The 132,268-nt window shown below is 51.6% G+C and overlaps 5 protein-coding genes across 8 annotated transcripts; 4 read left to right on the top strand and 1 right to left on the bottom strand.

Annotated features, from left to right (window-relative positions):
- Positions 1 to 17,571: 17,571 nt before the first annotated feature.
- PRG2 (proteoglycan 2, pro eosinophil major basic protein) lies at positions 17,572 to 19,914 on the top strand. Its single transcript, XM_036862444.1, is given in 6 exon segments — positions 17,572 to 17,629; positions 18,252 to 18,374; positions 18,377 to 18,534; positions 18,881 to 19,012; positions 19,540 to 19,651; positions 19,856 to 19,914. Coding segments are annotated over 6 exon segments (642 nt in total).
- A 5,964-nt stretch (positions 19,915 to 25,878) lies between these two features.
- Positions 25,879 to 29,467, top strand: PRG3 (proteoglycan 3, pro eosinophil major basic protein 2). Its single transcript, XM_036861791.1, has 5 exons — positions 25,879 to 26,003; positions 26,449 to 26,756; positions 27,445 to 27,576; positions 28,401 to 28,506; positions 29,312 to 29,467. Exons 1-5 carry the CDS (start codon positions 25,943 to 25,945, stop codon positions 29,368 to 29,370), a joined length of 666 nt encoding a protein of 221 aa, XP_036717686.1. The 5' UTR covers positions 25,879 to 25,942; the 3' UTR covers positions 29,371 to 29,467.
- Positions 29,468 to 35,707: 6,240 nt separating this feature from the next.
- Positions 35,708 to 63,124, bottom strand: P2RX3 (purinergic receptor P2X 3). The gene is made up of 12 exons (XM_036861777.1): positions 63,006 to 63,124; positions 55,908 to 56,043; positions 55,380 to 55,451; positions 55,145 to 55,208; positions 54,346 to 54,439; positions 54,049 to 54,126; positions 53,275 to 53,416; positions 52,586 to 52,722; positions 37,241 to 37,334; positions 36,910 to 36,975; positions 36,232 to 36,309; positions 35,708 to 35,821 (listed from the first exon to the last, which is right to left on the bottom strand). Exons 1-12 carry the CDS (start codon positions 63,122 to 63,124, stop codon positions 35,708 to 35,710), a joined length of 1,194 nt encoding a protein of 397 aa, XP_036717672.1.
- A 1,906-nt stretch (positions 63,125 to 65,030) lies between these two features.
- Positions 65,031 to 74,348, top strand: SSRP1 (structure specific recognition protein 1). 3 transcript variants are annotated; one of them, XM_036862041.1, is made up of 18 exons: positions 65,033 to 65,176; positions 65,673 to 65,808; positions 66,237 to 66,422; positions 67,057 to 67,162; positions 67,457 to 67,647; positions 67,753 to 67,983; positions 68,124 to 68,227; positions 68,311 to 68,439; positions 68,679 to 68,900; positions 69,656 to 69,728; positions 69,841 to 69,849; positions 70,138 to 70,276; positions 70,394 to 70,439; positions 71,908 to 72,037; positions 72,471 to 72,641; positions 72,776 to 72,864; positions 73,409 to 73,595; positions 73,844 to 74,348. In XM_036862041.1, the coding sequence occupies exons 2-18, from the start codon at positions 65,755 to 65,757 to the stop codon at positions 73,913 to 73,915; spliced, it is 2,139 nt and encodes a 712-aa protein (XP_036717936.1). In that variant the 5' UTR covers positions 65,033 to 65,176; positions 65,673 to 65,754; the 3' UTR covers positions 73,916 to 74,348. The 3 variants fall into 3 exon arrangements, with proteins under 3 accessions (XP_036717938.1, XP_036717936.1, XP_036717937.1); XM_036862042.1 differs by lacking the exon at positions 65,033 to 65,176 and adding an exon at positions 65,288 to 65,306; XM_036862043.1 differs by lacking the exon at positions 69,841 to 69,849 and having other exon boundaries at positions 65,031 to 65,176.
- A 1,058-nt stretch (positions 74,349 to 75,406) lies between these two features.
- On the top strand, positions 75,407 to 99,882 carry TNKS1BP1 (tankyrase 1 binding protein 1). Of its 2 annotated transcripts, XM_036862039.1 has the most exons (13): positions 78,156 to 78,300; positions 78,625 to 78,732; positions 79,808 to 80,441; positions 81,939 to 82,008; positions 86,022 to 87,389; positions 89,377 to 91,520; positions 96,830 to 97,196; positions 97,414 to 97,564; positions 97,676 to 97,803; positions 98,285 to 98,371; positions 98,494 to 98,651; positions 98,888 to 98,960; positions 99,445 to 99,882. In XM_036862039.1, exons 2-12 carry the CDS (start codon positions 78,639 to 78,641, stop codon positions 98,946 to 98,948), a joined length of 5,262 nt encoding a protein of 1,753 aa, XP_036717934.1. In that variant the 5' UTR covers positions 78,156 to 78,300; positions 78,625 to 78,638; the 3' UTR covers positions 98,949 to 98,960; positions 99,445 to 99,882. The 2 variants fall into 2 exon arrangements, with proteins under 2 accessions (XP_036717935.1, XP_036717934.1); XM_036862040.1 differs by lacking the exons at positions 78,156 to 78,300; positions 98,285 to 98,371 and adding an exon at positions 75,407 to 75,492.
- Positions 99,883 to 132,268: the final 32,386 nt, after the last annotated feature.

The following is a 132,268-nucleotide window of genomic DNA, read 5'->3' as shown; positions in this document are numbered from 1 at the left end:
GATCTGTGAGCACACCAGTTCCTCTGCACTGGGGGCTCACCCTGTCTCTGCCAGGGAAATCTGCCTGGTCCACTGGGGTCCTGCTCAAAATGTCATCTCCTGTAAAAACCTTTCCTTGGGCTCTCCAGCAGCTCTGAGTTCCTAGGCCTTGGTCACACCCTTCCTGGAGACTGGCCCCTGCCATGACCACCTCTCCTCCCTTCAACAGGGAACTCCAGGAAGCAGCATCTGGGTCTCACTAGGCTCAGGGACTAGTGCCTGGTTGCCATGCACGTGGTGCCAGTTAGGGCTTGTTGGAAGAATGATCACTGAATGAGTGGATTCTTTCTTGTTCTGGCTTCAGAACAAGAACTGGAAGGAGAGAGCATAGCACACGGGGTGGGGTGGGGCAGTATGAATTGGGAGCCAGGCCAACCCTTTTGGCATCCCAGCTCTGTCACTAGTGTGACCTTGGATGGACCACTTCTCTACATCTCAGTTAATTTATCAGTGTGATTGGAGAAATAGACCTGCCTCCCTGGACTAGATTAGAAATTAGGTCAAGTGCCTAGCACATGGTAGGTACTTAACAGATCAAAGCTATCATTACAGTTAATATATTAAATTCAAAAGGATGCCTAATACCATGGATAAGTAAAATGTGGTATGTCCATACAATGGAATATTATTTGGCGATACAAAGGAATGAGGTATTGATACATGCTACCATATGCATGAACTTTGAAAACATTATGCTAAGTGAAAGAAGCCAGTCAGAAGAGACAGAATATAGTATGATTCCTTTCAGATAGAAAATAGGCAAATCTATAGAGGCAGAAAGTAGATAAGCTATTGCATAGGGCTGCGGGGAAGATTAGTGACTGCTAACGGTAAGCGGTTTCTTTCTAGGATGATAAAAATTTTCTAAACTTGATAATGGTGATGGTTGTACAACTCTGAATATACTAAAAACCATTGAGTTGTACACTTTAAATGGATGAATTGTGTGGTATATGGATTATATCTGAACAAAGCTGTTATTTAAAAAAAAAAAAAAGTACCTGGATTCCTCAGGAAGTGCAGAGAACAGCTGTATCCAGAGAGAGTCAAGGATGATTTCTGGGGAAGATAAGTGCGTGAGAGAAGCAGCCCATGTGTACAGCCCTCATTTCTGTCCCAAGAGCCTCCCTCCTGTACCCTCTTCCTCAAATGGAATCAACCGCTCTTTCAAACAAGGAAGCAAGCAACCCAGGGGTTTCACAAGTTTTGATTTCACACAGCCACAGGCTCCCAGTGCAACCCTTCTCTCTGCTACCAGCCTCAGCGGAGAGGAACTCAGGCAAATCTGCCCCTGCTGCAGGCAGTGGCGGGCGGCGTCTTCCCTGGGGCAGGGGACAGTCCACCAGGAGGAGGAGGGCACCTGCTGTTCAAAGGACAGCGACAGTGTGAATCAGAAACTTTGTGTGACCACCTCCTTTAATCAGCTTCAATTTACAGATGAGCAAAGTTAGGCTCTGCGGGGCAAGTTACATCCAAGATCATCCAACTATTGCATTATGGAGCTGGTATTTAAACCCACGTCTGTCTGACTCCTAAGGTCACCTTCACATTCATTTTAGACATTACCTTTTCCCTTTTTTTTTTTGGCTGCGCCGTGTGGACCCTTGGCAGTGAAAGCATGGAGTCCTAAACACTGGACCGCCAGGGAATTCCTGACGTTACCTTTTCTTTACATTCATTCTTATGTAAGAAATAAATGGTTGTTGTAAAGCAGATCAGAAAATAAAGAACTGCGTGGAAAAGAAATACCGCTGTTAATTGCAGCGCTCTGAGATACCATCGTGGCTAACAACAGTGGCATGTGTCCTCCCAGTGGTGCAGCTGTGTGTGTGGTGATGGAAACCATCTCATAGACTCTTCTTTACGTCATCAAATAGTTGTCAAAAACGTGACTGTGGGGCTTCCCTGGTGGCACAGTGGTTAAGAACCCGCCTGCCAATGCAGGAGACACGGGTTCAAGCCCTGGTCCGGGAAGATCCCACATGCCGCGGAGCAACAAACCCATGCGCCACAACTACTGAACCTGCGCTCTAGAGCCCGCGAGCCACAACTACTGAGCCTGCATGCCACAGCTACTGAAGCCTGCACGCCCAGAGCCTGTGCTCTGCAACAAGAGAAGCCACCGCAACAAGAGAAGCCACCGCAATAAGAAGCCCGCGCACCGCAATGAAGAGTAGCCCCTGCTTCCCGCAACTAGAGAAAGCCTGCGCGCAAGACCCAACACAGCCAAAAATAAATAAATAAATAAATTTTAAAAAAACAAAAAAAACAAAAACGTGACTGTGAACGGCTGCTTACAACCCCATCTTATGGCTGTGTCACAACTTGATCCCCCACTCCATCCTGGGTCTCCCCTCACACACGTCTTGGGACATTGTGGTTCCCCCTCCCTTTCTGTCCCCCCTCCCTTTCTGTCCCCCCTCTGCTGCCTGAGCAGGGGGTCTCAGATGACAGTGAACCGTGAGAGCAGCCTAGGGCAGGTCGAGAGTGTAAATAATAATAGAGCCAGAAGCGCCACCTTGGGAGTTTCTAGGGAATGACATCACATCCATTAATCTTCCCTTAATCTGGTGCTCACTGTTCTCCAGCGTGAAGGTATTGACTGCCCGCTTCCCAGGGGCTGTTGATCCTCTTCCCCTAATTCAAAGCTTGGGGTCCTAGCAGTTATGCCCCGGAGCTCCTTTTTCTTCCAGCCCCTCAGGGGATTGATGCTTCCCAAATGCACTGGGTGTGGCTCTGGGGCACAGCAGTGAGCCCCTCCTTTAACGTTCTTTGGGAAGAACACTTGCATCCAGGCTCCAAGGCACAGGCTCTGGTCCAGACTCCGGTCCTTTGTTGGCGATGAGGAGTTCACAGATGGGCCATGTCTGACCGCTCCTGGGTCCACTGCTGCCCACAGCGGGGCTGACTCACTGGCAGGGTGATTAAACCCGGGACGATGCTCAGGTCCCTCTGCGTTCCGTTTGCTGAGTCCAGTGTTACCTCCCAGGCCTGAAGGTGGACTCAAGCGGTAGGTGTGTGGGGAAAGGCTCTGGGCTTCACAGACACTTACCAGCTGTGCGACCTCGAAGAATCCCTTAATCACACGGAGCCTCAGTTTCCTCACCTGCAACGAAGATAATAAGCAGTATGGGAGCTGGTTGGGAAGACTACAGAGGACTTTGGGGAATAAAAGGTAGAGGTACCTTGGGCTCGGCAGTTGGACTGTCCAAGACCAACTGCCAGCTCTTTACTATGCAAGCTCTGGGACTTAGGTTCGTGGTGCCTCAGTTTCTTCACCTGTAAAATGGGGATAACAATAGAACTACATCTTGGAGTTGTAAGGATTAAGCGAATTAATGAATTTAAAGCACTTCAAACATGACATCAACCGCCTGGGATGCGGCAGGCATGTGGTGCGTGCCTGCTGTTATCAGTAACATCTGTGATTCCCTGGGGGACGGGCAGAGCGAGGTGCTCCGTACCTGATGGAGCCCGGAATGTCACTTCGTTTGTTCAGGGCAGAAACCACCCTGCAAGCATTTGCCCAAACTTGTTTCCGTCTAACAAAGCAGCACAGATTCTCTTGCATTGTTTCGAACGGGAAAACTTCAAGACGAAAAAATGGCTTTCTAATTATCCCAAATCTTAAGCCAAAGTCATTGAAAACTGTCAATCTTCATATTCAATTTTTGCACTTTTCTTCGTTTCTTCAGTAGTCAATGCAGAAAATCTGTGAGCAAAGAACTGTCCATCACCAGGGATAGGGCTGTGTATTCCTTCTGGAGCCAGGGCCCAGAGGTGGCTGGGACCCAGGGAGGAGCGTGGACAGACAGCCCTGTCTCATGTCCTCAGGCTGTGTGTCCTTGAACCAGTAGTAGCCTCTCCCTTCAGGTGAGGATAAATGAGGCTCCACATGAAAAGCGCTTGGCCCTGGCCACAGTAGGTCCTGTAGTAATTTCTATTATATACACAATATCATGTTAAAGGTCAAGTGCATATTTTAAAATGGTTTTATTCTCCTTGCTTGGAATGCGTTCCATCCAACCCGTCATCAACTCCTACAGTTCCTTCAGCTCTCAGCTCAGATCTCCCTTCTTTCCTTTCCAGCCTGTTACCGAGTACAGATTTTCATTGCACCAGGCACTTCTCTAGCATAGAGCTTGTCACAGTTGCAGTTTAACATACAGATTAAATAATAATAATAATAATAACGATGATGCAAGACTTCCATTAGGCTGGGAGCTCCATGTGGGCAGTAACTGTATCTTTTATTACCCGCTGTATCCTCAGGGCTTTGCACCCTACCTGGCACAGAATGGAGGTTCAAGAAATACTGGATGTAAGAGAGAGGCAGGGACTTCCCTGGTGGCACAGTGGTTAAAATCCACCTGCCAGTGCAGGGGACACGGATTTGATCCCTGGTCCGGGAAAATCCCACATGCTGTGGAGCAACTAAGCCCGTGCGCCACAAATACTGAGCCTGCGCTCTACAGCCCGCGGGCCACAACTACTGAGATCCCATGCTGCAACTACTGAAGCCCATGCGCCTAGAGCCCGTGCTCCGCAACAAAGAGTAGCCACCGCAATGAGAAGCCCGCGCACCGCAACGAAGAGTAGTCCCTGCTCGCCGCAATTAGAGAAAGCCCGCACGCAGCAACGAAGACCCAACACAGCCAAAAATTAAAAAAAAAGAAAAGAAAAGAGAGAGAGACAGAAAGAGATAGAGACAAATACGGAGAGATAGAAGGAAGGAAGGAAAGATGGGAGGGAGGGAGGAAGAGGAAAGGAAAGGGAGAGAAGAGAAGAAGGGAAGGAAAGAGGGAAGGAATGAAAGAATGTTTGAAGGAAGGAAGGAGCCTCTTTAACCTTCCACCACCCTGAGATTTCCGTTCTCCACCCACAGGGACTTGCTTGTGGAAACTTCAGGGTGACTTGAGCCAGGAGGCTTTGGAGAAGTTTGGGGTATTTCTGGGAGTATCATGTTGGGGGAGGTGATGAAATAAAATTTATATTTTATGACAGGAAAGATTTAAACATAAAAATTTTCTCAGCCCATTTGGGCCTCCTCCCTCTCCAAATGAAGATGTGTGTTGTGCATCTGCATTAATCAGACCTCTTTAGGAGATAACATTCCTTCTTAATCTCACAAAGCGTCACAATTCCTTAGGAGATAACCTTCCTTCTTAATCTTGTAAGGGGTCACAATGACCCACGACCCACTACTCACTGTACGTGTAGATCTGGATTGTGTAAACTGTCAATAATACATCATTTGACATATAACCCTTTGTCTCAAAAACTGATGTCATTGCTTTGATCCCTAACAGGTGGAACAGTCCTCAGAACTTTCTGAAAGACTGTCTCCTGGGTTATAACCCTCAGGTTGGCTCGAATAAAATTTTCCATTTCTGGGACTTCCCTGGTGTCCCGGTGGCTAAGACTCCACGCTCCCAATGCAGGGGGCCCCGGTTCGATCCCTGGTCAGGGAACTAGATCCCACATGCCACAACTAAGAGTTCGCATGCTGCAACTAAAAAAAAGATCCTGCATGCTGCAACTAAAAAGATCCCACATGCTGCAACTAAAAAGATCCTGCGTGCCATAACTAAGACCCAATGCAGTCAAATAAATGAATATAAAAAAATAAAAATTTCTATTTTTTTCTTAGATTGACTATTGATTAATTTCTTTGTCAACAAGGGAATGGAAGGATGCATCCATCCTTAGCATCAGAATGCTGTCCCTCCACAGCTGGTCAAGAGAGGAGGTCTATCTGGGGGGAAGACCCTGAGGTACGCAAACCCTCTCCCACCGCAGGACCCCTCAGTCATCTCCAGGAGTCTTTCTGGGGCCTGACAGAAGCTGCTTCAGGGTTGGTGTGTGTGTCCAGCCTGGTGCTAGACCAGCAAACGTGAAAGCCCATTACGCCAATCACCATGACCAACTGCCTTTTCCACTCATTACCAAATCAGCGAGTCAGCTTACATCCATAGGCCCTCACTGCACGGGCACAAACTCCCCTGCTGTGTCTGTGAGGCCCTAGTTCTGGGCTCTTCCCACCAACTGAACCTCCATCATGGCTCTGAGCTTCCAGCTGGGAGAGCAGAGCTATATTTCCAGGTGCTCAGGACCTGGCTCCTCTTGGTGGTGTCTGTGACTGGTCCCATGCAGTGTTGAGTACGTCGAAGATGCTCAGAAAATATCTGCTCATTAGAATTCTTTTTTTCAAGTTCCGTCATTTGCCAGTACATGAAATTTGGACCATCACTTAACCTTTCTGAGCCTTGCTTTCTCTATTTCTAAAATGGGGAGAATATTTAGGATTGTTTGTTCAGGACCTACCATGTGTCAGATCGGATTACTGTACAACCACCTTCTCAGTGAGTCCTCCCCAAACCCTGTGAGGTTCTCATCCTTAACTCAACTTGCAGATGGGCAGACAGAGAATGGGAGATGAGGCACCTGCCAAGCTCACGTGGTGGGCCAGCTCACGAGTGACAGAGCCAGGAACGGCCCCAGGATCCTCTGAATCCCAAGGAGCACATTCTTCATATTTCTTATATCATCACCTGCTAACTTACAGGGTTGCTTGAGTGCCACTCACATTGCTTTGAGCTAATTACTCACCACTACGGGGAAGTGAGGTGTGGAGGATAAGAGCTCAGGCTCTCCATTCAAATCCTGGCTTTGATGCTTACCTGGTAGGCAACGTCACCATCCTGAGCCTCAGTCTTTTTGTCTATAATTTACAGACGACAGTGGTACTTGTCTGATACAGCTGTTTAGAAGATTAAATGATATGGAACACTCAAAACACTTAGCACATAGAAAGTGCTTCCTGGGACTTCCCTGGCGGTCCAGTGGTTAAGACTCTGTGCTTCCACTGCAGGGGGGGCAGGTTCCATCCCTTGTCAGGGAACTAAGATCCCACATGCCACGCAGTGTGTCCAAAAATATTTAAAAAAGAAAAGAAAGAAAGTGCTTCTTAAATGTTGGATGCTGCTGTTGTTATTGTTATTAAAATTCCTGCTTAAGATCTCATTTCAGGGAGCACCTGCTCAACTCATCTAACAAAAATTTCTTTTCATCATTCATTCGCTTATTCAGCAAACGTGAATTGAGCCTTTGGCATGTTTCCAGGACACTGCAGGTACCAGAGATACACAGATGAGAAAAGCAACGCTACTAGTCTTCTGGGGAGACAGCAAGAAGACAGCTGCCGTGAGATGGGCTAGGGGCGGGGCTAGAGTTAAGCCCCATGAGGTTCCTTTCTACTTCTGTCTGGGAGAATCAGGGCAGGCTTCCTGGAAGCAGCCAAAAAATAAAAAATAAAAAAAAAATAGATAAATTAAAAAAAAAGAGAGATGGGGGAGGTTATGGTAAGAGGAGGAAGGGAAAGTGATTTGAGAGCCACTGAAGTGATCCAGGTGAAACGTGGTCAGCAGTTGGTTAGGAGAGCAGCGAGGAAGGGAGGTTGGGTCGGTAGATGAGATGGGGAAGCAGGAGCACTGTGACTGAGAATGTGTGGGTGATGAGAAGATTGCGGAGGACGTGGCCCCAGAGTCCTGGCTTGGGGGTTTGGGTGCAAGGTGATGAGTTCTCCTGAGAAAGGGACCACGAGAAGAGGAGCAGTTCTGTGTAGGTGTGTGTGCACGCATGTATGTGATGAGTCAGTCTGATGTGTTGAATTCATAATGCTCATGGGACATCCAAGTTGGGAAGCTTATTTGGTGGCTGTATATGTGAGTCTGCAGTTGTGGACCAGACCTGGTGAGGAGCAGGTCTGGGGCTGGAGATGAAGATTTGGGAGTGATCTGTATATATTTCATAGCTTGAGACGTGGGGGTGGATGAGATAAACCATGGAGCGTGTGTAGAGCTAGGAAAGAAGGGCACCAAGAAACCAGGTGATGGCCAATATTTAAAATTCCAGAAGAGGAAGAGGAGCCCACCAGCAGAAACTGGGAAGGAATGGCTAGAGAAGTTGTTAAGAAAAGAGGCTGTTTTTAAGAAGGAGGAAGTAAAGAGGTATCAGGCACTGCAGAGGTCAAATAAGACAAGAACTGAAGAATGTCTGTTGGGTTTGGCAATTAGGTGGTCAGTGGGGACCTTGGCAAGAGTAGTTTCCATGGAGCAATGCGGGGTGGGCAAAAACCAGATTATTATGGTGTAAGGAGTCGAGGGGGTTGAAGATCTGGCCAGCCAGTCTACACTGCTCATTGGAGGAGCTTGGCTTTGGCGCCAAGAAGCGAAGCCACCTCATTCTTTGACTTAACCTCCAGGAAACACCAATCATCCATATCCTGGCTCAAATTCCAGCAGTACAGGGCCATGGTTTGGCTCCTAGAAGTGCCCCCTACTTCTCTCCTGCCTCTCCCATCCTGTCTGTCAATCCTTCAGAGCCCAGTCCAAGGAACACCTTTACAAGGAAGCCCTCTCTGCCTGCCCTTGCCCTTAATGTGACTCTGGTAGCACAGAAAATTGGTATCTTCTAGCAGGTGAAAGTTTTATCCTTCTAAGTGTCCACTCAATACAGTGCCTTGTTTTACTAAGAGGTTCATTTTGTTTTTCTTGCTTTATCAGCTACATGAAGCCTCCCTGAGATTAGAGACCACCTCTGAGTATTTACTGCATGAATGAATGTATGACCCAATGCACAGAGCCTGGCCCACGATTGTGTCCATGGCAGGTGGGGCTCAGAAAGACACCTGTAGAATTGAAATTAATGGACTTTGACTTTAACTCAGCTGGACTTTCTCCAGGAAGTACATTTCAAGTTGATTAATCAACTAATTGAAAAACTCTTTCTATGATCTGGGTAGAGTTCTAGGCAGTGAGCAAGAAAGACGAGGTCCCTGTTTTCTTAGAACTTACTTCCTACTGGGAGAGACAGACAATAAACAAGAATCCAGTGAAGGAGCAAGATCGTATCACTTTGGCAAATGTTCTGATGGAAGTAAATGAATGATGTGCACCAGAGTAACTAGATATGCGAATGGGTTGGGTGGGCTTTTTAAAAGAAATTTAATTAATTAATTAATTAATTAATTTTACTTTTGGCTGAGTTGGGTCTTCATTGCTGTGCGCGGGCTTTCTCTAGTTGCAGTGAGCAGGGGCTACTCTTCGTTGAGCTGCACGGGCTTCTCATCATGGTGGCTTCTCTTGTTGTGGAGCACGGGGTCTAGGTGCACGGGCTTCAGTAGTTGTGGCTTGTGGGCTCTAGAGCACAGGCTCAGTAGTTGCAGCACAGGGGCTTAGTTGCTCTGTGGCATGTAAGATCTTCCCTGACCAGGGCTCGAACCCGTGTCCCCTGCACTGGCAGGTGAATTCTTAACCACTGCGCCACCAGGGAATTCCCCAGGGTGGGTTTCTTTAGAAAGAGTTCTCAGAGAAGAATTCTCTGAGGGGGCGAACTTGGAGCCGAGACCCACTAGAGGAGAAGGAGCCAGTACCAAACTTTAGCTTGGCCAATGGAGCAGAAACCAGTATGACAAGGGTCACACACACCAGTGAGGTTGGACAAGTAGACAAGAGCCAGACCCTGGAGGCCCTTGAAGGCAATGGTAATGAGTTTGGATAAATCGCTAGCACAGAGGGAAGGCACTGAATGGCAAGCATGGGGATGATGGGCTCAGATGTACGTTATCAAACGTTGGCAGCTTGGGCTAGGGAGGTGGCAGCAGAGATGGAGAGAAGTAGATGGTCTGGGGAAGTATTGAAGGTGGAAGTTGGGGTAGGGGGATGGGCACTGACTGCAAAGACATATTCCTTCTAACCTTGTTGTGTGTACACAGTCCCTGGGAGAGGAGATGCCTGGAGGCCAAGGGGGGTTATCTCACCAAGGGAGCAGGAAGAGCACTGAACTGGGAATCAGGGCATCTGAGTCCTCCATGTCTTAGGCATGGAGACTGGACTGGATCATCTCTAAAGGCCCTTCCAGCCCTAGCAGCCCAGCCCTTGGTCTATGTCAATTGTTGGGGCATCCAAATGGGGAAGTGTCAAAGGAGCTGTAAATCAAGGTTGATTTCACAGAGCAATGGCCCAGGTCTCTATCTTCTGGGCTGCTTACCCCTGGGATGATGTTAGTCCTTTCACCACCTCTTATCTGCCCCCAGGGAGATGTTGGCTAAGCCCAGGCAGCAGGCAGTTGATCAGCTCTGAAGTTCTGGCTCCTGCAGTTCGTTGCTTCTCTGAGGGCAGAACTTGGAGCTAGAAGAGGCTAACCAGCCCCTTATGGTCTGAGGGGAAGGGTGGTGGGACCTCTGGCTGGAATCAAACCTCTCTTTCTCCCTGTCCATATTTCCTGACCTTCTGCCCCTGGGTTCTTTAGAAGGTCCTCCAGCCCATTCCTTTGGGACACTCCCCTGTGCCAATCAATCCCCCACCATCAATTGCACCAACTGTAAATTTCATCCTGGGAAGGAAATGGACCTCGAGGGTTGTATGTGTCTTCTATGCCACATAACAAATTGGCACAGATTTAGTGACTTCAAACAGCACACATTTATTAGCTCACAGTTCTGTAGGTCAGAAGCGTGGGCATGGCATGGCTGGATTTTCTGCTCAGGGTCTCTCAAGGCTAAAATCAAGGTGTCGGCTGAGCTGTGTTCTCATCTAGAGTTCAGGGTCCTCTTCCAAGCTCACATGGTTGTGGTAAAATTCTGTTCCTTCTGCTGTTCCTGGCTGGCTGTCACATGGGGGCTGCTCCACATTCCTTGCCCTCCGTCCTCAAAGCCAGCAATGGAGAACCTCCCTTGGGTTGAATCCTGCTCATGTTTGTAATCTCTGACTTCAGAAAGAGCCCAGTCACTTTAAAAGGCTTGCCTGATTAGATCAGACTCATCTGGGATAGTCTCCCTTTCAGAAGGTCAACTGTGCCATATAATATAACACAACCATAGGAGTAAAATCTATCCTATGTACCTATGTACAGTCCCAGGGATTATGCACCATGTGTGCATGGGAGTGGGAGAAGGATCTTTGGGGACGTCTTAGAATTCTGCTGATTATGAGAGCCAAGGAGGACTTTTTTGGTGGAGAAGGTTGGAGGTCATTCCTGGCAATTTGAGAACAAATCATCCAGTAAAGTGAGAAGTCCCTTTCCTTTTGGGAGGACATACAGCAATCTCATGGATGGTTTGAACACTCACCCTAGAAACATCACACCATATGTTGTCTATGATTGCAGAGTTCATGGCCCCTTGAATCCATTCATTGTTTCTAGGTTGATAAACCCTGGGGCAGGGTGTGGGGAGGGTGCAAGTGGAGATGAGGGCTGGGCAGTGTGAGCTGGGTATTTGGAGCTGCAGAGCTTTCTACCTTCAAGCTGCTCTGTGTTGGTCATGGGAAGGACATAGACCAGACTTCCTTGGTATTGGCCACCTTCGCCAAGGTGACCTCTGCTCAGTGCCCTGTAGACACGTGTGCACATTTGTGGCAGAGCAGATGTCTCAGGGCCAGGTGTGCCCCTGGAAAGACTGTACCAGGGCTACAGCAAGCTGTCCCATGAGCCTAAAGTTGGGATGAGTCCCTGAGAATGAGATCAGGAAAGATGAAATGCAGGGGTGGTCTGCTGGGATCCCCCATGGGAGTGCTGATATGGAAATGGATGACGGAGTCTGTTTAGGGTCACCCAAGCTCTGTAGTAACTTTGGGGGTAGAAAGGGCGATTCCTAAGACTCAGGATCTTGCAGTGGTTGTCCAACACTTCTTGGGGGAAGAAGGCAGACCTGAGACTCAAAGGCACTGGGCCCCAAGACCTCCAGCTCTCTGCTTCCATTCAAAATTCAGGTATACTGAGCACACTGTAGCTTGGGATGCAGGGAGCGAACATGCTGATCAGAGGGCCCTAAGTGGGTCCCTTGCGGATATAGGTCAACCTAAATTATATCATTGGTACCAGATGTAGACATCGGTCTCTTGAGAACTTGATTAATGTGGGTCAGCCCAAAGACCTCAGTCACTTACACAAGTAGCTGTCATTTGTTGAGCAATAACTGAATGCCAGTTTCTGTGCTAAATGCTGTATCTGTTAGGGCTTTTAGTGGCAGCCAAAAGAAACTCTCCCTGGCTGATCTGAGAGAAAAACGAATTTATTAAAAGGAAATGGGGGACGTCCCTGGTGGCACAGTGGTTAACAATCTACCTGTCAATTCAGGGGACACAGGTTCGAGCCCTGGTCTGGGAAGATCCCACATGCTGCGGAGCAATTAAGCCCATGCGCTGCAACTACTGAGCCTGCGCTCTAGAGCCCGTGCTCCGCAGCAAGAGAAGCCACCACAATGAGAAGCCCGCGCACTGAAACGAAGAGTAGCCCCCGCTCGCGGCAACTAGAGAAAGCCTGCGGGTAGCAACGAAGACCCAACGCAGCCAAAAAATAAAAATAAAAATAAAAATAAGGAAATGGGATTGGGACTTCCCTGGTGGTCCAGTGGTTAAGAATCTGCTTTCTAATGCAGGGGATGTGGGTTTGATACTAAGATTCCACATGGCCCGGGGCAACTAAGCCTGCGTGCTCTAGAGCCCGTGCGCCACAACTAGAGAGAAGCCCGTGTGCCGCAACGAAGAGCCCATGCACTGCAATGAAAGATCCCGCATGCCGCAACGAAGATCCTGTGTGCTGCAACTAAGACCTGATGCAGCCAAATAAATAAATAAATATTAAAAAAAAAAAAAAGGAAAGGGGGTAGATCATAAATTTGCAGGAAGGGCTTAGAGGACCAGACGTGGGGTCAAAGCCAGGCCACAGATCAGGTCTGGGGAAGGCCCCACTGCTGCTGCTGAGATTCAGACCCTGTGGCTGGCACCCAGGGTGCTGTGGGGCTTGCACTCTGGGTCCATCCTCTAGCCCTATGGCCACTGCAACCCCAGAAGCTCAACCTCTCTTTTTTAAAAAATATTTTATTTATTTATTTATTTATTTTTGGCGGCGTTGGGTCTTAGTTGCAGCACTTAGGCTCTCTAGTTTTGGTGTGCGGGCTCAGTAGTTGCAGCGCGTGGGCTTTGTTGCCCCGTGGCATGTAGGATCTTAGTTTCCCGACCAGGGATTTAACCCACGTCCCCTACATTGGAAGGTGGATTATTATTATTATTATTATTATTTTAATAAAATTTATTTATTTATTTATTTTTTGACTGCGTTGTGTCTTCGTTGCTGTGTGCGGGCTTTCTCTAGTTGGGGTGAGTGGGGGCTATTCTTTGTTGCGGTGCGCGGGCTTCTCATTATCGTGGCTTCTCTTGTTGTGGAGCATGGGCTCTAGGCGCGTAGGCTTCAGTAGTTGTGGCACGTGGGCTCAGTAGTTGTGGCTCGCGGGCTCAGTAGTTGTGGCTCACAGGCTCTAGAGCTCAGGCTTAGTAGTTGTGGTGCACGGGCTTAGTTGCTCCACGGCATGTGGGATCTTCCCGTACCAGGGCTCGAACCTGTGTCCCTTGAAATGGCAGGCAGATTCTTAACCACTGCGCCACCAGGGAAGCCCTGGAAGGTGCATTCTTAACCACTGGACCACCAGGGAGGTCCCCAGGAACTCAGTCTCATCATTACTACCACCAGAGAGAGGTCTTCATGGCCCCCACTTTTTGGTCCCTAGTTCTGTTTGAAGTCTTGAATGGATGCTTCTATTTGATGCAGCCTAGTCGTATGCCTTAGTTATGAAGGAAGCTGGGAATCTATTTGTCACATTAGTCTTCAATAATAAGAGACCTGGCCCCTACCAAGATCCATAGGAAATGGAATCCCAGAAGCCAGAAGGCAAGGAAGAGGCTGTGCAGCTCACGGCGTGTCTGCTACAAATGCGCTCATGCGTTTCCAGCGAGGCAGATGTTGTTACCCCCACTTTACGAACAACGACAATGAGGTACAGAGAGGTTAAGAAGCTTGTCCAGTGTCACACAGCTATTAAGTGGTAGAGTCTCAATTCAAACTTGGATTGTCTGATTCCAGAAACGACGCTCTCAGCCACCGCTCTATACCTCCACTGGATGTCGAGGAAATGGAATTTCTGTGTTCACTAAGCTGTGGATTTCAGACTGTGGATTGTGTGACCTAAAGAAGAACTTCCCAGGACTTCCCTGGCGGTGCAGTGGTTAAGAATCCGCGCTTCCCCTGGCCTAGTCGGGGGAACTAAGATCCCTCAAGCCGCATGGTGCGGCCAAAACAAAGCCAGTGCCAAGCCACCAACTGGGCTCTAAGAGTCGGCTCCATCCCGTCCTTGTCTGCCTGTAATAGCTCTCTCCACGTACGTGTAAAGTGGCCCTGCCGGGACGGCCCGGGATGGGGGTGAACAGAACGCAGCTCAGAGCTCCTGTCTTGGCTCTCGTTGAGTCATCCCCTTACTCCTGTGTCTGTCTCATTAAGTCAGTGGATACAGGAGAAGGATGTCTCCATCCTTGGCTCAAAGTGTGGCATACTGGTTCCCTGTTTTTCCCACCCTCTTCCAAGGTGCACACTATTGACTTTAGTTATGAAAGGACCCTGTCCTGTGCACATGCCAATGTCACGCCACTTGCACACCTTGTTCATGCCCTTCTTTCTACCCGGACCACCTGTTTCCTTCCCTTCTATTCACCACAAATCCATCCAGATGAGACTCAGCTCCTTGTTTTCCTAGAGCCTTACCCACACTCTTCCACTCTGGAATTTCTTCTGAATCAGCAGAGAGTGCCTCTTAGCTTGGGTCTTAACCCATCTCCTCTTGTTTTATCGGGATGTGTCTCCTCTTACCAGTTAGGTTGCGAGCAAATTGAGGGCAAGGATTGTAATTGACTGTGTTTTGTCTCCACCTAGACGGCCTAGTTTTTGACATACAACAGGCACATGGAAGGGAAGAGAAATTTGGTGCCAGAGAGAACTGGATTTGAATCCCAACTTATTTACCTGAGCAATTTGCTTAACTATTCATTCGTTTATTCATTCAACAATGTTTATTGAGGACCTACTATGTGCAGGCACTGTACTAGGCACCAAGGCTACAAAGGTGAGTAAACGGACATGGTCTCTGCTATCCAGGAACTTGTAGTCTAGGGAGGGAGATAGATGTTGACCCATTAACCAGATAATCTCACAAAAAAGAGAGAATGACTAACTCCAGAAAGCACTCTGAAGGGCAAACACATGGAGTTTGATCCAACATGGGGACGGGGTGTGGGGAGTGGGTTAGGAGCCGCGTGGAGCCTTGGTTTTCTCACCTGGACCATGGAGATATCACCCACCTAGCACACTAGGCTGTTGTAAGTGAGGTAATAGATGCAGTGCACATCTTAAGATGTGCAGTAAATGTTACCATAATGAAGGCTGGTACACTGGCCAATTGAGTGGCTAAGTTTTGAAGGAAAGTGGGGTTAGGCAGATGTGAGCATTTCCTGTGCTCAGACATCCCCAGGACAGTGATTCTCAGATACATTTTCCATCAGAGTCAGCTGGGAAGCTTTGTAAAAAGGCATACGTCTGCCCTACACTCTAGATCTACTAGCCAATCAAAATTTCCCAAGGTGGGGTTTGTGTATTTTTAAAATTTTTATTTATTTATTTATTTAGTTAGTTGCAGCAGGTGGGCTCCTTAGTTGTGGCATGTGAACTCTTAGTTGCAGCATGCATGTGTGATCTAATTCCCTGACCAGGGATCGAACCTGGGCCTCCTGCATTGGGAGCTCGGAATCTTAACCACTGCACCACCAGGAAAGTCCCTAGGGGTTTGTGTACTTTTAAAATCTTTAATAAGGTCTCTTGCAAAATTTCAGAGTGAATACACACATCATAACCATTGAAACATGCACAGCTATATAAAGAAGGAGAACAGCAATCTCCCTCCACTTTCTTCCCTCTCCTCCTTCTACCCTTGGAGGCCACCAAGGTAAGGAGGCTGGTGTGAATCCTGTTTAGCACACGAGCTCTACGGTCTGTGGTTATGTAAAGGAAACTCACAGATAGATACTCACATATGGTTTTTTTCTTTACAAAAGTATTCTCATACTAAATGTTTTTCTCTGTATTTTGCTTTGCTTTTTTCACTTCACAGTACAGCATACACATCTCTTCAGGTTTACAGATATAGGTCCATATCTTCTTTAAAGAGTCACATTATATTCTGGGGAATTCCCTGGAGGTCCAGTGCTTCCACTGCTGGGGCCTGGGTTCGATCCCTGGTCGGGGAACTAAGATCCCGCAAGCTGAGCAGCATGGCCAAAAAACAAACAAACAAACAAACAAGCAGACACATGAGTCACATTATATTCTGTAGAATAGATGAGCCACATTTTATTCAATGCTCCACTGATGGATATGGGTTGTTTTGATTTCTGTAAATGGTAAAGCAATACCCAACTTTGTAAAAGTGTTTTTATTTGTGGGTACTTTTATTTCCAAAGGATAATGTCCAAAAACTCAAATGGATCAAATGATCTATGCACTTTTTTTTTTTTGGCTGCCCCCTGAGGCATGTGGGCTCTTAGTTCCCCGACCAGGGATCGAACACCCACCCCCTGCAGTGGAAGCCCAGAGTATTAACTACTGGACCGCCAGGGAAGTCCTGATCTGTACACTTTTAACTTTAATAGATATTGACAGATGTGTTTCCAAAATATCTGTGGCAGTCACATCCCCCTCAGTAAAGCAGGAGAGCTGTGTATTTTGGAAAACTGCCTAGGAGATTCTGAAGTGCAGCCCAGGATAAGAACCACTGGCCCAGAGCAAGCCCAGAATGGCCCCCAGGTTCCTGAAAGGGGTGTCAGGAGAGAATGAATGGGCTCCCCAGAGATGTGAAGAAATGGTTCTTATCAGCCCTCCCATCTCCCTCAGGCTGTGGGGCAAACTCTCCTGCCTCTGGAGAACTTCCTACAAAGCTCCTATATAAAACATCATTGTGAGATGGAGTGAAGAAGGATGGAGTTTGGGGTGTGCCTCAGGACCCAGGAAGACCTCTGGGCTAGTGAGTGCCTTGTCTGTTGCAGTGGAGCTGGTCCTAAGTAAATGTTCAATCTCCTGGGAGACGCCTGACTCAGGCTGAGAGGTTCCAGAGGGCTGGCTGGGACTCTGTGTGGCTCTCAGGTGTCAGCAGGGTCAGGACTTCTCAGCCTCAGCCTATCACGTTTCTTTTGAGGTCTGTGAAAGCTCTCCTTGGCTGGGGAAGGCAGAGCATGGAGGATGTGAGCATGTGTGTGGCTTTCTGAGCTTTGAAGAGGAGACATGCTTTCCAAGAGCTGCGAGTTCCTAAGAAGGCCAACGATCATCTTGTCTTGATCCTCTCTTTTTTCATAGACTCTGAGGAGAACATTAAGTACAAACAAAGAAAGGTAATACTCTCTTCTTCCCATCCAAGCCCACAGGAAAGTCAGCCTTGGCTGCCCCTCATGGTCTGCTTCACTCTATTCAGAAAGAGGTCTCAGTGCCCTAGAGCATCAGGGGCTGGGCATAGCACTAGCTTTTCCATCCCATCTTGACTTCTATTCATGCTTTCTCTTTCTCCACCTCCCTCTCAAGGTCCCCTAATGGTGTGGCTCTTGTGTATGTGTGTGTGTGTGTGTCCAACTGTGTTCTCCATTACAGGACAAAGCCAAAATGAAACTCCCCCTACTTCTGGCTCTTCTACCTGGGACAGTTTCAGCTTTTCATCTGAGTAAGTCTCCTTGGCCTTCAGCCTTTCTTTCTCTACTTGACTCCTTTCTATAGTTTATAGGGTCAGAGTCACATAGCCACCTTCCTCTCTGGCCATCCCCAATTTCAGGATCTCTGCACAGAAAGGAGCGGGGACTCTAGAGCTGGAGTTGAAGGGATTCCTCAGGGCATCTGCATGTCTGCAGTCTTGGTTCTACTGTGACGTTCTCAGTGTTGTCCTTTCTGCAAGATGCAAACGATGATCAAATGATCACTTCTTTTACTTTGAGTTCACCGAGTGTACTGTGCTAAGCGTTTTCTGTGCATTATCTCCTTTAATCCTCATACCATCCCCATGAGGTATGTGGTGTGGTATACCCATATCACAAACGAAGACCTAAAGCTAGTAGATGATGGAACCAGAACAAAACCCAAAACTGCCTGACTCTAAGTTCATGCCCTTAACCGCCAGGACCTCATGTGGGAGGTTGGCGTCTCCTGGGGTGGGGTGGGCTCCGTTCCAGGTTCCTCTCTATCCAAGGCTCAGCTTGCAAATGCCTGGGGCCAGGAGGGAGCTGTCCGTGGTTCTGGGGAGGAACAGGGGAAGATGTGAAGGAGGGACACTTGGCCTTTCTTCTTGCCAGGAACTGAAATGTCCAACATCGAGAGCCCCTTGTGGGATGACACCCTGCCTCAGGTTGGGGAGGTGCCAGAAAGTGAGGCAAAGGAGGTCCCTGTGGAGGAGTAGATGCTGCTAGAGGAAGAGGAAGGTGGGGCTCTGGAAGTGAAGATGCCCGCAGGGAAGAGGGGGCTGTTGAGTCCATCTCAGCCTTGGATGATGTAGACCGGGACCTTCAGTGTCCTAAGGATGAGCACGCAGTAAAACTGGAGGGCATCCCTGGATGCAAGATCTGCCGTTTCCTCCTGGTGAGGAGCCCCTGAATTTTATTCATGCTCAGGTGAGTGGCCACTGGCTGAGGCTGAGGCCCAGGGTGGGGATGGGGAGCAGGTGTCTCCAGCCTCTGTGTCGCTGGTCATTTTCCGCCCTGAGGACCCTGGGGGTGTTAGCAGAGGCTGAGACCCGCAGAGGTGTTGAGGGTAAGAGGTGAGGGTCATGTGGAAACAGAAATTGCATCTTAATCTCCAGCCTTCAAATGTCTGTGGGGCTGGGGGGTGGAGGGTGAGTTTTGGAGACTTAGACACCCAGGACTAAGGTGATGTGAATTCCTGTGGGACGGGCACTCCATTCTTCTTCTTTCATTCTGCCCTGCAGTTAACTTGCCAGAGGTGCTACTGGGGAAGACTCATGTCCATCCACAACTGCAGCCTTAATTACCAGATCCAGTGCTTAGTCAAACAGATCAACCAGGGCCAAGTCTGGATCGGAGGCCAGGTCACCGGCTGGGTAAGAGGGGTCCCAGCTCTCAGTGGGGAGCACCTCCTGACCCCAGCCCATGTTCAACTTGCTGCAGATTTGTCTGTGCTTCTCCTCTACAATCCCCTGAAGAACTGGGGATAGATGGACACCTGGGCGAGACAACAAGGGGGCTGCCTAGGCATCGGGAACAGTGAAGCATTTAGAATCAGGATGTTTAGATGCGAGTTCTGCTCAGTCTCTGACTGTCTATAGGACCTGGGCAAGACCGTGAGCCTTGTTCCTCATCTGTAGGATGGGGTTGGGACTCCTGTCCTACCTCTTGTTAGAGCCAGAAGGATGGGGTTGTCACTGGAATGCATAGAATGTGATGGTGACAATCACTGTGAATCTACATTTCGGCTGACCAGGACTGTGTCCATTGTGGTCCAGCAGTCCTTTAAGGGCCAATGCCTGGCGGGCAGCGGGAGGGTCGGGCAGGGATAGTCCCAGCTCTGCCTACCTGCTTTCCCTTTGCCCATGTCCCAGCCCACCTCTTTCCCTCGTGCCTCCCCTAGGGTCGCTGCACATGCTTTCGTTGGCTTGACGGCACTCCCTGGAATTTTGCATACTGGACTACTGGCCAGCCTTGGGGCAGTGCTGCTAGATGTGTGACCCCATGCACCAGAGGTGAGGTGGTGGGAGTGGGGATGAATAATGGCAAGGCCTGGGAGGGAGGAGGCTCCAGGAAGGGCCAGACCCTCCAAAGGAGAGGCCTCCTGGCTCTTCAGACTCATCTCCACTGAGGCGTGGGGTAGGGAGAGGGGAAGGCCCTACTGGGGCTGAGTCAGGCAGAACAAGAGGCTGAGACCCCTTCCTGTTGCATCTTCACAGGAGGCCAGTGGCGTCGAGCTCACTGTGGCGTGGGTCTCCCGTTCATCTGTTCCTACTGAGCTGGATCTTCCTGGTTAGCCTCCTCCCATCCCCTCCCCTCCAGCCCCCAGCAAGAAAACTGTTTTCCTGAAACTGATTTCTTTTTCTTCCAATCATTGATCTTCTCTGCTTAGCCCCACCCATGAGCTTTCTGCCATACGTGGACCACACCTCCCCACCCTACTGTCTTTCATAAAAAGGGACAGAAGTTATCACTCCCAAGGAGGATGGAGCATGGGGTGGGGTCTGTGTGGCCCTCTTGGAGACAGAGGAATGGGCTCAGGTGGCTCTTTTCATAGGACACCCAATTACTGGGCTCGTGCATTGCAGGTGCTGCCAGGACCCCACGCATCTCTCTCCAAACTTTCAAGGTGAACTCTCAGTGTACTGTGTTTGCATCTCCACGTCTGAGGGCCTTTTCTCCCTCTCCCACAAAAAACTGTGGTTGCCTTAATGTGCCAGGATATTAACATGTCCCTGGGAACAGCCCACAACTCTCAGGAGTGGGTGTATGAGTACCCCAGTCCTTTGCCCCCTCAAGTGGAATAATTCTGGGGCAGGTATCGGGCACTGCTTCCCAGGGTTTCGCAGTGGGATTAACTTCCATTATCCACTGAGGTAGCTGGCTTTATAACGCACATCTTATTGGCTGTCTTCTCTCCCCCATATGAACTCTCCTCTTCCCTACTACTGCCCCAGTACCTCCCATATAAACTACTTGCACTCAAATCCTTGCCTCAGGGTCTGTTTCCGGGGAGTCTCAACATAGGACAAACTGCTATATGTCCAACTCTATGTAAGGTTTGGGAATATGACAAGACACAGCCCCCTGCCATTCGGGAAGGTACAGATGTTTGTAATACAAGCTCAACAGCATCTACTAATTGTTACCGCTTACTGTGCACCCACAAAGTACCCCCTGCTGTGGCAGGCATCTTACAAAGATGACCTTGTTTGATCAGTAATTATTATCCCATTGTACAGAACCAGGCTCAGAGAAGCTATGACCTGTTTTTTTTTTTTTTTTTTTTTTAAATTTATTTATTTATTTATTTATTTTTGGCTGTGTTGGCTCTTCGTTTCTGTGCGAGGGCTTTCTCTAGCTGCAGCGAGCGGGGGCCACTCTTCATCGCGGTGCGCGGGCCTCTCACTATCGCGGCCTCTCTTGTTGCGGAGCACAGGCTCCAGACGCGCAGGCTCAGTAATTGTGGCTCACGGCCCTAGTTGCTCCGCGGCATGTGGGATCCTCCCAGACCAGGGCTCGAACCCGTGTGCCCTGCACTGGCAGGCAGATTCTCAACCACTGCGCCACCAGGGAAGGCCTATGACCTGTTTTTTTACCCAAGGCTGAACATCTAAATGTGACCTGTGCTGTGATTCAAGTATCTCCAGAGCATGTTCTTTCAACCATTAGGATTTCATGTCTGGAAGTGTTGGCTGCTTCTAGGACATGATCATATAGGGACAGAGCACAGAGGGGAGGCACAAGAGACTCATCTACCCTTGGGTTCATCTTGGGGCATTGGATTCCAACCCAGCTGGAGATGAGGGAGTCCCAATCAGAGGTGAGGAAGGAAGGCATTCTGAACCCTCCCCCTGATGGGGAGGTGAGCAGAAAGTAAGGCATCAATGCTCCGAAGCCCTTTTCCTCCAGGACTCCACAAATTCTCAGAAGTACAGATGGCCCCAGGGATTCCATTCTATCTGGTGGCCCAGACAGAAGAGGCTACTTATTCAAGGTTGCACAGGAAGTTGAAAAAGACAGAAATCACACTGAGGTCCTTTGTAACTGCTGTTCTCTTGATTTCAGAGACGGTGGAAATCTGACACACTCTTACGAGTTCAGCCCTGTGCTGGGTGCCGTGGAGGATGCAGTGGGAGCAGAACTTTCCCTCCTTGCCCTCATGGACTCTGTATTCTGGTGTGGTGAGGCGTTGCTTCTCTTTATTCCAGTACTACTAATAAAGAGTAACAAAATCCCTCATTTCATTGTTTATTGATCTTTATTGGAGTATAGCTGCTTTACAACGGTGTGTGAGTTTCTGCTGTACAGCGAAGTGAATCGGTCATACGTATACACACATCCCCTCTTTTTTAAAACCCCTCATGTATTAAGCACTAAATAGGTGCCAGGGTCTGTACCAAGAGACTTTGTGCTCAGGTGGGACCTTGTTTTATGCCTCACAAATCTCTCCTGTTGGCGGTGGTTTGTGACCGAAGTGTGACTTCCGGTCCACAAAGGTCTCCTCTGGGGGATTAATGTCAAGAAGGGGGCATGAAGGAGGCATTTGGGCTCCTGGTAACATTCTGTACCTTGACCTGGCCTGGGTTACGTGGGTGCATTCCCTCCGTGACCACGCCTCAAGCAGTCCACGCTACAGTGCACATTACAGGATGCATGTTAAAGATGCATCCTCAAGAAAAGCTTTAAATGAAATAAGAGGACTGGCCTTATGTCCCCAAATAAGGGCTTGTGTGGTATTTTTCCTGTCCAAAATCGTGCTAACTAAGCTCTGGGAAACTCAGCTCGTGTCTTTACAATGGTATCCCTAGCGTTCCTTACAGCATCATGCGGTACCCAGAGCGGGAGCTCAACCAGCTCTCAGTGCTTGCTTGTTGATTAGGGTCACAGTTCAGTCTCAGTTTCCTGACAAGGGCTACCTGCAACTCCACGTGCCAGGTACTCTTCTGAGGGCTTTACTGGAGCTGATCTCATTCGAGGTAGGTCCTGTCATTAGCCTCAGTTTATGGATGGGAAAACTGAGACCCAGAGGGGCTGACTCTGGAATGGTGATTCCATTCTATCAATACGTCGCACTATGCTGCGCTCTGCATAATGTGGGGCTGGATGGAAATTTGAGACGAGAGGCAGAGTTTGAAACCCCTATGAATATAGATGCAAACAGTAAGCCAGAGAGTTGGCGTTTCATGGATGCTGAAAAGGTGGGCACCATTGGCTAGTCTGGGACTAACACATTTGGGTGAATCAAAGAAAGCAAGGATGTAGGAGTCAAACAGACTAGGGTCAGACATGCCACTTCTAACTAGTTGTGTGGGCTTGGGCAAGTTATTTCACCTCTCTGAGCTTTTGTGGTAGGTCTGCGGACTGGGATGGCAGTGTCTAATTGGCAGGATGATTGTAAAGATTAAGTAAGTAGGATAATGGATGTGAAAGCCTTAATGAAGCATAGTGTTTGGACTGTGGTGGACCTTCAAAAATGTCATTTCCGGACTTCCCTGGCGGCCCAGTGGTTAAGACTCCGCGCTTCCACTGCGAGGGGCGTGGGTTCAATCCCTGATCGGGGAACTAAAATCCTGCATGCTGCACGGCGCAGCCAAAAAAAAAAAAAAGTTATTTCCAGTTTTACATCAGACATCACCGTGGTGACTGAGGAGGGCCCTGAAGTCCCTGGGGTGTCTTTGCCCAAGGTCAACTCCGGGCAGGGGCAGGCCAGAGAGATGGGAGGCCAGTCAGAGGAAGTAGAGGGAAGGCAGGCGTGGGGTAGCTAAGGAGCCGAAAGGTCTTGGTTTAGGCCTGTCTCTGACTTGTTGTGTAATCTTGGGTAACTTATTTAGGCTCTCTGAGATGCCGTTTCCTAATGTGCAATACAGGGACGTTTCAATGAAACAATGCTTGTAAAGCTTATCGTGGTGCTGGCTAACGGGAGGAGCTGACCTTATTGGTCATCCCAACCGCTGAGTGAAATGAGGCCCCTGGCCTGGGCCCCAGGACTGGGGAGAATAATGGGGAGGGCAGCTAGCTTTCCACCCCTCCCCAGCTAGGGAAGTCTCCTGCTTGAACTCTGGAGACCAGGTTTTTGGGCCCTGGAATTAGCCAATCAACCCCCAAGTCAGGTAGATGAGCTGAGGGTTGCGTCTGTTGGGCCAGGGAGATAACGGCCGATACCGTTATTCTGCCCGTTGGGCCAGGGAGATAATGGCTGATACTGTTATTCTGCATTCAGGCCCAGAAGTGACCCCTCAGATGCTTCTCCACTTGTAGGTCCCCTGAGAGAGCAGAGGAGTGGAAGGAATCCAGGCCTTTTCACCCTCTGGGTGACGTGTCCCTGATGCCCTGAGCACTGGAGGACTGGGCTGGAATCCGAGGAACAAACATGCACTGCCCAGCTAGGATATCACAGAGCAGAGTCACCCACCCTGACAGGGCCACGAGCTCTTGGCAGTGATGTCTGGCAAAATCAAGGCTCAGCACTTGCTGGCCTCTCCTTGGATTGCAGTGAATGTGGCTGGAATTTGATTGATTAATATTTTGACGTTTTGTTCATCATGGTAGCTTGACATCGATTCTGATTTTTAAGAAAGATTGCATTAAATATTTGTTTACCTTGACTACTGAGTCCTTTAGTGTCCCCTTAAGTTTTGCAACTGAGGCAAGTGCCTTCTTCCCCTTAGTCCTGACCTTGGTCGTGACAGAGGGCTGGTGGGAGATGGGGAGTCGGGGTGGTGCAGGGAGGCTGGCCCACAGAGCATCTGAATGACTCTGCGTGAAGGTTTCCATTCCAGCTGCTGCCTCCCCGCCAGAAAGATATGCCTCAAGGTTGGACAAAATAGCATGTTCTAGATCAGTGATCCTCAACAGGGGTACTTTTTCTTTCCAGAGGACATTTGAAAAAGTGTGGAGACATTTCTGAGTGATATGATTTGGGGAGGCATGATTGACATCTAGTGGGTAGAGACCCAGAGATGCTGCTAAACTTTCTACAAGACACAGGACAGCCCCTCCCCCAACCTTCAACACAGAATGATTTGACTCCAAATAGTAATAGTGCAAGGGTTGAGAAACTTGATCTAGAGCCACAGCATAAAGGAAAGAGCATAAGTTTTTCACATATTAAAGATAAGAAAGAGATGGAGAGGGAGAAGGAGAGTGAGAGAGAGGAAGAGAGTGAAGGAGGGAGGGTGGGAGAGAGAGAGAGAGAGATGGGGTGGGTAGAGAATGTTGGGAGCCCCAAAGACTTAGGAATACCAGTTCCCCCACTTCCTGCATAACCTTGGCAAGTCACTTTCCCTCTCTGTATCTCATTTTTCACATCTGTGCAGCAGGACTAATCATACATTCTCATGGGACTGAGGTTAGGAAGGTGAGGATTCAAGGATGCAATGCACATAAAGTACTTGGTCTAGATAAGAGCTCAGGAGGGCTGAGGCTGCCCTTCATCTCCTACCTCCTCTCCTGTGGTCTCCCTCTCCCTGGGATTCTCCACTTTATTTGCTGGAATATTGACCCGGAGGAAGGCTGCTCCTGGGGCTAAAGAGTATTGTTCAGACTGGGACCCCTTAGGGGTGCTGATAATCATGCCTGGACAGTAGTCATCTGGGGCTTTCTCGAGCATACTAGGGTGTTTGGGCACCTACATATGGCAGGAGGCAGGTCCCTGAAGTCCCAGCAGAGAGCAGGGCCCAAGGGTGGGAGGACTGAGCTAACTTCTTATCAGCTCCACTGTCCCGCCCCCCAGCCCAAGCCTGTGGCAATCGTCCTGGCTTTTTCCCACTTCCCCAGAAGCCCAGTATAAGGGTTGCCTCTGGGACCCAGCAGCCAGAGGCACTGAGAGTGGAGGCTCCAGACTCTGGGGAGGTAAGTGCTCCCTCGGCTGCCCGGGAAGGAGAGGTCCAGGGCTGGGGGAAGCAAGACCCTATATGGCAAACACCCTGGAGGCCTGTCCTTAGGACCATAATGGCCACTATCCTTCCCCTTTCACCCCCAGTGTGAGTGAAATTGGCCCTGAATGTGAGCAGACCTGTTCCCATGGCAGCTAGCATCTGAGCTAAGTGCTGTCCCAGGGAGCAATGATGGAGCTCTCAGGAAAAAGGGTCTTTCGTACTTGAGCTGACAACCCCCTGTTCTTTTCTTGATTCTCCAGCTCAGGGTCTGTTCACGGAGGGAGAAGGAAGCTCTCTAGTTTGCCCTTTAATCCACCAGTTAAGCAAACACTGCATCTCCACTGTGTGTCAAGGGCCGTGCAGACACGTGAGAAGTCCCCAAGGAGGGAAGGTGAAGCTGTGTCCCTGTCACAAGACTGAGAAAATATGAAATGCCTCCTGCTCCTGCCCCTTCTCCTGCTGGGGACAGTTTCTTCTCTTTATCTGGGTAAGTCCTCCCCTTTCCCTCCTCGTCCATTTTTCTCTTTTCTCTTCTTTCCTGCATCTGTTTTTGCTCTTGTGGGCCAGGGCCACAGCCTCCCCTCTTCAGCTGACCCAGCCCACCTCTAGTTAGATTTCTCCTGGACTCAGAGCTGTGACCTGAACTTTCCGTCAGGGCTCCTTTGCAAGGAAAAACACCCACCTGTGAAGATGAGGGCTTCTCACAGGTGCTTCCTCCCACTCCCAAAATACCCCACATGTGGTGTCCGCCAGGTGCTCATGCATTTGGGTGTGTGATGCAGGAATTCTGGCTTGCCCAACCCCCAAGGGATCCGTCCAGTCTTGGTTCCAGATGGCGTCCGTAGGAAGGCTTGATTGGGGCCATCAGAGCTGTCCGTGGTCCTGGAAGAAGAGAGAGCCCGGCCTGATGGCAGGTTACCTCTTCTTTCCAGAGAACGATGCCTCCCATCTGGGCAGCAGAGAGGCTGACCTGAGCCAGGATCTGGAAGGTTCGGGGGAACAGGAGGGAGAGCTGGCCCTGAATTATGGAGTGCTTGAGTCAGAGGAAGAGGAGGCTGTGGCTTCCAGCTATCAAGATGCGTTTGAGGATGAGGAGGCCATGGAGTCAGACCCAGCTGCCCTAGACAAGGATTTGCAGTGCCCTAAGGAAGAGGACACAATTCAACTTCCAGGCAGTCCTGGGCGCAAGACCTACAGAATCCTGTTGGTGCGGACCCCGAAGAGCTTTAGGCAAGCTCAGGTAAATGGCAGGGAGGCTACTATGGGGGACCAGGTAGAGGAGACAAGAGTGGAGAAAAACCTTCTGTTCCCTATCATTTGGACTAATGGTTCTCCAAGCCTAGTATGCATCAGAGTCTCCTAGAAGTCTTGTTAAAACACAGATTTCTGGGCCCCATCTCCTCAGTTTCTGATTTAGCAAGTTTGGGGCTTAAGAGTTTGCATTTATAACAAATTCACCGGTGGTGATATTGTTGGCCGGGAGACCGCACTTTGAGAACCACTGGTTTAGATAAAAAGCTTTGGTATAAGATATGCCTGTGCTAAATCCTGGCTTTGCTTGTCACCAGCCATTTTATTTGGGCAAGTCACTTCACCTTTCAGGGCTCCTGTATCTTCATTTGTAAAATGGAGGTGTATGGTACCACCTCTTAGAGTTGTGGTGAGGATTTAAATAATACATGGAAAGTATTTAGAATAGTCCCTGGGTCATTGTAAACTCTCCATAAATGGTGGCTGTAGTTATTCTGAGTATTATTATTCTTCTCTGCAAGAAGTTCCTGACACCAAATAAAGGAACAAGAGACGGGATTCAGGGGGGCAATAGATCCCTGATTTCTGACTTGGAAAGGGATGAGGGGGTCTCTCCTGCAGACTCAGGGACTTGAGAGAAAACAGTGAATTTTCTACCCCACCTCTTCTCTCTGCAGAATACATGCAGGAGGTGCTACCGAGGCAATCTCGTCTCCATCCACAGCTACAATTTCAACTATCACATCCAGTGCTGGGTCAGTAGGATCAACCAAGCACAGGTCTGGATTGGAGGCTTCATCAGGCGCAGGGTAAGCAAGGGGCCAACTCCCAGTTACACGGAGGTCTTTCTGATTGCCTCAAGGGACCACCTGCTGGCATCAAGCCTCGTCCCGGCAGCTGAAGCTGGCTCATACCGGCTTAGGAGAACTGATGATTGAGTGCTTCTCTTCCTAACTCCATGTTCAGTGGCTTCATGCTTGTAGCTTGAAATCTGCCATGGTGGCTGTATTTACACCAAGGAAATTGACAATTATTACAAATCAGGTTTCTTTCTTCCCTCTAGCCTCTCACCTTCCCCCAAAGCTGGTTGTTAAACGTTTACCAGCACACTCCTGGCGTCAGGAGATAGATTCTATATCTAGTTTGGTCCCTTACTAGCTGAATGACTGCCTCCAAATTTCAGTTTCCTCATCTCTAAAGTGGGGTCCTTCTCTCAGAGTGGCTTTGGGACTGTGGACAAATAAGTGCCATTATATTTGCTACTCAAGTGTGGTCCACGGACCAGTAGTATCAACATCATTAGCTCATTAGACATGCACGATCTTGGGCCCCGCCGCAGACCTCCTGAATCAGAATCTGCATTTTTCACTAGATCCCTAGGAGATCTGTGTGCCCAGTGAAGTTTGAGAAGCCTCTGTGTGATAGCTGGAAGTGATGTTTGCTCTTCCATTGTCATTGCCTGCGAACCCTCAGGGATGGGTCTCAATGGTATACTAGCCAGGTGGGCAGTGAGAGGAGATTATGTATACAGTGTTCGGGAAGGGATACTCAGTGGGCTTTCTGGAGACCCAGAATCTGTCTGTCTCTCCGGACCTCCGCCCTCTGACCCGGCCTCTCTCTTCTCTAATTGCAGGGCAACAGATTTTCCTGGACGGATGGCAGTAGCTGGAATTTTGCATACTGGGCCCCAGGGCAACCTGGGTATGGGAGAGGCCGCTGTGTGGCTCTGGGCATCAGAGGTGAGGGGGGCCGGGCACCAGGACAAGGGGAAGGGGTGGCAAGGTGGACTCCCACACAGATCCCTTTGAGCTGCCTGAACACACCTCCCCAAACCCACACCCTCCCTCCAACCGGAAAACCAATGTCCCCGTCTGTGAGGAGGGCTGAGATGTAGGGATTCCTCAGAGCAAGCCCAGGTGATGAGGCTCCCGGTACAGGGGAGAGATGGGGACTCTCCATCCTCCCAGGCAAAGCTAGGCTCAGGGCCTGGGGACTCCTTTCCTTCCTCTGGTATGATGGCGACAAGGAGTGAGTATGGGACAGATGGGGGGAACAGATGTGAATGCAAGGTGTGGATGAGGGATGAGGTGAAGATGTGGGAATTAAGGATGGCTGACATAATTTGCCAGCTTTGAACAGCATGGCTGCCAGATGTGAGGGAACCTATTACAGTGGCTGGACCATACGGGTTGGAGTAAGATGGCCGAGATTCACATCCCAGCTGTGCCACTTGCCAGCTGAGACACAGGCAAGTTATCACTCCCACTAAGCCTCAGTTTCCTCATCTGTGAAACGGGAGTGATGATAGCACCGACCTCTTGGAGAGTCATTGTGAGGATTAAACGATAGTCCATATAAAGCACTTAGCACATTGCCTCTGCAAGGGAAGAGATCAATGGCTAGTCCGGATGTGTGGGAAACCTGTGGCCATGGGATCATGACGACGGCAGGCAAAGATGACATATGAGGTGCCTGAGGAGGGGAGGAGGGAGCACAGGCCACACTCAGGTGGGCAGCTGACATCACTGTGCTCTCTACCGCTAGGGGGTAACTGGCGACGAGCTCGATGCGGAAGATGTCTGCCCTTCGTCTGCTCCTTCTAAGCCAGAGGCACGGAGATCCTCCCTTCACGCCCTCCTGGTGGCCTCTGTCCTACCCTTGGCACTTGTCCCCAGCTTCTCCGGATCATAAAGCCAGATTTCCCACAGCATCTCGTGACTCTTGTTTCTTCATTGAGCACTTTAGAGGAGTTGGACTCTGGGTTGGAAGATCCTGGAAGCATTCACTCCGGTTTCGTGGGGAGTGGGGTGGGAAAGTAAAAGATGTTGGAGTAGCGCGCCAGATGTGGGGGGGGGGGCGGGGGGCGGGGCGCCGGGGTGTGTCTGCAGCGCCACCTGGGGGCGGAGCGTGTACCAGGCGGCGGTCCTTCTCGTCCCGGCTCCGAGGATTCCACCCCGCGCGCCCCAGCTCCCTCAGGTTCTGGGAGGAAGAACTCCTTTGGTGAGGGGGTGGGGAACTGACCCTGTTGCTCTGTTTGGATTCAGTAAAGTGTGCGGAGCGGGGTGGGAGTGGCGGCTTTCCAAAATGGAGGCTCTGTCGCCGATTCAAGAATTGGATGGACCATTGAGGTCCCACCTCGGGTAACCACATAGCGGGGAAGAGAAAGTAGTCTCTCGGGGCAGCCGGCTTCTCTAGACCTGTGTCTTTTTCACTTAGGATAATGGCCCCTATTTTCCACTCTCCCAGCCGCCTGTGTGTGAGTTCAGAGGCCCCAACTTCTTCTGAGATGGTTCCCCACCCCGTTCCCAGGAGGGCGGCTGTCCTCACTGCGCCCCGAATCCTTCGTCCCCTCCCCGGTCCCCAGCCTACGTCCCCCTCCCTAGAGGGGCCACATTCTCAGGAGGGAGCTGCCTCTCATCCCAGGGCCTTTTTTAAAAAAAATTATTTTAAAAAATTTTCTATTTTTGGCTGAGTTGGGCCTTCATTGCTGCGCTAGGGCTTTCTCTGGTTGCAGCGAGCAGGGGCTACTCTTCGCTGCGGTGCACGGGACTCTTATTGCAGTGGCTTCTTTTGTTGCGGAGCACAGGCTCTAGGCACGCGGGCTTCAGTAGTTGCGGCGCACGGGCTTAGTTGCTCTGCGGCACGTGGGATCTTCCCGGGCCAGGGCTCGAACCCGTGTCACCTGCATTGGCCGGCGGGTTCTTAACCACTGCGCCACCAGGAAAGTTCCTCATCCCAGGGCCTTGGGGCCAAAGTCAGGGCATCTGTAGCTGTGTGGCTCCAATGCTGGTTCTACAGCCCCAGGTCTCCTCTGCTTCTCCCATTTGCTCAGATCCTGGGGACATTGAGAACATTGTTGCTGCTCTTAACTTTGTTCCAGGCTGGGCTCCAGGAAGGATCTGGGCTTGATGAAGCGAGAAACTCACACTGGAAACTGGGTATTCAGAGGACAGAGAGCCCCAGGTTGTGTGAGAGAGAGAGAGGGATAGAAAGAGAGACTTCTTGGGGGTGTAGTTCTACATGGGGCACAGGGAGAATGTACAAGTAGTTCTGGGGGTGCACACATACACGTGTGTATATGTATCTTGGTGTGTACAAGAGTCAGTCTTTGGATACCTGTGTATATGTGAATCTATATTTGTAAATATGCATAAATCTGTGTGTGAGTCAGCATGTATTTATGTGTTGTGCGTACGTTTTATACATCTCTATTTATGGATATGCCTGTATGTCTGTGTCCGTCTTTGAGTGCGTGTATCTGTGTAGCTTTGTACCTTATACTCCTGAATCTGTATATGCACACATGTGTGTGTACCGCTGTGTCTTTGGGAGTATGTGTGCATGTCAGTGTGTCTGAGCATACCTGTGTACAGGTCTACCTTTGTGCATGTATGTGTGTGTGTATCTGTACAGCTATCTGATGAAATGTGGAGGTTTTTTTTTTTTAATAGATCTTTATTGGAGTTTAATTGCTTCACAATACTGTGTTAGTTTCTGTTGTACAACAAAGTGAATCAGCCATATGCATACATGTGTCCCCATATCCCCTCCCTCTTGAGCCTCCCTCCCATCCTCCCTATCCCACCCCTCTAGGTCATCGTAAAGCACCGAGCTGATCTCCCTGTGCTATGCTGCTGCTTCCCACTAGCTAACTATTTTACATTCGGTAGTGTATATATGTCGATACTACTCTCACTTAGCCCCAGCTTCTCCCTCCCACCCCGTGTCCTCAAGTCCATTCTCTATGTCTACATCTTTTTTTTTTAGATTCCATATATATGCGTTAGAATACGGTATGTGTTTTTCTCTGACTTCACTCTGTATGACAGACTCTAGGTCCATCCACCTCACTACAAATAACTCAATTTCGTTTCTTTTTATGGCCGAGTAATATCCCATGGTATATATGTGCCACATCTTCTTTATCCATTCGTCTGTCGATGGACACTTAGGTTGCTTCCATGTCCTGGCTATTGTAAATAGTGCTGCAATGAACATTGTGGTACATGACTCTTTTTGGATTATGGTTTTCTTAGGGTATATGCCCAGTAGTGGGATTGCTGGGTCGTATGGTAGTTCTATTTTTAGTTTTTTAAGGAACCTCCATACTGTTTTCCATAGTGGTTGTATCAATTTACATTCCCACCAGATGTGGAGCTTTTGGAACAGAAAATCCAGTTTTGCCAGATGTGCTTTGTTTCTAAAGATGCTGGAGTTGGACAGGATCGGAGAACCCCAGGGGAAGTGGCTGGTGATGAAGCGGCAGGGTTGAGTCCCTTGAACATGAGCAGGCCTCTGGCAACAGGATCGGGGCCTTGACATTGCTATGAACCTCACCAGTGCTGGGCTCCGGGGACTGCCTCTAGGTGAAGAGGCCTGTCCTCAGAAGAGGGGTCTGTCCATCTGCCTTGGATAGAGATTGGGTCAGGAAGCTCCTAATCACAGCATGTCAGTCTCCCCAAGGGCATGGAAGGGGAGCTGCCTTGAGGTCAGGCCCCTACCCAAGTCCCTGCACTGTGTACTGCAACAAGCTAATAGTGATGCTGTACTTCTAAAAGAAGCAGAAGCAGTGGGGGGTGGGAAGGATGAGCTTTGCACAGGTAGCTCTGGGACTGGTATTTCTGGGACTTGCTGAATGGCAAGCCCCCTCTTATCAGCCTCCACTTATCTCCTTGGTGGGGAATGGGCTCTAGCTAATCCCAGTAACCAAATATACTGCCAGCCAAGATCAGAGGTAGAGGGAGGGAAGAGAAAGGGGTGAGGTGGGGTGGTGCTCAGACCCTTCCAGACTGAAGCTTGCTTGAGGCAGGCCAGGGAAGAAAAGATGTCCTTCAAATATCCAGTACTGTCTGTTAGTGGGCCTCAGCTTCAACCATTATATATTCATTCCTTTGGCTGTTTAAGGCCTTTCAGACTTGAAGCCCTTGATTAAAAAGCAAATATTCTTAGGACAAGAAACTCCTGAGTGTGTTGCCTATTAATACCTCTGGAAGATTGATTGGTAACTTGCCGAGAACAAGGTTTTGTGAGAAGGAACACAGAAGGGAAAAATGTGTGTAACTGTTAGTGTGCATGGGTCGGGGGTTGTGGAGAAGAAAAGCTATTAAAAAGGAGATAATGAAGCAGAGAGTGCTGTGCTCACAGTTTTCTCTTCCTGGGGACCTAGGAAGACTATATTCCCCAGTACTCCTTGCAGTAAACCTGGGCTCTGCAACATGATACCGAGTCTGGCCAGTGCAATGTGGTTGGATGTGATATAAAGGCCACACCTGGCCTTTATATGATCCCCTATGATCATCCATGACCCTCCAGTTCTCACTTTCCTTGCCACAGTGATCTGGGGGTCCATGTATCTCAGATGGCATAGCTGCCAGGTGGAAGTGGCTGACTGACCTACTTTGTTGTATTAAATCCTGAGATTTCACAATTAACTTGTTACTGCACCAAAATCTGCTTTAGCCTAACACATATAGAAAAGAAGTTGCCAACAAATTTCATAGTTTTTCCCAGGCAGATATGGCACAGAAGTCAAGATCCCAGACTCTGGAGTCATAACGGTCTGGGTTCAAGTCCCAGCTCTACCACTTCCGTTTTAAAACCTTATTCAGCCTCAGTTTCTTCTATAAAATGCTGGTTGAATGAGACAATGCCTGTCACACATTTAACTCATTGCTTGGCGATGGTGAGTTATCACTAGATGTTAGCTTTGATGCTGAGCTGTTAGGAATGAGCGTGGGTTTCAGGTCAAATATCCACGTATTGCAAATTTCTTTTTCTATTTCTAGGATTAACGACAAACCATAGCAAGCTAACCAGGGTTGGTGTGAGGGGTCACGTGATTATGTTGGTGATTGTGCTGAGTACACGTGATGCAGCGGAGGTGAGCTAGTTACTGGCATCACTACTGAGATCAGCCCTAAGTCTTGCACAGGGAGCCATAACCTAGTTCAGCCGTGGGGAAGACAACATGAGGCCCACACACACAGGAGTTCAGGCTCAGGAGGGGCTGGCAATCTCAGGACGGGCTGATGCACCTGTAGGAGGACCACCCCAGTCTGGAGGAAAGGGAGGGGCTGGAGGAGAGGGTCCCTCCAGGACGGAGCTGCCTCTGTCTCCTCCTCAGAGAGCATCCCTGTGACCCCAGCCTCAGCCCATCGTCCTGAGAGCTGGATTCACCGGGGCTCCTGGTGGGAGAGCTCAGCACTGTCTTCACTGATGTCTCTGCTGGTCAGATCTCCAGATGCTGCCTGATTCCCTAGGCCACCCATGGGGAGGTGTTACCCCATCCTCTTGAGGATGGGGCTGGGGGTGAAGGCAGAGTGGGGAAAGGGGTGATGGGCCTCATGTGGCAGAATCTCACCCCTTCTCTCCCTGGGGTGGGGGATCAGAGGGGTTGGGCCTTCCCGAACTACCCCCCAAGCTGCCTGCACCTTCTGTAGAGGAGCCAGCCCGCCACGTACAGTTAAGCTCATCTCTGCTAAGACCTCATGATCAGGCCTGCGAGCCAACCTTTCCCAGGGATTTACCATGAAGCTAGTGAAACTTACACTCCAGGGCCACTCACCTGCCTGAGCCTCTTCTAATCCTAAAAGATGACCCACATTGCGCATGCTTCAGGCTTCGTAAAACCTGGATCTGCTCCTGATCTCTGCCCTGGTGAGATTTCTGGGCCTCCACTGTGGAAGAGCCCAGAAGGGGAGGGGGCGTCGGGGCAAAGGAAGACGGGGTGGGCTTGGCGTGCTCTCAGCAGCCTTCCCAGCTGCCTGTTCCTTCCTCCTTCCCTGAGTGGTGGGACACCTGGTTCTCTTTGTGCCACTAACTGCGTGACACTGGACGAGTCATTTTCCCTCTCTGGCCTCAGTTTGCTCATCTGTACGCAAGAGAATCAGACAAGATGGTTCCTAAAGCCCCTTTAGTTTCTGACATTAGAGGACGGACCACCTCATTAGGGCCCCACGGGGACTGGCCTGTTGACCGGCTGCTTGCCGGGCGTTGGGTCTCACCAGACCTTTCTGTCAATGTGTTGGAGGAGACTTGCTGATCTCCTGGAACAGGGCACCAGGTTGGGGAATCCCGTCCCGTTCTGGGGGAGCCTAAATGGGCTCCCGGAGTGAGGGGCCTGGAATATGTATGAGCACGTGGAGGTCCCAGAGAAAATGAGAATGGCCTCTTCTCTCGCTTGGGGTGAGGGAAGGAAAAATTTACTGACAGTTACGCCTCCTATTTCCTTCTGAATTTGGGACCCACCCAAGTCAGAGAGAGACCCCGCACCCCAGTCCTACTGATCTCCCCTAAAATGGGGCCTGCCTGCGTTCCTGGGGACAGCATGGGGCTTACTCTTGACTAAGCTGAAACTAATCATGGTCAAGGTGGAGGAGGCTGAAGCAGCAGGGCAGACGCCCCCCGGGGGTTCATTCTCTCCTTGTGGGGTGTGGGCGATGGAGTTAGTCAGACGTGGGTTCAAATCCCAGCTCTCTCGCTTCCTGGCTGTGTGGCCTGGGGCAAACGACTCAGTCTCTCTGAGCCTCAGTGTACCTTCAAAATAGGGGAGCTAATATCTACCTCGTAGGATTATTCTAAGGATTAAATGAGATAATGTGTGTGAAAGTGCCTGGCATTTGGTAGGCCCTTGTGGCCACTAGTTATTCCTATTATTAGCTCTACTCTTCGGAAGGGGATGACTCAGGTACCACTGCCCTGGGGGTTCTGGGAAGCACAGAGGGGTGAGGCGAGGGGTGAAGGTGAGACTGAGGTCTTAGTGGGAACAGGACCTGTCTGTAGAGCAGTGGGAGGGCCAGACACCCGGTCCCGGCTGTGGTCTCAAGGGGTGAGCAGCAAAAATGAGAGCCTCTCCCCTCTCCCATCTCCCCTTGCCCAGGTGGGACCCTCTGTTGGGAGGCCTGGAGCCCAAGGGTGAGAGGGGGGCCCACAGGAGAGGCCCTAGTGGCCAATGGAGTAGGCGCCTGAGTCCGTGGACTGCTTTTCCTCTGTGGTCTGGTCGCTGGGGTACACCGGGTTGGCCGAGGCCGTGACCTTCAGCGTGGTCTCGTTCACCTGCAGGCAGAAGGGCTGGCATGATCGTGCTCTGCCTGTGGGCAGGGTCCTCCTGTGGGCCCCCGTGGGACAGGCTCCGCCTCTGGGGCTCACAGCCCGGTCATAGGGGAGCTAGAGCGAGTCTGTGACCCCAAGACTCTTCCCACGCACCTCAAGGGCAAACAGACCTGAGCCAACCAGTAGCAGGATTTGTCCCTCCCCGAAGCAAAGAGGGGACAATGAGTGGATGGAGACGTTGACAGCGATGAGCACAGAGCCCCCTCTTGTCGGGTCCCCAATACGCATTGAGGCCCAGTGAACTCCCCTTCAGAAGCCCCCAGAAGGTGGGCCCCTGAGAGTCCGGGGTCCAGCTCCCCTCCCTGCCCTGTTCCTCTGCCTCTCGTGGGCGCACCCCACCCTCCCCGACGCACCTCCTCAAACTTCTTGGCTTTGTACTGGTCGGCCCCCTTGAGGAAGTTGAGCAGGATGATGTCGCAGAGGACAGTCCCCTGGAGGAGGAGAGCAGGGCGGCTCAGAGGGGCTGCAGGGTGGGAGCAGGGTGGCGGGAAGCACGGGCCGTGGGCAGGACTGCCCTCGGGGTCAGGGTGAGTCCTCCAGAGACACCTGGCTGATGTTTCCTCTTAGGAAAACATCGAGGGGCTTTGCAGAATATCTCCAGAACCCACCTCCCCAGCTCCTGGGGTGAGCCCAGACCAGAGTGCAGAGGGAGGACTTGGTGGGAGAAGCAGAGGGACCGGGGTGGGGGTACAAGTCCCTGGGGACGGGGCTCTGTCCCCACTTTGCCAGCTGGGCTCTGTTCCTTGACTGGGCTCTCAGGTCTGGGAACCCTGGAGTCTCCTCCCCCCCCCTTCACAGTGGCGCACGGGGACTTTGTAGCGGGGACTTTGTAGCAGGTCGGGGGCTGCCGTGGAGGGAGTGAGCTCTCCAGGACTGGAGATGTTCACGCAAGGGCTGGCCCAGCAGGGAGGTGAGGGCAAGAGGTTGGGCTCACGGTCTGGGAAGGAGAGGGTCACCGCTTGCCCAAACCCTGCCAGCTGGGGCCGAACCCTGAGTGGCCTCCGGACTGAACCCAGAGGGGCTGCACTCACCACTCCCACAGAGGTGAAGGCTGCCACGGAGCTGATGATCGTGGGAATGATGTCAAACTTGCCAGCCTGTGTGCGCAAAGACCCAGGTGAGTGGGCACCGCTCCAGCAGGGCCGGGGCGAGGCCTGACGTGGAGCTTGGACTCCCAGCCGGGGAGACCGTGGAGCCAGGAGGGCTCTTGGTGGGTCAGCAGGCCTCACCTGCTGTGGACATGTGACCGGCGAGGGTCTCAGAGCTGGTCAGGACCCTGCCCCCAGAGGAGCCTCTTTAGGGCCCAGGATGGGTCCGGGTTTCCTCCCCTATTTCCCGTGTCTGCCTGGCCCAAGGACTCACATTCCCATACACCAGCACATCGAAGCGGATGCCGAAAGCCTTCAGAAGCGTGCGGTACTCACTGCCGTTCTCCGTCTTGTAGTACTTGGCAAACCTGGAGGCCAGAGGGGAAGGTGGGTCCCACTGTGGGCTCCTGTCTCTCTTGCCTGAAAATTCAGCGTCCTCTAGAGCCCTATGACCCTCACCTACCGAGCAACCCTTACTGATGGTTTGGTGGGACACCTGCCGTGGCCCTCCCTGTGTGGTGAGCTGAACCCCTGCACAGGCATCACCTTGGGGGTTTGTTCATAAGGCAGATTTCCAGGCCCCACCCTGAACCCATGGAATCAGCATCTCTGTGGGTGGAGCCCAGGACTCTGTCTTTTAAATAATTTCCCTAAATGATTCTGATGTGTATGAAAGTTGGAGCCCAGCTGGACTCCAAGCTTCTTCAGTTCTCTTTATTTGGGTATCCCAGGGCCCGGCAGGGGCTCCCCTCTCCACAGGCTTCTCAGCCTACTTGGGTTCAAAGCCTGGTTCTGCCACTTATCAGCTGTGCAACTCAGGCCAGTTACTTAACCTCTCTGACACTCGATGTCCTCATTTGTGAGTGGGAATAATACAGAAGTCCTGCTTCAAAGGGTTGCCGTGAAAACTGAATGAAACCGCATGTGTCAGGGGTTTACCATAGTGTCTGGAACAAAGTAAGCACCCAGGAAATGCTCACTGGTGTTGATACTGCTGAAAAGATACGTTGATTTCTAGAGCAGTTTACAGAGCAGTTTTAAAAAGTGCCTTTAGACACCTCATCTCACAAACCTGTGGGATAGGGATGTGAATGCTCTGTTTTTCAAATGAGGCTCCAGGGGTTGAGTGACTGGTCCAGGGTTACCCAACTGGCTGAGACCTGGTGCTGGATTTGCCCCAGTTCAAGAATTTGTCCTCTGTACCTTCTCTGCCTGGGCTGCTGGCTGCCAGGAACCGTGCTGGAGACTGATAAGAATGATTGCATTTAATTCTCACCAAACACAGTGAAGTGGGTGTTCATACCCCCATTTGGAAGATGCCTGTGGGGTGAAGGGACCCGCCTTACAGTCAGTAAGGATTCAAATTGCATTTGGCTTTTGGCTTCTAAAGCCAGTGTGTTTCCCCTTACGTGGCTCTGCCCACCACGGGCGAAACTCTAACATTAGCAAAGTGCAATCTCTTTGGGCTACTGTCCCAAAGCTGTAACACAGGCTCCTGATGCCAGCATCCCAGGAAAATGGTGAGGATTAAGGGAGAGGATGGTCGAGAACGAACTCAGAAACCTCTGTAACTGTGTGGCGTCGATATTGGTCTTATTCGGTGCCTCCCTTTCAGTGTTTCCACTCCCCAGAGATTCCCAGGCCAGTCCCAGGCCTCTCCCAGCACAAAGAGGGCGCCTGAGAAACTCCTTCCCTGGAAGTGTTCCGTGATTGACGTGACGCCCCTCCCAGGGATGTTTGCCTTTGAAACTGTCCAGCAGGGAGAATGAAGTGCTGAGCCCAAGGGGATAAATAATGGAGAGCTCACAGGCAGGGGAGGAAGGTCATTTGTGGTGGGGAAGAGCCTCCTTAAATTGTAAGTACCGGCCACTGTCTGCTCTGGCTGCCAGGGAACTTTGGGGTCAGGCAGAAATGAGTTTAAATCCTGGCTGCACCACTTGCTGGCAGTGTGGGGCCTTTTATGGGACTTAGCCCTCAGGGTTTGACTTCCCACGTCTATAAAATGGGGGTGCTCAGGTCCCCTTTGCAGGTCTGTTAGCGAGAAGGGTGACCCCTGAGACCAGCCCTTCGAGGCAGGTGCTCTCCTGATTCCCATGTTGGACATTTTGCCTGCCCCTCCACACCCAGTCTCTGCCCTTCTCTGCGGGGCCTGGCAGCCTGGTCTGCAAAGACTGCTTCCTCCCTGCCCTCTGGTTCCAGCTGGGTTCAGCCAGTGGGAGGCACCCACAGGAAACCAGACGGTGGGAGGGAAGAAGGGGGAGGGCGTTTCGTCTCCCAGTTCCTCTGCTGGGCCTCTAACAAAGCTGACTTCCCTCCTGAGGCCCAGAGCCTGTAGGGCGCACCCCTCTCCAGTTCTGTGACTGCTCCCTCCCTTTGCCTTGCCAGCTTAGCTGGTAGCAGCTTTCCTGTGGTGGCCGCTCTGGTCCTTCCCCAGGCTCCTAGCTTCCTTCAAACTGCCTGCACCTTTGCACACAGTCGTCCCTTTTGAGACCACTGACTGTTTCCCGCCAGGACAATGACCCTTACCATCCCCATTTTACAGAGCGGGAAGCTCAGGCCTGGAGAGGTTTATGTGGGTCAGGAAGGAGTGCAGGAGGAGGGCGGCCCATCTTCTGTCTTGCCTGTGCCTGGGCAGGGCTGTAGCCGTGTGCCCAAGTAAAGCACCTGTTACCTGACTAAGGCCTTAAAAAGGCTGTAAACTATTCAGTGAGAAAGTAGTTTCTGGGGAGCCTGGGCTGGGAATGTATTTCCTGTGGGCTTAGCGGCTGGAGGGAGGGGCAGGGGAGGCAGGATGATCTTCCTGAAAGTGAGACCAGAGGAAAACCGAGAGCGGCCCTGGGAAGGATGCCGGAGGAAGGGCAACTGCTTAACCCTAAGAACAAAGTCTTGGTGGGGGACTTCCCTGGCGGTCCAGTGGTTCGGACTTGGTGCTTTCACTGCCGTGGCCCGGGTTCAATCCCTGGTCAGGGAACTAAGATCCCGCAAGGTGTGCGGCACGGCAAAAAAAAAAAAAAAAAAAAGAACAAAAGAGGACAAGGAAAGCGGGCAGCGGCTACACCATCCTTAAAAATATGGTAAGTATGGTCTGGGTGGCAGCGGCAGAGAGCTTCACAGACCAAGGCAAAATGCAATGAACTCAAGTTGCACCAGAAGGAGAAGACTAGGACAGACACCAGAAAGAAAATCGTTTCTGTAAAGATGAAGAGGCCCCAGAAGATAATTCTCCCAAAGAAGTTTGCAAAAGAGGTATCTGGGATGGGCAGAAGGCTTCAGGAAGTCCTCACTGTGGCTTTTTCAGGTTGGCCTGAGGCTAAGTATGAACCATTGCCATCTCCACACCCACTTTTACACAGCACCAGAAAAATATGCACGTCTCTTGAGCTAAGCCGCTCAGGTAATCTCATGAAGAAGGCACCATTGGCCCATTTTGTAGATGGGGAGACAGATAAGAAGGTCACTTGCCTGAATTGGAATTCTGATCCACCCTTACAGCTCCAATATCTGTGCTCTTAACCCAGAACTGTCCTGCCTCTGAGCTCTAAGTGGTCGTTAAGGACACAGGCAGCCCTCGTGCTGGATCTCAAAGCCCTTCTGTAGTCTGTGTTCTGTCTCACATCATGGGAGAATTCAGGGCCCTTGTCTGAGACATGTGGCAACTAAGAGATGGGGACCAGGCAAGGATGAGAGGTGGGTCACAGATGTTAAGGGCCGGGCAGAGCCTGGGACTGTGGTCCTGAGGGCTACATCCCCGGCCTGAGGCTGCAGCCATGGAAAATGCTCTGACACGGACTCGAACAAAAAGTCAGCATCCTGGGCACTGCCGTTCAAAGCAGGGCTGGCTAAATTTATCTTGGGAAGGAATGTGAAGGGAACAGGGAGAAAAACCAAAGCAGACTTGGTTTTCCTCCAGCACCTGCCTTCCAAGAGGCAATAAGCATGATAAGATCATATCTCACCACCCACACACCCTTGGAGGAGGTTTGGCAGGGACTGGTTCTCTACCCGGGAGGGCAGGAGGAGGGACAGCTCTTGGTGGGTGGGGGGAGGCCCCCCGCTGCAGACAGGGGAAGGACCCAGACATCCTGACTTCTGCACTCAGTGTGGCCAGTGGAGATCACAGAATCTGGCCCAACCCTGTGGCAGAGATGGGCTTGGCATTCACCAGGGTCTGGGTTATCTTCTGTCCTGGCACCCGGCTGGACCATATTTCCCAGCCGCCTCGCATCTAGCCTGGGCCCCGTGACTAGTTCTTGTCAATGGACTGGGAATGGAAGTGAGGTCTGTTACCTCTGGGCTGACGTGTGTTAGAGTTGTGTGCCTTCCTCATCCTCCCTTTCCTCATGGCCAGGTGCTCAAGAGCCAGGGGAGAACTCAGGCCCTAGAGGAGATTGATCCATAGGTGGCAGAAGCTCAGATCCCTGAATGACTGCACGGAGCTCCCCACCCACCCTGACTCACAGGGCACTGTGCCATGAGCAAGACACAAACCTTTGTGCTGAGCCACTGAGATGGGAGGGGCTGTTTGTTACAGCAGTTAGCAATATTTACGCTGACCATTACAAACTCTTATAATGTTATCGCTGAGAAGACTGAGGCTCAGGGAGAAGAATTATTTGCTAAAGGACAAAGAATGAGTTAAAATTGGGAGTAATTCAAGATTAGACAGAGAGAGGGTAAGGATACCACATCCCTAGGAATAAACCTTCTAAGAAAGTCCAGGAGATCTACGTGTGGTTCTATGGCTGTCTTTAACTAGCCTTTTGACCCCTGGCAAGTCACTCAACCTCTCTGAGCTTTTTATCTCGACTGATAAATGAGAGTAAAAAGAGCTACAGGAAGGATGAGATGAGATATAGTACGTGCCCAGATATAGTACGTGCTCAAGGCATGTCCCTTTCTTTTCTTATCCTGAGATCAAGGTAAAGTGAAATAATAGTATCTAGACTCGTCTGAACCATTACACTCTCTGGCCTCCTGGAGATAATAACATTAGTAACAATAATGGCCAACGTACATTGAGTGCTTACTGTGTGTGAGGCACTGTGCTAAGTGCTCTACACCTACTAACTCATTTAATACACACAACCACCCCATGAAATCCAGTACTGCTGCAATTCCCATTTTACAGATGAAGAATCAGGATCAGAGACGTTATGCCACTTGTCTAAGGTCACACCACCAATAGTCAGTGAGTGGAGATGGGATTCAAAGCAGGGCAGTCCAGTTCTAGAGCCCACACTCTTAGCCAGTATCCTAGACTGTTTTTTTTGTTGTTGCCTGGTTTCTGTTAGGTCCTGGCTAATTTCTTTCAAGTTCTCCCCAGCTGGGAGCCCCTTTTGCATTTGCAAAATGACCCAGAGTCATCCGGTGGGAGTAGAACAGAAAGCATAGGAGAGCCATGAAGTGTACGAAGAAGGACCCCAGCCTCCTCATCTAAAAAGGGGAAGGGGCCTTCCTTGGCCTGGCTCACCTCTCTCTTGGGGTGTTCCCTCTGTTCTCTCCTTATCGTCAATAAACTCTCTTGCAACAGGGGGGACAAAAGGGGTGGGGGGGAAGGGCTTGGAATTCCCTGGTGGTCCAGTGGTTAAGACTCGGTGCTTTCACTGCCGTGGGCCTGGGTTCGATCCCTGGTTGGGGAACTAAGATCCCATAAGCCACACAGCGTGGCCAAATAAATAAATACATAAAAGGGCTGAGCTACCCCATGCCTGGGCCCTGATTTCTCCCAAATCCTCCGATTGCTACCTCTCTGGCTTTGGTCTTCTTGTCTGGGAAGTAGAGTTGGTGAGAATGATACCTCCATCCAACACCTTGGCCTGGAACACCGCCCTCCCCCCAGCCTGGCTGGGCCCAGCTTCCCAGCCTCATCGGCGGAACCCCTCTCACTGCACACACACCACCCTACCTGCTTCCCGTAGTCCCCGAACGCACTCAGACAGACTTCTGTGCCTTTGCCCATTCTGTTCCCCTCTCCTCCCCTCTTCCACCGTGCAAACTCCTATTCATCCATTAGGGCCCAGCTCCGTGGCCTCTCATTTTTTTCTACATTCAGCAGATCTTTAGAGCACCCCACCCTACGCCAGGCGTGGTGCTAGGCACTGCTGACCCGTTGGCAAGCTCTGCTCTCATGCGAGGAAGAGAAATACGAATGAACCGTGCAATCCCATAAATAGGTAAAACTGGAAGTAACCCATAAATAGGTAAAATCGGACATAAGGGCTAGGAAGGAGAAGAGCGCCATTCTAGAGCACAGGTAGTCAAGACACTGGATGGAGGCTGGCGGGTCAAGGAAGGCTTTGGTGGAAGTGACGTGAAAGCTGAGACTTGAAGGATGGAGAGCGGAAAGGTAAGAAGGACAGAGCGGGGGCAGCTTTCCTGGCTGAGGGATCTGCAAGCCCTGTCAAGGGAAAGGACGTGGTGTTCTGAAGAAGCTCAGAGAGAGCCCTGGTGGGTGGAGGACAGAGCCAGATGGCAGTGGCCGTGGCTGGTACACCTGGCCCTGGCTGCCACAGCCAGTGTGTGTCTCTCTTCCCACTTCCACGTTCAGGGACTTCATGCTTTAGCTTGAAATTGATCATGGTGGAGTATTTCCACTATGGAAATCGGCAAGCACTACAAATCAGCGCTGTTTTCTTTTTCTCCGGAGAGCCGGCTTACCAGTGTAGCACTGAGGCTGTAAAATCCCCCTAGGCTACCTTTCCTGTCTCTGCTGGGATCCAGGCCTCTACTCCAGTACCTGCCACACCAGACTGTAGTTAATAATTGGGACTATTGACTACAAGCTAGATCTCACTGTCTCTCTTTGCCCAAGGGCCTACCCAGTGCAGCAAGGAGTGGAGTAAATGCTTGCTGGAGGGATAAATGGATTTCGGAGATTCTCGACATCTCACAGATGGAGTTTAGTGGTGTCGGCCTCCAGGTTTCCTCCTAGTGACTCGGGCTTCTGCATTCCTCCCCCTTCTTCATGTGGAGCTAGTACGAGGTGGTAACAAAGGCTCTTTCTCTCCCCAGCAGAAACATTTAGATCTGGCAGCTGGCTGGGTGGGAAAGTAGGCGCTCTTGGTGGGAATAGCCCCTGTGGAGGGGAAATGGGGAAAAGAGTAGGGAGATAATATACGTGCAGCGCTTACTCCAGCTAAGCGCTAGGCTGGAGACTTCCACACCCATTATTTCACTGAGGCCTCAGAACAACAGCTCCACGGCATAGTTGCTGGCTTAGGGGCTCTGAAACGAAGACAGTCCTGGGCTGGAATCCTGGCTTTGCCACTTGAATGAGCTACATAACCTGGGGCACAGTGCTTTATTTCTCTGAATCTCAGTTTCCCCAGGTGTGAGATGGAAATATAGCAACAGCTGCAGGCTTACTAGAGAGGATTCCATGAGCTGCTGGAGGTGAAGGCTGAGCACAGCCCCCGGCTCGCAGCTTTCTGTGAATATTATCTATCACCATGAGGCAACCAGAGGCTGTCCAGACTCTCCAGGCTGGAGGGAAGCATCGCAGCTCTCCTCAGGCTACTGGGCCTGCAGGGGCACAGCTGGGATCTGAACTCAGGCCTCTTGAATCCAAAGCTGCCTGCTCACCCACTGCTGCTTCCCTGAGAGAAGATCCAGAAAAGAGAGTTCACTGCAGCCTCAGCGGCGGGCAGGGAGCTTGTTCAGCTGGTGCCTGAGAAAACACCGCAGCTGTGGAGGAAAGAAGAGTGTGGCTCTGACTGTGATGATGCCAGAACTATCTGGGGAGAGATCAGAGCCCAGACACCGCCCAGACACCTGCGCAGTTATTAAGGCGGTGGCTCCTATGTAACTTCAAGGAGTCTGGATAAGAATAGCTGCAATAACAAGTGCTATATGGCTGACGGAAGAAGTGCTGAGCTGGGAAAGGGAAGGAAGCCTGGGGGCGGGGCGGGGGGGGGGGTGGTGCACTGGCAGGGATGGCCATGGGGGTTGGGAGGCCCCCTGAGCCCGGGTGTTTGAATGAAGTGGGGACGATCACCTGCTGTGCTGACTACTCTCCACGATCCCAACACCCAGTCTCTGATCGTGGGCCCCTGAAGGCTGACCTCTGCAGGCCACATTCCTGCCCCTCTTTGCCTCGGGTTTCTGTGGGGCGGGGGGTGGGGGGTGAGTTGGTTAATGGGAAGCGCTGGCCAGCACCGGCCGGGGATCAGAGGGTGGGAAGGAGAGAGGCGGGGTGTTTATTCCACCTGCTGCTTCCCTGCTTCGCTGTGGTTCTGCCTGAGGCTATGTCGCTCTGTGGCTGCTCCTGCCAGGGACCCCAGCTCTCGGCCAGGCTCCCATCCTTTCCACTGGCTGGGGGACTAGGGGTGGAAACAGCTCCCACGTTGTTAGGCCCTGTGTGTGAGTTTCTTCACAAACCCCAGCTGAGCCTGCTTTCCCACCAGGCTCCTCACTGAGATACCTGTCCTGTGACCAGACAGGAAGCCCCCAACACAGGACTGAGTCGAACACTTCTGAGGCCTGACAGTACTGAGAAGCTTGTGTGTGTGTGTGTGTGTGTGTGTGTGTGTGTGTGTGTGTGTGTGTGTGTGTGTGTGTGTGTGTGTGTGTGTGTGCGCGCGCGCGCGTGCGCAAGCACACGTGCTACCTCTTGCCTCAAGCAGCAACAGATAAAGAATGAGTAAGTTACAAATGTCAATTACCATAATAAGTCACTTGTCAGAGGTATTGCTGCAGGGCAGTTTGGAAGCTACATTCCACTGTGATATATATCACAGGTCTATAAATAAGAGTGCATGCTTCGGCAGCCCAAGTTTCCAAAGCCCTTCCCCAGATGCCCACAGGCACTGATTCAGACTTCTGGAGCTTAGAGATGATCACCTTTAACCAACCCACCCATTTTACAGAGGAGGAAACTAAGGCCCATGGAGGGAATGAGACTTGTCAAAAAAATCACACTGAGTTTTTGTGGCGAGGCCTGAACTGTAGCCTGTGTCTCCTGACCCACAGCCTGGACACTGGTGTTTCACCTCTGCCTCATCTTAATTATTCTTGGCTCGCCCCAGCATCAAATGTTTTTTGTATAAACATTTTTGTTATTTGGGTTCAGGCTTACCATCTCCACTAGATTAAAAATTCCTTGATCATAGGAACTGGTCCTGTTCATCTCTGGGTCAGCCACAAAGCCCAGCACATGATATAATTAGATGTTAAAAGAAATCATCAAAGCCCTCCCCCACTTTAGCCACGAGAGGTTCCCTGCCGCTGCCTGCGTACCTCCAGTGAGAGGGAGCCGTTACCTGTGGGAGCAGCCCAATTCAGCTTTGGACAGCTCCAACCCTTAGCAGCGCTTCCCCACCCTGAGCTGACATTTGTAGTCGTCGGCAGTCAATAAGCTGAATGGAGAAGGGTTTTTATCACCACATTCAAATCCCTTGGAAGCTCTCAGACATCTGTTTAGAAACGATCCATCTCCCAAGAAGTGGTGGAAATTCCTTCCCAAAGCAGGGACACCGTAACTGTTACAACAGCAGGAAAAACAGCAACAAACTTGCGGGATCTGGGTTGGGCCTGCGAGGGAAAACTTGGGCCTGGAATCTGGGCGTCTAAGTGAGGGAGGTGGTGTTCTCAGCAAAGCTTTTGCCTGGTGGGAAGTAATTTTGCCAGCTGAAATATACTTTTACAGTTGATTTTATACTGATGGGAAAATATCTCCTGGCAAACGCATTGCATGGGGTTGAGGCAACATCCTTCCAGCAGGCAGGACTCTTCCCCTTAGAGAAGGGTCCCAAGCTATATGGATTTACTCATGTTCTAGGAATCTAATCCACCTCAAAGGCAGACATTTAAAATATGGTTTGTTTGATCTTTTTTTAAAAAATTTAACATATTACTATTAATCTATCTTTAATGAGGCAGGGAAGGCTCAATGGACACAGAGCTAGAAGATATACCTGAGAGCCTGGTTACTAGCTGTCTTATCCTGGGAGTAATCTTTTTTTTGGCCTCAGTTTCTTCATCTGTAAAATGGAGGAACCATACCGGTCCTGCCAGGATACCTGTGGCTGTGAGCACATGCTCTGGAGCTAGCCTGCCAGGGTTTGGATTCCAGCTCCAGCACCATTTGCTGTGTGGTTTTGGGCAGATAAATGCAATCTCTGAGCCTCAGATTTCCAGCTATAAAATTCTCCCTCTTTAGAGTCAATGGGATAATCCACAAAGAGCACTTGCTAAGTCCCAGGCTCACAGGTAAGTGCTCAGTGAGTGTTAGCTAATATCTTCCACCCATAAGGTTGGTTGTTGTGAAGATAGGGTAGACATGGAAATTACCAAGGGCTGAATAAATTCAGGATTGCTCTAATTGCCTCGCCTCTCACCCTAAGCTAAAGAAAGTGAAGGGGAATATGGATCAGGGAGAATTCAAGCAAGTACGCCCCATCCAAGAGGGCCTTCACATGTTTCTGTGGAAATGATGGAAATGGCTGCATTTAACACATATTTTATGGCTTTTGAAAGGAGAAAAATCCAGATTGGAGAAAGAATGATCAAAGCCAAGGGTGCAGTTCGAGTCTGTCTCTGTCAATTGGCCTAAGATCTTGCTGATCTGCATGTTGCAACATGGAAGCAGAACACACGCCAAATTTCAGAGCTTCATGAAAGCTGCTGTGGGTACATTTCCAACACGAAACGATCACTAGAAACACCTACAGCACGAGGAACATCTAGCAGCTGAACGGGTGTTTTTTGTCCCAGACACCGAGAGAGGAAATCCAAAACTGCGTTGCCTTTTAGTAGCAAAGCTGTCTTAGGAACTCTCAGGGGAGGAACAAGAAATCAGACATTGCTAAATGCACCATTTTGCTTCTCTCCTATCACTCCAGCAATCAGGATGGGCGGGGGGCGGGGAGAGGGTAGGGGGGTGGTATATCCCTTATAGCTGCTTTTCTTTTCTTTTTTTCTCTTTTGCAAGCGATGTGTTGGTGGAAGGTGTGCTAGAAGCAATGGCGATAGATCAGGTCCCTGGCTTTGAGGACCAGTGTTCCTCTTCATTAGGCTGTGTAACCTTGGGCAAGTCTCAAAATCTTTCTGAGCCTACCTTGGGGGTGAGGGGTAGACAATGAGCTATAAATCCTGTCGAAAATCGGTGTGAAAGGGCTTTGCAAACTTAACTCTAGGGGCTCTTAATCTGAGGTCCAGGGATAAGCTTTTAAAGGCCTTCAGAGTCCTGGAATTTTACGCTGCATGAATATAAATGCAGAGAAAAAAGATGGACAAACTGCCCAAGTGGTTAACTTCCTGCAAAAGGAGTAGGACTGGGGGAGGGAAGAGAGTTTTCATGTCATTACTCTGTTTGGCTTGGATGTATTATTCAGAGAATGGATTTAATCTTATTTGTAGAAATAAAGTATCCTTTATAAAAAAGAAGTTGCCTGCAAAATTGCTCACGTGTACGAATATGTGCATTTTTCTTGGGCAATCAGTGCTTTCACCAGGGGGCATGAAAGGCTCAGAGACCTCCAATCGTTACGGCAGGGCTGTGATATCACAAAGGAAAGTTGTCAAGACTTGTGCTGGGTACCTCCTCTGACCATGCCCCTCCCTACCCCACACTTGGACAGTCACCAACGTCCTGTTACTGCCCCCAGACACTGCGCTGTCCTTTGTGGTTTCCCTATACCCTTTGAAACAGTCTCTTTATTCAACTCTCTTCAAATTACCCAGTTTGCATGTGCCATCTGTGCCCTGCTGGGACCCTGACTGATACAGTTTTTTTTTTTTTTTTTTTTTTTTGGCCGCGAGGCACATGGGACCTTAGTTCCCCAAAGAGGAATCGAACCCGCGTCCCCTGCATTGGAAGCGCAGAGCCTTAACCGCTGGACTGCCAGGGAAGTCCCCTGATACAGTATTTTAATAGACGCTCACACAGATGCACATGTATTCACGGATACACTCACACACACCAACTCACACAACTGAGGCACACACTCACACCCACATGTCCACACTCACTCACATATACTCATTCACAAACACACACACACCCCACTCATGGGCAAATGCACACTCAGTACTCCCTCAGCAACACTGCCTGCTCCCAGCACTTTGGGGAATGCAGTGCTCTGGTTAAAGTCCTGCTCTGGTGAGCTGAGGGTGCACCAGCTATGCGGGAACCCTGCCTCTGGGGCCCGTCACCCTGTGCACCACGGAATTCGCGATTCTTGCCAGTTCTTATTTTTAGAAATGCTGCACTTTGTCTGGGACTAATGTGGACGAATCCACCGACTGCACACCCTCAAGGTACTTGGAAAGAGGCTTCATAAAAATATCAAGTTAAAGTGGCCCCTGGAATCTTGAGCCATGCAGAATAGACCTAGGAGTAAAAATAAAATCTTTCCACCAAATTTCAGGTAGGGACAGATGGAAACCTTCAGGAGATCGTACAAATAAAGGTTAATTTAGATGGACAGCACCAGGTGCTTTGGGTGGGAGTTGAAAGGAGACACGTTTTAGTTCAATACGAGGTCACCTCTCCAATAATCAGAGCCGTCAATGATGGACATACCTTTTCTGGGGCTGCATCGCCGAGAATGATGTAGGACTTGGGAGCAAATGACCTCTAAGGTGACTCTAAGATGCACCCGTGACCTTGGGCTCATCATTTCCCCCTTTGGAGGGTCTGCTTCCTTATCTGCTAAATGACCGCCTTAGTCTAGGTATCTTCAAGGGGTCTTTAACAGCTATAAATTCTGAGAGTCTCTGATTCTGCAGGCAAAGATCCTCAAGATCCTCAAGGGTGGGGGCGGCATTTGGAAAGGAGCTGCAGACGTAATTAGTGATGGAAATGCGAGTCTCTAGCTGCCTCTGGATGTCGGAGTTTTCAGATTAAAACAAGGCTGAATCTTGGCTGAATGATTCCATTCCCTCCAGAGCAAATGGCAACAGCAGAACGTTGCAAAAAAAAAAAATCTGGCCTCGGTTGGAGAGGGAAAGGCAGATGAATTTGTTTGGGAGACAAAAGGCCGGGCAAGGAATGGTGCCTCCGGCAGCTGCTAGTCTTTTAGCCTCCCGGGACCTCAGATTCTTCCTCTTTAACTGGGGATGAAAGTATCAACCCCACTGCCCGTGTTTTTCTGAGGATTAACAAAGGCGAATGACCGTAGCCTTCCTATGGGGTGGAAAACAGCCAAGAAAATAGGTTTGCGTTCAGGCACCCATGCTTGCTGGCTCTGTGACCTTGAGAGAATTACTTAACTCGCAAGCCTCCATTTTCTCATCTGTGAAGTGGGGGGACGGAAGCTCCTCCCTGGCAGGGGGTGAGGAACCTTGAGCCAAAGCACACGGGACACTTAGTACGTGGGGCGGCCAGTCTCGGGCCTCTAGCAAGGAGCCTTGCGGGATTCTACAGAGCAGACACATTCTACCGCGTCACAGGAACCGCACCGCGGCTGCGCTGAACCTGGCCGTGACCCTTTTCCTCTTAACCGAGGATTCGGATGGGTGGCCTGGAGCCTCCCCAGCGGGGGATCTTAACTTAGTCTTGGGTGTCCGTGTGGTGCCAGCAGCTTGAAGGCAACATGAGGTAGTGGGTGGGCACCCAGGGGAGGGATTTGAGGAAGCTTGGGTAGAGCCCCCTGCTTGCCATGGCCACAGAGATTCCCCCATGCCCAGGCTACTCCTCGGGCCCTCTGGACACTCTTCAACCATAGGGTCAAATGCAGCAGCTTTGCCTCTTCACACTCCAGCCTGCAGGTTTTTGGTGAGGGGGTCAGTCATCCAGGGCCCACACCTCTCAGATGGTTTCCTTTAGGCCCCCGGGAATTGAGCTTGCAGGGTCCTTAGGGACCCTCTGACCTGTCTCCCCAAATTTTCTCTGTCTTTTTTTTTTTTTTTGGCCGCGCTGCATGGCATGTGGGATCTTAGTTCCCCGACCAGGGATCGAACCTGTGCCCCCTGCAGTGGAAGCGCGGAGTCTTAACCACTGAACCGCCAGGAAAGTCCCTGTCTCTCCAAATTTAACCCAAGCTTATTTAGGACCAAATCCATCTCCTGCTCTCCTGCTGTGCCTAGGGGTGATAGAGGGTAGAGGGTAGAGGGTGGGGGCAGTGTGTGTGTGTGTGTGTGTGTGTGTGTGTGTGAGTGTGTGTGTGTGTGTGCGTGTGTCAGCCAAGCCCCTACACATTGGAAATAAGGAACTCCAAACCAATTCTTCTTTAAATGAAAGACTTTGTTCTAAAGCTGTATGAGACCAAGAGTCGGGGTCTTCAAACTAGCTATATTCTTCATAAGCTCTCCTGCCAAATGAGTTATTTGGAAGACTGAAGAATTCCCAATGGCCAGAGAGAAGTTATGAAGATGAAAACTTGCATTTTAGATCACGAGGATTTTATTAATTTGTTACTATTTTAAGCCACCATACAAATATCCTTTGTATTGATTTCAGTGTGATGTACTGACTGAATAAATATGCCAGTTTCTGCCAGGGAGCCGAACAGTATTTTTAACCTACTTTAAAATATGTGTTGTTTCCTATGGATTTTTTTTTTAAGTTTAGAGTTGATTATGAAGGCACTTTCAATTTTAAAAAATTCTTCTTTCCAGAGAATACACATATATTTTAAACTATTAAATATAAAGCTTAATGGGGCAGATAATTATTTTTTTAAACTACAAATAAAGGTGGGAAAAAAGGTGAAATGATTTTTTTTTTTTTGCTTATGGATACCATTATATTGGATAATACCACTATAACAAAGGAAATTTGAATATATAACTGAAATATATTCTTATACATATTTTTTCCTGATACCTGCCTATTTACCTAATTTAGCCTGTTTAGTGTATATAACACTGTGTACTTAATCAGGGCCCTGCCAGAAACTTCAGGATCTTAAAAAATTGAGGGAAAAAAACTCCCGAGAGCTGAAGCTTTTCACACACTGGCTGATAGGCTCCTCAAGATAATAAGGATACCATCACCATTTCATAGATAAGGAAATGAGGATGGGAGAAGGTCAAGGGCTTTTCAAGGGCTTTCAGCTGTTTCCCAGTAGTTTACCCCAAGTTCTTCTCTTTCCCTTTCTTCAAAATGGGGAGAGGGATCCCTTATGTCTCAAGGCCATTGGGAATATAACTGAGATGATATTTAAAGACTGGCATGAGTTCTTGTTTGGAAAGGCACTGAAAAACTAACGGCCACTGTAATTGTTATTTGTGACTCAGATGAAATCTCCTGGTTATGGAGAGAAATGCAAAATTTCCACCTTGTAAAATGATACCAACTATCGCTCTTGCTTTGTGAAGTGAGAAACCTCAGAAAATTCAGGGACAGGAGACGAATGGGACTACCTACAGCTTCAGAGCCGGAGCTAAGAATGGGCTCAGAATCACAGAACCCAGCATTTCAGGAGACCCTGGTCTTGTAGTCTAACTGCCGGCTGGGAGCGTGAATCCTCCACAGGTCCCTCCCTGTGACGGGGAACTCACAGGATGGCCTGTCCGTCTCCGAGTGGCCGACTGCTGGAAAGTCCTTCCTAATTTTGAGCTGAAACCTGAGGGGGGGGGAAGTGGGACCGTCTCTGCCCAGGATGCGTTGCTGCCTGAAGTGTCGTTCTCTAGGACAGCCCTGCCTCCTTCTCCCGAAGTCCCAGGGGACGGGGGTTACCTGAAGTTGTAGCCTGGGGAGACGCTGCTCTTCTCAGAAACGCTGTCGAGCCGGGTGAAGGAATATTTGGGGATGCACTGGTCCCAAGCCTTGTCCAGGTCGCACACCCAGCCGATCTTAATGCCCAGAACTCCTCCCTGGATGGAGAAAGTGGGCAGATGTGAGTCCTCCCACAGCCCCCGACTCCCGGTCCTCGGTCGGAGTGGAGTGGGTCCCGGTGTGGGGGGGTGCATGTCATGACAAATGGACAAGTGATTTCTTTTCATTCTCCAGGTGGAGGACAGAGGTCGGGAGAAAGAAGAGCGATCTGTCACACGTTGCTTAGTAAAGAAGTTCTGTAGTTCAGGGTGACAGCCCTTGAGCCTCTAAATCCTGTTTTTGGTGCCTTTAGTCCCTTAGCTACAACCCAGGAAAGTGGCCACAGATCCACTTTCCCACAGTGTAGACCTCCTCGGAGATCTGAGGCCTCTGCCCGCAGGTGAAGCATGAAGACAGGAATGGGAAACTGAGGCTGGGCGGGAGGCAAGACCACTCAGGGCAGGTGTGGGTAGGACAGGCACAAAGCCGGTCGCAGGCCTGGGATGCCCCCACCAGGTGGCGCTGCCACAGGCAGCTCCTCTTCCCCAGTAGCCGCTCCCCCTGCCCGAGGGCCCCCAGGCCGGGGAAGGGAAGAGTGGCTCTTTCCTCACCGTGCTGGCCAATTTGGCAAAATCCTGCCCCGCGAACTTGACCACATCTCCCACCCGCAAGATGGGGCAGAAGGGGGCCTTGTTGGGGTGGAAGCGGCATGTCTTCAGGTCGGCGGCAGTCAGGCTGGGAAGGAGGTTTCCCCTGGGGAGGAGAGGGCAAGGTCCAGGGTTAACGCGAGGACAGTCACGCTCGGATTTTCCTCTAGCCGTCCGGAGCCTCGGGGCCGCCGCTCTCTTGGACACTCGCCTTCTCCCTTCCCTCTGCCCCTACATCTTTCTGGTGATTACCCCTCCCTCCCGTAGAAGGTTCTGTGTGCCGGGGCTCCCAGAGGGCAGGAGTCTTTGCCCTTGGCTCCTCTGTTGTGCCCGCCTTGTGCTTTGCATGTGGCCGACACCCACCCAGGAGTCGCCAAATGGGGAAGTCACTGAAGAGGGGCTGAACTAAGAGAAAAGGGACACCCACACTGGGCTTGAGGTGGGGAGAAGAGAGATGGTAGGGGCGCCTCGGGCCCCACCTTTGGAGGCGTCCGAGTTCCAGGCCCAGGTTCAGCTTGTCCCTCCCCTGCTCTGAGCAAAACCCCCGTGGGTCCCGAGCCCCAGGGCAGGAGGCTGGCAGAGAAACTGGCCCCAGAGTCCACCTTGGGGAGGTTGGGAATAGGAGCCCCGGGAAGCTGGGGGATGGGGAGGAAGGGGTGTCTCCCCTCCTGGGAAAGGGAGGGGGAGGGTGGGGTGGCAGCATTGCTTCTAGGTTTTAGGGAGGGAGCTTGAACTCACTTCTCAAAGTTGAAGAGGGGGAAACGGATGCTGTTCTTGATGAAAATAGTGAAGTTCTCAGCTTCCATCATGATAGGCCTGTGGGCGAGAGCAGGAGGTTTTAGCGCCTTGGGAAGAAGAGGGGAAACAGGAGGAGCTTTCACCCCAGGGACCACCTTCCTGGGAGCATCTCCCAGTGGGCACTGCCTGCCCTGGGAGTGGACAGTACTGGGGGTGCCCAGAGATGCAGAGCGCCCCCTGCTGGCAGAGCAGAGCTGGGGTGGGTCCTCTTCCCGCCTACCCTCCTCAGGTCCTTACATCTCCACCGTGTCCACCTCGGTGGGGCACCAGCCCTGGATCTCACAGGTCCGGAGCTCAGAGCTGTAGTTCACGCAGCGGCCCGTGAGGATCCCTGCGAGGGTGGAGCCAGAACTGCTAGATGCACGCCTGGCCCTTCACCCCTTCCTCCCCCCACCCCTCCATCAGGGACGCCCCCCCCCACAACGCACACAGGGACCCCGCAGGTGGAGGGAGAGGACAGGCAGGGCCAGGGACTGGGGGTCCGTTAGCCCTGCAGGGCTCTCCCCTCCTCACCTCCTGAGCCCTAGACAAGCCAGAGGGAGGTGACAGCCCTCCCCTCACACGTTCCAAGCCCCAGTCTCCCTGAAGACCCCATCACCGCTTGCTCTTTCTTGCCTCTGAGCCTTTGCTGCTTCTGTTGCTTCTGCCTAGAATGCCCTTTTCGAAGCTTCTCTATCCTGCCAAATCCTACCCATCCTTTAGGGCCCATCTCTAGGAAGCCATTTGGGGTCACCCGCCAGGAACCAATCTCTCTCCCTCCCCGCCCCCCCACCCCGGGGTCCCACAGTACCTCCGTGACAGCACTTGCCACCTCATGGCACACCTGTCTGCAGCACCATCCCTGGCCTGGGAACTCTGGGGGCAGCCCCGCTGGGCTGGCCCACAGCAGGCATCCATCAGTGCTGGCAGCGTGACATGGAACAGGCCAACTCCCACCCCCTCCCTTAGGGTGGCCTCTCCCCTGGGGGGACGTGCTGCCTCCAGGGCCCCACTGACAGTGCGGGGCAGTGAAGGGTGGGGAAGGGGCTGCACTCACCCACCCCTGGGAAGCGCTCGGGCCCGCACTGGCTGTCTGACACACAGCGAAACTTCTCCTCGCTCTGCGGGGAGACAGGTGCGTGCAGGACCCGCACTGGCTCCTGGGGGGGGCGGGGCTCGCCCATCGGCGGCCTCTGGAGGGTGGAGGTCCCCGGACACAGCTCCAAGGCTGGGCCCTGGGCCTCTGCTCACACCCTCACCCCCACCCCCCGACCATGCTGTCCTCCCCTCACCTCTGGGCAGAATCCTTGCATCTGGTTTTCGGTTACAATCATCTTTGTGATTATGACAAAGACGGAGGTGCCCTTGGGAGGAGGAGAAGGGAGAGGAAAAATGCAGCAGTGCTAATTCTGTTATCCCCACTGTACAGACGAGGAAACCGAGGCTTGGACTAAGAGATCTGGCCAAGGTCACGGGGCTAATAAAAGGCAGAGGCGGGGTCCAAGCCAGGCTCTTTCCACCCACCCACCCACCCACCTGGCCCTTCTTGCTCCCTCTGTGGGTTGTCCTTGATTTCAGGACAAGTTGAGCCAGGGCTACAGAGAAAGCCAGCCTCCCCGATACCTAGTGCTGCCTAGTGGGAAGGCAGGCCCAAGCCCTCAACACCTCCCAGACGCTGGGGAAGGGGTTCTCTGGATCACCGATGCCACAGAACCTGGTCTGGGAAACCCATTGGCACTCTCCTTGTCTTGCCCTCTCCCCTTCAACCTGCCCAGTGTCTGGGCACCCACAGCGCCCCGGGGTAGGTAGGGGGACCCTACCTGGGGTGGGGTCACATAATCAGACACGTCCATGACTCGGTTGGCATAGTGTCCAAAGCCCTTCACCTTGGTCATCACCGAGGACTCAATGGCTGTGTCCCGCACCTGGTACGCCTTCTCGTGCAAGAAAACCCACCTGGGCAGGAGAGCAGGGGTGGAGAGCAACAGAGGAGGGGCTAGACCCTTCACACAGAGGCTGGGAGAGGTCCCCTTCCTGTCAACATCAAGAGGACATGGGGTGCCTGGCAGGGGGCATGGGCCCTGCAAGTGAGCCCTGGGTTGGCTTAAACTCATGTTTCTCTACCTTTCCCCTCACTTCCTCCTTAAAGAGCCCTTTTAGACTTTTTCCCTAATTGTACCCCCCTGGAAATTTTAATACCATAGATATCATTTATGTACTGTTTGTGTTTTTGTGCTTTATACATTAAAAGAGTGAGATTTTTTTTTTTTATTCTCCAAGAACCAATTTTCACCCCTGTTGAGAACACACTGTCTTTCCCTCTTTGGCTGGCATCTGGACAGAGAAGGGAGAGGATCATAGGCCTCTGACTCTGTGCATCCCAGGCTTTGTTCATGGCTGTATCCTAGGTGCTGGCACATAGTAGGTGTTCAGCAAACAAGTCAGTGAAGGCCCTGGGAGCTGGGCGCTTCACAGAGGCTCCGTCTGTGCAAGGGTCGGGTGAGAAGGGCCAGAGGAGGAAAGGAGGGGCCTTGCCAAGCCTTCACCTGGCAGGTAAAGGGAGTCGGGTGGGAAGGGAGGAGGGGCCTCTAATCTTATTCGTTGGATTCTGCTGCCACCCAGTGGGCATTTACCTGTACTGGCTTCTCCCTGAAGCTTCAAGCCAGCGCGGGACCACGTGGATCAGGGAGGGACCCCTTCCCTTCTTCCTTCCAAGCCTCCCCCAGCAGCAAGAAGGGCCTGCCGACACATCACTTGTTTCCCTCTGCGTTTCCGCGAGGTGCCCACCTTCCCACGTGAAATCACCCATCACAGCCCTCGAGGCTCAAGCCACTCTCGGCCTCAGAACCACGCGGGGCCTCAATACTTGCTCCTGACAGCACGTGGGGAGGCACATTCACTGTCCCCGCTGTGCAGACGAGAAAACCTCTTCAAATGTGTTTGGAAAGTGCTGCGTATGCTCAGCTTTGGGGAAACACTGGTGACATCTCAGGGAATCTAGGAGCGCACTTTTGGAAATGGGGGGGTTAGGGCCATTTTCTGATGCTAACCAGGGTGGTATCTGGCTGCAGAACTCCAGCGGACGAAGTTGAGTGGCAGAAACGGAGACCGTGGCACAGAGGAGACAAAGCTGGGGGGCGCTCCCAGGCTGGGAAGCGGTGAGGGCAGCTTGCAGGCTGACCCAAGGAGTTTATGAGGAGGGGTTAGGACATCAAGCCCAGGAGTTTTCTGACCTCTGGGGCCCCCTGATGTTGGCAGATGCAGAGGGGAGCAGCTCCCGGGTCGTGCCGGGGTCACGGTCACTTGTGGGGTCCTGTTGATGGGAACACAGGCTGACGTTTGCAAGCGGCTCCTCGTTCCGTTTTCAGAGAGAGGGTTCGGAGTCATCCCCCCATTGGGGCTTCCCTCAGGCCCCTGAATTCTGAATGCTGTCTCGAGTGGGAGAGAAAGGCTGGTCACAGCCAGCCTGGCAGAAGGCTCCTAACCTGTCACCTGTTTTACGGTTGCTGCCTTACCCCAGGCAGCGTTCTGAGTAATGCACCGTTAAGAGTTACTCGCATGCTTGTAAGACGCTCCCGGGAACGCCACGCCTCCGTGGAAGTCTGCCGTGCTTTACTTCCCTAGCACTTTTCTTTTTTTTTCTTTTTAACTTTTATTTATTAATTTATTTATTTTTGGCTGTGTTGGGTCTTCGTTTCTGTGCGAGGGCCCTCTCCAGTTGCGGCAAGTGGGGGGGGTCACTCTTCATCGCGGTGCGTGGGCCTCTCACTATTGCGGCCTCTCTTGTTGCGGAGCACAGGCTCCAGATGCGCAGGCTCAGTAGTTGTGGCTCACGGGCCCAGCCGCTCCGTGGCATGTGGGATCTTCCCAGACCAGGGCTTGAACCCGTGTCCCCTGCATTGGCAGGCGGATTCTCAACCACTGCGCCACCAGGGAAGCCCCCTAGCACTTTTCTTCTGTTTTTTAACTGGGAGGGATTTCCTCAAGGTCTCCGAAGGGAGTGTGGCTCCCATAAACATCCCACCTGCCGTCTAATGTCCTGGCAGAAGGGAAGGGAGCATCGCTATTACGGAAAACGGTGCAGTCATCCAAAAGAGCGCCACCAGCTCCCGGGCTGGGGCCCTTGGGGTGAAGGGAGGGAGGTTGCAGCGGGAGCACCTTTGCCGCTGCTGCGCCCTCACCCGGGTGGGAGCCACAGGTGCCACACACCCTTCTGGAACCTCCGTGTGCCTGGCCACGGAACGGACACTCCTCCGAGCGTTGATCAGTGAAATGGTCTCCTGGGGCCCCTCCCCTGTCCTTAAAGTCTGGTCACATTCAGAACTCTGAGAAGCAGAGTTCAGATGGTTGTTTATCACTGTATAATCAACACAGCACGCGGAGTGCTGTACGTGTTGAGGATTCTTTGAATCCTTACTCACAACCCAACGAGTCACCTGTGTTATTATCCTCATGCTACAAACGAAGGAACCAAGGCACATAGCAGTGTGCTAACTCGCCAAGCTGGCGTGCGGGTTCCAACCCCGGCAGACGGCTGCAGAGCGGCTCACGGCCACCCCGGGGGGTCCCCAGCTGTGTTCCACGCAGGGCCTGGCCACAGCTGGCCCCCTGAACTGGCCCCTGGTTCTCATCCTGCTGGCCCTGCCCCATCACCAGGGACAGCACCTCCTAGCTCAGGAGAGTCTCAGGAGGAAGAGCCCAGGGCTCAAGGGACCATTAATCAGCCTCTTTCCTCCTCCTCCTCCACCCTCATGGCTCCTTCTTGGGCCCAGTCAGGAGGTGAGGCCACGTCAGAATTCTCTCTCCGAGTTAAATAACAGGCGGAAGCGTTTCAGTGGCCCCGGGGGCCCGAGGACATCATCAGGGCAGCTCAGGATAAGGGGATACTTCATTTCCAGAAGAGAGGGACTGAGTCTGTCTCCAGAGGCCAGGGCTGAGGAGATGGGGCAGGACTGAGCCTTCAGTTCTTGGCATTTACTCTGCTGCTCTGACTTGTTTTTCTCTCATGTTCCTGGTTCATTATTTATAGAGCGGAAGGCGGGTGGCAACTCCTTGGCAGGTGGGATGTGCAGGAAGGAGGCCAGAGCAGCGTCCCAGCACCCTGCTGTCCAGCCCGCCCTGGGAGTCAGGGAGGAGGCCGGGGAGGGTGTGTGTGTGCGTGTGTGTGCGGGGAGCAGAGGGGTCTCTCAGGAAGGTGTGAGCTGGGCCGAGCGAAAGGGGGACATGCAGGGAAATCTGAGAAATAACAACTGTCACCATCTTCCTGAGTCACCCGTCCCAGGCAGGCACTGGCTTATGTCACCTCCCCTTCCCAGGACTCTCGGAGGGGGCATTCCTACACCCATTTTCCAGATATGGGGACTGAGACGTAGAGACGTAAAGTGACCTGTCCAAGCTCCGCTCCTGTCGGTGTCAGAGCCAGGCTTCTAACCAGGTCTCCCCTTCACGGGGCTGCGGTGAGGGGGCAGGGGACACAAGAATGAAAACCACTCCTCTCTCCTGACCTGCAGGAGCGGTTTCAACACTTCTTCCCACCATAAGGCACCTGGTGTGCCGTTCAGTTCAGGTGGCTCAGGGGCTACCTTGGGCTGAGAGGAGGGGTGGGGGCCGAGAAGGCGGGATTCCACACCCCCCTCTTTAAACTAGAGGGGCTCCCCCTTTTAACTGCTTTGCACGTTGAGCTACGTAAGATTTTACACGAGGCTGAATATCATGAATCAAAGTGCGTGGCTGTGCAGATGGGCCTCGTAGGGGGAGGAACAGGGTGGGAAGAGCAGGGTTGGGACGGGTCAGGGGCGCCCTCAACCTCCACAGGCCCTTCCCTCGGATGGAGCATCAAAGGGCCGGGAATGCCCTCCCTGCTGGTTTCCAGGAAGGTGGCTTCCCTGGAAACCAACCTCAGGCCAAGCGCTGCCTGCTGCTTCTGGGGACTCAGGCCCCGGGGATCTTCTTCCTCCACCTCAGGGGCCCACAGGATACAGGAAGGGGGTTGCCACTTAGGAAGTCCCACCCCCAGAGGAGACTGGGCATTATGACCTGGGCCTGAAAAGAGAACGTGAGAAACACCTGTAAGTCCTGGCCTCTCGTGTGTGTGTGTGTGTGTGTGTGTGTGTGTGTAGCCGAGTAGGTGGTGTGTTGCTGTGTGAAATGGTTGGCTCATGTCACATACGTCCTAGGTAAAGCTGTGCATCTGGTCTACCTGGCTGGGCTCATACAGAAGATATTCAAGTTAAGCATTAACATCAAAGCACTAAAAATCCTTTCAGAGTCTCTTGAGTCTAAGCCATGATCATCTCTCTTCTCAGGACTGCATGGACCCTTAACAGGTTTTCCTGTATCCACTTCTACCCACTCCAATCCTTGGTGTATCAGCCAGAGCAATCTTCCCATCTCTCTCTCACACACACACACACACACACACACACACACACACACACACACACACACACACACACACACAGGTTAAAACGCATCAGGAGCTTCCCATCCACGTCCATTACTCTTCTGTAGAAACGAAAGATCTGAGGGTGTCTGAGGTCTGGCCTCTGCCTGTGACGGCGCTCCCATCTTACACCATCCTCGGCTTTGCTCTCTCTGCTCCAGCCACAAAGACCTTGTCTTCCCCGCGTTTGCCAGGCTCTTTCTCTTTGCAGAGCTGGGTTTCCCTGCCTTGAACCCCCTTCCTTCCCTTCCTTCACCTGGGTTGCTTCTACTCATCCTTCAGCTCTCGGCTTCAATGTCACGTCTCCAGAAAGTCTTTCCTTACTTCCCCGACCGGGTCAAATTCCAACACCTCTGCACTAGTGGCCCTCCTAGCTCTGTGCGGCCCTTCTTCAACCCTCAGCCACAGCTGGAATGTTACGTTTGCTTGTGGAGATGATTTGATTAATATCCGTCTCTAGCACTGTGACCTCCAGCGCGTACAGGAAGGGTGATGACCCTTCCTGCTTTCGCCCACTGCTCTCCCCTGGGTGCCTAATGCCTGTCATGAAGAGACGCCTGATACATTTTTTGCTACATTCATGACAATGGGTTCGTGCAGCCCTAAGAGTGCATGGGCTCATGTGCACAAAGATGGGGCTCAGGCCAGGGGCCGGGCCAAAGAGTGCACTGACGTAACTGCCAGGCACTGCTCTGCGGGGAGCTGTCAGGCCGGGAGATCGATGGGGTGGGATATCCAGACGCCAAAGAGCCTCTCACGCCCGCCCCAGCAGGCTGGGCTCCAGCACTGAGGATGGAGCATCAGACTGGATCAGGATGAGGGAGAGACAAGGGCAGTGGCGGGGGCGGGGGGGGGGCGGGCCGGAGCCTGCTGTGTCTACCCTCCATCAGTCTCCTGCCTGGAGCCCAGGGAGCCAGACCAGGCCGGAATGTGCTGAGGCAGCTTTTGCGCTCACCTGGACCAACGTACCATTTTGCGGCTATAAACAACACAGCCTCACATATACATGGGAACAGGGAGCCTTGAAGAAGCAGCTTTGCCCCAGGCGCTGGACATGCAGCTGGGGAACATCTGCAAACATCACATCTTGTGAAACCACAAAGTTGGAAGGGAACCTCATTTAACGCCGTTTAATCCTACCCCAAAGCTTGAATCCCTCCTCTAACGTCTCCGAGAGGAGCACCGGTTGTCTAGCCTTGCCTGCAACGTCCACGTGAACGGAATCCACTGCCTCTCACCCAGCATGTGCAGCAAAAAAAGTCCCTTAATCCACGTCTGTCCACCTTTCCAGGCACACCCTCACATGCTACCCGGCCTCGCAGACCAGCGGGTTCACTCTCGCAGCTCCCGCCCACATGCACACAGGTCTCCTTTGATTTCCTTGCGTTAACTCCTGACGGTCATCAGCGGCTTCCTGTCTCACACACACAGAACTGTTGTTGTCTCAGGGAACAGCATGAGCCTAGAGACCCGCATGCCAGGAAAGAAAATCCCCGAGGTTTCTGCCCAGCTTTCCTAATGCAAATGACCACAAGAAGGACAGAACCTGTGTTTTCCCCCCGCCATTGTCTGCTCCATGAACCTCTGTGCATATATATCTGTGTGTGGGGGGGGGGGGGGGGGGGGGGGTTTGGACCTTGATGGCTCTTAAGCAACTCCCAGGATGGGTTCTAGGGTACAAAGTCAGGTAGAGGTAGGGAATTTATGCTTCCTGACAAAGGGGAGCATTTCTGGATTCTTGAGGGGAGTCCTTACATCATGGCTTTTCAGAAAAGCCACTTCTCTCCGCAGTAACTCTCCCCTTGAGTGGCATTTGCACCTGTGTTTCTCCCCACCCCTCCCCAGGGACAGAGGCCCTCACCCAATGCCCCGCTTTGTCCTGCCCTCCAAGAGAGAGGGCTTCTCCCCTTCCAGGTTCTCTCAGCATCTCCCCCTGCCAGACAGGTGTTCCTCATTCCACAGCGGGTCCGTTCTCTCCTTCCCCCTCTGCCATCCACCTGGTCAACCCGTCACCATCTCCCTTGTCTCAACGCCTTCCCTTCCCCTTCCCTGGCTCCCCTGTCTTTCTGAGACCCCCGAAGAGTTGACTGAGGGGAATGGGAAGATGTGTGTGTGTGGGGGGGTCTGTCTGTTCTCTGGCTTGGGGCGGGGGGAGATGAGAGAGGGGAGGGGAGCTGGTCACTTGGGACCTCTCCTGGTGGAGGGTGGTGCAGGGGCAAGGGCTCCCCTCCTTGGGGTGTGTGCCTAGAGGCCACTGCCCAACTCCGGAGGATTTACTGGGAAAAAGAACGCATCTGGGGATCAGATCCCCGATGGCGGCAGCAGAAGCCAGTTTCTGGGACGTGGCCCCACGGAAGAGACTGTGGGCCCCGAGAGGGGAGAAGCTCAGGCAGCTGGGCAGCAACACCGAGGGGAGGACGGGGAGGACAGGACGCCGGGAAGGCCTCCTTCTTGGACCTGAGGGCCACAGACTCACCCCACGAAGTAGGAGATGATCAGAAGCTGAACGGCGCGGTTGATGATCCCAATGGTCCAGCTCTTCACAACCACCGACTTGGTGGTCTCGTAGGTGAAGAAATCTGAGATGCAGTTCATGCTGAGAGAAGGACCCCTCAGAAGAGACCCGATGGTGGCCTCAAGAAGGAGAGGTCGTAGGGATGGGGAGACAAGAGATGGAGCCCTGGAGGGGGCAGCTTAGAGGGTCTTGAGGAATGGGGAGCCTGTCCCTTTAAGTCGGGCCACCCTAGCCCAGTGCTCTCAGCCTTTCTCTGCTCTTGACACTCTGGGCTGCCAAGAGTCCAGGGCCAGGGTGGGGGACCCCCTTTTTGTTCGTCTCCACCCCACTCCCCCGTGATGTCATGGCAGGGGTGGGGTCTCCAATCCCAGGCTCCTGATTGCCCGGGATGCATCTGGCTAGGGCCCTCTGGGACTCATGTTTTATCTGCACTCTGTCTACCGTTTCTGTTCCGTTCTCTTATGCTGCATCTTCAGCCGGCTCACCAGCTGCTTCATGCTCTCCTGAAAGCCCCTTGCAATATCCCACCCCCCAGCCACCTAACAGCCTGCTTGAGCTGAGTATCCCCTTCATTCCTGAGCGTCTTCCTAAAGCTGCTCGATTCTACAGCCATCCCCTCCTTTCTCGAGTTGCCACTAATAGCATGGGTCACGGGGAGGGGGTCTCTTGGTCTCCTGGGAAGGTGTGATTAAAGAGTCCTATAGTTCCCATTTCCTGCTCATGTTGGCAGTGGCTGAAGCTTTACCTCTAACACTGCATTATCATACTGGGGTTTTTTTGGGGTTTTGTCTTACTGTCAGTTTACTTATCTGAATCATTTGTTAGATTACATGGTCCTGGAAGGCTGGCGCTGTTTCCATCTTGTTTACTAGTTTCCTCAAATCTTATCACTGCGTCAGAGCTCAATACATATTTATTGAATCTAGTTGAATTTATGTTGCTAGATAGTGCGGTAACAGCCATTACCCAGAGGTTAAAGTTATGAGTTCAGGGAGCAACAGAGCATTCACGTCTCTTGTCCCAGGATCGAGTTAGCAAGCTGGTGTAACAGTAGGTCAGACTGTCAGAGAAATCTTGAGTTTAAATATTCTGTCCTGATGTCTTCATACACGACACATATTATCACTCATTCTGAATGTAGGGTCACGGTGAGGAAGACAGAGGAGAACTAGACTGGGGTAAGTAGATTTGGATTCTTAGTCTTCAGCTTTGTTGCCCACTGAGACCCTGGGCCACTCCTCTTAGGGCCTCAGCTTTCCCATCTGCAAAAGGAGGTTGGAGCAGACGAACCCAAACATGTCTTCCAGGTCTGGCCTCCTCTGATTTTGCAAGATGCACACTAGGACTATATAAGGGGGGGCCTGGCTTCTGCAATCCCAGGCTGATGTGATTTCAGATCAGTTCCGGCTCCATGGTGAATCTGACACCAGCACTTGAACTTGATACTGCCGCTGGCCAGCCCCTTCCAGGCGACTCACAACTTGCAGTTACTGATGTTAAGTTTTTGGGTGCAGTGAACTCATTTCAAAATGGATCCAATCCCATGTGACAGGGGAGGGCAGTACAGTCACAGAGACACCAACAGCCGCATTCTCACAGAAGGCAGTGGGAGGGGTCATTTCTCTCCACAACTCATGAAATATTTTCCTTCTGGTCCCACAGACTCCTTTCTACTCCACGAAACCACGATTGTGTAGGAGAGGACACACATCATTCCAACACGTACACACGCATTTGTGGAGAGTCTGATAAAATACAACTACACAATTTCTCTTTAAAACCTAGTCATCCCCTGAAGTGTCTGTAATTTTTAAAGAGCCCGACGCGCTCCCACTTTCTGGTCGGATGCCAAGTGGGTGGGACTTCAGCGCACCCCTCTTCCCTCAGGTCCTCCAGCGCCGACGACGCTCTATGTGACCGCCGCTAAGGCGGGCCGGGCTCGCATCTCTCTAGCCAGCTCGTCTGCTCTATGGTCTGTGCTGGGCTTCCGGTGGCGGGACGCTGGGCCGCGCACGCGGGAAAAGCCTCCCCAGCGTCCCCCCCCCCCCCCCCCGCGTCCCCACCCCCGCTCCGCGTCCCCCAGCGCGCCCACTGCCCGCACCCGGGCCGTCGCGAGGCGACAGCTTGAGAAGGTGGGTGGTCGCCGTCCCCGTTCCCCAGGAGGGCGCGGGCCCTGCTCCCCCGCGGGATGCGCGTGATGGACCATTCCGCGTTGGAATCCACGGGCAGCGGGCGAATCCATTTTAGGGGGAGGGGAGAACGGTGGGTCCGGGACCGCGTCGCGGTGGGGGCTCCGGGAGGGAAAACCCTGCACTCTGAGCTAGGTTGGGGCGCGGGCGAGGTGCGGCCTCCCGGGCAGGCCCTGGGGCTCCGCTGCTTGTTGCCATGGCGCCCGGTGGAGTGCCCAGAGCGGGTGTCTGGTTGGGATGCAAGCGCTACTTCAGGCAGGCCTGGTTCTTCAGCCCGGGCTGGGCCTGGCCCCTGGAGTTTGGCAGAGTCGGCCTGTAGGTTCCCAGGCAGAGGAGATCTTGAGACATCCCAGGCACAGCAAGGGTTGCCCCTTGGCTCCATCCGTAGGCAGAATGAGGTGTTGTCCTTTGTACTTATTTATCTCCCTCTCGAATTCAGATTCCCAATCTGCCGTGTATCTGCACACCTACCCAGGAGTTGGGGCCCAGCTCCCAGTTGAGGCCAACAGCAGCAGGTCAGCATGGCAGAAACACTGGAGTTCAACGACGTGTATCAGGAGGTGAAAGGCTCCATGGTAAGAAGGGTTTGGGTTTTTAATACAGGTGGAGGGAGGGAGGCGGAGTAGACGTTTTGTTTACTAACAAGAGCTTGTCTTGATGATGTAGCAATATCATCAACGTAGTGACTTTGGAAAAGGAGTCAGTGTTACCTCAACAAGAAGCAATACTGAGAGAGTACAAAAATTATACAGTGTTACAATTGGAAGGGACCACACCTGCTGCTCAGCCCTGCATCCCTAAACTGAGGGCCTGCAAGGGTTCTGGATGCCAGGGCCAGGATTAGAATCCACATTTTCTGGCTACTTGTCTCTTACTGGCTCTCACCCCTTTAGCTGTTGCTCCTGCGTTGCTATCTGGCCAGCCCAGAAGGGGTGCTGGGTGGGACTGACCCTGGTCTGCACTGTGTGCTGTTCCCGTGCATTTGGACCTGTTTTTCCAACAGAATGATGGTCGGCTGAGGTTGAGCCGCCAGGGCATCATTTTCAAGAATAGTAAGACCGGCAAAGTGGACAACATCCAGGCTGGGGAGGTGACGGAAGGTATCTGGCGCCGAGTAGCTCTGGGCCACGGACTTAAACTGCTCACGAAGAACGGACATGTCTACAAGTACGACGGCTTCCGGGAGTCGGTGAGGTGTCCTGTTGTCATAGCCCCCTTTTTACTGTGCCGTCTTCTTGATTTTTAACCTGCTAGAGAGAAGTGGGGCTCCTTTTTCTGATAACCGTGTAAATGCTAGTTTGGGCTCCTTAGTGCAGGACCACTGAAGCTATTAAGCATTCAGTGTTCAGCTTTGGGTGTCAGTCTTGGGAGTTTCTTTGTGCCTTGACTCCGGAAGTTCTTCTACTGTTTTGATTTTTTTGGTGGTTTCTGCCTATTGCCTCTATCCAGGTTCAGGGTCTTACCTGATGCTTTAGTTTGGGTTTTGTTTTTTCATTTTGAACTGCTTGAGTTAAAGACTTCACTTCATCTTCATTTCTACTTTCACTAAAGCAATACCTGTACAAAGTCAGAAAACCATTGTGAGGTGCATAGCCAGGAATGTCAGTCCTTTTACTCCTCCCCCAGCCTGAGAGCCGGTCCCCAGAAACAACCTTTTTCAAAAGCCTTTTAAACAACTTTATAGCTGAGACTTTAAGTCAGTATGGATTTCTGATAAAAGGTATATTGGGTCAGTTTCTCAGAAATAGATAATCCCAGAACGTTCAAGTTTGTGTTAAGGCCACTGGGGTTTACTGGGCTTGTTCTCTCCCCTCTACCCACAGGAGTTTGAGAAACTCTCTGATTTCTTCAAAACTCACTATCGCCTGGAGCTCATGGAGAAGGACCTCTGTGTGAAGGGTTGGAATTGGGGAACAGTGAAGTTTGGTGGTGAGTCCTGTGGAAGATTGAGGTCTGGGGGGAGAAGGAAGGATGAAGGGTTTCAGTCTTTAGCTTGTTTTACTCTCTTACTGCCACTGTTTCTGATTTCCTGTCAGTTTGTAATTTATCATGTACTTAAATCGAGGACCAACGGTGTATCAGGCACTGTGCCTGGTCCCTGGGGTACAGTATTAACAAAATAGCCTCAGTGCCCTGTCCTTAGGGAACGTATAGTCTGGTGGGAACGTAGTTCACGCAGAGCCAAGGGAAGAGCTTGTGGCTCGATACGCCTTTTCCCCACAGGGCAGCTACTTTCCTTCGACATTGGCGAGCAGCCGGTCTTCGAGATACCTCTCAGCAACGTGTCCCAGTGCACCACAGGCAAGAATGAGGTGACACTGGAATTCCACCAGAATGACGACGCAGAGGTCTCTCTCATGGAGGTGCGCTTCTATGTGCCTCCCACCCAGGAGGACGGCGTGGACCCCGTTGAGGTGAGGCCTTCCCCAGTTGCCTTGGGAGCAGGTGGTGTGGAGCAGGCCCCAGATAGCCCAGGGGCGGGGTCTCTGCTGCTTGATTACCAGTGTGTGCTTTTGCAGGCCTTTGCCCAGAATGTGCTATCAAAGGCGGATGTGATCCAGGCCACCGGAGACGCCATCTGCATCTTCCGGGAGCTGCAGTGTCTGACTCCCCGAGGCCGTTACGACATTCGTATCTACCCCACCTTTCTGCACCTGCACGGCAAGACCTTTGACTACAAGATCCCCTACACCACAGTGCTGCGTCTCTTTCTGCTGCCCCACAAGGACCAGCGCCAGATGTTTTTTGTGGTAAGCAGAAACCGCTGGGGGTGCATTGCCCTGGGTTTTGCCCGAGTCTTTAGTAGACGTATCTCACCAGTGTTGAGTTCGTCAGCACGTTCTTGTGGAGCACTGACTGGTGCTGAACTCGGTCGGCTCTTCCTTCCCAGATCAGCCTGGATCCCCCCATCAAGCAGGGCCAGACCCGCTACCACTTCCTGATCCTCCTCTTCTCGAAGGACGAGGACATCTCCTTGACTCTCAACATGAATGAGTGAGTGTGTCCCTGGCCCAGGCAGGAGGCAGGTGTGCCAGCAGCAGGCAGCAGTGCTCGTGACCACGTCTTCCTGTTTGCAGGGAGGAGGTGGAGAAGCGCTTTGAGGGGCGGCTCACCAAGAACATGTCGGGATCCCTCTATGAGATGGTCAGCCGGGTCATGAAAGCACTGGTGAACCGCAAGATCACCGTCCCAGGCAACTTCCAAGGGTGAGAGTGCAGGCCTGGGCCCGTGGCCTGCTGGGGATGGGCTATGCCGTGTCTCCGTGGTAAACCTGTCCTGGGATGGGAATGCGGCTCTTTGGAGGCCTGGTTGGGTTGTAGCTTGATGCTGTCAGTTGCCCCCATCATAGCAGCTTAGTGAGGTTTACTCACTTGAGGGCCTGAGCACGCACTGTGCCGCCTGCTGCTGAGGTGGCACTGACTGAGCTCCCTGCACCTTCCACCAGGCACTCGGGGGCCCAGTGCATCACCTGCTCCTACAAGGCCAGCTCGGGACTGCTGTACCCACTGGAGCGGGGCTTCATCTACGTCCACAAGCCACCCGTGCACATCCGCTTCGATGAGATCTCCTTCGTCAACTTTGCCCGCGGTACCACCACCACGCGTTCCTTTGACTTTGAAATTGAGACCAAGCAGGGCACTCAGTATACCTTCAGTAGCATTGAGAGGTGAGGGTCTCTGCCCGCCACTTCCTGGGCATCCTGGTGCTGACCCAGCCTCGACCGGGAAGGCTGGCATGGCCTGGGGTACTCTCCAGGGTTGGGACTCTTCCCTGACTCTTCAGGCCTTGAGCAGAATTTTTCTATTGCTTCCTGGAATTTGGTCCTCCTCTTTGGAGTGCTCAGGCTTTGGCAGCCTCTCCATTGCTTTCTTTCTGTACTTGAAAAAAAAGTCGTTCTCCGTATTACGAAAGCTCTATGTGTTTGGTACTAGCCCTTCCTCTCCTCCACTCCCCCCATGATGGAAATGCTATCTCCCTCTTTCCTGGAATGAGCTTTGTGCCCGAGAACACGGCAGCTAATGTTTATTGAGTGCTCGCCGTGGGCTAAACGTTTTACAGACATCTTCACACTTAATCCTCATAACAACCCTGAGAAGTATGAGATACGGACCAGCAAAAAGATGAACACATCCCCTCCGCCTGCATCCTCCCCTTGCTCTGTGCGTACTGGTAAATAGGTGCACCTCCCTCCCCGCCTTTTATTTCCCAGAACTCTTGAGACCGTGTAGGTTTCCTTCAAGGCTAGTGCCTGACTCTTTCTTCCTGCCATCTTCCGGGAGCCTCTGAGCTGTTGGGTTGGATAGCGCGGTCAAGAGCTCCAAGCCCCACAGTCTCTCCTGGCCCGTGGGTGTCAGGACAACATGGGGTCCACCCCTGTGTTGGCCCTGCCTGTCTAGTAATGTGGTGCGTTTCTCCTCACAGGGAGGAGTATGGAAAGCTGTTTGATTTTGTCAATGCAAAAAAACTCAACATCAAAAACCGAGGATTGAAAGAGGTACCTGCGTGTGTGGAAAGGACGAGCCTCTCTCCTGTTCTTTCTGTGGGGCGAAGGGGCAGGGGTTTGTCTGGCTTCTTTTTCACTCTCTTTTCTCTTCTTACTCTTATAGAAAAAAGAGGTGCGTGTGACCCCTTCCCCCTCCTGGTGCAGGTTTCCTCAGCATGACCTTAGAGCAGTCTCTGCAGCCCCTCAGGAGCCCCCAGTGGGGCTGGGAGAGGGAGGGGCTTGGACTAACCCCGTCAGCAGGAAGTCCGGGGCAAAGGCCCTGCACGTTGGCTGCGTGTGGACAATCCAGCCCCAGGGTCTTCTGGGCGCTGCTCTGATCTACTCACGGGCATGGGGAGCGCTTTTGAGTCTGCAGGCGCCAGGGTGGGTTGGCCCTCACTCTCACCTCTGCCCCGACTAGGGCATGAACCCCAGCTATGATGAATACGCCGACTCCGACGAAGACCAGCACGATGCCTACTTGGAGCGGATGAAGGAGGAGGGCAAGATCCGGGAGGAGAATGCCAATGACAGCAGTGATGACTCAGGAGAGGAAACCGGTGGGCTCGCCTCGGCAGTGCCGTGCCTGGGGGCGGGGCGGCTCTTCCGTGGGGTGGGCGCTGGGCGTCTGGGATTTCCACGGGGGCAGAGTTGATGCAACCTGTGCTCGTTTTCAGATGAGTCATTCAACCCAGGTGAAGAGGAGGAAGATGTGGCAGAGGAGTGAGTTTTGGGGTCCACCTCGTGGGGGTGAGGTGGCGGCCTGTAAACTTAGGGGACCAGAATATTTCTGGACGTTCCCATGTGCCAGCGTTACCTACTGACCGAGGGTGGAGAAGTGACCTCCCGCGAAGTGATACATGGACATGTTTTGGAAGTTGTCAAGATGCTTTGTAAGTGCAAGGCACATTGTGAAGCCAGAAAATGACAGTGGAGAGAGAATGGGAGTAAGGATCAGTGCTTGCCAGCTTCCCAGCTGGGGATCATTGGGTCAGGCGTTGGCATCGCGGTGTCCTCACCTGTGAGATGGCAGTATTCTCCCCGTGCCGTATCCATCAAGACTCTTGATCGCTGATGTCAGAGATACGACTCAGACTGACTTTAGCGTAAGAGGGAATTTTATAAGCTCATGTAACTGGAGAGTCTGGTGATAGAATTGGCTTCAGGCACTTGGACCCAGGTGCTTATAAGCTGTGGGGAATCTTTTTATTTCTTCTGATTTCCTTATTTTTAGATAGGTTTGCCCCATGCGGTGTTAAATGACCCTGAGAAGCTTTGGACAGGCTTAATCCTACTGGTTTAATACCCAGAAGTGCCAGTTTTCTCAGAGCAGTGGTAAACAGTGTGGTTACTGCCCCTTCCTGAGTCTGAGTTACCAGGATGTGCTCTGATGGGCCAGAACTAAGCCATTTACCCGCCCTTAGAGCCTGTGGTTGGGGTGAGCCCCTCCTGAATGGGGCAAGGTGGTTCCCAGCAGGAAATTGGAACTCTCTTAATCCAGAAGAATTGGGAATGAATGTTGGGCAGCAAAAAGAAAAAAAAAAAACATCTGCTAGAGTTCACTAGTTCTGCTTGCCGCATACTTACGAGGTCAGTGAGCAAATGCGTGTGAAAATGCTTTGAAAATGGCTCAGCACCATTCAGGTGTAAAGCAGCTCCACCTTCTGAGGAGTTCCAAGTGTAACAGGTAGGAGTGTTTGTTGTTTGGGTAGGTACTGGGTTGGACTGAAGTTGGTTTTCCCCACTTTTTATATAGTAACTAATTATCTCTTCATCGGAAAAGACTATAGAGCAGATTAAAACGATTAGATCCAAGGAAGTGGTGAAATGGACTTGGGGCATGTTCTGGGCAAGACAAGACAGTGGTTTTGTCCCCAGGAATGTGGGGACGGTGTAGGACCTGGGTTAGGTAGGCCATGACCAAGGAGAGCCACTGAAGCGCATTGGTTCATTTGTTTCTCACTGATTGATTCAGCAAGTAACCCATCGCCATGGCTGGGTCTGGAGAGGGTGTGGTTGAAGCCACCTCAGCAAAGGGGAGGAAGCAGGGTTGGGGCCTGGTGGGGGGAGGCCATGGTCCTCCTCCCTCTCTCCTTTCTGGGCAGGCATCTTGGGGCTCATTTTCCTCCTGTCCTGAGGTTGCGGGGTGCTGTCCTCTCTCCCCGAGTCTAAGTCCCACTCTCCTTGACAGGTTTGACAGCAACGCCTCTGCCAGCTCCTCCAGTAACGAGGGTGACAGTGACCGGGAAGAGAAGAAACGGAAGCAGCTGAAAAAGGCCAAGATGGCCAAGGATCGCAAGAGTCGCAAGAAGCCCGTGGAGGTGGAGACTCTGCTCGGTGGGAGGGCGCTGGGGAAGCCGTTCTCTTTACCTTCTCCTGTCCTCCACCAGTAGGGCCTGCTGACTGGTCCTCCGGGGCTGAGTTTTACAGTCAGCGATGATGGCCTTGAGGAATGAATATCTTGGAAATTTTTCACTCTGGCCCTTGAGATAATCAGCTTCTGGGAGATGTGAATTGGGGGCAGGCTTCTTCTGTGCCAGGAGCCCAAGGAAAGGGGCCCCTAGTGAGCTTGACCCTGGGGTGCAGAGGGGAGGAAGACATGGTCTTTGCCCTTGGGGAGCTCTCAGTCTGGCCTGACGCTACTTAGTCTTCTCTCCATTTCATCCCCCTAAGAAATTGTCCAGATAAGTTCTTTGGGAGAATGGGGGGGGTTTGTGGAAATAGACGGCCGAAGGCATTTGGGTTCTTATGTAGGTAAAGAAAGGCAAAGACCCTAACGCCCCCAAAAGGCCCATGTCTGCCTACATGCTGTGGCTCAACGCCAGCCGAGAGAAGATCAAGTCAGACCATCCTGGCATCAGTATCACGGATCTTTCCAAGAAGGCAGGCGAGATCTGGAAGGGAATGTCCAAAGAGAAGAAAGAGGTAAGTAGCAGCAGACATGAGGGGGTGGTGGGACTTTGCTGTATTGGTTTTGCCTATGTCAGGGAAGAGGCCTCATTTTTCCCTCTGGTTTTTCTCTGTGTGTGTGTGTGTGTGTGTGTGTGTGTGTGAGACAGGAGTGGGATCGCAAGGCTGAGGATGCCAGGAGGGAATATGAAAAAGCCATGAAAGAGTATGAAGGGGGCCGGGGTGAGTCTTCTAAAAGGTGAGTATTGGGAGCAAAATGGCCCAGTTACTGCTTTCTTGGCAGATACTTTTGCAATTCCAGGTTGAGGATTGGGGTGTTAAAGATAATAGATATGCTTCTGACTGTGGTGGGCAGTGCTTCTCAGATCTGGGTAGGCAGCTGCCCAAGTATGGGTAATGTGCTAGAGAATTTCCAAAGTCACTTGGATAAATATGGCTCATTTTCCTAAGAGGGTCAATTTTATTTGAAGGTATGGGGAAATTAAAAATACTTATTATTATGGAGCATAATTCACATGGATTTTTAAAGATAAAGTAAGAGGTTTTAAGTAAATTTTGCATATAGGGCTGCTTCAGGCTGTAGCCCCTGATTCTTCCGGTTATTCATTTATGATGCGCTCCCTTGGGGCACTTGGGGCTGAGGTGGCTGGCTGTGCACATTTAGAGTGAGCTGGGCAGTGTGGCTGGGATTGGGAAAGGCCCTGTTAAAGCCAGGAGAGATTTGGCCTTGACCATGGGTGGGAACTTGAGGGCCCAGCCCCTTTCCCCTCTTGCTAATCTAGGGATAAGTCAAAGAAGAAGAAGAAAGTAAAGGTCAAGATGGAGAAGAAATCAACACCCTCTAGGGGCTCATCATCCAAGTCTTCGTCCAGGCAGCTGAGTGAGAGCTTCAAGAGCAAAGAGTTTGTGTCCAGTGATGAGAGCTCTTCGGGAGAGAATAAGAGCAAAAAGAAGAGAAGGCGGAGTGAGGTGCGGCAGGAGTCTGGGGGCTCTGGAGCCTGGGAGGGCGAGGGGCATCTGAGTTGGTGGGGCAGGTGTTTCTGGACCAAGGGTTGTGGTTGGCCCTTAAGAGAAATGAGAGGTGGAATTCTGTGGTTCTGAAGGCTAGTGCTGGAGTCTAGGGAGGGGGTTGGGAGTTGGGGACTCTTCACTGAAAAGTGGCTGGGGGGCGCACCTGGACTCTACACCTTTCCCTTTAAGAGACCTTTGGTTTTCAGGACTCTGAAGAAGAGGAACTAGCCAGTACTCCCCCCAGCTCCGAAGACTCGGCGTCAGGATCTGATGAGTAGAGAGGAGGAAAATTCTCTCTTCTTGGGCTTACCCTGTCACACCCCCAGTCTCCCCGCCCCGTGTTTTGGTACCAGTTTCTCCTCGTATGAAATGTAGTCCTTGGATTCCGTGCCATCTGAACAAGCTCTCCTGCTAGTATGCACTTCCCTGGGGCAGCAGGGGAGGCGTCTTACTCTGCTGCTTCACAAGGATGGCTCTTTATAATTAGGGGAGAGGTTGGGTGGGAGGCAGGGCAGTGCAGGATCCAAATCCTTGTCCTGCTTTCCCTGCCTTTGGGATATAGCTGCTGCTTGTCCTGGTCAAGTTGCTGCAAGCAGGGGTCATGTGAGGTCAGGTCTGTAGCTCCTAACCGGGGCCTATTTCTACTTTTATTTTGTATTTCTGGTCTGTGAAAAATCAACATTTAATAAAGGGAACCGACTTTGGAAACCACGTCCTTATGCCTTCTCTCTAGCCCTGTTGTATTGCTGCCACTTTTGTGTTTACTGCACTCTTCTGACCCTTCAGCTGGGAAGCAAGTCTCCAGGTACATCCTGTTCTGTTCCCGGCTGGACAAGCATCGTTTTTCACTCTCTTCTGCTGGGATGGGCCACCTGAGAGTCTAGAAATGAGAGCTGATCTGATTAGGGAGTCTCTCTCACAGTTGCACTCCATTAGCCAAGCTGAGGGGGCAGCTCCGGCTCCATCCTTAATCACCTATGAGTCAAGGGTCTTCCGAGTCTTTAGATAATGGAATCAGGATTGACCAGCTTCCCTGCAGCAGGGGTAATGGAAACCTGAGCCCGGAGAATTGGGGAGGATGAGTGGTGTGTGTGTGTGTGTGGGGGGGGGGGGGGGGGTGTAAGTCTGATGGAGATGGAGATGCAGGAAAGGTGTGGAGTATGTGTGAAGCTTTTCTTATGGGAGGAAAGGGGTATGCCGCATTTTTAGGTTGGGAGGAATTTAGATATGGGAAGGGAGCATAACAGGAGATAAATGAGGATTAGCGAGGAAAATAGAGCTTCCAGTCATCCCCGCGGTGGCTCTAAACCTGAATTTATACACGTGGAGTGGCCACGTTGCGTAGGCTCTTAGGTGTTTGCACAGGAAGCCTCTCTAGTCAGCCAATGGTTACCTTTTCTCTAGCCGTGACTCTATGGTGCTGCAATCAGTACAGGCGGCTGGGCCTGAGAATTGGGCCGTCCTAAGGCAGTCTCCTCTCTAGGCAGTCGTCTCGGTGGCCATTTTGCCCAAGCGCTCTTTAGCAGCTAAGTTGCGTCAGTTTCGCCGGGGTCTCAGCCTGTGGCAGGCCCCTCATTTGCAAGACTCATTAATAATTGAGTACCTGGGCTGCGCCTATTTGCGTACGACCCGGCGGATTCTGCACGGTCTATCCACTCCCGGTTTTCACCGGTTCATGGATATTCATGAGGCGCTTTGGGGGCGTGGACCTGGGCGGAGCTAGGGGCGGGGCCCCGCCACAGCTCTTACTGGCTTGGTCCCGCGGTGACGGCGGCGGCGGCGGCGGTAGCGGCGGCGGAGACTGGCATCGGGGTGCCGAGCCCGAGCAGAGCGGAGCCGGATCCTGGGGGAGCGCGTGAGTGTGCGGGGGCGGGCGGGAGGGCGAAGGAGGGGGCGGGGTCCGGCATTGGGGGCGGGGGAGAGGCATGGAAGGAGTGGGCGCTTTTCAGTCGGGACCTCGGTTGAGATTGGAGGGAGGGGGGGGGGTCATCAGGAAAGTTTGCAGGGGCCGGGGGCGCGGGGTAGGCGGGGGACACAGGGGACCTGCCGCGTGTGCGCGGGGGCGGTGGGTGCACGGTCTGGAGCTCGTGCTGACCGAGCCAGAAGAAAGGGGGGAGGGGGAGAGGGCTTGAGGAGGAGCCGGGGGCGGGCGGAGCTGCTGGAGGGACCCCCGCCTTTCCCTACCCCCGGGCCTGCGCTAGCCCCCTCCCCCGGCTCCCTCGGCACGCCCCCAAGCACTCCAGTCCGCCCCCACCCGGTCCTCGTCCCCAGTCCCTCGTCTGTTCGCCGGCTGCTCCGCATCCCGCGCACAGGTTCTCTGCTTCTGCCGCCGCCGCCCCCTCCTCCTCTTCTACCCTGTTCTCCTCCTCTCAGGCTGCTGCCGTCCCTCTGTGTCCAGAGCTCCCCATTGGGCCCCTCCAGACGGCCCCTCGCCCCGGGCTGTTCCGTCTTCCCGTTGGCCCTCCCTCCTCCAGCAGTTTACAGGCTGTCCCTTCCGACCTCTCTGGCCCCAGATCCGGCCGGAGATCCCAGGTCTATAGGGCCGACCCCGCCTGCGGCGATGCTTCTCTGGGCCTCTGCCCCGGGGCTGGAGCTGCCTGGCCTCTCCCCTGCCCTTCCGGCGGCCTGTGCTCCCAGGGGTCAGCTAGTCTCCTCCTGACTCTTACGGATTGGGAATGCTCAGAGCCACTGAGATTTTACAGCTTTGGGCTCTGGCCTTGTTCCCCTGGGTTTCCTGGCTGGGGCCTCTGAACTGCTGCGACCCCCTCCTCTTGGGGAAGGCGAGCTGCAGCTTCTTTGCTGCAGCTCCTCACGCTGCTGAGGTGTCCACCAGGCCCCCAGGTGAAGGGTTTTTCGGTTCTGGACCAGTTCCTCTCCATTTCTAACCACCTACACCATGTCCCTGGTAATAATGTTCAGGGACAAGGAAACAATCTTGTGTTTTTTTAATTTTATTTTTTCCCGTCATGTGCCCCTCCTCCATGCACACTTGGACCGGCTGTGCACAGTTACTCACCCACCCACCCACAGTGAGCATCCTGTGTGGTAGTTGGCTGACCAAGGGATTGACAATCATGGGTATCTCTCTACCTCCTTCATATTCTCTCCCATCTTTCAAACAAGCTGGGGCAGGGTAAAAGTGAGAGGTGGGTGGGTTTTGCAATGGTTGGACACCTGAGGTCCCTTCGGATTTGGTGCTGTCTTGCCAGACCAGCTGGAGTGGGTGACTTTGAGGAAGGCAGTGCCCCTTGCAGGTTGGAGAAGTTTGGGTCATCCTCACTGACTGTGGACACACTAGGTGATAGGAAATACCCCTCTTCCTTTGGAACAAGAGGGGCAGGGCTCCGTCAACCTGGGGGGGTCTTGAGGGTGGGATGGTGCTTCAGGAGCCAGGGTGGGAACTGAGGAGGTGGTGAAGTGTCTGAAGAGCAGGTGACATGACTGGGGCCTGCAGGAGAGAAGGAATGGTCTGGAACAACGGAAGCCTGTGGTTTGGGGAAAGGAGGAGGTGGTCACCAATGTGTTAGCTTATTGGTGACACTAAATGGAATCATACTAATAATGGCCAACATTTATTGGACACTTATTAGGTGCTAGGCATTGTGGTCAGCAACTGTGTGCATCCTTTCATGTAAGCCTCCCTCTTTTTTTTTTGCTGCGCTGCATGGCACGTGGGATCTTAGTTCCCTGACCAGGGATAGAACCTGTGCCCCCTGCAGTGTGCAGTGAAAGCGCAGAGTCTTAACCACTGGACTTCCAGGGAAGTCCCTCATGTAAGCCTCTTAACAGTCTCAGTAACTGTGTTTTTCACATAGGGAAACTGAGGCTTAGAGAAATCAGCAATGTGCCTAAGGTCACAGAGCTAGAAAGTGGTAGATCCACCCAGCGTTTGAATCTGGTGTAGCAGACCTGAAGCTTCTGTTACAAGCTTAGAGGAGGGGCACCCGTTTGGCTGCTACCATAGGGTTGTGTCATTAGGTTTAACATTTCTACTTCAGCCCCCCTCAAAACCCCTCAGGTCAAGTCTAGGCTGGTGAGTGATGCCCACATACATTCATAGGCTGAGGCTGTCCCACTGTGACTGTCCAAGAAAGGGAACCCTAGGGAGTTTTCCCCCAAGCCACCCCGCCCCCCGGATGTTCTCAAGCCCTGTCCCATTCTCCCAGCCCAGGCCTGGGCCGGCTCCTCCTTCCTCTTGGCGAGGCTCTGGAAATCCAGTGGGAGGCCATTGCTATGGCAACAGGACTAGGCCCTGACTTTACCTCATCAAATTCCAAGCTGAAGCCAAAGCGATTGAGAAATTAAAGAAAAAAATGTATTCCAGATGTTTACTTTTTATTCCTTATTTTTCCGTGTTTGGATGAGACAGCTCTGAAGGAGGCGGGAGTGGGGCAGGGATGTGGAAGGAGGAGGGGGGAAGCGGGGGGGAGAGGGAACCACTCCCAGCTGCAGGAGGGAGGGAGAGAAGGAGGGTGAGCAGGAAGGGGGAGGCAGGCAGGCAGGCGGTGGGGCGGAGCCCCAGGTTGGGGAGGAGGGAGCGGGTTTTTCCCGTCTCCCATGAGGTGATTCACAGAGAGACTTCAGGCTTTGCGGACCTCTTACTCTGCCCCTGAGTAGATACCTCGAGTGGGGCCACCGGACCCCGGGGGGTGCCTTGGGAGAGGTAAGTGGGGTGCCACGGAGAGATGGCCACGGGAGGGAGCAGTGCGTGGCTCCCTGAAGCTCCAGGACTTTAGGGTTAGGAGACAAGAGTTGGAGAGTGATTTGGGAAGTGTGGAGGGTGTGGCGGCTGGGGACCTCCCTTGACCTCCCCCAGCGCCCCCCCCCCAAGTTCCCTCTTCCTGTCCCGCACTCTGCTTCTGCCAGAAGTAGGAGACGTCCCTCGCCACCTAGCCTACTGCCAGCGCCCAACCCTTTTGCTTTCTCTCTTTTCCTGGGTCTTCAGCCACCCCAGCTCACACCCCTCTGCTTCCCACTTCTCACGCAGGTCCGCCGCATGTGATGAAAGTATCTGCTCTCAGGGAAGGCACAGCCATGGCTTCCCTACCGCCCCGGGAGCCGGAGGAGGAGTTGGTATCTGCTGGCTCTGAGCCAGGTACCTATGGGTGCAGGGTGGGGCAGCGGGGTGGCTGGGAGGAGGGTGAGAGGGGCGGAGGCTTGAACCCCCATTCTGTCTTGGAGCGGTTGGGCTAACGATGACTCTGTGCAGTGGGAGGGAGGGAGGGAGGAGTACTGAGGACGGGCAGGATGAGTCTGAAAGGTTCTTAGCTCCCACTGAGACCCTTCAGAACTGTTTGAGATCGTAGCTCTCCAGCAGAGGAGAGCAGACTAACCTTGAGATGGTGTGGATCAAACCACATGTTTGACAGAGGAGGAAACTGAGGCCTAGGGGGGAAATGGCATGCACCTATGGATTTGAACCCAGGCCTCCTGGCTCCCTGTCTAGACGCCTTTCTTGCCCTGAGCCAAATGAGTGGGCGATGAAGGATTCTATTAAAAGGGCCGTGGCCATGAGTAATTCAAGGTCTTTTATTTGGTATTGAAACGCCTTACATAGAAGATGGGTTTCTGGTCTTTTTTTTTTTTTTTTTTCCTCCTCCTATACCAGATTTACTTCTGTTTGGCTTAGGTCAATAGTAAGTTTGCATTCCTGATCACACACCGGATGACAGTGGGGAGGTGGCCTGGGTGTGCACTGGGGGAGGGGGCAGCAGGGTGGCAGAGTAGGGAAGCTGAGCTGGGATAACAAGTTTACTGTGAATGGTAGTATAGCAGAGTATCATGTAAGAGGAGAGGACTACATTGGGGAGATGATGGGCTGACTACTTGATATGGGTAGGCAGGTACTCATTTATTAGCTCATTTGCTCATTTATTCATTCATTTGTTAAGAACGTGTACTAGGTGCAAAGTGGGTACAGGGAGAAATAGCTGCCAGCTGGACCCTTAAATAGCTTTAGCTTATAAGGGGGATTGACTAGACATTTTGGGAATTTGGAGATGGAAGATGTTTCTGGCATGTGTATGGAAAATCAAGGAAGGCTTCGTGGAAGAGGTGACATTTGACTTGTACCTAGAAGGATGTGAACATTCTGAGTTTGTACGGTGGGAGATGAAGTTTTGCTTGCTGTTCTTCTGACATCCCCCCAACCAACCCTTTCCTTTTGGTAGGTGACGCTCGGGCCAAACCCCCTGTCAAGCCCAAACCCCGAGCCCTGCCCGCCAAGCCAGCCCTGCCTGCCAAGCCCAGCCTGCTGGTGCCTGTTGGGCCTCGGCCTCCCCGGGGTCCTCTGGCCGAGCTGCCTTCTGCCCGCAAGATGAACATGCTGGCGGGACCCCAGCCCTATGGTGGCAGCAAGCGTCCCCTTCCGTTTGCACCAAGGCCTATGGCTGAGACCCCTACTGGAGGAGAAGCCACCCGAGAGACTGTGAAAGAGGAGCCTGGGAAAGAAGAGGTAGCCCCCTTGACACCTCCAGCTCGATGTGCCGCCCCGACGGGTGTGCGGAAGGCGCCCGCGCCCTTCCGTCCAGCCTCGGAGCGCTTTGCAGCCACCACAGTGGAAGAGATCCTGGCCAAGATGGAACAGCCGAGGAAGGAGGTCCCGGCCAGCCCTGACCGCCTCTGGGGCTCCCGCCTCACCTTTAACCATGATGGCAGCTCAAGATATGGCCCCAGGACCTATGGTGTGGTCACAGGTCCCAGGGATGAGGATGGTGGGACCCTCTCCAGGGAATGGGCCCAGGAGGGGCCGGCAAAGTCTCCCACAGAGTGCCCTGAAGAGCCCAGCAAGACCCCCGAGGAGAGGTGAGGGGGTGGGAGGCTGTATGTTTGGTTGCAGCCTGGAGGACAAAGTGGGTAGTTGCATCTGGGATTGTGATCTTCGCTTTTAGGTTAGGTCTGAGTCACAAAACATTCCCCCAGCAGACAGTGCTACTGTGTTCTTTTTACAATGATAGTTGTCTATACAGAGTTGAGGTATGTTTATAGTAGAGTTCAAATGTACGGTATGGAAGTTTATTTTCAGGGTTTTTTTTATACTGAGAGCCAATCTCTGCCTCACTTAATCCACAGCCATGCTGTTTAGTGAAGGGAATATTAAACCCATTTTAGAGATGAGGAAACTGAGGCTCAAAAGTGACTTCCCCTGGTCCCTTAGCAAGTGAGAGAGACAGAGCTGGGGTTTGAATTCGGGTCTGTTTGATTCCAGTGTGTGCTTTTAACTTTAACTGCTAGCTCGTGCTGTGGGTGCAGCCGTGTGCCAGGTGCTTGTGTGTGTGTGTGTGTGTGTGTGTGAGTGTGTCAGTTTGAGGAGGGCACAGTCTGGCTGTGAGGAGGAGTCTGATGGGAGAGGAAAGACACGAACACACCTTGATGCCAGGCCAGCTAGTGTCAACGCACAGGAAGTACAGCTAGGTTGGAGACTGTTGCATATGGTATACTTGCCTAGAGTTGGTGCCAGTATATAAAAGAAGGCTGACCAGGAGGTGCCCCTGGGCACTGGAAGAGGCTGAGGGCTGTCAGCTGCATGGAGGCCATCCTCAGGGCAGGGAGAGCTGCTTGAGGCACTTGGCAGCTGGACCCCTGGCAGCTCTGCTGGGCCCACAGGCCCCTTCCCACTCCTGCTGCTGTGGAGGGCAGGGCCGCTGTGGTCTGAGCTGAGCTGGAAGGTAAGACCCTTGCCCTACCCTGCGCTGCCCTGCCCTCCAGCCTTTCCCCTCTCTCACCTTAAAGTGCCTGGAAGGCAGGGCCTCCTATCAACTCTTTTGTCCCAGGCCTGGGCTCCCAGGAGGTCACACCCTGTCCAGGCTGGGTTCCGCCCTTCATCTTCCCCTCCTTTGCTCCAAGCCAGGCTTAAAATGAACAACTTCAACCTTGGAAAATCACTCTTCCCTCTTCCCCCTTTCCCTCCCCCTGCAATTCCTCAAGAAGTATTGGCAGGGCAGCGGGACCAGCTGCATTCTCCCTGGTGGCAGGAGAACATTAACCCCTTAAGGGAAGGGGTGCGGGTATCTTTTTGGGGGCCATGGAGGGGTCTGGGCAAGCTGCATCCTCTTCCCAGAGGAGTTGGGGGAACTTAACCCTTGGTGTGCAGGTGGGGAACAGGCACTGTCTCTGGGGCACTTTGTGGAAACTGCATAGCGTCTCTGTCCCCCAGTAGGAAATGCCTGTGGGAGGTGGGAGGCAGTTAACATTGGATGCAGTTGCAGTCGCTTAGGCAGACCCGTGATCAGCTCTCCCTTATCTACCCTGTGACAGGCCTTTCCATTCTAGGCCTCCATTTCCCCTCTTTCTCCCTCACAGGAACCCCCTTTCGGACCTGGCCTTCAACGGGGACCTGGCTCAGCTGGCCAGCTCTGAGCCACCTACCGACGTGAGTTACCCTCCGGTTGCGAATCAGAACCGTGCTATTTTAGAGCTGGAAGGGTCATCTGAGATCATCTCTTTCACCTCCTTGTAGTTTAGGTGGGGGAGCGGAGGCCGTGGAGGAGGTGACTGGCCCAAGGGCTGGCCCTGGGACTCAGATTTCTCCACTTCCAGGCCACCCTGGCTAAGTGTGGCTCAGGCCCTGAGGCTCTTACAGTGTCCAGAACAACTGTCCTTGATTACCTACTGTGTGCTGGGCACATCCCAGGAATGTTGACTAACTCTAGCTGGCAGGCCCCTTTGGTCCCATATGAGAGGTGAGGACACCCGGGCTTGAAAGGTTAAGTAACTTACCCAGGAGCTGAGGCAGGATCTGAAGGGTCTGAGTCCTCGGCTCTCCCTGGCTGGATTGCCTTCTCAGGGTTCAGAAGAGAGGAAGAGTCCTTTCTTGGGGGTTTCCTGCTACATCCCCTCTCCTGACAGTGTGCTCAGAGGGCAGATGGCCTGAATTTCTGAGTAAGTGATGTGAAGGGTGGTCCTTCTTACTCACAGAGCCCTTGCTAGCCAGAGGCTGTCCTATCTGCCCCATGAGGGAGACCTGACTCCATTCATTTGTCTGTCCAAAAGTATTTATTGAGCAACTACTGTGACCTGGGTACTGGGGAAACAGCAGAGAACGAAACAAAGACCGCCCCTGCTCTCAGGGAGCTCACCTTCCAATGCGGGGAGGCAGATGCCAACACAGACATCCCTGCGAGCCAGCAGATGTGTAGTGTGTCAGACAGGTGCTGGGGACACCTGGAAGGGTTCTGGGGTGAGGGTAACAGGGGGAGGCCTTGCTACGAAGAGGGGGATGGAGTGAGCTATGTGGATGTTGGGGAATAGCATTTTTGGCAGAGGGAACTGCAAGTATGAAGGACTTGGTACCTTCCCGGCAAGGAAGCCTGGATGTCTGGATCGCAGTGAGAGAGGAGGAGTTGGGCGATAGGGAGGACCCAGAGGTGATAGCCTTGCAGGCCCCTAGGAGGACCTTTGCTTGCGTGAGGGGATTATGCCATTGAGGGGCTGGAGGAGAGGAGTGACCTCTGCTGTTTTAGTTGTAAAGAGTCACCCTGCCCTCTTGGTTGCAGGGAGCCCAGGGCAGCAGCAGGGACTAGTTAGGGGGCTGTTGCGATAACCCAGGTGAGAAATGATGGGGTCATGGACTCTGGAGGTATAGCCCGTGGTAGAGACGGCGAGCAGTGGTGACCTCTGTCTAGGATCTGAAGGTGGCGTGGACGGGATTTGCAGATAGATTGATGTGAGGAGAGAGCAGAATCAAGGGTGACTCCAGGGCTTCTGAGGTGAGCGATCAGAAGGTTACCCTTTACGGAAAAGGGACTTCTTAGGATGAAGCAGGATTGGGGGAGATCAGAGGAGCTTGCTTCTGGATTTGTTGAGTTGGAGATGCCTTGTAGACATGCAAGTGGAAACGTCGAGGGGGCAGTGGGATATCTGAGTCTGGAGCTGCAGGGCCTTGTCAGTGTCGAGATGGTAGTAAAGACAACTGAGATCACCAAGGGAGGGGGTGAGGCGGAGGAGGGAAGAGGAGGAGGCCTAGCAGAGGAGCTCGGAAGAAGCGGGAAGGAGCAGCGGTGAGGTAGAAAATCCAGCCAGCGTGGAGTGCTCTGGAAGCCAAATGAAGTTAGTAGCTTCCAGGACTGGGGGGGTGGGGGGGGCGGGAGAAGGGAGGAGGACGGATTAGTGGTCAGACGCTCCCCATGGGGCAAGGAAGATGAGCGCCGGGAAGTGGGAGTTAGCTGCAGGGCGTCGTGGGTGACCTTGACCAGAGCGGTGGGATGGCGGGTGAGGGGAGAAGCCCATTTGGAGGGGCTTCAGCAGAGGATGGGCGAGAGAAGCTGTGGTGATAGATACTGAATGCAGAGCCCTGTGTTTAAGGAAAAGGGGTGGTGGCCAGGGAGAGAGGAGGAGTCAACAGCACTGTGTGTTTTGTTTTTTTTTAAGCCAGAAGAAACGAGAGCAGTTTGTGTGCTGATGGAAGTGATCCAGTAGAGTAGGAAAAATCAGTGATGCAGGACAGAGAGAGGAGGAGTTGGCCTTAGCTCTGAGCAAGGACAGTTCACGACCACGGCAGGGAGCAGGGTGCTTGGGCTCCTGTGCAGGCGGCGGGGCTGTGGGTGCTGGTGTGGGTGTCCTCCGCCCACGGCCCCTGCGTTCTCAGGGAAGGGGGGCGAGGCCATCAGCTGAGAGAGCCCGGGAGGAACTATGGAGTTTTGAGGAGACCAGATGGGAAAGCATTGCCTGGGGGGTGTGGGGGGGTGTGCAGTGGGATTGCTGGGCCGCAGGGGGCCCCTCTGAGGGCAGGGGCTGGTGAGCCGCAGGGGGCCCAGCCGTCCTGGTTGCGTGCTTTTCTCCAGCCGCGTCCAGCACAGCTGCCCGGGTGCAGCCTTGAGGTGGGGAGAGCCATGTATTTAAACAGGTTAAGCAGTAGGGTGAGGGAGGGAGCTGTGTAAAAAAGTGACATCAGTGGTGATAAAGAGAGAAGGGAGGGAGTGAGAAGGAAGGAGGGTTAGTGGCTGTGCTTCTCAGAGGGGCTGAGGGATTAAGTGGGGTGGGGGATGGAGAGAGGGAGGTGGACAGATGTGGGTGGGAATGGGTGAGCGGGACACCTGAAAATGAGGTTGTGGAGGAGCAGTCGTTACAGGTAAGGACAAGGTCTAGGGTAGGATCCTGGGGACAGGTGGGTCACAAAGTAATCGGGGAAGAGGAGGGCAAGGACTGGAGCCAGGATGCTGGGTGGGTTGACGGTGTGACTGTTGGAATCACTATGCGTTATAACAGGGGTAGCTCTGGGGAGGGTCGCAGTGGTCCAGGAGCTCTGCTTTTGAGGGAAGGAGGGGTCTGTAGGGGGCTCTAACAGGAGGGGTTCTGGCTGGTGTAGTTCAAGGGCATGAGCTTTAAATTAACCAGAGATTTGTAGAGGGGACAGAGGGTGGAGGGAATGGAAGTTGGCCTTGAGAAGGAAGCAGGATGCCTCCCCCTGCCCAGACCCAGTGGGTGATGATGTGGCAGAAATAGCCCCACTGGCAAGAGGGCGGCAGGGGAATCGTGATCTCTGGGGGTGGGCAGAGGTCAGGTAGAGCGAGACTCACTTTGCCGTCTGGGGACAGGCTGAGTGGAGGGGTAAAGGAGTGCCAGGTGTTCGGTGACCCCAGTGTCCCACAGCATCCATTCTTCCTCTAAGTCCTATCCTGAAAGGCCATGTGCACAAATCTTAGTTAATCCTCACCTAACCGTGAGACGGACATGGTTGCCACCAGCCCCAGGGTACAGATGGGGAAGCTGAGGCTCGGAGTGACTTCTGTGCAGGAAGGCACACAGCTTACAAGGGCCGGGCCAGGGGTAGCTCTGGGCCAGGTGCTTTCCCGTGCCCTGGGCCTTTCACCTGAACGCTGAGGCCGGCCTGCCTGCCTCCTTGAGGCGAGACTGTGACGCACAGAGCAGGGTGCAGAGCTCCACGCCACCCCTGGGAGGTAGGAGCTGCTCCTGGGAGCTGGTCTGGAGCTGCGTGGGGCCTGGAGTCCTGCTCTGAGGCCGAACCTCCGCACACACAGACAGCCAGAGTCCCAGTTTTCCTTTTCCCTTTGTAAAGCCAGTGTTCTTGACCCGTGAACCGTGGACCCTTTAGAAGATCCTTAGGTGCGCTTTGGGGTGGGTGGGTGTGGGCGGGAGGGTTTGAACCACCTGAAGTGGTGTGAGTGATACCGTGTGAATAAGGCGACGTGCATTTTGTGGGGAGAGGGCCAAAAGGAGGGGTCTGTGGACCCCGAGACGTTTCAGACACTCGAAGTCCTGTGGGAGCCTCTTGCGGCCATCCTGGGTGGCTTTCCCTCTGCGCCCGGGCTTCCTCCGTGGAGTGTGAGAGTGCGAGGCGGCCGCTGACCTGAGGTCCCTGTGGGGGTGGCAGCGGGTCCCCACCCAGCTGAGTGGTGAGTGAGGCTGTTGACCTTTCTCTTGCAGGTTTCCAAGCCCCGGGTCCCCTCCAGTCCAGGCTCCACCTTGGAGAATGGAGGCTCCGCCAGCCCAGGCCTCCCCGTTGAAGCCTCGAGCTCGGCCCCCGAGTCTCCCCATCTTTCCTCACCCGATGAGAGCTCTCCCCGCCACTCACAGCTTCCAGCAGCCCAGAGCCCTGCAGCTTCCGGCGCTTCTCCCTGCCTCCCCAAGACTCCGGCATCCCCAGCTGCGGCCCCTCCTGATGAGGGCTCCTGCCACCCCCCTACTCCGGGGCTCCCCTCTCTGGGAGCCCCGGAGGCCCCCAGACCCAGCAGCCCTCCCCTCCAGGAGCTCTCGGGGCGCCGCAGCCCGGAGCAGCCCCCAGCCGCCTTGCCCCAACCCCTGACGGAGGGGGGTGAGTTGCTAGACCTCCCTTGGACGTTGCCATCTGGGGAGGTGGCGGCCACAGAGGGTGAGGACCTGCGTCCCGTCAGCCTGGCTCAGCGCCGATTTTCTGAAGGTGGGCTCCGGCCGCCCGGCGAAGACCAGGAGAAACTGGGGGGCTCCCTGGCCGCCCTGCCCCAAACCCAGGGGAGCCATTCGGCCCTGGATCATCCCTTTGGGAGTGAGACACAGTCCAGCTGGAGCCTGTCACAGTCCTTTGAATGGACCTTCCCCACGCGGCCTTCGGGTCTAGGGGTGTGGCGGCTGGACTCCCCGCCCCCCTCCCCCATCACTGAAGCCGCGGAGGCCGCGGAGGCCGCAGAGGCTGGAGACTGGGCTGCAGCCGGCAGGGAGGAAGGAGTGTCCCAGCAGGCGCCAGGGGCCCCGCCAGCTCCAGAGGGCCCAGGAAGGCCTGGTTCCTGGGTGCAGGCGGATGGTCCGGGCACCTCCCCAACCCAACAGGGCGATGGGGAGAGCCATCCTCAGTCCCCAGCTGTCCCCCTCGAGCCCCTGCCAACAGCAGGGGACCCGCCTGGACCAGTCTTGCTGCAGGCAGAGGAGAGGTACGAGGAACAGGAGCCCCTGCCCGGACAGGGATCCCTGCTTCCTCTGCCCACCAGGGAGGCCACCCTGCCCATCCTGGAGCCGGTCCTGGGGCAGCAGCAGCCAGCACCCCGTGACCAGCCCTGTGTCTTCTTTGCCGCCATCCCCGACCCCGGGCAGGCACTGCCTGCCGAGGAGGAGGCCGTGACCCTGGCCCAGGCTGAGACCACCCAACCCAGGACAGAGGTTCAAGACCCATGTAGGGCGTCCCCCGAGCCTGCAGGCCCTGAGAGCAGCTCCCACTGGCTGGATGACCTCCTGGCTTCACCGCCCCCCAGCGCTGGAGGTGCAAGGCGGGGAGCTGGATCTGAGCTGAAGGACACACAGACCCCAAGTGCCTGCTCTGAGGTGAGGACAGGGCACGGGGCGGGGCTTGGGATGGAGGCCAGGACTTCCGGAGGGCTTTGTTCTTTCAACATGGATTTTATGTGATCAGAGCTTGGGATCCAGCCATGATCAAGGGCACCTAGGACGTGCCCCTCAGAGCTGTACCGTCTGGCAGAGCTGGCAGAGCAGAGGGTATGGGACGGTGCTTAGGGTTTAGTGTGAGTTCTTATCTGGCTCCAGCATCCACCAGCTGACTGGTCTTGGGAACATACCCTAACCTCTAAGCTTCAGAGTCCTTTCACAATGATAACGTTTGCCTCTTAGGCTTGTATTGTGGGTAAGATAGACATGGAAAGCGCTGGGTGCGATGCTTGGCAGACAGCGTTCAGTACATTATTATGGGTGGCATTATGAAGGGCACCAGCATAGCCAGTTAGAGCTATGGGCTCTGGACCCCGACTGCCTGGGTTCGTGTCTTGGCCCTGCTCTTTGCCCACGTGTGACCTTGAGCAAGTGACTTTTCTGCCTGTGCCTTGGTTTCTGCATCTGTAAAATGGGGAGAACAGTGATGAGCTCTACCTTGTAGTGTGCCGGTTACCTTAGTACCTGTAAAGTACTAAGAATAGTGCCTGGCTCATCACGAGTGCTTGGTGAGTGTTGCCTTTTATGAACATTATTACTATTAAGCTCAGACTTGCCTCTGTAGACAGGCAGCTGAGGCCCCGAGGAGGCAGAGCCTTGTGCAAAGGTTACCCAGCAAGTTGGTGGCTGGGCCAGGGCCAGAGCGCCAGTTCCAGGGCCAGTGCCCTTTCTCCTACCAGGCTGCCCCAGGATCTCAGGGCTGGGGTCCAGGTGGCTTTTGAAATGCATTTTTCAAGCCCAGCCTGGGCTGGTAGGGGTGGGGCTGGAAGGAGGGCGGAGCCTGGGGGCCTCCAGGGGCAGAGGTGGGGGGAGGAGGAGGAGCAGGAAGGAGTTAAGACCAGGCTGGCTCCTGAAGTAGGTGTGTCTGTCCCAGGATGTGGGTGACTCAACTGGCTTCTGGGCGGGGCTGCCGGAGCTGCAGCTGCTCTGGAGGGAGCGGGGCCAGGGCCAGCGAGAGCCAGAGCCGGAGCACTCGGACAGGTCCGGGCGAGGGGAGCGGCCCAGCCCTGTCCTGGCACCCTCCGCGCCCAGTAGCCTGGGGCGGGCAGGGGGCAGGAGGCAGGGGCCATGGCCCGACCTGGGGACGGGGAGCCCAGCATGTCTGTCTTGGAGAGGCTGCTGGCCAACGCAGCGCTGCGGGATGAGGCTGGCTGGCTCCGCAGCCCTGAGCCCAGGGCTCCCCCACCCGCAGGAGTGAGTCAGGGAGTGTGGGGTGGGGTGCCGGGAGCCCCGGCTGGGTCTTTTCCCCTGTGCAGGAGGAGGCTGTCCCTTCTGCCTCCCAGGCGGGCAGGCGGGCAGGCGGGCAGGTGGGCGAGGACTGAGAGGTCTTCCCGGGGAGGCCTAGACAGGAGGGTGCTTTCCTTAGGGAGGAAGGGGCTGGGAACTCCCGGGGGCTAGAAGGGTGTTGGGTGGCGTTGGGATTTTTGCCTTGGAAAGGAGATCGTGGAGGGGCTTAGAGTTCTTGATCTCTCCTTGCTGAAAGTATAGCCCCATACCCATGTGAAGTCCATTCTGCCAGGCAGCCTCTCTCCTGGCGGTTTGCCAAGTGTTGCCCAAGGGCTGTAAACATGACCATGGGATCATCGATTGAGTGTCCATGGTGCGCCAGGCGCTATGCTGAGTACTTGGCTTAAATGATTTTGTTTAATCCTCTTGTACCACCCCACGCAGTAGGAATTACCCCATTTAAGGATGAGGACCCTGAGGCCCAGAGTGGTTAAGTGATTTGCCCAAGGTCACACAGCTGGGATCCAAACCCAGGCTTTCTGTAGCCAAAGTGGGGCTCTTGGGCACTAGGCAGTGCTGACTCTCTCATTCTGGACTGATTCTCACCCTGATTGTTTCTCTCTTTTTTCCTGATTCCCAGGGACTCCTTGGCTGGGCCCAGAAAGATCTGCAGAGTGAATTTGGGATTGTAGCAGACACACATCCCAGCAGTTTTAGTCCTTCCAGTTGGTCCCAAGACACTTCTCAGGACTATGGCCTTGGGGGTGCGAGCCCTAGAGGGGACCCAGGCCTTGGCGAGAGGGACTGGACCAACAAGTGCGGGCACGGAGTGGGGGAGGGGAGCTCCAGGGAGTGGGCCGGCAGGTGTGGCATCGGCCAGGAGGGGATGGAGGTCCAGGAGGGGATGGAGGTCGGCAGCCAAGATGGGAGTGGAGTGTCGGCCCCAGGGGGGCTCGCGGGCCAGGACCGGGTGATTGGAAAGCCAGCCCAGCTTGGCACTCCGCAGAGCCAAGAGGGGGATGTTCGGGACTGGGAGTTCAGAAAGAGGGATTCCCAGGGCTCTTCCTCCAGCCAGGATGTAGAAATCCAGGACCAGGAATTCGGGAAGAGAGATTCTCTGGGTACTTACAGCAGTCAGGATGCAAGCCTTCAGGACTGGGAATTTGGGAAGAGGGAGTCTCTGGGTGCTTACGCCGGCCGGCGTGAAGATGAGCAGAGCCAGGAATTGGAGAGGAAGGACCAGCTCGGCAGGTGCAGCAGCCGGGACGCAGGTGAGCAGGACCAGGAGTTCGGGAAGAGCGATGCTTCCCTGAGCACCTGCAGCAGCCGGGGTGCAGAGCAGCCGGGCCAGGATTTCGGGAAGAGCGCCTGGATGAGAGACTACAGCCGCGGTGGCAGCTCCACGGCCCTCGGCTCCCGGGACAGAGGCTTCGGAGTGAGAGCCCTGAGTGCCGGGTTCAGCCCCGAGGAAGCCCAACAACAGGACGAGGAGTTTGAGAAGAAGATTCTGAGTGGCAGAGAGAGCCTGGGCGAGGCCAGCAGGGATGTAAGCTGGCCTGAAGAGACTGAGTCCGGGGGCTTGTTCAGCCCCAGCAGCCCCCAGTCACAGGATGGGGCACTGGGACAGAGAGACCAGAGCAGCTGGCAAGGCGGTGGTGCCAGCCAGGAGGTTGGAGGGCTGCAGGGAAGACAGCAGGCAGGGGGCCAGAGCCCCGGTGATGCCGACCAGGAAGACAGGGAGGGGGGGCAGCGAGGCTGGGCCGGTGACTTCAGCCTCGGCGTTGTCCCCCAGCCAGAGGCGGTGGCCTTCAGCCCAGGGCAGCGGGACTGGAGCGGCGACTTCCGCGTGGAGGCAGCCGAGAGGAGCCATCAGTTTGGCATCATTGGCAACGACAGAGCGAGCGGCGCTGGCCTGAGCCCTTCTGGCAAGATAGGAGGCGGCCACTTTGTGCCTCCCGGGGAGACCTTGGCCGGGACCATTTACTGGAGGGACCAGCTGGGCCTTAGGAACTTGGAAGTGTCCAGCTGTGAGCGTTCCGGGGGCTTGAGTGAAGCCAGGGAGGATGCCATGGGGCAGGTGCGCTGGGCAGACAACCTGGGCTTGAGCGACGTGGAGCTGGCCGGCCGCCTGGAGACTGGAGGGTCTGTGGAGCCCAGGGGCATCGGAGTCGGGGAGAAGGACTGGACTTCTGAGGTCGGGTTGAGGGGCAGAGATTTGGCGGCAGTGGGGGAGGCAGGAGACCACAGCCAGGCCAGAGAGAGTGGCGTGGGGCAGACCGACTGGTCAGGTGTGGAGGCAGGAGAGTTCCTTAAATCAAGGGAGCGCGGCGTGGGTCAGGCAGACTGGACACCTGACCCAGGGCTGAGAAACAGGGAGCTCGGGGCGGGCCAAGTGGACTGGGGCGACAATCTGGGCCTGAGGAATTTGGAGATGCCCTGCGACCTGGAGTCTGAGAGCTCCCGGGGGCCACGGGGGTGTGGAGTGGGGCAGACGGACTGGACCCAGGACTCGGGGCTCCGGAACGTGGAGCTCTTGGGGGCCCGGAGTGAGGCCAGGGAACATGGGGTAGGGGAGGTCAGCCAGCCCCCCGAACCAGGCCCGAGGAACGACGGCGTCTTGTCCCCTGGCCTGGAGGCCAGAGACCCCTCGGAGGCCAGGGAGCTGGGAGTTGGCAAGACAAGTGGGCCAGAGACCCAGGGCGGAGACGCTCCCCTGCCTTCCGTGGCCGTCTGCCCCGAGGAACCCGGATCAGAGGCAGGGGAATCCCCCGGCTTTGGAGTCAGGTAAGGGAGCGCCATCCCAGGGTGGGGAGGGAAGGAGTGATGGCTGTCCGAAAAGTGCATCCTTTGTAAGGGGGATAGAAACTGCCTTCCCCCAAGAACTTGTAGTGTTTGGAAAATTGAGGTGGTTTGGACTGTGAATTTTTGCTTTATTTTTTAAACTGAACTCTGACATACATACAGGTGAGTTCCTTTTTTGAACGATGAATGTGATGGTTGAGGTGTGACTTTTGCAACCCGTGCTTTAGGCTTCCTTGGTGATTGTGAGTATGCTGGAGGATATGTCCTGTCTTTGGTTGGTTTCTGGTGGCTGTTCCCCAGGCCTCTCGGTCCTGAAGCCGCAGGTGCTCCAGGACCAGGGAACACGGATGCTTTCACAGGCTTGGGGCGGAGGACTCTGCATCGTCCTGGCCTGAGCGCTCCACGTCAGGGTGGAGCGGGCAGTGGCACTCGTTGCTTCTTGCAGCGGGTAGGATCTCTGTGCTTCTTGCCTGCCTTGTCTTAAGGCCCAGGAGGGCATCAGTTTAGAACCTGAAAGGCGGGAATTCCCTGGCGGTCCAGTGGTTAGGACTCTGCACTTTCACTGCTGCGGGCTCAGGTTCAATCCCTGGTCAGGGAACTAAGATCCTACAGGCCTCGTGGCACGGCCAATGAATAAATAAATAAATAAAATAAAAAATAAAACAACAACAACAGAGAATAAACCCTGGTTTAAAAAAAAAAGAAAAAAAGAACCTGAAGGGCATTGGGACCTGGCTCCTGGCCCCATGACCTTGGCCTCCATGCACAGAGTTTCTGAAAAAGAACTTTCCAAAAAAAAACACAAACCGATAGTTTTCCGAGCCAACCACAGTCTGTCCCTGAGATTTTTCTGTTCTAAAACCAACTGAGGTGATGTTGCACCTGGTAAGGGTGCTAAAAAGGCATTGTTTCTATTTCCCTAACATTTCCATCCACTGAGGTTGGGTTTAATTCTCTTGACTGAGTAGCAGGTTTGACCTTTTCCAACCCTGGAGCTTCTCACCTGGCGTGAAGGGAAGAAGGGAGGGGGGTGTTGGATGGGATCTGTGTTAGAAGTGGAAGGGGCTGATGGTAGTGGGAGGGGGGCAGGAGGGCCCAGGAAGTGTCTAGAGGGAATCGGTGGGGTGTTGGAGGGGTCAGGAGAGGCATTTGGGGTTGAGGAGGAGGGAGAGGGGAAGGTGGACAGAGCCTAGGGCCAGGACGATGCCCCGGGGAGTATCCTGGGGGCTCAGGCTGCTGAGGGGAAGATGGAGGAGTGTGGGCAGAGGTGGAGCCTGCAGGAAGGGCTTGAGTGCCCGGGACCAGGAGTCCACAGGCTCCGGGGATCCTGCACAAGTTGCTGGACCTCTCTGAGCTGTAACATTCCTGGTGGGAAGAGAGTGTAGGCTCCCCGTGGTTGCCCCGGATTCCTCTTCCCGGGACTCTCAGAACTTCTCAGAACTCCGCAGTGCCCCATGCTCAGCTGCACACTGCACCTCACTGATCTTCACACCTACCCTGTGAAGCGGGAAAGGGATCTTATCGTCTCCGGTTAGCAGGTCGGGGAGTGGTGTGACCCGCTTAAGGTCACCGAGCCAGCAATGTCTCTTTCTCACTTCTGCGTCTTTACTGCGTTCAAGGCTCTTAGACTACCACGCAGTGGGACCCACAGCCCTCCACCTTTCCGCGAAGATTGGGGTGGGCCTTGGGAGGGGGAAAGCGAGAATATCTCCCCTGGTTTAGGATGGAGGGAGAGGCTGGCTGGGGGACTGGGTTGGGGAAGGGGAAGGGTATCGGCAGAGAAGCTGAGAGTCCTCAGCGCTCAGCTCTCTGAGCTCCGGTCCCCATCACACCTTGAAAACGCTTGGGTTTTTCCGGCCATGTTGTGTGTTTGGAAAACGCCACTGTGTACTCAGTGGGCGTACAGGAGACTTAAGGAGTATGGATATTAGCACTGAAGCACAGGAGTAAGGGAACCTGTATATCTTTCTCTAATGTGATGTTTCTCAAGCTTATTTGACTAATATCCAAGGGGCTGGTGTTCTGAGCATCTAACTTAGGGAAATGCTACCCTCTGGAAAGTTGCTCTTTAGAGGAAATTTTGAAGGTTCTCCTCGTAACGAGAAGTCCTTGAGGACAGCTCAGAGCCAGCTGGCTTTGGGCCTGTGTGCCAGGTTTGGGTCCTGATTCTGCCACCACCCCTGTGACCTTGGGCAAGTCCCGTCTCTGCTCAGGCCTCCTGTGTCTTGTCTGTAATTGGGAGTAATCGACCCCCGACACCCACAGCATTGATCTTCACACCTACCCTGTGAAGCGGGAAAGGGATTTTATCATCTCCGGTTAGCAGGTCGGGGAGTGGTGTGACCCGCTTAAGGTCACTGAGTCAGCAACGTCTCTTTCTGGAGTTGGGCTAGGAGTTCATACACAGGAAGTGATAGAAACCTGCCTGGCACGTGGTCGTCACTGACTGAATGCTCACCACCAGTATCTGTATCTGTTTTGCAAGTGTGGATGGACGTGAGGGGCTGTCCCGAAAGTGAGGCCTTGGAAGACACTTTGGTCATCATCCTGTGTGGGGCGAAGGTTCCCCTGCTGGTGGTCATTGGCTGTACCACTGTCCATATAACTGGGACAAGAGCGGCGTGGGGGAGAGCTCAGGCCCCTCCCCTCTGTGTCTAGGTCACCTCGTCCTGGTGGGAGTGGCACTCCTGGGTCTCCTGAGAGCTGTTGCACTGCCCTCTCCTCTCTCTGGCCTCCTGGTCATCTCCTGCCTCTGCCCCCAGGCCGCAGCGAGGCAGAAGCCTCCCAGCCATTTGGCGGCGGGGGGGTCTTCACAGAATGTGAGAGGACCCGCAGGGATACTGAGGCCAGCTCCTTCATTCCGTGGGTGGGGAAGCAGGCCCAGAGAGGCAGTGTGACTTTCTCAAGGCCCCACAGCTTGTGAATGTGGGCTCCTTCACGTTCCCTTGGGCCCCAGCCCTGTAACCATCTCTCTGGGTGCTCTTCCTGTCTCTCTGGGGTCAAGGTCAGCTGCTGCCCCTTTAGACACATCATTCTAGCTTCAGTCCTCACCTCTCTCATTTTCGGTCTTGGTGCCTTGAACACAAGGAAACTGATTTTTTGTGCATCTACTACATGCCGATTCCCGTGTTTACACCTGGAGTGGCTGTGGGCGTGGGGTTGGATAGAGTCCCGGTCCTCAGGAGCCTCTAAGTCCAGGTGGGCGAGGGATAGAGATGGTATGAGACAAGTCCTCAGGCCGGGAACCTGTGTTGAGCACGAGGATGATTACCCTAAAAATTCATCAAGGGCTAACTACGTGCTGGGTGTATATTTCTGCCAACAGACCCGGCAAAGTATAGGTACTTATATTATCCCCATTTTACAGATGAAGAAACTGAGGCTCAGAGTGGATAAGTAACTTTGCCAAGGCCACAGGCAAGGGGTGCAGTCCATATGTGTGCTGGAGTGGGCAGTGCTCAGGATGGGTTCCTGACCTGCTTCCCTGCCAGGGAGCGGCTCAGGTTATAGGTGTTCTGGGTGCTCCCAGAACAAGGAGAAGGAAAGCTTCTCCCAGGATGGGGAGAAGGGTGAGTGGGGTTTAGACAAGTCAGCAGGAATGAATGCTTCCCTCCCCCACCCCTTGGTCACCCCCAGAGCCCACCGAGCTCCTCCACTGCCCTCTGCCCACGTGGCTCCGGGCCAGGTCTCGCTCTGGAGGTCGATCTTTCCATCCACCCATCCGCTGTTTCACGTCCCCTTAGCTCTCGGGGCCTGCCCTCAGCCTCCTCACTGCCTCACCCCGGGAGAGGCTGTGGGCAGGGCCTCCTCAGGCTGGGTGGGGTGCTGCCGCTGCCCCCTCCCTCCCTGGCCTCCCTGATTTTAAGCAGCAGGGTAAGCTGGCTTTGGCCCCCCTCCAGGGCTGCTCCTGATTCCGCTGCCTTGCTGCACTTCTGCTGCTACCTCCGCCTCCTCCCTCCCTCCCTCCCTCCCTCCCTCCCAAGACTGCTTTAATTTCCATCTGTCAGCAGCTTGTGGAAGGACAGACTGACACACGCTCTCTCCTGCCCTATCCCCTTCTGGCCTGGTACTGACTCACCTGCTTCACGCTCTTCCCCTCCAATCTGGGACTCGTGGCCTGGCTCCGGGGTGCTGTCCTGCCCGCCTTTCCCATGCCTGTGTGCACGGTGTGTGTGTGTGTCGGGTGTGGCTCTGCTGTGCTTGTGGTGTGGCGGGTACGAGGTGTGTGTGGAAGGAGTGACAGATGAATAGTGCACACTTCCCTGCAGGAGATGTGCCGTGAGAGTGTGCAGGTGTATCTGTGTGTTTCGGGGGGGCAGCTGGGCAACACAGGCTCCTCGTGTGAGGAACGTGAGCTAGTGAGAGTGGTGTGCTGTGCCTGCTGTGTTCTTGTCATGCTTTCAGGGAGCGGCGGGCAGAAGACGCAGACGCTGTGTCGAGGTGCAAGGTGACCCAGCCTCTCATTCCCTCGGCAAATATTTGCTCCGTCCCGCTCCTGGCCAGGCCCTGGGCCGAGGGCTGGGAGCACAAAGGTGGCAGGGGGCCCGTCTTTGCCCTTGAGTTGCTCACAGATGGGCGGTGGGGACAAAGAACCACGGGCTCTGAGGCAGGGGCTGGGGCAGGTAGAACCCAGGGCTTGCAGGGCTGGGGAGAGCGCTGGCTGGGGGAGGGGAGCCGGCCGGCTTCAGAGGAGGAATTGAACTTCAGGGAGAGTGAGCAGAGAGGCAGTGGGGGAGCCTTCCAGGCGGGAACAGCTTGTCCAGACACACAGTCGGACACACAGCCATCTGTGAGGGTCGGGTGCTCAGTGAGACTGGGGCACGGGGAGGGACGACCCGGAGGGTGGGGGCCGAAGAGGCAGGCTGGGCAGATGGACCGCTGCCTGGCTTATCCCAAGGAGAGTGACCACCCAAGCTGGTGCCCTTGGGAGGGACACACTGACAACATCAACAACAGCGACGGTCGTGGTAATAGTAACCGTTATTTATAGGGCACATACCGAGGGCTCTGCACTGTGCTGGGGGCTTTAGAGTCTCACTCCAGTCCCCCAGTGATTCTGTAGTTAGGAGACCCCGAGGCTTTTATAGGTGAAGGCACTCATCCAAAGTCTCAGTAAGTGGTGGACCTGGGATTTGAACCCGCCAGGCTGGCCCAGGTGCTGCCCTCTGTGCTGTGTTGTATGAGGCGCCTGTCGGGAGAAGCATGGACGAGGGAGAGGGAGAGGTTGGGGAAAGCGCCCTTCGGGGAGGGAGATGTGGTCCCACGTGACCTTGGCCTCTGGTCCTTTGCAGCCCTGGCGGATGCCTGGCCCGCTCCCCGCCCTCCGGCTCCCAGGGCCTGCTGGAGGAGATGCTGGCTGCCAGCAGCTCCAGGGCCGCGGCCCGGAGGGAGTCGGCAACCTCGGGCCTCAGGGAGCTGTCAGAGGAGGAAGGGGCCACAGCAGGCGCTGGCCAGGGGGAGCCCCTGGACCCTGGCCGGGACCCTCTGCCCTCCTGGAGGCCCCAGCCCGATGGTGAAGCCAGCCAGACAGAAGAGGTGGACGGCACCTGGGGCCCTGCAGGGACTGGGCGGAGCGAGCAGGACCGGACGCCGACCCCCCAGTGGCCCCCCCAGGGCCCTCCCGCCAGCTCCACCAGTCAGGATTTCTCCTTCATCGAGGTCAGTGGAGGGGAGCCCAGGGCAGTGGGTGGGATGTTGTCGGGGGTATGGGGGTGGGTACTCGTCCCTTGGGCCTCCCTCATCTGTGTGGGCCCTGAGCAGTCTCAGTCCGGGAGGCAGAAAGCAGGAAGCTCCGGCCCGAGGCTGTTAGGGGCTCCCCTGGGATGGGGCAGGACCACGAAGACGGTGGCAGTGGTGTTACCCTTGTCCTGAGCAGGACACCGAGATCCTGGACAGTGCCATGTATCGGAGCCGTGCCAACCTGGGGCGCAAGCGTGGGCACCGGGCCCCGGCCATCCGGCCTGGGGGCACGCTGGGCCTGTCGGAGGTGGCAGAGTCGGACGCAAGGCTGTTCCAGGACTCTACAGGTAGGGCCGGGGTATCGTGTGATGACATCCGTGTCCATGTCTGAGGGCGGTGCAGGGGCGGGGAGGTCTGGGGTTGCCGCCTGTGCTGAGCTCTTCTCTGGGCCCGTGCAGAGCCGCGGGCTTCACGGGTACCGTCTTCAGATGAGGAAGTGGTGGAGGAGCCTCAGAACCGCCGGACACGGGTGACCAAGGGGCTGAAAGTCAACCTCTTTCCTGGCCTGAGCCCGTCAGCCCTGAAGGTACCGTCTGATAACGGGGCCATCTGACCACCTTGCATCCAGCCTGCCTTCCCTCCATCCATCTTCTCATTCCCGATCCCCTTCCTCCTGTTCTTCCTCTCACTCTGCTCTCCCTGTGCTGCGCGCTAAGTAGGATGGAAGGAAGAACAAGGCGTGTTTGTTTCCCACAACTTCCCAGGGTAGTGGGGGACGTGAGCCGTGCCATCATTAGCCCTGGTGAAGGGAGAAGTTTAGGTGTCACTGGGGGGGGGTAGAGGTAAGAGGTGGGCCTGCTCAGAGGGAGGGAGAGACAGTGGGTGCAGGATGGGAGGGTAGATTGGGGAAGCCCTCCTGTGAACATGTGATTGTAGCTTCGAGGTGCGCGGAGGAGTGGGCTATGCAGGGTGAGGCGGGGAGACATTCGAGACAGAGGGAACAGAGGCGCGGGGACGGGAAGCCCCTGCTGGCTTTGTCCAGCCCAGTTAGTCTGCATTCATTTCAGCAGTGTCTCTTTGAGGGCCTGCTGTGTGCCAGGCATGGCTCAGCTCTTGGCGGAAGCTCATCTCTAAGCGACTTCGCATCCACTGGGGTGAGAGGTGGAGGGGGTCTGAGCCTGATTCTGGGGACGGCGTACTCTGGGGAGAAGGCCTAGCCTTCTGTGGCTGCTCTTCCCTGCCCCTCTGACATCTGTCTGCACCTGGCTTGTCTCAGGCCAAGCTGCGCTCCCGGAACCGCTCGGCTGATGAGGGGGAAACGACAGAGAGCAAGTCGAGTCAGAAGGAGCCCGTGATCCATCGCTCCAAGTCCTGCAAGGTCCCGGGGCTGGGGAAGCCCCTCGCGTTACCTCCCAAGCCAGAGAAATCCTCAGGGTAGGTGACCTAAGCGCCGGGCATTCACTGGCCTCACTGCGTCGGCCTTAAAAGGAAGACCCTGCTTTACAAGAGAGGAAAACTGAGGCTTTGAGATGGTTGGCATGACCCAAGTCTGCTCTGTTCAGTTGGTGCCGGAGTGCTGGTCTCTAACCAAGCCCGAGACCACCTCTCCCGGTGGGAGGGGCGTTTCTGTCCCTACCACTCCCTTCTGACCTTCGCCCTCTGCCTTCAAGGTCAGAAGGATCATCGCCCAACTGGCTGCAAGCCCTGAAGTTGAAGAAGAAGAAGGTCTGAGAAGTTACTGAGGTGAGGGCAGGAGCCGGGCTGGGGCCTGTCTGGGGTTGGGAGTGGGTTCAGGGCTGAAGAGGGCCTGCCCTGGAGGACTCAGGAGGCCCCAGACCCTCTTCTGGACCTGAGCTCTCCATCCCTCTTTCTCTGCGAGGCTGGAAGCAGGCAGAGGAGGCCAAGTTCCAGAGACCTGGCGGGTCCCTTGGCTTGGGGACGTCCACCCCCACCTTCCTTCTTGGGCTCAAGGAGGGTCCCCCGTGCCCTGTAGGTGGCCTGAGCGTGGTCTGCCCACCCTTCCAATCTGGGGCCCTGGGGTGCATTCACTAGGCTCCAGGTGCCCAGCAGGGTCCCCATCGCGCCGGGCTCCGCTGGGGAAGCCAGGCTGCGGTGTGGGGAGGCGGGTGCGCGGTGGAGGGGGTGTGGAGAGGTGGGGGAGAGACACCGAAGCGCCTCCGCTACTCCCACGTCTCTGCCTGACCTCTTCTCTTTCCTCCTGTTGCAGGTCCTTCCCATCTGGCAGTCTCAGGCAGTGCCTGTCCCTGTGGGGTCCCCGGCAAGGAGACTGCTGAGCCCCCCACGCCCCAGGCTGCAGCCTCTGCCCCCTCCACCTCCGGGGGCCGTCTGGGGAGGCACAGTTATGCACTTTGTATCACCGTCCCAACTCCCCTCACACCTCCCTCCCAACCAGTTGTTAGCGGTCGAAGGTTTAGGTCCCTCCCTCCTTCGCTGTCTTCCCGCCTCCCTCTCTGCTTCCTCCTCCAGCCTCCCTTGGGTTTTCTTTTGATACCAGTTTATAGCATTTTTTATAAAAGCCTTTGATTTTTGTAACGGGCGGAGCCCAGCCCCACCCCCGGTCTCCCTCCGCCCTGCCAGGCGCCCCACAGAAACTGATACCATTTTGCCACTTGAAACAATAAAGTTTTTTGGGAATTCGTGCTGCCCAGGTTGTGGTGTGTGGTCATGGTGCCGCGTCCCCTGTCTGAGGCTCTACCTGGGAAGATGCTGGTTCTAGCCCTGGCCGACCAGCAGCTTGCTCTGACATTGAACCCGTCACTTCCCTGGCACTCGCTGGGCACCTAGCACCCACTGAGGAGGGCGTATTGGTTACAGTAGGCTGACTGCCGATTCACACAACCCCCAAATCTCCGTAGCTTAACACACAAAGGTTTATTTTCCATTCATGGTCCCGTCTGGGGTGGATTAGTGGTAGGGACACTCTGCACCTCACAGTCATTCAGAACCCAGGCTCCTTCCCTGTTGTGGCTCAGCCATCTGCAGGGGCCCTGGAGTCTCTGCAGCATCCAGTAGAGAGAGGGCAGGATCCTATGGGAGACCCGTAGTCCACTGGCCAAAATTCAACTCACGCCCCCTGCTAACTGCAAGGGAAACTGAGAAATGTAGTTTAGATGTATGGCCAGAGACAGAGAGAGGACCAGATATTGGTAAAAATTCACCCTTCTTACAGCGGGGGTGGGGGGGCGTTGTGTTGGTTTCTGTGATCCCTATGGGTCCTTTGAACCCATGCGGTCTAAAATGTCCCCCAAGCTCTGGCCTTTCTCCCCTAAACCCCTGACCATTGGCATCCTACTGTCCCTCAGCCTAGTCCTCTGTCATCCTGGGTTCCCCAGACTTGCCAGCCTCTTTCAGGGCTGGCATCATCTTTCCCTGAGGTTTGGGAAATGGAGAGTCTCCTGTGGGCTCACCTTAATGGGGGCCAAACAGAGTCACTTAAATTGTAGCTATAGCTGAATTTAGAAATCATCCATTCACCAGAGCTTCTTTTTTTTTTTTTTAAAGAACATTATTTTATTTATTTATTTATTTATTTATGGCTGTGTTGGGTCTTCGTTTCCGTGCAAGGGCTTTCTCCAGTTGCAGCAAGTGGGGGCCACTCTTCATTGCGGTGCGCGGGCCTCTCACTATCGCGGCCTCTCTTGTTGCGGAGCACAGGCTCCAGACGCGCAGGCTCAGTAGTTGTGGCTCATGGGCCTAGTTGCTCCGCGGCATGTGGGATCCTCCCAGACCAGGGCTCAAACCCGTGTCCCCTGCATTGGCAGGCAGATTCTCAACCACTGCGCCACCAGGGAAGCCCCTCACCAGAGCTTCATAGCCTTTCGGGTTTTTTTTTTTTTTTTTTTTAGGGAGTATGGGGGCTATTGACCTAATTTGAGAATTTGACCAAAGCTGTGGACTCTTCAGAAAAATGCGCAAATGAGGCTGGAATTCCCATCATTGACTAGAGCAGCGGTTGTTAGCCTTTCACCCTGCATCACGATCTCCTGGGGTGCTTACTGAAAATGCACATTCCCGGGCCCATCCCCGGACTCCAATCTAGAAGGTGTGCCTAGGAACCTGCATTTTGGGAGGCCCCCCGAAGTGGAGGGGGAAGACAGGGGCCCTCAAGTGTGTGCCTGGCTGTGCCCCTGGGTGGGTCTGTGCCACACAGCCCCTGCGCTGGCCCTCCCGGGAGCCAGCGGGGCCGAGCTGGCATAAGCTTCGTCCGGTTCCTTCTCTCCCACCGCACCTCCCTCCTACCCATAGGAGTAGGGCTGGCAGGAGCCCAAGCCAAACACTTAAGACTCATTAGTGGGGAAAATGGAGCCTGGGCCGGTCCCAGTGCCCGGGCTCTGCTGGGAGGGGGAAGAGATGGGGCCCTGCTTCCAGAGAAGGCCAGAGCCAGGTCTGGTGGGTGGGGACAGCACACTCTCCCTCTGTCTGAGGACCGGTTCGGGGACCTTGCTGGGAGTCAGGGAGAGAAGAGGGCAACATACATGAGCTTTGAACTGCCTGTAAAGTGTTTGACAACAACTGGGAAAGTGTGATCTTCTTAGCATGTAGCCATTTCTTAGACTGTGCCTGGGGTTCTTGGGAGTGGCCTCAGAGGGGCAGGTCTTGGTCTTTGGAATGTGGCTTTGGATTTTGGAAATGGCTGAGAGTCACTTGGATGTCTGTATTGGGGAATTCTTTGGGCAGTCAAGCGGGCTGATCAATTTTGGTCAAAGGTGGCTCTGAAGGCGATTTCTGAAGAGTTGAATGAGCTCTAGAATAAGTGTACAGCCCTTGAGGGCACCACTTTAAAGGCAACAAGTCCATCTGTTTATAAAGGAATCAAATCCTTTCCTACATGTCAGAAAGCTGAACTGTCCCTTCCCGGGATTTTTGTTGATGACTCTCAGAGGATCTGGTCCCAATCCCGTTATAATTAGAAACGTCTCAACACGGTCTCTCCCTGATGCCTTGCTTCCGAGGCCCTCACCCAGAGCCTGTCCACGTGTGAATTCGGCACTACCAGGTAACGGAGGAAGCCTCTGGGAACTGAACAGGAATGGGGTCCAGGGGGCAGTCCCACATTCCCTACGATCCAAGGCTGGAATTGGTGTTTGGGTTGGGGTTAAGCCTGAGAACCCTGGCACTCGCTGGGCACCTAGCACCCACTGAGGAGGGTGTATTGGTTACAGTAGGCTGATTGCCGATTCACACAACCCCCAAATCTCCGTAGCTTAACACACAAAGGTTTATTTTCCATTCATGGCCCCGTCTGGGGTGGATTAGTGGTAGGGACACTCTGCACCTCACAGTCATTCAGAGCCCAGGCTCCTTCCCTGTTGTGGCTCAGCCATCTGCAGGGGCCCTGGAGTCTCTGCAGCATCCAGTGGAGAGAGGGCAGGATCCTATGGGATCCTGGCATAAGCTGGCTGTGACAGTTTCTGAGACTTCTGAGGCTGTCACAGACTGAGAACAAGCTGGCGGTTGCCCATGGAAGCCTTTTGCTATTTGGGTGGTAGTGGTGGGTGTTGTGGGAAGTCTTCTACCCACTGTTGCTGCCCATTGTCCTTCCTCCAGCATCCTGTCCCCCAAATGTGGTCCAGCCATCTGCCATGGGCACAGTCCATCCCCGAGAGGGCTAGAGACAGGCGGTTCCGGTGGAGGGGTGAGCAGGTCAGAGTTTATCTGCGGCTTCTGACCCTCAGGGACACTCTCTGACCCTCAGCTTTAGAAGAGGTGTAAAATAGGGGATCTCCTCTACAGAACCGTTTGAGGTCTAAATGGTGGCAAATGAACATACCTGGGACAGAGCAAGTGGTCCTGGCTAGTTTTGTCTTCTTTCTTTTGTTTATTTATATGGTGGGAACAGAGGACCTTTTTGGATCTCTCGACTCCTAGGCTCAGAGCAGGCTGACACTTGGCCTGGAAGCTGGTGGACAGGATTTTCCTGGGGATGATTTGCCTCTGGGGTCTCTCTGAGCCTGAAGTGTAGGTTCACCTGGGATAAGCCTTTGGCCACTGAGCAGCTGCCCTGACTCCCCGCCCCTCCCCTGCCAGAGAGAGCCCATCACAGACAGGAAACATGCTGGCAGGTTTCAGAGGCACACCGCTCTACCCTGGGGAGAGTGCCAGGCCCTCGTGGCTGGAGCCTCCTGGGTGCAGAATGATCAAGTAGGTTTTTTTTTTTTATAAATTTATTTATTTATTATTTATTTTTGGCTGCATTGGGTCTTTGTTGCTGTGTGTGGCTTTCTGTAGTTGCGGCGAGCGGGGGCTACTCTTCATTGCAGTGCTCGGTCTTCTCATTGCAGTGGCTTCTCTTGTTGCGGAGCTCGGGCTGTAGGTGTGTGGGCTTCAGTAGTTGTGGCGCGTGTGCTCCAGTAGTTGTGGCTCGCAGGCTCTACAGCGCAGGCTCAGTAGTTGTAGCGCACGGGCTTAGTTGCTCCGCGGTATGTGGGATCTTCCTGGACCAGGGCTCGAACCCATGTCCCCTGCATTGGCAGGCGGATTCTCAACCACGGCGCCACCAGGGAAGCCCTCAAGTAGGTTTTAATCGCCGCCCAAGGAACAACTCTAATTATTCTTTCATTTATATAGCACTCTGTCTCCAAAGGGCTGAACACCCATTCATTCATTTTTTTAAAGACAAAACTTGTTGAATTTTTTTCTGATGACAAAAGCAAAACATATTCATTGTAGACCACTTAGAAAATACAGAGAAGTACAATTAAGAAAAGAAATTGCCTGTAACTTCACCACCCAGATATACCATTTTTTAAAAGTTTACTTTCTATTTTAGAATAGATTTAGATTAACAGAAAAATTGCAAAAATAGCACAGAGAATTCCCCTCAACCCACACCCAGTTTTCCTTAATGTTAATATCTTACATTGGTATGGTACTTTGGTTACAACAAACGAAATGGTATTGATACATTTTTATTAAAGTCCAGACTTTATTCACATTCCTTAGTTTTTACCTAATACCCCTTTTCTGTTCCAGGATCCCACATTACCTTTAGTTGTCATGTTTCTTTAGGCTCCGTTTGGCTGTGACAGTTTCTGAGACTTTCCTTATTTTGATGACCCTGACAGTTTTCAGGAGTACTTGTAGAATGTCCTTTAATTTGAGCTTGTCTGATGTTTTTCTCCTGATTAGACAGTGGTTATAGGTTTTTGGGAGGTGGAAGTAAAGCATCATTCTCATGAAACCATATCAAAGGTACATGATATCCAAATGACTTATCACTCTTAATTTTAACCTTGATCAGCTGGCCAAGGTAGTGTTTGTCAGATTTCTCCACTGTGAAGTTACTCTTTCCCCACTTTCCATACTGTACTCTTCGGAAGGAAGTACTAACTCTGGCGTTTTTATATATTTGTTTCCAATCTCAAGCTTTTCCCCCTCACTTCCTAAAATGAAAGCAAAATTCCAGTGGGCACTTGTTAATTCCTGACCTGTTGGTCTTAACCAGGAGCTGGAATCTGGGTTCTAGCCTAGACAGTTTTTATTTTCTTATTTTCTGGAGATCTTAGCATGTAAGCACATATTACCATTTAAAATGAGTCTGTGCTTTGGTTTCATCAATTAAAATGTAGTTTTCGAGCATTTACGATGTGCCAGGCGCTGTGCTAAGTGTCTTCCGTGCCTTGTTAGTCCACGTACCACTTGGTGGTAGAGATACTTTTGCTCTCTTCTTGTTGTGGGTGAGAAAACTGCGATTCGTGGAAGTGAAGTAAGTCGCCCAGAGTCACACAGTGGGCAAGTGACAGAGTTGGAATTCAAACCTTGGTCTGTGACCCCAGAGCTCAGCCCTAAACCATGCTTAACTGGACTGGTGAAGAGCAATCGTAGGGAAGAGTACAGGCTCAGGGGTTTGGATCATAGTTCTTCCATTTACTAGCTGTGTGGCCTTGGGTAAGTCATTTCATGTCTCTAAGCCTCAGTTTTCTTAACTGTTCATTGGGAGAATAACATTATCTTCCTCAGAGGATTAAATTACTTAAACAATGAGGATTAAATTACTTAAACAGTGCTTGGCTCAGGGTAGGAAATCAGCAAGGGTTGTTATTGTTATTACTATGCTGTTTTCTCATTTTCACATCCATCCATCCATCCAACTATCCATCCTTCATTCATCCATCCATCCATTCTTCCATCCGTCCATGAAAAGCATTGCTTGCTCTGGGCCTTGGTTTCCCCATCCACAGTGGGCGTTAAACAAGAGTGGGAGTTTTTAACCTTTTTTGTGCCACTGGACACTTTAGGTGGTCTGGTAAAGTTAAAGACATAGAATGACAAAGGAAACTAATTATATCAACATACAGTTATCAAAATATTGAAAAACGAATTTGTGCCATAGTAATACATACATTTATTTATTAATGCATTAAACAAGATCTAGTGGTAAGTCCGGTCACTACTACAATTTTGAGGTAGTCGTATGAATAATGTTTTGAGAATTCTGCCATGACTGTAATGAGCTATGAAGATACTTGTCATTATTCTTAGTGACAAAGTCTTAGGTCCTCCTAATTCTGCTGGGGCTGGATGCCTGTGTTCATAATAGAAAGAAACGCTCAATTTCCGTTAGCATTGCTGAACACTTAGCGAACATTTATTCCCTCACTCCAAGTTCACAGATGGATGAATTCTTTTTTTTTTTTTTTTTTAATTGGGTTTTTTTTTTTTTTTTAAACTTTTGGGTTTTATTTATTTATTTATGGCTGTGTTGGGTCTTCGTTTCTGTGCGAGGGCTTTCTCTAGTTGTGGCAAGTGGGGGCCACTCTTCATTGCAGGGCGCGGGTCTCTCATTATCGCGGCCTCTCTTGTTGCGGAGCACAGGCTCCAGAAGCGCAGGCTCAGTAATTGTGGCTCACGGGCCCAGTCGCTCCGCGGCATGTGGGATCTTCCCAGACCAGGGCTCGAACCCGTGTCCCCTGCATCGGCAGGCAGATTCTCAACCACTGCGCCACCAGGGAAGCCCAAGATGGCTGAATTCTTAACAAGGACCCCAGGTTAAGAAGGGAGCCGGTGGATGCCCGGGGTCCCTTCCAGCTCTTACAATGTGTGATTCGAGTCTGATCCCAAGGGGTTCCGGGGGTGGAGAGACAGGAGCCCTGTGTTCCGAGGATATCGACCACAGGACAGACACACCTTGGGGCCTTTCTAGCCTCAGCCTGGCTTTCCCGGATTGCTCTGTTCTAGAAGTTTCAGAGAAACCGGCTGGCAGCTCCCCGTGGAGACTTTGCCCTCACTGATGAATGGCTCCTGCTGCACATCTATTGACCGGCCCTTTGTTTTCGAGAAGCAACCTGCCTTTCTCTTGTTAACCCCTGCCGGCCTGGCCCCAAACAGGATGCTTTCTGTGCTCCGGGCTCAGCACCAGGGCAAGACAGACATCAGGAGAAGGTTAACATCTGGGATGAAGGGCACCCACCAGAGGCCAGGAGCTATGCTGGGCCCTCTCATCTAAGTGTTTGGCTCATTTAATCTGGTGGCAGCACAGGAGCTAGACTTCAAACCCCAGGTCTGTCTGAACTTCAAGCGCTGTGCTCTCTCCGGGGCTCCAGAAGCTTCTATCCCTGCTTCACCACACAGGTGAGTTTGGGGTCTTTTCCATCCCAAGATACACACATAACCACCCCCCTTCCCACCACACACACACACACACACACACACACACACACTTTCTCAGATTCACAGACAGATCGGGGTTGGTTTCACCCAGCATGAGAAGGAGCCATTGACTCAAGCTTTGGGGTGCTGGGAAGATGGGAAAGGCCCTTCCTGCCCCCCAAGTCTGCTAGTTTTCAGCCCCTGGAAGCCAGCCTTTTCGTCACTAGCAACCCATATCTTTGGGTTAAGCATTGCCCTCCCTGGGGCTTTGGTTTAGAATATACAATCTCCAAGGCAATGCTAATTCTTCCGACCTTAAAGTCTTTGTTAGTGTTTGTGCAGGGAGCAGGGCAAAGGCACGGAAGGGGAAGCCATGGGGTCTGAGGGCCCGGGACGCTGCTGGGGCTATGCTGAGACACTCAGCAAGCTCCTCCGTGCAACGCAATCCAACAGACATTTTATCGAGCCATCTGTTCCTCATGCTGGGGAAGTGGAGATGAGTCAGGTACAGCCATCGTATCAGGGTCAAATTCTGGCAAGGAAGACAACTACAGGAGATAAACCAAAATATGGTGCCATAGAGATAATAATGGTGACATACGTACAGTGTGAGACAGTGCAGAGCAACTTGGATGGGAGTTGTCTTAGTCTGCTCTGGCTGCTGTAACAAAATACCACAGGCTGGGCAGCTTAAACAACAGGAATTTATTTTTTCACTGTTCTGGAAGCTGGAAGTCCAAGGTGCTGGCAAGGGTGGTTTCCACAGAGGTCTCCCTCCTTGGCTTGTAGGCAGCAACCATCTCCCTGTGTCTTCACATGGGCTTCCCTCTGTGTGTGTGTCTGTGTCCTAATCTCTTCTTTATAAAGACACCAGTCGTATTGGATTAGGGCCCATCCACATGACCTCATTTTCACTTAGTGACCTCTTTAAAGACCCTTATCTCCAAATGCAGTCACAGTCTGAGGTGTTGAAGGTCTTCAACATGTGACTCTGGGGGCTGGAGGGGGCACAATTCAGGTTGCGAGAACAGGAGTTGCCCGTGGAACAGGGGAGAAATGAGGCTGATGGGGGTGAGGGTGGACAGAGCAGAATCAGGAGAGGCCTTGACTGTCAGAGTTAAGCTTCACGTTATAGGACTTAAAGGTGCAGACGCCTGTTCTGTAGTTGGAAAGTGAAAGCATCTCATCTTCTCATTCCCAACGCTCTGGAGATTCTGGGAGAGGTGAGAGCTCTCAGGCCTACAGCCCTCAGGGCTGGTCATTGGGGCCACTCCCCAAGGAGGGGCCAGCATTGTCCCTGTGCCCGGGCTCTGTGGGAGCCCCGCCCAGCTGGGTGGGTCGCAGAAACTCGTCAGGTAGGAAACCTTCCTGCTTTCCAGAAAATCCCATCTGGGTGGGCATGGTTGTACAAAGACCTCACTAAGCAGAGTCTGATGGGCAACCGAGAGTTCAGGTCATGCTCTCAACAGAGAGGAAGAGGGGTGGAGTTCTGCCTTTAGGGCTTTCACCATCCCGGGGGCGGGGGCGTGGTCGATGGAGGAGGTTGAGGTCCCACGCTGTCACATTCAAATCCCTCCATCTCGCTGCTTCCTGCTTCCTCTTCCGTAAAACAGAGGGCCTGGCCCTTCTGCCACTGACTTTAGGATCCTGAAACTGAGAAGGAAATGGGGGCAGAAGGGCCAGCTGAGGGCATGGAACAGGCCCCTGCCTTTGGGGAGAGCCTTTCTGCTCCATCCACCAACCAGGATGAGGAGGCATGGAAAGCTGGCTGGGGCAGGGATGGAGGATGGGTACTTCTGCTGGATAATTAAAAAAAAAAAAAATCATTTATTGACCTGGTGTGTCCAGTTTATGAATTTTAAGCATAGAGCTTTGATGGATTTTTACATATGAATACGTGTGTGTAACCACCACTCAGATCAAGATATAGAACGTACAGAGCCCAGAAAACTCCCTCCTTTGTATCCCTTGCACCCCACCCCCCAGGAACCACTATTCTGACCATAGATTAGTTTTGTCCTTGAATGTCACATAAATGCAATCACACAGGGTGCACTGTTTCGCGTCCGGCTTCTTTCGACACTCATTATTATACCTGAGATATTCTCCCTCTGAGTTCTGCAGGAAACAGGGCAGACCCTCCTCAGACAGTCTCTTCCACATACGCCCCTGAGCTTGGCCCCCAAATTCCTTGACATTTCTCGTGGCAAGATGTCCCTGCCTTTGAATCTGGGTGGGGTTGTGACTGCTTTGACCAATAGAGTGTGAAGAATGATGCTGGACTTCCTAGGCCGCGGCGTAAAAGGTGGTTCAGCTTCTGCCTTATTTGCTGGAACACTGGTGGTTGGAGTGCTGGGTAGCCACGTAAGAAGTCTCACTACCTGAGGCCGCCATGTTGTGAGGAAGCCTAGCCTCATGGGGAGGCCATGGCAGGTGCTCTATCTCTGAGTCTACCCAGCCCAGGCACCCGGCATGTGAGTGAATAGACCCCAGAGGGTTCCAGCCCCCAGGTGTCAATCATTCCCTGCCTTAGCTTTCCCCCCCGATTGACCCATTTACCAAATCCCTGACCCACGGAATACAGGCACATAATAAATTGGCTGTTTTAAAAGCAGCCAAGTTTTGATAATTTATTACCCCAATAATAACTGGAACACACAGTGAGAAGTAGATTCAGGAAGGCTGAGTTTAGCTTTCTCGTTGGGTGGGAAATGGCAAGAAAATCTGCTTTCCTGAGCCTACCAGCTGCTTCACAGCCCTGCCTTGGCCTCATCGTCTGGTCCGTTCTTCAGACCTGCTCATCTCGGTTTTAGGCCAGTTGTCAATTAATTCTCTGCCTCCCCGACCCCAGAAGCCAAAGGCTTCTCCAGGTAAGGGTGTGATTCCTCCCACACGTCTTTGCCTTCCTATCAGACTCTCCCAGAGAGGGGAGTGCATGGAATATTTGGGGCTATAGACAATCTCCGGCCGCTGCAAGGAAATCACATGACAAGTCCCAGGCCCATAGTGCTCAAGAGATGTGTGTATCGAAAGCATCATCATTGCTCTTCTACGGCCAGGGGTCCTCTCTGTGGCCTCTGGATGGAGCCACTGCTCGGGGAGCAGGACTTTGGCACCCTGGCTCTTGGAACTCTTTTCTGAGGGTGCAGCTCTGGGTCAAGCTTTTTACCTACATTACGAAATGTCATCCTGGCTGTGGGGATGGAGTAGAGTATGGCACTTAAAGTGATAGATTTGGCACAGTTGCTCTGCTACTTACTAGCTGTGTGACAATGGAGAAGTTGACCTCTCTGAGCTGCAGCCCCCAATTTTGTAAAAAGGGCATAATAATAAATAGTCCTTGCTTTGTCCAGGGCTGCAGTGAAGACTGAAAGAAATAATAGTGCACGGACAGATTTTGCTTGGTACATAGTAAGCCTTCCATAAGTGTTAGACACACGAAACAAAACAAAATGGAATGGGGGGAGGGGAGCTGATGTGATAGGCATTATTATTGAATTTTTTTCAAGTGAAGAAAAGGCCTGAGGTCATGGAGCTAATAGGTGGAAGAGACGTGGTGCCAGGTCAGGTCTGGCTGCGGCCAAAGCTCATGCTCCTTTCACTCTGTGTCTTTGTCTTCAGAGCAAGTGCCTGTAGGTCTGGAGCCCATGCGTGACCTTGCAGAGCTTCATGCCCCGCCCAGGCTCACGGCTGCGTCCAAGGCTGGTAGAACTGGTCTGCTCTCCTGAGGCATGGTGGCAGCCCGCTGCAGCGTCCCCTCCAGCCCCAGTGAGGCTGGCCGTGCCAGGCTGCAGCCACTGAAGGGTTCACTGAAGGGTCCAGAAGGTTGCACTGCAGTACAACTGCCCTGCCTCCCAGAAGGCCCTGTTTTTTTCTGTTTTTCCTGTGATCTAGACTGAATGCAGGTGCTTGGAAACTGCCCTTAACTCAAGCAGGTGTACAAGGAAGAGTCTGATTTATATATTTTTTTAACAACTTTATTGAGATATAATTCACGTATCATACAGATCACCCATTTAAAGTGTACAATTCAGTGGCATTTACGATATTTACAGAGTTGTGCAACCATTAAGCAATTTTAGAACATTTTTGTCACCCCATAAAGACACATTGAACCCCTTAGCCATAACCTTCTACCCTCCCCTGGCCCCCAGCCCTAGGCGACCACTAATCTACTTTCTGCCTCTATAGATGTGCCTATTCTAGACATTGCATATAAACGGAATCATACGACATGTGGTCTTTTGTGTCTGGCTTCTTTTCCTTCGCATGTTTTTAAGGTTCGTCCATGCTGTAGCAGGTACCTTTCCTTTTTATTGCCAAATAATATTCCTTGTATGGCTATACTCCATTTTATTTGATAGGCTTGGGTTATTTTCCCTTTTTAATTGTTGTTCTGAATAATGATTTTGTAAACATTTGTGTACATGTTTCTGTGTGGACGTATGTTTTCATTTCTGTTGGGTACATACCGAGGAGTGGAATAGCTGGCTATGTGGTAACTCTAGGGTTAACCTTTTGGGAAACTGCCAGACTGTTTTCCAAGCAGTTGCACCATTTTACATTCGACCAGCAGTGTAGGAAGGATCTGATTTCTCCACCAACATCTGTCTTTTTTTTTTTTTTAACTTTTATTTATTTATTTATTTATGGCTGTGTTGGGTCTTCATTGCGGTGCGCAGGCTTCTCATGGCGGTGGCTTCTCTTGTTGCGAAGCACGGGCTGTAGGCACGCAGGCTTCAGTAGCTGCAGCACTTGGGCTCAGTAGTTGTGGCTCGCGGGCTCTAGAGCGTAGCCTCAGTAGTTGTGGCGCACGGGCTTAGTTGCTCTGAGGCATGTGAGATCTTCCCGGACCAGGGATCGAACCCGTGTCCCCTGCATTGGCAGGAGGATTCTTAACCACTGCGCCACCAGGGAAGCCCAACATCTGACTTTTTGATTCTAGCCATCCTCATGGGTGTGAAGTGGTGTATCTTTGTGCTTTTGCTTTGCTTTTCCTTGACGGCTAATGATGCTGATCACCTTTTCATGTGCATATTGGTCTTTTGTATATTTTCTTCGGAGAAATGTCTATTCGGACCCTTTTCCAATTTGTCTTTTCTTATTGAGTTGTAGGAGTTCTCTATACACTCTCCATACAAGTCCCTTACCCTGGTTGATTTTTTTTTTTAATCTTTTATGTTTTTAAAATTAATTAATTAATTAAATTTATTTATTTTTGGCTGCGTTGGGTCTTCATTGCTGTGCGCGGGCTTTCTGTAGCTGTGGCGAGCAGGGGCTACTCTTCATTGCGGTGTGCGGGCTTCTCATTGTGGTGGCTTCTCTTGTTGTGGAGCCTGGGCTCTAGGCGTGTGGGCTTCAGTAGTTGTGGCACGTGGGCTCAGTAGTTGTGGCTCACGGGCTCTAGAGCTCAGGCTCAGTAGTTGTGGCACACGGGCTTAGTTGCTCTGCGGCATGTGGGATCTTCCCAGACCAGGGCTCGAACCCATGTCCCCCTGCATTGGCAGGCAGATTCTTAACCACTGCGCCACCAGGGAAGCCCCTCCTCGTTGATTTTTAAGACTCTTTAGGAAAGGCCATTTCATAACTTCCCCGATTGAGTGTTTACTGGCTGGAGAACTGCGTCAGAAACAAAACATTGCCTCATTCTGGAGGCAGAGCTGACACTTCTTGGAAGCAACATACTTTCCTGGTGCTGGCAAAAACAGACAGGGTCCTCCTGGTTCTCCTTTTCCCTCATTTCTCTTTTCTTGAGCTCCACCTAAATCAGTGGGTCTCTAGTGGAGTAGAGTAGAGGTACATGTCAGAAGTACCTGTGGGACTCTTTCAACACTCACAAGCCTCACCTTCCCCCAAGAGAGTCAGATGTGCTTTTGTCTTTCCTCCATTCCTCACCTTCTTTTTGAGAACCACTGTCCTAAAAGGAACGCTTTGAGAGTAACCCTGGCATGGCATGAAATGGCCCCTGGGTGGCAGCAAAACTGAGATGAAGACCCAGGGATTGGTGGCAATGGCCACTGCTGATCCTGAGACAAACAGCATGGAGATTCCTCCAAAAATTAAAAATAGAACTACTCTATGATTCAGCAATCCCACTTCTGGATATATAGCCAAAGGAATTGAAATCAGGGTCTTGAAGAGATATCTGCATTCCCTTGTTCACTGCAGCTTTGTTCACAACGGCCAAGACACGGAAGCAACTTAAATGTCCATCGATGGGTGAATGGATAAAGAAAATGTGGTATACACATACAATGGAATATTATTCAGCTGTGAAAAAGAAGGAATTCCTGCCATTTGCAACAACATGGATGAACCTGGAGAACAGAATGCTCAGTGAAACAAGCCAGTCACAAAATGGCAATACTACGTGGTATCATTTATATAAAGAATCTAAAATAGTCAAACTCATAGTAGCAGAGAGTAGAATGGTGGTTGACAGGAGCTTTTGGGGAGGGAGAAATGAGGAGGTATTAATCAAGAGGTAGAAAGTTTAGCTTATACAAGATTAATAAATACTAAGGACTACTGTATGGCATTGTGCCTATAGTTAATAATACTGTATTGTATACTTAAACATTTGCTAAGAGGGTAGATCTTGTATTAAATGTGCTTATCTCAGACACACACACAATAATGAGGACAGGAGGAAAATTTTGGAGGCGATGGATATATATTGATGGCATAGCATTGATTATGGTGATGGTCTCATGGGTATATACTTACCTCCAAACTCATATTTACACACTAAATATGTACAATATTTTGTGCACCAATTATACCTCAAAAAAGTGGTGTAAACAAAAACAAAATAATAAAAAAGAACATTCCCTTCTTGCAGACTGCTGCCTATAAGGCTGGTTAGGTGTCAGATTGTTCTGTGGCTGAAGCCAAGAGGGTAATGTAGTGAGGCACCTTCATGCTCTAGGGAGGGAGGAAGGGATAAGGGCATCATTTTGTTTCTAAGAAGGATCTCAGCAGCATCATCGAGTATTTATTAAGCTCTCACGTTGAGCCAGGCCTTGTGCTAAGCATTTTATATTCGTTGCCTCATTAAGTCTCCATCATAACCTTATGGGCTAGGCACAGTTCATTCTTGTTTTCCAAATGAGGGAAGTGAGCCCAGATAGATGAACTTGCCAACCCTCACCCAGATCACAGGTGGCAGAGAGGGAATTCAAACCCAGGCTGCCTGCCTTCAATACCTGCACGTTTAAATTCCTCCTTCTCAAATACCCAGAGTGCCCAGTTTCTTGAATGCAAATCCTGCTGACGTTCATTTTCACGTTGTCAATTTCCATAGAAATTTGCATGGGAGGCATCCGAGCTGTAGAAGAATCTCTGAGCGTGGGTTCAGAAAACTGGCACTGAGAACTACTCTAGTACACTCAGGTTTTGTGTGATTTTGGTCCGTTATATCCCCTTTCTCTAAACTTCCTTACCATACAATGGAGATAACATGCCTACGTCATGGGGTTATTGGGAGGGTCAAATGAGATTATGGCTGTGAGAATGATTTGTAAACTCTAAAGTTTGAAAAGTCAGGAATTGTTATTCTTATTACATTGTTCCCTTAACTCAGGTCAGATCCTGTAATTAGCAGCCCCAAACCTAGATAACAAGAGTTCCAAGTCTTAGCCAAGAAGTTCAGCATTGGCTCACTTCTTTGGAGCAATATTTGGGACAATAGAAACGGGGCCCCGCCCAAGCATTGGAGTGTGGAGCTTGTGGTACTCGGTTAATCCCTGAATCCTACCCATCGCTCCCCACTTCCCAACCACCAGCCAGAATCTTGGTCTTTTTGCCTTCATCCCCCTACTCCCATCCGCACTGGTTGGCTGAGCTGGCTGAGTCTTTACCTTTTTTTTTTTGCTTGCCCCTTGGGAGGAGCTGTGTGGTTCTTTGTGGCAGAGACAGGATGTGTTCAACAAATGTCCACATATTCCTTGGTTGGGGCCAATGAAATGCAAGCAGAAATGACACGTATTCTTTCCAGGCTGAGGCAGTTAAGAGCCCATGTTCCCCTTCCATCTCTTTTTCCCCTGTTGGAAGCCATCTATAAGAAATAAATCTTTGTCGTGATAAATTACTGAACTGGGACTCATTTGTTCAGCGATGTAGCCTAGCATGGCCCCAACAAATATACTTCCTGCTATCAGTGTACATAGAGGGGAGGAGGGAAGACCCTACTCCAGGCAGAGCATCATGAATAAGATATACCATGTGAAAGGGAGAATGAAAAAACTGGTGTGGATGGAGCTGAGTTTCCTTGCACACAGGGCCCTACAGCATAGCTAAAGTCACATGTGTTGAGTCTTGGCTCTGCCATTGACTGGCTGTGTGCCTTGGACAAATTACTACTACGTCTTGGTTTCCTTAACCATAAATTTCAGACAATAACAGCACCTAGACCAGCCCGTGGAGATATGGTGAAGATTGAATGAGTGCTTAACTCAGTGCCTGATAAAAATCAGCCATGGTAAATCTCAATCATTGTTATGACAAGGGAGGAATGTGAACTGATTTCAGGACAAAGAAAAGTGTGTTCTATGCTTCCAGGAATCTGGAGCCTAAGACGGTAAATAAGACAAGACATGGAGATAGGGTGTTCTGAAGGCACCTAAAACTGATTCATCCAGCCTGCATTCCATCCATCCATCCATCCATCCATCCTTGCAACAATCTAAACAAAACCAAAAAAAAATCATTCTCTGGATCTTGCGAGGATGTCTCTAACCAATAGAGAGATAAAGGCTGAAATACTGGGGTTACTGGAAAAAACTTTTTACAGTTCTGCTGCCTCCTTAACAGGAGCTAGAAAAAAATAGAAATGTCAGGAAGGGAGCCAAGGCCAATGACGTCTCGGTAGGAAGGGCGGCAACAGGAAGCCAGAATCAAGGTTAAGTCCCTCTCGTTGGGGCGAGTCCTCCCCCGTGTGAAGAGCTTGGTGGGGAGGGGTGGGGGGGGACTCTGCATCCCAGGGCACTACGGTCCAGGGGTCTCTGGCTTGCAGTCCACCAGGTTTCTGGGCTGGTGTGAGGAGAGCAGGATGGTGGGAAGCCGGGTGGTGCTTCCCTGAAGTTACATCTCAGAACCAAGGAGGGTGGGAAGGACCACCGTTTGCAGTAGCATTGCCGGCAGCCTCATAGGAATGTTAGGAGCACGGGTGAACTGAGTTGTAAACACTGGTCAGAGTGAACATGGTGGGTCTTTTTTGCCCAGCATCTATCGCCCTGTCTCCTGGTTACTTAGTCAGCTCTAAACCCATAGGTTCAGCAATGCTGATTCCAACTCCAGCTCCAGAGCTGGGCAAGTGACCTGGGCCTGACCAATCACAGCATCAGTTCTTCCAGGCCACTGTGGTTGGTTCAGGGGTAGATAAGTGACCCAATTGGTCAAGTGGGATTTGATTTCTGCACTTTTGTTTGAACTTCTGGGGAATAGAATCTCTCTTTTCACTGGACTCACAGCTGGGAGGATACGGGCCTGGAACTTTTAGAAGCTAGTAAGTACAGGGAGAAAGTCTCCCTAAGGCTAACCCAGCAAAATATAGTGTTGAGAGGACAGAGGCCCCATCCTGATGCCATTGTGTGTGAACCCCTGGATCCAACCATATCTGAAGGACGGCTGAATTTTTCAGTGATTTGAGAGTCCGGATTGATACAGTGGTTCTCTGAAAACCGTATCTGTCTCTCTGAACACTATTAGATGGGGGAAATCTCACCACCAGGATGCATTTCCACTCTCCCCCTTTCCTCTCAATTCACAATGGATTACTTACTCTGCAGCAGCTTATGAGCTGGGCTCCTGGCATCAAAAAGGACCTGGACCTTATCTTCAAAGAGTCATGGTCTAGAGAGAGTGACAAACATAACTAGAATACCTCAGTGTAAGATGTGCTGAGATAAAGTAAAAACTAACTGTCATAGGAACTAATGAGAGAAAGGAAGCCTGGATCTCAGAGGGACAGGAATGTCAATTAAGGCTGTTTAGAGGAGGTAACATTCATTCATTTCAGTAGGTATTGATTGAGCATCTGCTATGTGTCATATACTGTGCTAGGTGCTGGGAATATACAAACAGATATTTACAAACAGGTATGGTCCCTGACCTCAAGGAGCTGATAGTCTAGTGGAAACAGGGGCACCAGACTTCTCAGGATAACCCATAGGGCAGAAGGATGATGGTGCGATGAGAACGAATAGCCTTCAAAGAACTTTGGGATTTAGGGGAGGCCTCTCCAAAGAGGAAATGCTTGAGCTAGTAGTTGAAGGAGGAGCAGGAATTAACGAGGACAAAGGAACTGAGAACATGGGGAAGCTGAAGGGAACACATCTGCGCAGGTTCCAGAGTGCGAAGGAGCAAGGCAACCAAACAAACGGAACAAATTATTTGGCTGTTTTACTGAGAAGTTAGGACCCATGATGCTTAACTCCATGGCTTTCTCACCCACCATGTTTTTTTTAATCAGCTTGAGTATTGTTTTCCTCATCTATAAAATGGGATAACAATACCCACTTTGCAGGCTTGTTGAGGAGATTGAAGGACATGATGTGTTAAAGGGCCCGGCAGAGAGAAGGTGGTCAGTAAATAACGTTTTCCTCCCCCTCAGTTCCCATCCCGATCATCCCAGCTGCCGTGTGATTTGGGCTGTCATTTGGTTCCCAGAATGTTCGCTTTCCTTCTGGGAACCCTCCTCCTTATTCACCTGCTCCCCACAGCTCTGTCCCGAGAACCCTGCTCTCATTGGCTCCTCCAGGTGGCCAAGACCTGGGTCAGGCAGTGTGGACAGAGATAGGGCATGTTCTGGGCTGAATTGTGTCCCCTCACTCCTGAATTCCTATGTTAAAGTCCTAACCCTCAGGACCTCAGAATGTGATGGTATTTGGAGATAGAGTCTTTAAGGAAGTAATCAAGTTAAAATGAGGTCATTAGGGTGGACCCTAATCCAATACGGCTGATGTCCTAATAAGAAGAGGAAATTAGGGTGTTATATGCGCAGAGGGAAGGCCATGTGAAGACACAGGAGGAAGATGGGCAGCTACATGCCAGGGAGAGAGGCCTGAAATAGATCCTTCTCTCACAGCGCTAAGAAGGAACTAACCTTGTGGACGCCTTGATCTTGGACTTTTAACTTCCCAAACTGAGAAAATACATTTCTGTGGTTTAAGCCACCCAGTCTGTGGAACTGGTTATGGCAACGTGAGCAGACTAATACAGGGTGACAGTGACAGGCATAGAAAGGCACCTGGGCCACGGGTCATTGCCACACGCCTGAGAGAGGACTCCTGGCTGCTTCACCTCCCACGTCCCACAGGCAGCCCCCTGAGGCCAGAAGAGGCGCCTTCACTCTCCTCTCCTTGGACGCAGACGATAGAGAAAGAGCAGGAGAGAAAAAGAGGCCCTGGGAACAAAGGGGCTTTGTCCTTCTCCTGCTGCCTTCACCTGTGCTGGGATGCTGGTGAGTGAAGTGTAAGATCTCTAACCAGGCTGGAATCAGACTGCTTGAGTGTTCATGTCCTGACTCCACCACTTCCTGGCTGTGTGACTTTGTGAAAGTTAATTACCCTCTCTGTACTTCACCTTCCTCATTATTAAAATGAGAATACTCAGTGTCCCTACTCCACTGGGTTGTCGTGGAGACTAGATTTGTGTTTAGGACAGTGCCTGGCACAGAGTAAATGCTGTGTGTGTGCCAGAGAACATTAAGACTGAGTAAATGCTGTGTGTGTGCCAGAGAACATTAGGACTGCTCCCCTCTTAGATCCTTCCTCTTAAAATGGGAGGAATGTTCTTAACCTCATTATGAGGTTAGGCTAAGGCTGAAATAGGACATTTCATGATGTTTCAGGACATCGGACATGAAAGAATCCACAGGGGTTAGTTGTTGAATTATTAACTTAGTGCAAGTGCTAGTTTTGCCAGCCATTCTAGAGGTTGGGTAATCTCGGGGGTCTCGGTTTGTCTGTCTGTAAAATGGCTCAGCTGGCTCCTCACGCCCCTGCTGGCCTCATAGAGCTATTGTGAAATGCAAATCAGGAGACAACTGTAAAATAGCTTTGTAAAATGAAAGCCTCACATCAGTGGGAACACACGCTCCCACAGACATAATAAGAGCTAATATTTAAGTGCTTACCATTACTTGGCATTCTTCTAAGTGTCTCACATATATTTCTCATTTAGTCTTTAGAACGGCTCTATGAGCTGGGCCCTATAATTCCCCGTTTTATAGGCGAGAAAACTTGAGCATAAAGAAGGTTAAGTAACTTGCCCGAGATTACCAGTAAGTGGTGGTGCTGGGGTCTGCATCCGTGAGTCAAACGTGGGTGCTTGTACCTTTAATCGGAGGGCAGTGCTGTCCAGTAGAACTTCCTGTGATGATGGAGATGTCCTAGAGCTGCCCTGTCCACCGCAGTATCCCCACTGAGCCCTTAAATGTAGCTAGTGTGACGGAGGGACTAAAATTTAAATCTAATTTAATTTTAGCTAATTAAAATTAAAATAGCTACATGTGGTTCATGGCTACTGTACTGCATGGGCACAGCACTAGGCTATACTGTCTCCTGATTTATGCACTGAAGCTAAATTTCAGACAGCATGCAAATGAGAAGAAGGGGATTCTCCAAATTCTCAAAGCTACTAAGTCAGGTTGCTGGGACTCCCACTCACTGCTCACTGCTCCTGGCTTTCACCCCAGACTTCAAGCCAGTCCTGACTCTTCCCTGCTGGACCTGCAGAGGACAGACTGTCCACTCCTGAGAGATGACAAAGGTCAGGGGATTTTTGGCGGCAGGGACCAGACCTCATTTCCCTGATGAGAGGTGCCGGTGGAGGTTGAGCGCCCCTCCCTGATCCCCGGATCCCCTGGTCCTTACAAGCCCCCAGCTATGAGCTCTGCTTCTGCGTCCCCCCCCACCTCCCCGCCGCCCCCCGCCAAGACAAAAGCTGGAGCGGAAGCCGACATGAAGCTCCTGCATTCCCTCTCTGAGCTGAAAGCCGAGCTGGCTGGCGCTCAAGGCTTAATTAGCTGAAATAACTGGGAATAATAATCTTTAAAATGATGGTGGTTAAAGCTCAGGCCGCGCTGCTTCTGATTACTCAGCCGCCCGGCAGGAGCATCACGTTGCCAGCTCAGCCGTGCCAAGTCCACCAGGCTGAGCAGGACGACTGATGTGCCCCGTGGAAGAAGCTCTCTGCCCTGCCCGCCCTTCCCTGCGTGATGGGAGAGGCGAGGCTCAAGGTCTTGGGGGCCCTGGCTCTGCATCGGTGAGACGGAGACCATAGCCACCTAGCAGGATGGTAGTGAGAGGTCGGTGAGATGCAACCCAGAAAATACTCCCGGAGAACGCCCATTACACGGGTGGCGTGGATGTCACGGACAAGGGGACACTAGCGCTTGCTGATGAGTGACCTTGAGCTTGGCTCTTCCAGTCTCTGAGCCTGTTTCCCTCTCCGGAAAACCGAGGACACTCACCTTTTAAGGTCCTCGTGGAGGAGTAAATGCCCATGTGTACACGCAACGCTGGCACACAGCAGATGCTCAGCAAATACTACTTTCTCTCCTTTTTGGTTTTCTCTTGTCTTTCTGCTGGATCTTTGGAAATATTCCCAGTGCAGGATAAGAGGGAAGGACTTGGTCAGGAGGTTGAAAGAAGCTGATGTTCCAGAAACAATCCTCTCCCCTAATACCTACCAGCACTGTTTGAGGGAGGTCTATGTCACTGCGTGCTGGGAGTTTCAGGCCAGAGCAGGACGGTCAGCGGGCGGGACCTTGTGAGGACAGGTGGTGAGTGTTCTCCCCCGGAGACCTCCAGAGCCAACAGATCACTTTTCATAGTAGAACTATCTGATCAAACCATAGGAAATTGCCATTTTTCTAGGTCTAAAGTTGGTTGAACTTAAGTCTTGTAAGATAACTGAGGCTTGACTTTGAGTCTGCATCATGCAATGTGCTGTTTCTATGTGCCTGTTTAAGGATGTAACACAAAAAGCATAAATCTTTTAATAATGAGTTTTAAATAGCCCTTTGGAACACAACAGGAGAGGCCAGTCAAGCAGGATATAACTAATTGCCAAGTAATTTGTGAGAACGTGACTGGTGTAGGAGTTGAGGGGAGGGGCAGAGTGCTGCAGAGTAAGTGGGGTGATGGGCAGGTTAGCAGAAGGAGGTGGGGTTTAAGTTGTGTCTGGAAGAATGGTTAGCAGCTTAAATAAGCAGAAAGGGGTGAAAATGATGCTCTTGGCAGAGGGAAATGGCATGACCAAAGGTCTGGGGATCCTGAGAATCACCAGGGCAGGGAGATCATGTCTGGTGAACATTTCTGCATCCATCACAATCCCCAGGAAAGAGTAGGTACCAGTATATATTGGGTAAAAGAATGAATGAATGAATGAAAAAATGAAAAGTGTGTGGAGATGAGTGAGCAAATCAGTTGTTTTGGGGGGTAGTGGACGATGAAGCTGTAAAGATTGATTGTGAAGGGTTCTGAATACAGACAAAGGAGTTTGGATATTACTCCAAGGAAACAGAAGTCCCCGACTATGAATTCAGCAAATATTCAATACATATGTGTCAGATCAGGTTCTAGAGGTTAGAGAAAAGATCTCTAGGATCTCATAATTTGCTGATTTTAAGTCGATGTGGTCCTGGAAAACAGAGGCTATTCTGTATTAGTCTGGATAAGTTAGATTATGTTGCAGTAGCAAATAGCCTTAGAATTTCAGTGGCTTAAAGCAACAAAGATTTATCTCTTGGTCACTTCACAGTTCCACCCACTGTAGCACTACCCCGCGGTATTTTCACTCTAGGATCAGCTGATGGGGGCAGCCCTATATCTGGGACATTACTGCTCTTGTAGCAGAAGAAAAGAAAAGACACGGTAAACCACATGCTGGGTCTTACAGATTCTGCTTAGAAGTGACACATTTCCTTGACTAAAGCAAACCTATGACCAAGCCAGTTGTCAGTGGGGTGGGAAGCCTAACCCTCCCTTCCCAGGGAGTGGCAGTAAGCGTTTCTGAACAGCAAAAGCACCACAGTTCCTCACTGAAATTTTGGGTAAAGTAAGAGTAAGTAGGCTAGGGAGATAGAGGTATGCATAGATGGTAGGGAGATAGATGATCTTATCTGGGGATTCATTCTTGGGTTAATCTACGTCTGAGCTTTGTAAATTTTTTTTCCAGCTGTATAGAAGTCATTTTTCCCTCATGTAGCCATTCTTGGCCATGGTCTGGATGGAGGAGTTTTCTTTATGGGGTAGAATAATTTGTGGGGCCCATTGCAAAATGAAAATGTGGAGCCTCTTGTTCAAAAATTATTAGGAATTTCAAATACTCTGTAATGGCCTATATGGGAAAAGAATCTAAAGAAGAGTGGATATATGTATATGTATAACAGATTCACTTTGCTGTACACCTGAAACTAACAAGACATTGTAAATCAATGGTACTCCAATAAAAATGGAAAAAAACCCCAACAAACCCCCCCCCAAATTGTTAAGAATTTCAAGACAGGGACAGTAAAGCAGTAAACCAAGCGTGGAGCTACTTTCAGTGTGGGTGCTGTGCAACTGTTCAAGGTGCGGCGCACCCAGGAGGCTGGTCCTCTGTGTGGGTGACCCCTGGTTCAGAAAAGTCCAGGCTGGCTAGCGGTACCCTCTCCTCTGCTTTTCACCCTGACTTTCTCCTCTCCTTTGAGCTCCTCCCCCATCATTGCTTCCCAGATCTGGATAAGCTTGTCCATTTCTCATTGGTCAGACAACCATTCCCCTCCACGCCCTACTAAATGCTTATGCTTGAGAAGCCTCTCATGATTTGAGTGAGGACCACAGGGGGAAGCAGGAAAGGGGCGAGTCAGAGGGCAAACTCAGGCTGCAGGCTGCCCAGCCGTCCTCATCTTAATGTCCACAGCAGCTCCTTCACACCCTCTCGGTTCTCTTCAGACCTCTGTCTTCTGGCTCTTCTGTCAGATGACAGCAACCATCTTATCAAACCCAAATCTTCTGACCTCCCAACATCTGCATCCATCCTAACCCTGTGAGGAAGCAGTCTCTAACCTTCCACCTCTGCCTTGGAACCCTCCCTCCCCTATCTTTTACCTCTTTTCGCCTTCATCTGTTTTACTTTCTTTCAACAGGATCCTTTCTGTTGACTTTTACTTTTCAAATAACAGCATTTTTTTGAGATATAATTCACATACTATACAATTCGCCTATTTAAGAGTACAATTCAGTGGTTCTTAGTGTATTCAGAGTTATGCAACCATCACTACAATCGATTTTATTTTATTTTATTTTATTTAATTTTTTCTGATTTTGTGGACGAAATTTATTTATTTATTTATTTATTTATTTATTTATTTATTTTTACAGAAGAGACTATTTATTTAGAAGGAGAACAAATCACAACAAATTATAAATTTTAAAAAGATGACAAATGCTATAAACTCAAAAAATCCAGAAAAATAACACTACAATCAATTTTAGAACATTTCGTCACCCTGAAAAAACTCTCATACCCGTTAGCAATTATTCCCCTTTTAACCTCCCCTTCCCGACAGCCCTAGGCAGCCACTAATATACTTTGTCTCTATTGATCTGCCTCTTCTGGACATTTTAAGTAAATGGACTCATACACCTTGTGATTCTTTGTAACTGACTTCTTTCACTTAGCTTTCATTCTTAATGTTTTAAAGAATCAGCCATGTTGTACCATGTATCAATACTTCATTCTTTTTTTATTGCCAAATAATATTCCATTGTATGGCTATGCCATTATTATTTTTGACCATTATGAATAATGCTTGTATGAACATTTGTGTACATGTTTTTGTGTGGACATATATTTTCATTTCTGTTAGGTATAGACTGAGGAGTGGAATTGCTGGGTCATATGGTAACTCTGTTTAACCTTTTGAGGAACTGCCAGATTGTTTTCCAAAGTGGCTGCATTATTTTACATTCCCACCAGCAGTGTGTGAGGTTTCCATTTTCTCCACATCCTTGCCAATACTTGTGATCATTTGCTTTTTTGATTGCAGCCCTCCATGTGGGTGTGAAATAGAATCTCAACGTGGTTTTTCTTTGCATTTCCTTGACGGATAATGATGTTGATCATCTTTTCACATGCTTATTGGCCATTTGTATATCTTCTTTGGAAAAATGCCTGTAAAGATCCTTTGCCATTTTTTTTTGGCTGTGCCGTGCAGCATGCGGGATCTTAGTTCCACAACCAGGGATCGAATCTGCACCCCCTGCATTGGGAGTGTGGAGTCCTGACCACTGGACCTCCAGGGAAGTCCCTTCTTTGTCAATTTTTAATTGGGTTATTTATCTTTTTATTATTGAGTTGTAATAGTTCTTTATTATATTCTAGATACAAGTCCTCTATCAGATATGTGATTGCAAACATTTTCTCTTGTTCTATGGGTTGTCTTTCTTTTTTTTTTTTAACATCTTTATTGGAGTACAATTGTTTTACAATGTTGTATTAGTTTCTGCTGTATAACAAAGTGAATCAGCTGTACATATACATATATCCCCATATCCCCTCCCTCTTGCATCTCCCTCCCACCCTCCCTATCCCACCCCTCTAGGTGGTCACAAAGCTCCGAGCTGATCTCCCTGTGCTATGCGGCTGCTTCCCACTAGCCATCTGTTTTACATGTGGTAGTATATATAAGTCCATGCCACTCTCTCACTTCATCCCATCTTACATTCCCCCTCCCCGTGTCCTCAAGTCCATTCTCTACATCTGCGTCTTTATTTCTGTCCTTCCCCTAGGCTCTTCAGAACCAGTTTTTTTTTTTTTTTTTTTTTTAGATTCCATATATATGTGTTAGCATACGGTATTTGTTTTTCTCTTTCGGACTTACTTCACTCTGTATGGCAGACTCTAGGTCCATCCACCTCACTACAAATAACTCAATTTTGTTTCTTTTTATGGCTGAGTAATAGTCCATTGTATATATGTGTCACACCTTCTTTATCCATTCATCTGTTGATGGACACTTAGGTTGCTTCCATGTCCTGGCTATTGTAAATAGTGCCGCAATAAACATTGTGGTACATGTCTCTTTTTGAATTATGGTTTTCTCAGGGTATATGCCCAGTAGTGGGATTGCTGGGTCACATGGTAGTTGTATTTTTAGTTTTTTAAGGAACCTCCATATTGTTCTCCATAGTGGCTGTATCAGTTTACATTCCCACCAACAGTGCAAGAGGATTCCCTTTTCTCCACACCCTCTCCAGCATTTATTGTTTGTAGATTTTTTGATGATGGCCATTCTGACCGGTGTGAGGTGATATCTCATTGTAGTTTCGATTTGCGTTTTCCTAATGATTAATGATGTTGAGCATCCTTTCATGTGTTTGTTGGCAATCTGTATGTCTTCTTTGCAGAAATGTCTATTTAGATCTTCTGCCCATTTTTAGATTGGGTTGTTTCTTTTTTTTGATATTGAGCTGCATGAGCTGCTTGTATATTTTGGAGATTAATCCTTTGTCAGTTGTTTCGTTTGCAAATATTTTCTCCCATTCTGAGGGTTGTCTTTTCGTCTTGTTTATGGTTTCCTTTGCTGTGCAAAAGCTTTTAAGTTTCATTAAGTCCCATTTGTTTATTTTTGTTTTTATTTCCATTTCTCTAGGAGGTGGGTCAAAAAGGATCTTGCTGTGATTTATGTCAAAGAGTGCTCTTCCTATGTTTTCATCTAAGAGTTTTATAGTGCCTGGTCTTACATTTAGGTCTTCAATCCATTTTGAGGTTATTTTTGTGTATGGTGTTAAGTGTTCTAATTTCATTCTTTTACATGTAGCTTTTCCCAGCACCACTTACTGAAGAGGCTGTCTTTTCTCCATTGTATATTCTTGCCTCCTGTATCAAAAATAAGGTGACCATAGGTGCATGGGTTTATCTCTGGTCTTTCTGTCCTGTTCCATTGATCTATATTTCTGTTTTTGTGCCAGTATCATACTGTCTTGATTACTGTAGCTTTGTAGTATAGTCTGAAGTCAGGGAGTCTGATTCCTCCAGCTCTGTTTTTCTTTCTCAAGATTGCTTTGGCTATTTGGGGTCTTTTGTGTTTCCATACAAATGGTGCAATTTTTTGTTCTAATTCTGTGAAAAATGCCATTGGTAGTTTGATAGGGATTGCATTGAATCTGTAGATTGCTTTGGATAGTATAGTCATTTTCACAATGTTGATTCTTCCAATCCAAGAGCATGGTATATCTCTCCATCTGTTTGTATCATCTTTAATTTCTTTCATCAGTGTCTTAAAATTTTCTGTATACAGGTCTTTTGTCTCCTTAGGTAGGTTTATTCCTAGATATTTTATTCTTTTTGTTGCAATGGTAAATGGGAGTGTTTTCTTAATTTCACCTTCAGATTTTTCATTGTTAGTGTATAGGAATGCAAGAGATTTCTGTGCATTAATTTTGTATGCTGCTACTTTACCAGATTCATTGATTAGCTCTAGTAGTTTTCTGGTAGCATCTTTAGGATTCTCTATGTATAGTATCACGTCATCTGCAAAGAGTGACAGCTTTACTTCTTCTTTTCCGATTTGGATTCCTTTTATTTCTTTTTCTTCTCTGATTGCTGTGGCTAAAACTTCCAAAACTATGTTGCATAATACTGGTGAAAATGGGCAACCTTGTCTTGTTCCTGATCTTAGAGGAAATGGTTTCAGTTGTTCACCATTAAGAACGATGTTGGCTGTGGGTTTGTCATATATGGCCTTTATTATGTTGAGGTAAGTTCCCTCTGTGCCTAGTTTCTGCAGGGTCTTTATCATAAATGGGTGTGAATTTTGTCAAAAGCTTTTCTGCATCTACTGAGATTATCATATATTTTAAAAAATAAATTTATTTATTTATTTATTTATTTTTGGCTGCATTGGGTCTTTGTTGCTGTGTACGGGCTTTCTCTAGTTGCAGTGAGCAGGAGCTACTCTTCATTGTGGTGCAGAGGCTTCTCACTGCTGTGGCCTCTCTCATTGTGGAGCATGGGCTCTAGGCACACGGGCTTCAGTAGTTGTGGCATGAGGGCTTAGTTGCTCCGCGGCATGTGGGATCCTCCCAGACCAGGGCTCAAACCCTTGTCCCCTGCATTGGCAGGAGGGCTTGTAACCACTGTACCACCAGGGAAGTCCCTATCATATTGTTTTTATCCTTCAATTTGTTAATATGGTGTATCACATTGATTGAATGGTGTATATTGAAGAATCCTTGCATTTCTGGGATAAACCACACTTGCATGGTGTATGATCTTTTTAATGTGCTGTTGGATTCTGTTTGCTAGTATTTTGTTGAGGATTTTTGCATCTATGTTCATCAGTGATATTGGCCTGTAGTTTTATTTTGTGACATCTTTTTCTGGTTTTGGTATCAGGGTGATGGTGGTCTCATAGAATAAGTTTGGGAGAGTTCCTCCCTCTGCTATATTTTAGAAGAGTTTGAGAAGGATAGGTGTTAACTCTTCTCTAAATGTTTGATAGAATTTGCCTGTGAAGCCATCTGGTCCTGGGCTTTTGTTTGTTGGAAGATTTTTAATCACAGTCTCAATTTCAGTGTTTGGGATTGGTGTGTTTATAGTTTCTATTTCTTCCTGGTTTAGTCTTGGAAGGTTGTGGTTTTCTAAGAATTTGTCCATTTCTTCCAGGTTGTCCATTTTATTGGCATATAGTTGCTTGCAGTAATCTCTCATGATCCTTTGTATTTCTGCAGTGTCAGTTGTTACTTCTCCTTTTTCATTTGTAATTCTATTGATTTGAGTCTTCTCCCTTTTTTTCTTGATGAGTCTGGTTAATGGTTTATCAATTTTGTTTATCTTCTCAAAGAACCAGCTTTTAGTTTTTTTGATCTTTGCTGTTGTTTCCTTCATTTCTTTTTCATTTATTTCTGATCTGATCTTTATGATTTCTTTCCTCTGCTGAATTCAGGGTTTTTTTTTTTTTTTTCTTCTTTCTTTCTCTAATTGCTTTAGGTGTAAGGTTAGCTTGTTTATTTGAGATGTTTTTTGTTTCTTGAGGTAGGATTGTATTGCTATAAACTTCCCCCTTAGAACTGCTTTTGCTGCATCCCATAGGTTTGGGGTAGTCATGTTTTCATTGTCATTTGTTTCTAGGTATTTTTTGATTTCCTCTTTGATTTCTTCAGTGATCTCTTGGTTATTAAGTAATGTATTGTTTAGCGTCCATATGTTTGTATTTTTTTTACAGATTTTTTCCTGTAATTGATATCTAGTCTGATAGTGTTGTGGTCGGAAAAGATACATGATATGATTTCAATTTTCTTAAATTTACCAAGGCTTGATTTGTGACCCAAGATATGATCTATCCTGAAGAATGTTCCACGAACACTTGAGAAAAAGTGTATTCTGTTGTTTTTGGATGGAATGTCCTATAAATATCAATTAAGTCCATCTTGTTTAATATATCATTTAAAGCTTGTGTTTCCTTATTGAATTTCATCTTGGATGATCTGTCCATTGGTGAAAGTGGGGTGTTAAAGTCCCCTACTATGATTGTGTTACTGTCGATTTCCCCTATTATGGCTGTTAGCATTTGCCTTATGTATTGAGGTGCTCCTATGTTGGGTGCACAAATATTTACAATTGTTATATCTTCTTCTTGGATCGATCCCTTGATCATTATATAGTGTCCTTCTTTGTCTCTTGTAGTAGTCTTTATTTTAAAGTCCATTTTGTTTGATATGAGAATTGCTACTCTAGCTTTCTTTTGATTTCCTTTTGCATGGAATATCTTTTTCCATCCCCTCACTTTCAGTCTGTATGTGTCCCAAGGTCTGAAGTGGGTCTCTTGTAGACAGCATATATACGGGTCTTATTTTTGTATCCATTCAGCCAGTCTATGTCTTTTGGTTGGAGCATTTAATCCATTTACATTTAAGATAATTATCGATATGTATGTTCCCATTACCATTTTCTTAATTTTTTTGGGTTTGTTATTGTAGGTCTTTTCCTTCTCTTGTGTTTCCTGCCTAGAGAAGTTCCTTTAGCATTTGTTGTAAAGCTGGTTTGGTGGTGCTGAATTCCCTCAGCTTTTGCTTGTCTGTAAAGGTTTTAATTTCTCTGTCGACTCTGAATGAGATCCTTGCTGGGTAGAGTAATCTTGGTTGTAGGTTTTCCCCTTTCATCACTTTAAATATGTCCTGCCGCTCCCTTCTGGGTTGTAGAGTTTCTGCTGAAAGATCAGCTGTTAACCTTATGGGGATTCCCTTGTATGTTATTTGTTGTTTTTCCCTTGCTGCTTTTAATATTTTTTCTTCATATTTAATTTTTGATAGTTTGATTAATATGTGTCTTGGCATGTTTCTCCTTGGATTTATCCTGTATGGGACTCTCTGAACTTCCTGGACTTGATTGACTATTTCCTTTCCCATGTTAGGGAAGTTTTCAACTATAATCTCTTCAAATATTTTCTCAGACCCTTTCTTTTTCTTTTCTTCTTCTGGGACCCCTATAATTCAAATGTTGCCACGTTTAATGTTGTCCCAGAGGTCTCTGAGACTGTTCTCAATTCTTTTCTTTCTTTTTTCTTTATTCCTCTCTGTGGCAGTTATTTCCACTATTTTATCTTCCAGGTTACTTATCTGTTCTTCTGCCTCATTTATTCTGGTATTGATTCCTTGTAGAGAAGTTTTAATGTCATTTATTGTGGTGTTCATTGTTTGTTTGCTCTTTGGTTCTCCTAGGTCCTTGTTAAACGTTTCTTGTATTTTCTCCATTCTATTTCAAGATCTTGGATCATCTTTACTATCATTACTCTGATTCTTTTTCAGGTAGGCTGCCTATTTCCTCTTCATTTATTTGGTCTGGTGGGTTTTTACCTTGCTCCTTCATCTGCTGTGTATTTCTCTGTCTTCTCATTTTGTTTAACTTCCTGTGTTTGGGGTCTCTTTTTCACAGGCTACAGGTTCGTACTTCCCGTTGTTTTTGGTGTCTGCCTCCAGTGGGTAATGTTGGTTCAGGGGCTTGTGTAGGCTTCTTGGTAGAGGGGAGTGGTGCTTGTGTTCTGGTGGGTGGGGCTGGATCTTGTCTCTCTGGTGGGCAGGACCACGTCTGGTTGTGTGTTTTGGGGTGTCTGTGAACTTGTATGATTTTAGGCAGCCTCTCTGCTAATGGGTGGGGTTGTGTTCCTGTCTTGCTAGTTGTTTGGCATGGGGTGTCCAGCACTGGAGCTTGCTGGCCGTTGAGTGAAGCTGGGTCTTAGCATTGAGATGGAGATCCCTGGGAGAGCTCTCACTGATTGATATATGTGGGGCTGGGAGGTCTCTGGTGGTCCAATGTCCTGAACTTGGCTCTCCCACCTCAGAGGCTCAGGCCTGACACCCGGCCAGAGCACCAAGACCCTGTCAGCCACACAGAGCTCAGAAGAAGAGGGAGAAAAAAAGAGAGAAAAATAAAATAAAATAATTAAAATTAAAAAAATTATTAAAATTAAAAAATTTAAAAAAGTAATAAAACAAAAGAAGAGAGCAACCAAACCAATAAACAAATCCACCAATGATATCAAGTGCTAAAAACTATACTAAGATAAACATAAAAATCAGAAACAAGTCAGTCGCATACAGCAAACCCCAAGTCTACAGTTGCTCGCAAAGTCCACCACCTCAATTTTGGGATGATTCGTTGTCTATTCAGGTATTCCACAGATGCAGGTACATCAAGTTGATTGTGGAGATTTAATCCGCTGCTCCTGAGGATGTTGGGAGAGATTTCCCTTTCTCTTCTTTGTTCGCACAGCTCCTGGGGTTCAGCTTTGGATTTGGACCCGCCTCTGCGTGTAGGTTGCCTGAGGGCGTCTATTCCCCGCCCAGACAGGACAGGGTTAAAGGAGCAGCTGCTTCGGGGGCTCTGGCTCGCTCAGGCCGGGGTGAGGGAGCGGTACGGAGTGCCGGGCGAGCCTGCGGCGGCAGAGGCCGGCGTGACGTTGCAGCAGCCTGAGGCCCGCCATGCGTTCTCCCGGGGAAGTTGTCCGTGGATCACGGGACCCTGGCAGTGACGGGCTGCACAGGCTCCCGGGAGGGGCGGTGTGGAGAGTGACCTGTGCTCGCACACAGGCTTCTTGGTGGCTGCAGCAGCAGTCTTAGCGTCTCATGCCCATCTCTGGGGTCCGCGCTGATAGCCGTGGCCCGTGCCTGTCTCTGGAGCTCGTTTAGGCGGTGCTCTGAACCCCCTTTCCTGGTGCACCCCAAAACAATGGTCTCTTGCCTCTTCAGCAGCTCCAGACTTCTTCCCGAACTCCCTCTTGGCTAGCTGTGGGTGCACTAACCCCTTCAGGCTGTGTTCACGCAGCTAACCCCAGTCCTCTCCCTGTGATCTGACCTCCGAAGCCTGAGCCTCAGCTCCCAGCCCCCGCCCGCCCCGGCGGGTGAGCAGACAAGCCTCACGGGCTGGTGAGTGCTGGTCAGCACCGATCCTCTGTGCGGGAATCTCTCCGCTTTGCCCTCCGCACTCCTGTTGCTGCGCTCTCCTCCGTGGCTCCGAAGCTTACCCCCTCCGCCACCTGCAGTCTCCACCCGCGAAGGGCCTTCCTAGTGTGTGGAAACCTTTCCTCCTTCACAGCTCCCTCCCAGAGGTGCAGGTCCCGCCCCTATTCTTTTGTCTCTGTGTTTTCTTTTTTCTTTGGCCCTACCCAGGTACGTGGGGAGTTTCTTACCTTTTGGGAGGTCTGAGGTCTTCTGCCAGCGTCCAGTAGGTGTTCTGTAGAAGTTGTTCCACATGTAAATGTATTTCTGATGTATTTGTGGGGAGGAAGGTGATCTCCACATCTTACTCTTTCACCATCTTGAAGCTCCTCCTCTATGGGCTGTCTTTTCACTTTCCTGATGGTGTTTTTTTGCAGCACGGAAGTTTTTAATTTTCATGGAGTTCAATTTATCCATTTTTTTGTTGCTGTTACAGCTTGTGCTTTTGGTGTCATATTAAGAAACTGTTGCCTAATCCAAGGTCATGAGATCTACACCTATGTTCTCTATGAACAGTGTTACAGTTTTAGCTCTTAGATTCAGGTGTTGGTCCATTGTGAGTTAATTTTTCTATATGGCATAAGATAGGGATTCAACATCATTCTTTCACATGTAGATATCCAATTGTCTTAGCACCATTTGCTGAAACGATTTTTCTTTCCCCATTGAATTGTCTTGTCATGCTTGCCAAAAATCAATTCACCATTAATGTGAGGGTTTATCTGTGGAGGCTGTACTCTAATCCATTGATATATATGTCAGTCCTGTCTGTCTTTATGGAGCTCTCCCTTCTTACTAACTGCCTTTCCTCCTGGGTGAAATCTCCGAACCGTTTCTCCAGAGCTGGGGGCAGGGATGGCGGTCCACTCTTTCAGAGTGACACCCCTGATTTATGAGCAGGGCACTGAATGAAGAGGGTGGCCTCAAGTCTTCTCAGCTTGCCTCTCTTGACAT

This window comes from Balaenoptera musculus, chromosome 8 (assembly GCF_009873245.2).
Source record: "Balaenoptera musculus isolate JJ_BM4_2016_0621 chromosome 8, mBalMus1.pri.v3, whole genome shotgun sequence".
Taxonomy (NCBI): Eukaryota; Metazoa; Chordata; class Mammalia; order Artiodactyla; family Balaenopteridae; genus Balaenoptera; species Balaenoptera musculus.
This window is presented reverse-complemented; position numbering and strand designations above follow the sequence as displayed.

Excerpts from the sequence above, each read along its gene's own strand:
- PRG3 (XM_036861791.1), top strand. The coding sequence starts at position 25,943 with ATGAAATGCCTCCTGCTCCTGCCCCTTCTCCTGCTGGGGACAGTTTCT. Across the intron at positions 26,757-27,444 it reads AGAGCTTTAGGCAAGCTCAG|AATACATGCAGGAGGTGCTA; the intron begins GTAAATGGCAGG and ends TTCTCTCTGCAG. Across the intron at positions 27,577-28,400 it reads GAGGCTTCATCAGGCGCAGG|GGCAACAGATTTTCCTGGAC; the intron begins GTAAGCAAGGGG and ends CTCTAATTGCAG.
- P2RX3 (XM_036861777.1), bottom strand. The coding sequence starts at position 63,124 with ATGAACTGCATCTCAGATTTCTTCACCTACGAGACCACCAAGTCGGTG. Across the intron at positions 56,044-63,005 it reads ATCATCTCCTACTTCGTGGG|GTGGGTTTTCTTGCACGAGA; the intron begins GTGAGTCTGTGG and ends TCTCCTGCCCAG. Across the intron at positions 53,417-54,048 it reads CCCCTCTTCAACTTTGAGAA|GGGAAACCTCCTTCCCAGCC; the intron begins GTGAGTTCAAGC and ends TCTCCTCCCCAG.
- SSRP1 (XM_036862041.1), top strand. The coding sequence starts at position 65,755 with ATGGCAGAAACACTGGAGTTCAACGACGTGTATCAGGAGGTGAAAGGC. Across the intron at positions 66,423-67,056 it reads ACGACGGCTTCCGGGAGTCG|GAGTTTGAGAAACTCTCTGA; the intron begins GTGAGGTGTCCT and ends CTCTACCCACAG. Across the intron at positions 73,596-73,843 it reads AGAAGAGAAGGCGGAGTGAG|GACTCTGAAGAAGAGGAACT; the intron begins GTGCGGCAGGAG and ends TTTGGTTTTCAG.
- TNKS1BP1 (XM_036862039.1), top strand. The coding sequence starts at position 78,639 with ATGAAAGTATCTGCTCTCAGGGAAGGCACAGCCATGGCTTCCCTACCG. Across the intron at positions 78,733-79,807 it reads ATCTGCTGGCTCTGAGCCAG|GTGACGCTCGGGCCAAACCC; the intron begins GTACCTATGGGT and ends TCCTTTTGGTAG. Across the intron at positions 98,652-98,887 it reads AAGCCAGAGAAATCCTCAGG|GTCAGAAGGATCATCGCCCA; the intron begins GTAGGTGACCTA and ends TCTGCCTTCAAG.